Source organism: Scomber japonicus, chromosome 16 (genome assembly GCF_027409825.1).
Source record: "Scomber japonicus isolate fScoJap1 chromosome 16, fScoJap1.pri, whole genome shotgun sequence".
In the NCBI taxonomy this organism is placed as follows: Eukaryota; Metazoa; Chordata; class Actinopteri; order Scombriformes; family Scombridae; genus Scomber; species Scomber japonicus.
In genome coordinates this window covers 27,321,295-27,450,160 of record NC_070593.1, presented here as the reverse complement: position 1 = coordinate 27,450,160, position 128,866 = coordinate 27,321,295, and the positions used below count along the sequence as shown (strand labels likewise).

Genomic DNA, 128,866 nt, shown 5'->3' with positions numbered 1-128,866 from the left:
ACCTGTTACACACTGGCAGGTTGAGGTGTGATGTTGCTACTAGTACAGCACACTGAAACACTTAAATCTCTTGTGTAGCCTGTTAAGAACAAACACTTACAAGGCAAATACTTAATTAATGTCAGTGTATTATTGGCACATACATGTATACCTGTTCTGTTCAGCAATAAAATAATGAGTACTTATGTCAACAATAAATTAACTATGTTCAACTAGATGGAAAAAAACCTCTGAAAGCCCCATGATTCTTTGAGCAAGCACAGTTCATTCTTTGAGGATGTGGCTCTAAATGTAATGGGCTTTGTTGTGTGACAGAGATTGAAATCATTCCCCACTTCAATTTAGATTTTATTGTCAGACAGTACAATAACTATGTTTGGATCATACTTTTCACTAAATGATGAGGTACATGATGTGTTTGATGCACTTTTGCCGACCACAGCAAAGGTTTTACCCAAAAACAACAAATCATTACTTTACATACAGTATCATATAAGGCAGTGAATGAGGTACACAACACATCTACTGTTATTTTCTCATTTAATACAATACATTACATTCCAATACATTACTTTACATTGCTATATAATACAATACATGACATTAAAATATAATAATTATATTGCAATACATTACATTAAGTCAACAATATATTACATTATGTTACAATGTGTTACATCAAATTACAGTACATTACATTACAATACATTGCATTAGAATACATTAAATTAATCACAATATAATACATTATATAACATCACATTTCAGTAGATTATACATTACAATACACTAAAATATAATACACTGTGTTACATTACAGCACAATACATCAAATTATAATACATTACATGATGTTACAATGTATTTCATTACATTACAGCACAATATATGGCATGACAATAAAATACATTACACTGCAAAATAATACATTACATACCATTACAGCACATTACATTACAATGCAATACATTTGCAATATAGTACATTACATGTCAATACACTACTGTATATAACAATATATTGCATTACATTATAGCACAATACATTACATTGCAGTACATTAAAGTACATTACAGAACCATACATTACATTATAATGAAATACATTACATTCAGCACAATTCAATACATTACATTATATTACATTAAAACACATTACAATACATAACATTACAACACATTACATTACATTACTGTACATTACACATAATTACAGCACAATACATTACATGACAATACATTACAGTGCATTATAGTACATTACATAACATTCCAGCATAACACATTAGATTACAATACATTACAGAACAATACAATACATCAAAATACATTACATTACAATGCAATACATAACATATTAATTACAATACATTATATTGCATTACATTTCAATACAATACATTGCAGTACATTACATTACAAAACATTACATTACATTGCAGCATAAACATTTGATTACAATGCATTACAATACATTACATGATGTTACAATGTATTTCATTACATTACAGGACAATATATGGCATGACAATAAAATACATTACACTGCAAAATAATACATTACATACCATTACAGCACATTACATTACAATGCAATACATTTGCAATACATTTCATTACATTAAAATATAATACATTGCAGTACATAACATTATAAAACAATACATTGCATTACAATACAATGCAATACAATACATTGCATGGCAATACATTACAATACAATACAAGACAAGTAAAGTACATTATATTACAGTACATTAAAATTCATTACAATACATTACAGAACCATACATTACATTACAATACATTACAGCATAATACATTACATAACAATACAAGAAAGTAAAGTACAGTACATTAAAGTGCATTAAAGTACATTACATAACATTACATAGCCATACATTACATTACATTACAACACATTACAATACATTACAGAACAATACAATACATCAAAATACATTACATTACAATATAATACATAACATTATATTACATTACAACACATTATATTATATTGCATTGCATTTCAGTACATTACATTACAATACAATACATTATAGCACATTACATTACAATACATTACATTACAATACATTACAGCTTAAAACATTGGGTTACAATATATTACATTATCATAAGTAGATTATATTACAGTACAATACATTACAGTACATTATAGTACATTACAGAACAATACATTACATTCCAATACAAGACATTACAATACATTACATTGTATTACAATACAAACATTACATTACAGTACAACACATTACAAAACATTACGTTACATTGCAATTCATTACATTACAGCACAATACATTACAATACAGTTCATAACTTAACATTACAGTTTAAAACATTAGGTTACAATACATTACAGTACAATACCTTACATTACAATACATTACATTCCAGCACAAAACATTACATTACAATACAATACATCAAAATACATTACATTACAATACATTATATTACATCATATTTCAGTAGATTATACATTGCAATACACTAAAATATAATACATTGCATTGTATTTCATTACATTACAGCACAATATATGGCATGACAATATAATACATTACACTGCAATATAATACATTACTTTACATTATAGCACAATACATTACATTACAGTACATTAAAGTGCATTACATAACATTACAGAACCATACATTACATTACAATACATTACATAACAGTACACTGCATAACATTACATCATAAAACATTAGATTGCAATACATTACAGTACATTAATTACAATAATTACATTATAATGAAATGCATTACATTCCAGCACAATACAATACATTACATTTCAGTACATAATATTAGAATACATTACATTACAGTACAGTACAATACAAGGCATTGCATTACATTACATTACATTACATTATATTACATTACATTTCAGTAGATTATACATTGCAATACACTAAAATATAATACATTGCATTACATTACAGCACAATACATTTAATTATAATACATTACATGATATTACAATGTATTTCATTACATTACAGCACAATGTATGGCATGACAATAAAATACATTACACTGCAAAAAAAAACAACAATACATAACATTACATTACAATGCAATACATTACAGTATAATACAATACTTTTTCAACATATTACATTACATTTCAATACACTATATAACAATACATTGCATTACATTATAACACAATACATTACATTGCATGGCAATACATTACAATACATTAAAATACATTACAATACATTACAGAACTATACATTACATTACAATTCATTACAACACAATACATTACAGCATAATACATTACATTACAATACAAGAAAGGAAAGTTCATTACATTACAGTACATTAAAGTGCATTAAAGTACATTACATAACATTACAGAGCCATATATTACATTACAACACATTACAAAACATTAGATTACATTACTGTACATTACAATACAATACATTACAGCACAATACTTTACAATACGATACATTACATTACAATGCATTACTTGACATTACAATACAATACATTACAGCACCTTACAATACATTAGATGACAATACATTACAGTACATTATAGTACATTACAATAGAATACATAACATTATATTACATTACAATACATTATATTATATTGCATTGCATTTCAGTACATTACATTACAATACAATACATTGCAGTACATTACATTGCAAAACATGACATTACATTACATTACAGCATAAAACATTTGATTACAATACATTATAGCACATTACATTACAATACATTACATTACAATACATTACAGCTTAAAACATTGGGTTACAATATATTACATTATCATAAGTAGATTATATTGCAGTACAATACATTACAGTACATTATATTACATTACAGAACAACACATTACATTGTATTCCAATACAAGACATTACAATCTATTACATTGTATTACAATACAAACATTACATTACATTACAAGCAAGTCCTCAAACTGAGCAACATTCAGCCTGAATTACCGCATTACATTACAGTACATTCAAGTGTATTAAAGTACATTACATAACATTAAAGAGCCATACATTACATTACAATACATTACATTACATTACTGTACATTACAGCACAATACTTTACAATACGATACATTACATTACAATGCAGTACTTGACATTACAATTCAATACATTACATGACAATACATTACAGTACATTATAGTACATTACATAACATTACAGAATAAAATATTAGATTACATTACATTCCATCACAATACATTACATTACAATACAATACATCAAAATACATTACATTACAATACACTACATAACATTGTATTACATTACAATACATTATATTATATTGCATTACATTTCAGTACATTACATTACAATACAATACATTGCAGTACATTACATTGCAAAACATTACATTACATTACAGCATAAAACATTTGATTACAATACATTTCAGCACAATACATTACAATACAGTGCATTACTTAACATTACAGCTTAAAACATTACATTACAATACAATACATCAAAATACATTACATTACAATACAATATATTAAATTACATCATAAGTAGATTATATTACAATACAATACATTACAGTACATTATAGTACAATACAGAACAATACATTACATTCCAATACAAGACATTACATTGTATTACAATACAAACATTACATTACATTACATTACAATACAGTACATTACTTAACATTACAGCTTAAAACATTAGGTTACAATACATTACAGTACAATACATTACATTCCAGCACAAAACATTACATTGCAATACGATATATCAAAATACATTACATTACAATACAATATATTACATTAAATTACATTACAGTACATTACATTACCATACAAAATATTACATTACAGTACATTAAATTACACCAAAATACATTGGAATATGTTACAATACATTACAGTATATTACATTACATTAAAGTACATTACACAATATTACAGCACAATACATTGCAATGCAATATATGACATTACCGAACAATAAATTACAATACAATACAAGACATTACAATACATTACATTGTATTACAATACAAACATTACATCACAAGCATGTCCTCAAACTGACCAACAGTCAGCCTGAAGTACCGCTGGAAGCGGCCATTGTCCAAATGGAGCTCCTGTAGGAGATGGTGGAACACACTGAGCTCTGTGCGCCTCCGAAGGATATCATGTACCCAGAAACGACGGCGGCGTTTGACCCTCAGACGTGTCTTGGACTTCCAGAGCAGGTACAGCGCAGCGATAGTTGTGATTTCAGCCATGTTTGATGAGAGAAGAAGCAATGTTGTTGTGTAGTGAAAATGGGTGGGCTCACGATGGAGCGATGACGCAAATTTACACAAAATGGTCACGCGTCAAAACTCGAGCGACAACGGGACAGATTCTCACTTATTGCACGACAAAATCACGTTCCTCGCGTTTTTTGTGAACGCCCCTTTAACACTACATTACATTACATTACAATGCATTAAAATACATTGCATTACAATATATTAAGTTAAAATAGGCTACATTACAATACATTACATCACAATACAGTACATTACATTACAATACAATGCATTACATTACAATACATTACATGACAATACAATACATTACAGTACATTACATTGCATTGAATTACATTGTATTACAATAACACAGCAGAATACATTACATTAAATACATAACATTACCTTACAACACAATACATCGCAATACAATAAACTGTGTTACAATACATTACAGTACAGTACAATGCAATACATTACAATACATTACATTACAATACATTACATTCCAGCACAAAACAATACATTACATTAAAATGCAATATATTGCATTGCATTACATTACAATATATTACATTGCAATACATTACATTACAGTACATTGCATTACATTACAATGCATTAAAATACATTACATTACAATACAATACATTGCATTGCAATACATTACAGTACATTATAAATACATGACAATACATTACATTACAATACATTACTTTACATTACAATACACAATATTACAGCACAAGTCATTACAATACATTACATTGTATTACAATACAAACATTACATTACATTACAAGCATGTCCTCAAACTGACCAACAGTCAGCCTGAAGTACCGCTGGAAGCGGCCATTGTCCAAATGGAGCTCCTGTAGGAGATGGTGGAACACACTGAGCTCTGTGCGCCTCCGAAGGATATCATGTACCCAGAAACGACGGCGGCGTTTGGCCCTCAGACGTGTCTTGGACTTCCAGAGCAGGTACAGCGCAGCGATAGTTGTGATTTCAGCCATGTTTGATGAGAGAAGAAGCAATGTTGTTGTGTAGTGAAAATGGGTGGGCTCACGATGGAGCGATGACGCAAATTTACACAAAATGGTCAAGTGTCAAAACTCGAGCGACAGCGCGACAGATTCTCACTTATTGCACGACAAAATCACGTTCCTCGCGTTTTGTGTGAACGCCCCTTTAACACTACATTACATTACATTACAATGCATTAAAATACATTGCATTACAATATATTAAGTTAAATTAGGCTACATTACAATACATTACATCACAATACAGTACATTACATTACAATACAATGCATTACATTACAATACATTACATGACAATACAATACATTACAGTACATTACATTGCATTGAATTACATTGTATTACAATAACACAGCAGAACACATTACATTAAAATACATAACATTACCTTACAACACAATACATCGCAATACAATAAACTGTGTTACAATACATTACAGTACAGTACAATACAATACATTACAATACAATACATTACAATACATTACATTCCAGCACAAAACAATACATTACAATACATTACAATACATTACAGTACAGTACAGTACAATACATTACAATACATTACAGTACAGTACAATACATTACAATACATTACAATACATTACATTACAATACATTACATTCCAACACAAAACAATACATTACATTAAAATGCAATATAACATTACAGCTTAAAACATTACATTACAATACAATACATCAAAATACATTACATTACAATACAATATATTAAATTACATCATAAGTAGATTATATTACAATACAATACATTACAGTACATTATAGTACAATACAGAACAATACATTACATTCCAATACAAGACATTACATTGTATTACAATACAAACATTACATTACAATACAGTACATTACTTAACATTACAGCTTAAAACATTAGGTTACAATACATTACAGTACAATACATTACATTCCAGCACAAAACATTACATTGCAATACAATATATCAAAATACATTACATTACAATACAATATATTACATTAAATTACATTATAGTACATTACATTACCGTACAAAATATTACATTACAGTACATTATATTACAACATATTACAATACATGACATTACATTACATTACGTTAAAGTACATTACACAATATTACAGCACAATACATTGCAATGCAATATATGACATTACCGAACAATAAATTACATTACAATACAAGACATTACAATACATTACATTGTATTACAATACAAACATTACATTACAAGCATGTCCTCAAACTGACCAACAGTCAGCCTGAAGTACTGCTGGAAGTGGCCATTGTCCAAATGGAGCTCCTGTAGGAGATGGTGGAACACACTGAGCTCTGTGCGCCTCCGAAGGATATCATGTACCCGGAAACGACGGCGGCGTTTGGCCCTCAGACGTGTCTTGGACTTCCAGAGCAGGTACAGCGCAGCGATAGTTGTGATTTCAGCCATGTTTGATGAGAGAAGAAGCAATGTTGTTGTGTAGTGAAAATGGGTGGGCTCACGATGGAGCGCTGACGCAAATTTACACAAAATGGTCACGCGTCAAAACTCGAGCGACAGCGCGACAGATTCTCACTTATTGCACGACAAAATCACGTTCCTCGCGTTTTTTGTGAACTCCCCTTTAACACTACATTACATTACATTACAATGCATTAAAATACATTGCATTACAATATATTAAGTTAAATTAGGCTACATTACAATACATTACATCACAATACAGTACATTACATTACAATACAATGCATTACATTACATTACATGACAATACATGACTTTACATTACAATACAATACATTACATACATCACATTACAATACAGTACATTACTTAGCATTAGAGCTTAAAACATTAGGTTACAATACATTACAGTACAATACAATACATCAAAATACATTACATTATAGTAGAATATATTACATTAAATTACATTACAATACATTATATTATATTGTATTACATCACAATACAGTACATTACATTACATTACATCACAATACAATGCATTACATTACAATACAATGCATTACATTACAATACAATACATGAAAATACAATACATTACAGTACATTACATTGCATTGAATTACATTGTATTACAATAACACAGCAGAATACATTACATTAAAATACATAACATTACCTTACAACACAATACATCGCAATACAATAAACTGTGTTACAATACATTACAGTACAGTACAATACAATACATTACAATACATTACAATACATTACAGTACAGTACAATACAATACATTACAATACATTACAGTACAGTACAATACAATACAATACATTACAGTACAGTACAATACATTACAATACATTACTTTACAATACATTACATTCCAGCACAAAACAATACATTACATTAAAATGCAATATAACATTACAGCTTAAAACATTACATTACAATACAATACATCAAAATACATTACATTACAATACAATATATTAAATTACATCATAAGTAGATTATATTACAATACAATACATTACAGTACATTATAGTACAATACAGAACAATAAATTACGTTCCAATACAAGACATTACATTGTATTACAATACAAACATTACATTACATTACATTACAATACAGTACATTACTTAACATTACAGCTTAAAACATTAGGTTACAATACATTACAGTACAATACATTACATTCCAGCACAAAACATTACATTGCAATACAATATATCAAAATACATTACATTACAATACAATATATTACATTAAATTACATTACAGTATATTACATTACCATACAAAATATTACATTACAGTACATTAAATTACACCAAAATACATTGGAATATATTACAATACATTACAGTATATTACATTACATTATAAAACAATACATTATATTACAACATATTACAATACATGACATTACATTACATTACATTAAAGTACATTACACAATATTTCAGCACAATACATTGCAATGCAATATATGACATTACCGAACAATAAATTACATTACAATACAAGACATTACAATACATTACATTGTATTACAATACAAACATTACATCACAAGCATGTCCTCAAACTGACCAACAGTCAGCCTGAAGTACTGCTGGAAGCGGCCATTGTCCAAATGGAGCTCCTGTAGGAGATGGTGGAACACACTGAGCTCTGTGCGCCTCCGAAAGATATCATGTACCCAGAAACGACGGCGGCGTTTGGCCCTCAGACGTGTCTTGGACTTCCAGAGCAGGTACAGCGCAGCGATAGTTGTGATTTCTGCCATGTTTGATGAGAGAAGAAGCAATGTTGTTGTGTAGTGAAAATGGGTGGGCTCACGATGGAGCGCTGACGCAAATTTACACAAAATGGTCAAGCGTCAAAACTCGAGCAACAGCGCGACAGATTCTCACTTGTTGCACGACAAAATCACGTTCCTCGCGTTTTTTGTGAACGCCCCTTTAACACTACATTACATTACATTACAATGCATTAAAATACATTGCATTACAATATATTAAGTTAAATTAGGCTACATTACAATACATTACATCACAATACAGTACATTACATTACAATACAATGCATTACATTACATTACATGACAATACATGACTTTACATTACAATACAATACATTACATACATCACATTACAATACAGTACATTACTTAGCATTAGAGCTTAAAACATTAGGTTACAATACATTAGGTTACAATACATTACATTACAATATTATACATCAAAATACATAACATTACAATAGAATATATTACATTAAATTACATTACAATACATTATATTATATTGTATTACATTACAATATATTACAATATAAAATATTACATTACAGTACATTAAATTACAACAAAATACATTGGAATATATTGCAATATATGACATTATATCATAAGTAGATTATATTACAGTACAATACATTACAGTACATTATATTATCCGAAGGATATCATGTACCCAGAAACGACGGCGGCGTTTGGCCCTCAGACGTGTCTTGGACTTCCAGAGCAGGTACAGCGCAGCGATAGCTGTGATTTCAGCCATGTTTGATGAGAGAAGAAGCAATGTTGTTGTGTAGTGAAAATGGGTGGGCTCACGATGGAGCGCTGACGCAAATTTACACAAAATGGTCACAAAATCACGTTCCTCGCGTTTTGTGTGAACGCCCCTTTAACACTACATTACATTACATTACAATGCATTAAAATACATTGCATTACAATATATGAAGTTAAAATAGGCTACATTACAATACATTACGTCACAATACAGTACATTACATGATAATACAATACATTACATAATTATACAATACCATTGTTATTGCAATACATTGCATTGAATTACATTGTATTACAATATCACAGCAGAATACATTACATTAAAATACATAACATTACTTTACAACACAATACATCACAATACAATAAACTGCGTTACGATTCATTGCAGTACAGTACAATAATACATTACATTACAATACATTACATTCCAGCACAATACAATACAATACATTAAAATGTAATATATTAAATTGCATTACATTACAATACATTACATTGCAATACAATACATTACAGTACATTGGATTACATTACAATGCATTAAAATACATTACAGAACAATACATTATGATATAATACAATAAAAGACATTGCAGTACATTATATTACTTTACAATAAAGTATATTACAGTAATACAAGGCATTGCATTATATTACAAATACATTACATTATATTACATTACAACACATTATATTATATTAGAACACATTACAATACATTACATTTCTGTACACAACATTAAAGCACAATACATTGCATTGCAATACATTACAGTCCATTATAAGTACATGACAATACATTACATTACAGTACATTACATAACATAAGGGCATAAAACATTAGATTACAATACATTCCAGCAAAATACACTACATTACAATACAATACATTACATTACATTATAATACATTATATTAAAGCACAATACATTACATTACTTGACAGTACATTGCATAGCTCAAAACATGACCTGACAACACAATACATTACAATGCATTACAGCACATTACATTACTGTACAGTACATTACAGTACATTACATTACAAAACAATAAATAACATTACAATAAAATCCATTAAATCTTTCTCCAGGTTGATTTCAGTGCTGCAAACCTTAAATAAACTGTTGTCCAAAGAATATTTGGACTTTAACATGTACTGTACTTTTTTAAGTTATCCATGTCATCACATGTTGGTACTGCAAACATTTTATGGGGAGATAATAACCCAAACTTTTAATTGTAAAATATGCACAGTGAAGTTTAAACCAGTTGAAACAGAAGAAATACAAGTCTGCTGACATGAATGAAAATCAGGTATCAACTTTCTACTACAGTTTATTTCCTCAAACATTATCAGCTTTAGCTTTTCAATTATTTTTAAAAATATTAAAATCACAATTTTATTAAATAGTTTGTTATATTTTGGTACAAATTGTTAAAGCAACATTTTTACTGCTGCATTTACTCTTTTTTTTTCAAAAATAACTTTTTGCTGACAAATGAATCTCATACAAGGTAAATCATATCAAGACAGATAGACAGTAAAAAGCTACTTCTGAATTATTCCAACTGCATTTTTTAAAACTAAAAACAATCACCCATTCATCATTTATATATTTACTTGGCAATAGTATTGATAAAACAGTACACAGCTTCTGTAATTGTAACAGTAAAATAACTTTAGTTCAAGTCAAAATGTAAAGTCTCTTGTTAAACGTTTTATCAACATTATTTTACCACATCAATTTGAGCTATTGTACATAACTTAGGATGTTTCTGTGTTTCTTAGTTGTTCAAAGTTTAAGATATATTACTTTTTTTGTTCACCACTCTCAGCTTACCTGACCTGTCGCTTGATGCCTTGGACATCTTTGAAGCAAATTGCAATGGAAATGTAGAAATATGAACAAATATAGAAATACTAATGTAAAGAACAAGAAGAAAAGTTTCTCTGAGTAGATTTCTGTGCTGTTTCAGTTGATGTGAACTGAAGGACTGATGCATTCTATTTCTGAAGCCCTTTGGGTTTCGAGATCACTGTTGGGTCACATTCCAGAATGGATGATGTCATATAACAATGACATCACATTGTATAGGGATCATTTAGCAGAGATGTTAAAGGAAAATATATACTTCAAACTGACACATCAAACCAGACCCATTAATCAATAATAAATCAGAATAAAAAAAGGAATATCACAAAAAGTAGCACACAATAGATATAGAAACACAGAGAAAAATAGGTTAAACAACAATAAAACAATTGAATCAAACCAGTTTTAAAAAACAGCTTTGTTTATTTGATTTAATTGCTGAAGTAGCTGAAATAGCTGTTCACTTTTTTGTTATGCTTGCCACATCAGGATGTTTGATATTCTTTCTGTGCGACTGCCTTTATATGATGTAACTTGATATCAGAGATCTTCAGCTGTCATTTTCCATGGCAGATAGAGCACCTGTAGAAAAATGACCAATAAAGGTCATACCTTCTCTTGACTCTCTCCCTATATTCATTTAATGCTCCCTTCTTCCTCGCCTCTACCCACTGATTGTATTTAATCAATGTCTCCCTTGTAGTGACTGCTCCAATTTACCTTAATGTGTTAAAATGTGTTAAAATGGACTATTCATTTTAGCTGTCTAAGTTGACTTTTATATTTTGAAGGTACCTCTTACTAAAATGATTTAGTTTCTTAATATATTGTTTTATTGCATGTGCATTCACATGTTGATCAAGTAACATTAAACTATTCATTACAGACAGTATGTCAAATAAGAAAGGAACAGAGAGGACAAGTGTTAAAAGGGTAAGAAATGAACAAAAAGGAAAAAGGATGTTCATGGTTTAAGGTTTGGCTATATGTATCAGCAATTATTAATGATGAAAATCAATAAAATGATTGATAAGTAACGATGGTAGAATGGTTATCTTGATTTTGATCAGAATGATTGACTTCATACAGAATATTATCAGTTACAAAAGAGGAGAGAGAGATGTGACAGTGACAGATAAGCACTTTATTTAAGAAGCACAATCAAAAGCTTTCGGTAATGCACTTTATTTTAAAATGTCATCTTTATTTGATACAAAAAAGGAACATTTATTTATTAATTTATCTTTTATTCTTCCAAGACAGATTTCTTACCATATAAAGATGGGTAACTGACATAACCACACCGTACTGCACATAATTCAACATACAACATGAATAAATAAGTAATAATAGATAAATAATAAAATGACAGACTGCCGGGTCGGTCCGTCATATCTCACCGCGTGAGCTCATCTCCATAGCAACGGCACATCAACAGTACTTGCTAACAGCACCTGCTAACAGCTACATTACACTACTGTGCTACTTACAGGACGGAGAGGAAGATGGAGGGAGCCAGGCAGACACATAAACGAGTTTTTATCAACAACATAGACTCCTACGCGTCTAAATGTATTGCCAAGGTAAATGTATTTTAATGTGGACTGTCACAATGAAGTTAGTGGAGCTGCCAAAGCCTGAAGTTAGCAGCACGGCTAACTTAGTATACGCTTTACCTAAAGTGAACTACAGCCTTATCTCTCTTTGCAGTTTCTATCCGAGAATGTGATGAAAGCACCTGATGGAGAGATGGAGAGTGAGGAAGAGGAGGAGAGGATGATAGCAGGAGGTTTCCACATTGTTGGAACAGTTTCTGACAGATGTGAGGAAGACAGAGAACATGTGTTAGAGGAGTACTATGTAAGTATTTTATTAACAAAAGCTCTCCAATATAATGATATACTGTCAATTAACATTTAAGAACAGGATTTATTCATTTTTTTTAAATATTCTTGATATTCCTTCTTGTATATAAGCAACTGAACAGGGATGATGAGCTTCTTCCAAAACTGATGGAGTGTGACATCATTATTTACAACGTTACCCAGCATGCTGATCAAGTAGAAGAGGCTCTGTGGGCTGTTTCAGGTAGGCAAGTGTCTGTCACTTTGTGATCACTGTTGTTTAGTAGGGGTGGGAATCACCAGAGGCTCCATGATACAATATTATCACCATACTTCTGTCAAGATACAGTATTATTGCGATTTTAAATATATTGCGATATGCTGCGATAAATATATTGCAATTTGCCTTTTTTCAACTGCAAACCTCACCAGAAAACAAACTGGAGCCCTCTAGTGGACTGAGAAAGCAATTGATTTTATTATTCTAGTATCAAAAACTTACATTTTCATTTCCAACTTATATAAGAAATTATCAATATTTTGCGTCTGTGTATCACTACAATATTGCCAGGCAAAATATGCTGTATCGATTTTTTCCTCCAACTTCTATTGTTTAGTGTCTTCTGTCCTTAGATTGTTCACACATTGTTGGAGGAAATGTTTGTGTTTGAGCTACTGTGCTGCTGTCCATTCACTTAAAATGAGCAGATGTGAGCATGTGTGAGCAACTACAGACATGTTAATGAACTCTTTTTTGCTGCCATGTGATTTTTATGTGACATATATGCTCCTCACACACAGATACAGTCTGTGTCAATACTTGTTCATTATCGACCTTTACATTTCTTTTCTGATCAGTGATCCATTTTTTATATCTGAAAATTGTGATGACCTCATCAGTTAAATACTTTTCACACTGTCATTCTAATTTCAGTCCTTTTGTATTTAGTTAATAGCAACATAGTATAAGCTTATTGGGAGACTAGACAAAAGAGAGCTAAAAACTTACCTCTTCACTCCAGCCTTTTATTAGTGTTTCTATCAGTCATCTCTACACTGATGCACTACTGAACTTCTTTTAAAATGCTGAATTTTACTTGTTTTTATATATTGTATTTACTCTATGTTTTAGCTGCTTTAACTGTGTACCATTTTTACTATTTTACTATAATAACTATTTTTATTTTCCATCTTATATTACATTATTTTCTCAATTTCTTAACATTGTTTTATTGTCCTTTTAGGTCCTTTTAATATAAAGCACTTTGTGTGTGTCATTTCTTTTGTTGTAAAGCTGCATTTCTTTCAAAGTTATAGTTATAATAACAGACTTAATGAATTGAAGTTGTGACATCTTTTGTGTTGTATTTTCAGCCCTTCACAATAAAATGGGCTGTTTCGCTGGACAGAAGATGTTCATCCTTGTCTCCACGGTGATGACCTGGGGGTCCAGTAAGCCGGTCAACCTTGTGAGTGTGAACATAGAGGTGCTCTGTGTGTTTGTGTTGCATACACATCAGACACACACACACATCACATAGAGCTATTACAGCTAACATCAACAGATTCTATACACAGTCATTGCAAAGATGTATCTGTTATCTATTTATGTATGTGTATTTGCTCATTCTTGCTTATATTTAAATATATAATATATATAAAAAACTACATGTACACAGGATGATTTGGAGCTTCCTTTCACTGATGAGGATTTCAGGAGAAGAAGAGCACATCCTAACTTCACACAGCACATCAACCTGGAGAAGAAGGTGGTCAAGATGGGCAAAACTGTGAGTTTCACATTCTAATTCAAACGTTCGCACTTGACACATTTTACCGAGCCATGACCCCGTAACACCCTGCTTCATGTTCTCTCAGGACAGAGCGTTGTTCTCTACATACGTGGTGGCATCAGGACTTCAGTACGGGATGGGAGAGCAGATCTTCCACTTTTTTTTCAAGGTGAGAATTTATGACGTGTGTAGATTGTTGCTTTTACTCTCTTTCTCTTTTTATATCAGTGTATCAGAAGAAACTCCAGGTGTGAATCCCAACTAGCATCCTCTGGAGCCACGACAAACAATGTGTCTACAAACATACACAAGAAATGAAAAACTCTGAAGTGTGCAGAATGGAAAAGAGATCATTTATATGCTCAATACATCTCTTGTCAATCTGCCTGTATTCATTTTGATATCCATAGTGTACAAGTGCAAAGTTTGCCCATTATTGCATAGCCCCTAATCTCCAAAACAAAGCACGATGCACAGTAAGAATCAGCAGAATTTACCCTTTATAAAAATGTCCATAAATATCTTAAAATACACTTTGAAATCATAGAATAAAAATGTTCCTTATAACATGAGATCTTGATTCATAATCATTAAATGCATAGCTTTTTCCCCCTCCAGTAAAAGTACATCTGCCCATCTTCATACAGCTGCATTCATGTCTGTGTGTAAAGTGGAAGTCTTGAAAAGCAAACACAGTGTGTAACTACATGAAGCAGACAATCTGTAAAACAATCAGTGATCAAATCAGTGAAAATGTGTCTGTATTTTATTTGATTGGCACTCTCAATACATCACGTCACATGGTGTGGCTCAGAATGTCTCATCAGCATGTTTTTACTCATCCATCCATTCATATTATAGATGTATTTGTGCTTCATTGAAAACGTTTAGACATAAAGACAGGTCTTCTAGGGAATGTGTAGTATTCACATGCAAAATTGTGGCATTTCTAAATAGCCTGTACATGTAAGACATTAAAGAACAAGCTAAGACACAGGTCTAACTATGAATTGGTAAGTAAAGTCCAGTAAAAACCACTGGAGGTCATCAAATACAAGATTTTCAGGAGGAATCACAGTAAGTTGCTCTTTGAAGTTGACTCATATTCACCATTCCATTATCATCAGTGCAAAAGTGTGAATTAGTTTAATCAGATTATACAGTAAGAGTAGAAGTAAGTGTGAGCACCTTATTGAATGATATTGTGTATTGTTAGATGTCGTGGCTCGGCGATGAGAAAGCAATACCTGTCTTTGGAGAGGGCAACAACATCATCCCTATGATTCACATCAATGACCTGGCAAGGTGGGACACACACACACACACACACACACAATACAAATGTTTATTCTTAATAGCTTCCTTGAACATTTATTGATAGGAGAATATAGATATTGCCTTAATTTGTAACACATTTGCTCTTAATACTTAAAATGTCTTAAATGTAGTTTTTGATATCTAAGATCTAAAAATGTGTTAAAATATGTGGAATTATAAGAGTTAAGACATTACATTTGATTTGAGTGTAATTATATTTATTCAGTTTAATTTATCATTATTACCATTATTTTCTGATTATTTTACATAACCAACCAATCAACAACATGTGACACTTTTCTGCATTGAGTACTTGAAAAACTTACAACATGGTAATGCATACTGTTACTGCAGTGACATGATAGTATTTTTAAAAGTCATTACATTTGTACTTAAAAATGTGCAGATACCCTGTTGTCTAACAACAGTGTGATTTCTCTGTGTTTCAGTGTGATTCAGAATGTCATTGAGTATCAGCCCAAGCCTTACTACCTGCTAGCTGTGGACTATTCCAACAACACCATGGAGGAAATTATGAAGGTGTGTGTGTGGCAAGTTAATGATAATCACAGTATATACTGTATGTGTGTGTGTGTGTGTGTGTGTGTGTGTGTGTGTGTGTGTGTGTGTGTGTGTGTGTGTAAAAAGTCTTAAAACATGTTCCTATGAGTGTGAGACATGTCATCAAGCTCTTCTTCTTCATTCTATAATCATGTAAAACTACTTAAATGTATAAGATACTGCAAACAAGTAAGTTAATCTTTGTGTAGATAAACTCACTAAGGCTGGACCATATGGACAGAATCACATATCACAATGTTTTTGACCACATACCTCGATATCGATATTTTGACAATATTATAGGGATGATGCAATGAGATTATTGATAAATAATCATCAGTAATGTGAATATAATGACTAAGTGGATAAAGGCAGATAATAGAAAAGTCTGTTAAGCTCATAAAATTACATTTTTACTGTAATGCAGCCTTTAAAATCAGGAAAAGACACTTTGTTCCATATCACCATATTAGGATATTCAAAATCTAAGACGATATCATAATATTGATATAATATCGATGTATTGCCCAGCCCTAATACTCACCTATATCTACAGTATATACACATCTGATATGTTACCTGAGATATAAAGATGATGGTGATATTTGCCATGTTTCTCCTTCAGACAGTTGCCTCTGCTCTTGGACCAGGGAAGATCCAGAAAAGGCCATTTGAGGAAGCTTACCTCACACAGGACCTGAGTGTATGTTACACCTAGAAGATTCAAATCATACTGTTCTCTCTTTAGACAAACCCAGGCTAGCTGATCCCCTCTACTTCCAGTGCTTCCAGTGACATTTTGAAATTTGTTGTTCCCAAAGTAAGAACTGAATTGGGAAAGAAAGCTTTTAGGTTTTCGGCACCAGATGATTGGAACAATTTACTATCTGAATTTCATCTCCAATACCTCGTACCCTTAACTGAATTTAAAGCACTGGTGAAAACTCTGGAGTCCAGGTTGTCTGTGTGTAAGTGTTTTATATGAGTAAGTTGTAATGTGTCTGATTCTTTTACTGTAACGGTGTTGCTGCTGTCTTGGCCAGGACTCTCAATGGGACTAACCTGGTTAAATAAAGGCTAAATAAAATAAATATGCTAAGCTAACCACATCCTGAAGATCCACTGACTTGTCATTCCCTCTCAACAGGTGATGGAAGTTGATTCTATGAGCATTAACCTTCGTATGGAGGCTGTCCACCTAAAAGAACCACTCTCCATCAACTGGGTGTGTAAGTCTGGTCTGGTGGAGAACATGGAGCTGGTGGTGGAGGAATACAGACAGACCAGAGGACTACTGGTGAGTGCTGCACAGAGACAAAGAAACACTAGTGCTGTCTTTAACTTCATGATAGTTTCATGGTAGTTTTTGTTTCTCTTTAAGCTGCATTGAATAATCAGTGTTGTGTGTTGTCTGCAGCCCATCCGTGTGTGTGTGCTGGGTCCTCCAGCTGTGGGGAAGAGCACAATGTCCAAAAACATCTGTGAACATTACAAGCTCCATCACATCACACTGAAGGAGACCATCTCTGATACCATCTCTAAACTGGTCTGCTGCTTTGCTCTTTTAAACCTAACTGTGTTTTTGTTTTTTGCCACTAGGGGGCAGCAGAAAAATCTGAAAACACAACATCAGCTTATAAAGTTTAATATTCACTCTCCTTTTAGTTGTGACTTCTCTTTATCTACTAAGTTCTTCCCTACATTCACCAGCTACAGTCACTAAAGCATCTCCATAGAGCTGCAGTGTTCATCTCTACAGACTCCCTCATAGTTCACACAGTCAGTGGATCTAATACTGATCATAATAATGTCACACAGTTCACTTTCTATTATTTCTAGGAAGATACTGTGAAGAACATTGATCCTGATGCAGAGAATGAAGAGTCTGCAGCTGAGGCTCAGGAACTGCTGAACAGCATTAGAGAGAGTATGGAACAGAATACAGGTACACACACACACACACACACACACACACATACTTTAAAGTCTTCAAATGTGTTCTTAAAAATATGCAGATAATCTGTAAGTTTTGATATTCAGTTTAGAATAAGAGAATTAGAGTTTATTAAAATGAGTCTATATGGTCTATTCAGTTCTTGTTGCAGTTCAGTGCTGTTAAGCTGTATCTCTCTTTCTATCATTTATATGTCATAACAAGTTATTGAACAATTATTAAGATATTTCTAGGATAACTGTACTGTTTTTGCAGTTCCTACAGGTGATGATGATGATGTATATGATCTTGATTATGAATACAGTCTTACATTAATTGTACATATAATGATATCAGCATGATGTAACTCATTTGATCTCTATTTATACCTTATTATTTGTCATGATGACCAATATAAAATCAGGATATCTCAGACTTTGCTGCTTGAAGTTTCACAGCTTCATGATAGTACAGTATTAAATCTGTGGATCAGCAGCTCATCAGCTCATTTGTCCAGCAGGTCAGCTGGATGAGCAGCTGCAGGTGAAGGTGCTGAAGGATAAGCTGATGTCTAACCCCTGCAGAAACCAGGGCTTCGTTCTGGACGGCTTCCCTGAAACATACGAACATGCTAAAGAACTCTTCTATGGTTAGACACAGACACAAAGCTCCTACTGCTCTCTGGATTACATGGATTCATGCAATACATACAGTACATATAGATCTGTATTCTCTTTATTTGTTAGCTGAAGATCAGGAGTCAGAAGATGGGTCGTCTTCATACAACAACAAGTTGATGCCAGGTCTGAAAGCAGCAGAAACACCTCTTTACTGTACTGTCAGTGGTGTTTGTGACAGTGTTGTTGTGTTGTTGTGTGTGTGTGTGTGGTACAGAGTTCGTCCTGGCTCTGGATGCGTCAGACGTCTTCTTGAAGGATCGGGTGATGAACCTACCCGAGAGGCTGGTGCAGGAGAACAACTACGAGCAGGAGAGCTTCCTGCAGCAGCTCGCAGGATACAGAGAGAGCAGCACAGAAGAAGAAACGGTCGTCAACTACTTCGATGAGTCGGACATCACTCCTCTGTACCTGGGTAATCACACGCAGCACTAGATGTTTCTGTTATGTCCATCAGTTTGAATTATTTACACTTTGTCCCTGAGAAATCATGTTATAGTACATAAAATACCTTTGAGGCTTGGCTGCTGTTGCTATGGAGAAGAAAGCAGTCAGAGGTGTGAAGGTGTGTTTGGTGTTTTTCTCTTTATTGGAGGGTTGTGAGGTGACAGACAGAGAATGTAGAGAGAGATGAGACGACATGTAACAGGGATCACTGACTGGAATCAAACAAGAGACGTAGCACTTCTGTGGAGTGAACAGTAACCATTAGGCTAGCAGGGAACACACTATTCCTTCTTTTTTGGATTGTTTTTTCTTTTTTATCATGCAGAAAAATAAGTTGTTAAAAAGTACATGAAGAAATAATGACCGTCAAAGCTAACTGATGAAAACAAAGGAAAACAAGAAGCATAAACACAAAGTGAGGACAAAACCTTTAGTTTAATTAAATAAGTTTGGTTTAGTTTAGTGAGTTTAGGTTAGTTTAGTTTAGTATGCAACAAGAAGCACAAACACAACAAGTGTAAGGCAAGGCAGTTTTATTTATATAACGCATTTCATACACAATGGCAACTCAATGTGCTTTACATAAAACAGAAAAACGTGATTTGAGACACATTAAAACATGCAATTAACCCCCCCACGCCCCCCCCCCCCCCCTTAATAATAAAAATAAAGTACAGAAAAATAGAAAGAGAGAAATAAAATGCTAGAATAGAGAGTGTAGACTGATGAGCAGACAGAGGACAAAACAGAAAAGTTTAGATTAGTTTAGTTTAGGATAGTACGTTTAGTTTAGTCTATTAAGTTTAAGTTGGGTTAGTAAATTTTGATTAGGTTAGTAAGTTTAGGTTAGGTTAGTAAGTTTAGGTTAGATTAGTAAGTTTAGGTTAGGTTAGTAAATTTAGGTTAGATTAGGTTAGTTTAATTTAGTAAATTTAGTTTAAGATAGTTTAGGTTAGTAAGTTTAGGTTAGGTTAGTAAGTTTAGGTTAGATTAGTAAGTTTAGGTTAGGTTAGTAAGTTTAGGTTAGATTAGTAAGTTTAGGTTAGGTTAGTAAGTTTAGGTTAGATTAGTAAGTTTAGGTTAGGTTAGTAAGTTTAGGTTAGATTAGTAAGTTTAGGTTAGATTAGTAAGTTTAGGTTAGTAAGTTTAGGTTAGATTAGTAAGTTTAGGTTAGATTAGTAAATTTAGGTTAGGTTAGATTAGGTTAGTTTAATTTAGTAAGTTTAGTTTAAGATAGTTTAGGTTAGTAAGTTTAGGTTAGGTTAGTAAGTTTAGGTTAGATTAGTAAATTTAGGTTAGATTAGTACATTTAGGTTAGATTAGTAAGTTTAGGTTAGATTAGGTTAGTTTAATTTAGTAAGTTTAGTTTAAGATAGTTTAGGTTAGTAAGTTTAGGTTAGATTAGATTAAGTTAGTTTAATTTAGTAAGTTTAGTTTAGTTTAGTAATAACTTAGTTTTCAATGAAAATCCTGTATTCAAATAAAATAAATTTGGGAGTGACCAATAAGTTCACTAATCGTTATAGAATAGATAAGAATAGAATAAAACTTTATTGACCACAATGGTGGAAAATTGAACACAAAATTATGGCGCTTTTCCACTATACAGTTCTAGCACTACTCGGCTTGACTCTACTCAGTTTGATACCTGGAACAACCTTTTCCATTACTATAGTACCTACTCAACGTAGGCGGGGTTGTCATAGCACGGCTGTGTTAAACTGCCGTGACTTCGTGACACAAACACATAAACAATGGAGGACATGGAGGCGATGGTGTACTTGCTGCTGTAAAAGTACCAGGTACTATCCCTGATGGAGAAGCAAAAAACCCTGAGTCGAGTCGAGTAGTGCTAGAACAGTATAGTGGAAAAGCGCCATTAGAAGTCTGATGGTCTGCATGAACAGAGTGGCCTGGAATGGCGTCAAGTTCCCGTCCTGAATTATTGTCCCAGTCCTTCCCCTTATTAAACTGCTTAATGTTTGAATCTGTAGTTTATATTTTCATCACTTTATTTGAAATCCCCCTCTCATGATCCTCTCTGAAATCACACAAACCTCTTTATTGATGTTTTGCTCATCTTTCCACCTTTAGTCTTATGTTCTTTAACCAGCTGACATGTGATCATACTGGAAACAAATTGGCCTGTGAGACTGAAGAAAGATTCATGAGTTTCAATGATTCTAAGCACCATCATATACTGACAGCAAGTCTCTTTACAGCCATCTGAAGCCATGTGCAGTCTCTTTTGGAATGACGCTGCTCACTGTCAAGGCTCGATTGTTTCAGCTTAATGCGAGCAGAGCCAGACTGTTGCAAAAATAAAAACCACAGAAACCTCCGTGCTTACATGTGCATCAAACTTGGCGGTGGTAATGAATGATTCTGTACAGTTTCTAATGCGAGTCAGCTGCTGTGTTGAACATTGATACATTGAAAACAGTTGACACAGTCCCGTGAAGAGCCGTAGATCACTTTAAAGCTTCTCTCAATCTGCTCGTAAATCCTTCAAAGACGCTCCGTTCAAAGCGCTCCTCTCCTGCTGTGTCTGTCCAAAACACTGGGTAACCGGGGGCAACGGGCACGCAGGGTCAGCGTTTAAGAATCGAGTTGTTTTCGCGTGTAAAACTGTCAAATGGAATGGAATTAAACTTTTAAGGTGATTTCAGGTTACTTTGGAAAAGAAGTACAACATGAAAAACAGCTTTTGACCTTTAACTCCATCAGTTTTCCATCTACTGTATGGCGTACAATCCCTTCTTCTTCTTCTTTTTTTCACATTGCCTCTAAGGTCTCATGATGAGTGTATGAGCTTGACCATGTTATGTTAATGAAGTGCCCTTTAATCCTAATATCTACAGTTCATGCAATATATCATAATTGTCAATATTAAATCTTATAAGATAATTAAAAACTGAATATTTCATCCCTTTACACATTTGAACTATAGTTTAAATGTTGAATAAGGACACAAAAAACTATTTTATGTAGTTCCATCCTCAGAATATAAATGAGGCTTTACGAACAGCAAACACTCAGTTTAAGTTTTTTTATTGTGTGTTGTAATAAACGTTTCTGCCTCTAGAGGCTGCTAATGAGACATTAAACTTCTTGTTTAATAGTATATAAACATTTTAATAGTATATACTATTTTTTACAGTATTTAATAGTGTTTTTATTGATGTGAGTACATTTGAGCATAGTCATCATTCCTTCTAGTAATTGAATTACATGAATTGAGTGCTTATATTGCCCACTTGTCATTACAGATATTTTATTATCCTCACCCACCCAAGTATACAGTATACACACATAAGGCCCACGGGCCAAAACCGGCCCGCTGAGGGGTCCACTCTGGCCCACTGGATAACTTGGCAAAGTATGATAAACTAAAGATAATTAAAGAATTTGCCATCCAGTGTCTTGAGGTAACTTTCTTTCTCATTTTGAAAGAGACAAATCATTGGTGAGAAAGAAACTTTGATATTACACTTATGACATATACTCTTAACTGTCATTACAACAGCAGTGTGTCTTTTTACAACACTGTATACAGACACACTGTACAACTATATGATAACCTGGTTTACATGTCTTTGATGCTGATGAAGCAAAAAAATCACTCATGACTATGACTTATATCAGTCTACCACAGATTCACTACCAGCTGATATCTATCTGTTACATCACTGTTCGTTCTCTCCAGAGATCACCAACGACGATGAACCCGACTGCCTGCTGCTGATGCAGAAGATCTTTGAAACGGTGGGCCTGCCCCGGAACTATGGCCCCAGCAGCCAGGAGGTGCAAGAGGAGGAGAGGAGGAAGACCGAGCAGAGGATGAGGAAGGAGGCACAGGAGAAAGCTGAGGAGGAGCAGAGGGAGGCGGAGGAGGCTCAGCAGAGGACCGAACGCTGGGAGGAGTGGGTGAGTGCTGGAGGTTTGGAGAAGGTTGGGTAACCATCTGCCTTGATAGGTTTAGGGTTGAGAGAAAGGAGAGAGAGAGAGAGAGAAAGAGAGAGAGAGAAAGAGAGAGAGAGAGAGAGAGAGAGAGAGAGAGAGAGAGAGAGAGAGAGAGACGAACAACATTGAAAATAGTAGAAATATAATATCCAACACATCTGGGGTTACCCTGTAAGTCCACTGGAGATATGAGGTAAATAATGTCTGTGTTGTTCCTGAAAACCTCTGAATCACATTTTTGTGGGGTCTCCAGAATTTAGCCAATTTATAAATGTTTTAAACATAATTAGTGTATTGAATGTAGTGATCAGCACTGTGGATGAGAAGGACTCAGCTGTACAGGCAGTCCATTTGAGGAAGAAACAACTTTAGAGTCAGCTTTTTTCAGTCAACATGAACAACTATCACTGCATCACTCACTATTGATACAACATTTAGAAATGTCAGTTTAGTCAGACAAACCTCCAGGTTAGACTAACTTATTTGGAAGAGAAATCAAACAGAGGAACATCCATCACAGTGTACAGATCTAATTCCTACTTTAGCTTTAAACTTTATATACTTACTGTACGCTGGTTGTGTATGCAGCAAGGGATTGTTAGCAGCGTTAAAGGGTCACTAAAAGACTCACTTTTAGTTTAAATGCAAAGTAAAGGCTGGGTATTTTTTATTCATCTTGTCTTAACTCATATTGCACATTTGAATCTGCTCAGAAGACAAAGAGAGAAGGGCAGCATTACTTTGTGCAGCTCACTTTTATACGTGTCACAGTAGTCTCAGTCAAGGTCAGTATGAACTAACAGTTAAAACTAGCTCACCACACTTTAAAACACATCTTTGGACAGCAGCTCTATCTGCAGACAGGCGACCAAAGATTCTCCCCTGACTGAAATCCAACCAGTCTGACAGTTAGATTGTTGATTGATCAGCTGATTACAATCAAAATGAATTAGTAGTTGTGACCTCAAACCATTATAGGAGACAAATTTGGGGTTAAAATCAAGTGTAATTCATAGAATGTCCTCCCAACTTCAGACTGCTTGTATTTATTGACCTGATCTTACTTCTTTTCATCACTGTTAAGCACAAAATAATCATAACTAAAGAATTAATGGATGTACTACAGTTGTACTGAGATAGAACTGTATGTTGAGTTACTTGTACACATCTATTGCATGTTGTGTGTGTGTGTGTGTGTGTGTGTGTGTATCAGTCTAAGGCTTTAGAGGAGACCAGGCAGCAGGAGGAGGAGCTGCTGGAGGCTAAGTCGGTCCCGATGAGGAACTACCTGATGGAGCACGTCATGCCCACTCTGACACAAGGTCTGATGGAGTGCTGCACAGTCCAGCCCCAGGATCCCCTGGACTTCCTGGTAATAAATCCACCACCTCATTCTTTATATCTGATGATGAGGACTGCCATCATGAATGTATATCTGATGATCTGTTTTGGTTTGTCTCATTTCAGGCGGAGTACTTGATAAAGAACAACCCCCTAAACTACTAACAGTGGAGATATTTGACATTATTTACAGGAAGCACAGATGAAAACGAGTGAAATAAAACATGTTTTTTCTTCTTAATTGTGCTCTTTAGGATACTAAACTGAAGTCAGTTCCATGCAGTTTTGGGACTCATTGTAACATTTCAGCTTCGTGTCCCCCCTCCGATTCACGCTGAGATTTTGATTAGGTCTGATTTGTAAGTGGCCCATTCTCCACCCCTGTTGTATTTTACACACAGCTTTTGTTTGGGCTCTTGTGTGCCGGCCATCACTTAAAAGCACACCCTCTCTCTCTCCCAAAATATATTTTAAAAAAAGCGGATGAAAGTGCGTATGAAGCCGAAAGCTAATTAGGAAGTTAATTTGCATAATGAACTTGGTAAACTCCAAAGTAGACACGCTCGGGTCATAATTGCTTTGATTTGGCTTTCCGATTTCCAGGAAGGATAAATGTTACAAATGGCAGCTAATTTGTGTCTCTATCATGTTGCCACTCTCCAACTCCAAAGTGTACATAATTGGTTGCGACGGAACACCAAATTATTTCATTGTACGTACTTAATCACCACATGGGGAAATTAGTTGAGTTTATTTGGGAAACATTGGGACGCAAGCTGCTGCAAGACAATTTCGAAAGCCACCATCTGTGTGTCCCAGGTAGACAAACACAACACAACGCAGAGTTTTTCCAGGAAGTGAAGCGTAGGTTCAGACAGTGCTCACGAAGTATGATCCGAAACATGGGGACAATATTTAGTTTTATAGCTATGTGAGGATTGTAACTGCAGCAGAGTGTCTCCCTAAGAAGTGGCTCTTCCTTTACCACTCCATACTGTATGTGTTATTGCATGAGCAGATGCACGTAACAGGAACTCTACCTTATCAAGTGTTATCATTAGTGGATAGAGAGAAGATTTGAACAATGAATCTCAAGCAACACCCTTGAAATATGTTCATGAGTGGTCAAAGTTGAAGTCTTTTTAATCCAGGTATGTCCCAAACTGTTCAGATCAGTTGATTAAATGAGTCAAACCTGGTGTGCTCCTCCTTTGTTGGAATTAAAACTGCAGCCACATGAACCTTTATGGAATAGTTTGGACATGCCTGCTTTAATACAGTACTGACATACTGGTAAATAGGTCCTTGTCTCTGTTACATTTCCTCCAGGGAGTATCAAGGGCAGGGTTGTAAACTGTGGGAACTAGCAGCAGATAGAGCTTGTTTTATTGTCATATTATGCTTGCACTCTCTGCAATCAGCCAATAAAAGTTGATTCCTCTGCTGCTTGTATTATTTTCAGTATAAAAATGTTTAATCAGTATTACCTGAATAAGATTTGTAAAGTTCAATAAGGTTAATCCCAGGACAGAAAGTGAACACATCTCACCTTGTTGCACATGTAAATGAATGGGAAGTGAAATCAAGTGACTGCACATGCTTTTTCAAGAGGGAATACTTTAATATTTTGTTAAATGCAAGAAATCTTAAACAGGAAACAGTTACAGAGGTGGATGACAGAGTGTACTGTATGATAAGTGATGTTGTACAGTCATGTGCAGATGCATCCTGCATTAAGAATTCATCCTCTTTGTACTCTGTGAGACATGAGGTCACAGTGAGAATCATCCAACATGTGGAACCTCCAACTACTGTTCAGTTTACATGGTTTTATTGAATCATATATGAACATAAGCCAGCATGGACAAAAAGCTAAATCAGCTATCCAGCTGATAAAATCCAAACAGCTGCTGATCTCTAATGTCAACAGATCCATCTTCGTGACCACTGACCAAACTCCATCTGCTGATGAAGGAAGTGTGATGGAATTTAAAGTTCAGGAATAAAGTAAGTGCCTTTGACTGTAAAACTCATCAAAAGTTTGCCTGTGATCACACGTGTTCCTATGTTTGTCCAGCAGGGGGAGACTTGATCTCTCCTTTAGTTTGTAATGGGACCCAGTGTACATGATAATATCATGTATTCTGTATAGTGCTTGATTTTACAAATAGACAATAAAAACAGCATATTCAGTGAGTCAATTGATTAGACTTTTCTGATCAATATGTGGAATTGTAACTGAATCACCAAGCAACCAAAATGTAGCATTCACAGTATTTGCATAATCAGAGATCATGTTCTGGACGATCAAGCAGGTTTCTGTGAACTGATTTTCATGCTGCAGTAACATGAACATGTGAAACATGGAAACACATGGGTGTGTCCCGTGAGATCTTAAATTTCAAATTAAGAACAAGACGCACCAGTAAAAGGCTGTAAATAAGACAGTGATGATATGTGTTGCAATGAATAAGCCTAACATATAGGTCTAATGTATTAGTCATGGAGTCTGCAAAAAAAACTGAGTTTCTATGATAAAATAATGACAGAGGAATAGTCAAAAGTGCAGCACAGATGTCTGTCTGAGCTATAAAAGTACAGCAGCAGCTCTCCAGAAACATGCTGCACATTTAACAGTGTAAAGTTTAAATCAGGACACTCCAAGCTCCAGCTCACATTTGATCTTTAGACTAAACTTCAGAGAACGTCTTGAATGGTTTGCATGACTAGTTCTGGCTTGATATATCAGTTCCAGATCTGAAACAGGCCCGACTTCCCTGTGTACTTCACTACCATTGTTGAACCACTAGGTGGCAGTCTTAGATCATCTATAGCTGTCAGGAGATTGAAGAGAGAGGGAAGATGAAGATTATGGGACTTCTGTGTGTTCTCATCGTCTATAAAGAAAACAACCATCCTCTGAACTGTAGTCACATGTACAACCACACTGACAGAACATGTGGAGGGTGAATGAACAACAGTTAAGGTGGAACTTGGGTAATGGATTCAGTTAAGTTTCAGTGTCTGAAGTTACAGCTCTTTTCTTTTTCAGTCATGGATTTATGGTCCTATTGGGATTTTTTTTAAGTCCAAAGGCCTTCACAAGTTAATACACTGACTAACTCCAATGACTGAAGTCCAAGAGATGCAGCTGAAAGCTTCAAAACAAGTACAAGTAGAAACTTTGTGATGGGATCTTTGTTTGTCAAACTGCTGTTTCCAGGCTCAAATTCAGCCTGCATGAAGTCACCACACTAATCATCCCTTAATCTGTATGTTTATAATTCAGGATACTGTAAACTAATTGTTGAGGGGAACTATGACTCTATACATAATGGCATATGGTAATAGTTATGTACTGTCTTCTGTTACTCTGGAGGAACTTTTTTAGCTGATGCCATCAAAGTTTTGTCAGCTTGATCTTAACAGAAAGCCTGACTTCCAGGTTGAATGCAGTGGGTGTTTACCAGGTTATCTCTAAGGAAAGATCGTACTATGGGAATTTCGTGTTTTTTAGTACTTGACCCAATTCAGAATATCTTGGCCTTTGCAGATTCCATTTTGACTGTTCTTAAAACACGTGTCTCTTGTGTGACCTCCACCATTATGAAAAAGCAATACTAAAGTATTGGAGTATCTGTTTAAATAGCTGAATTTTACTGTAGGCCCAGTTTATCCTTCCTTTGCAGGGTTAGAGGTCAGAAAGCCCACATCTATAGGTATTCTGCTTACACAGGTATAAGTAGTGTGAGTGAATACATCCAAATTCAGTTAGAAGTTGAAAGATTTATATACATCTTCTCACTACACTCTCAGATAAGTGTATTTCCCAAATATTATTTGATGTTAGAGCAGAGTGAAGAACTTAGCAGAACATTTTAGTGTTGCATAACAGCTCTCTTCAGGATAAAAGTCAGCAGTGACTCCTTAAAGGAGGTTCACAATCTCTGTCTTTAAAAACAGTCTTGTTTTTCTTGCTGTAATCATTTCTCCTGTTCATACTGACCATTAGAAGATCCCCTCATAATGCACTTACAATGGAAGTGATGGAGGACTAAATCCACAGTCCTCCTTCTGTGTAAAAATGTATTTCAAAGTTGATCTGAAGCTAATATGAAGCTTCAGCCGTCCAAATGAGTCAAATCAAGTTTCAACATTACAGTGTTTTTAGCACCAAAGTCTTTTTGTTACTATACTTCCACCACAGCTCAACAGGAAACACTAAGAGGGTATTTGATGCTAAAAAGACTGTAAATGTGTCAGATATCACTTGATATGACTAACTCACACTGATGAATCTCAATAGAAGCTGATCATCTACTTTGAACTCCATCACTTCCATTGAAAGCACATTTAAAGGAGATCTTATAATAGTCGGTATGAACAGGAGGAATTATTACAGAGAGGAAAACCTCTTATTGTTCATATGCATTGTTCTTTACTAATAAAGTGACTTGTTGCCATAAAGAGAACATAGTGCAACAACTCTAATATCATACAGCAATAGGAACCTTTAACATTTGTCCTCATGTTATATATGTTCCTCCATCATAACTAATACAAGCCATCAGCTGCAGTAAGCCATGTATGTCTGAGTGTGTGGCAGCATCTGGACTGAATCCACTCTCACTGATGCTGGTCACTGTTCCCTAACACCCCTTAATCCATGGAGGGATCACACACATACACACTCACACGCACACACACACACACACACACACAGATTTTAAACTACAAGCTCATACCCAAATACACAAACACACACTTTTTCCAAGACAGACAGAATGACACACACATCAAAACTGCAGGTTTAAGTCGTCAGGGGAACCCCAAACCACCTCACCCCACCCCAGCCCCCCTACAAATACACACCAACACACACCTCCCCAAAAACCCCACCAGCATCCCTCATTCTCAGCACTCCGAGAGGGAAAAAATGTGTCTTGTTGCTTAGGAACAGTTTGCCTCACGTCTCGGCAGGGGGTCTCCTTCTGAATATCATTATGTCCCCCTCGATTGGGGAGGACAACACATTTTTCTTTTCTGCCAATATTTATCTTCGGCTCCACTCGCTCTCTGGAGGCCCACAAAAACGTTTTCATTGATTAAAGCTGGTGGTGGGCAGACTCCGCCGCCAGACGCCTTCACCTCTTTTAATGTAAATTTATCAAAATGGACGGTGGCAGGTGTCAAGGTTAGGAGTGGCAGCGTTTTGCTTTTCTTTAGGTAGAAGGCTGAGGAGGGGGGAAAAGGATGGTTATTAGGATCAAATGTATGTATGGTTGTTTGACAGCTCAACCTGAAAAAAACACTCTGCTGCCACGTTACTAAGAATCAAAATGCCAAAACTGTAAATGATTTCTGGTGTCAACAGTTTTGGTTGTTTTGGATGTTTTACACACACACACACACACACACACACACACACACACACACACACAGGACTTGCTAACATAAGGGGGACTGTAAGAATACACATCAATACAGGGACGTGCACCATGTGATTACAATCTAAACTTAAATAATGATGATTAAACCCAGTTTTTGACATGGTGTTTAAAGGTGCATGTTCACAAATTTGCAATGAATTAAATCACCAGGAAACATACACAGCAAATAATAGAGCAACGTTTTTTCAGTTAAAGCTATTTTTTATTTTGACAGCACAACTTTGTCAGTATATATCAATTAGTGAGCATGAAAAACCACTATTGACCATACAGAAATAAAAAATAGAACATTTACTTGTGTTTCTTAGATTTTGCAGCTCCTGTGAAACTGTAAGACTATTCTTGTGGGAAAGATATGGTATTTGCTAATGCTGATCATTTTTACTTTGCATATGTTGTATTCATTTACAAATAATTTATAGTTTCACAAGAATAACAGAGTTTGGAGAGAAATAGCAGGTACAGTAAATGTTTAAGTTTGACCGAGCAATGAAATTGACAGATTTGTTTTCATTTCTTTATTCATTTTCCATAGCGCTTATCCTCTAGAAGGTCGCGGGGGGGCTGGAACCAATCCCAGCTGACATTGGGTTAGAGGCAGGGTACATCTTGGACAGGTCGCTAGTCCATCACAGGGCTAACACAGGGCCTAAGATTTGTTTTCATTTTTTGATCATATGACATATTATTGACATATTGTGTCAAATGTAACATTGCTGTAAACCATGACAAATATTGCTACATGTTTTGAAAATATGAAGAATACACCATTAATTTAACATTTCACTACTATAACATTGTAGGACTCATGATGGACAGTGTCAAAATCAATGGATCACAACCAGAGATACCATCTTTTGTGTTCTTTGTCAAAATCTGCCGCCTACACTACACACAGTGCAGTTTAACTCTAATGGTTCACTTTTAAAGGTGTTGCTGTGTTATGATAGCAGCTAATGTAGCCTGGAGCTGCTAGACTCTAGCAGAGATGAGGAGCTACAGAAGTCTGCTAACATCACTTCTTTCTAACTCCACACTCCCAGTTATTTGTCCTTTTTAACTTGTAGTCTTCAGCCCCTATTGACACTGACTCAAGTGACGTCACTCAAGCTAATTTATCAGACTGTACACAGGTCATATACAGTAATACTCCCCAACACCTTTAAACACTCACTGATGTGTAAATCAGTGGCGTTCCCTTTAATAGAGTGCTTGTTTTTAATACAATAAAGCCATAAATCAACTGTATCTATTAGTGTAGACACTTTTATAGTGTTGGGATGAAGTCTTGGGGCCTCAACACAAGACCTTTTAACCCTAAAAATACTTACACTCACATTTAGAATGAAAATAACTTCTACAGTAGTTATATCCTGAAATACCTTGAACAAAATTAAACATGTAATGAAATGTAAAGCACAGGTTGTGTATCAACAGCACAGGCTGGTCAGTTGACATTTTTTTACAATTTTCCACAACTCTCTTCAAACTTTCTTCCTCCCACTACGTCACTTCCTGTCAGGACTCGACAAGCTTCTTCATCATTAAACAAACAGACCAGGAGTCTCAATGAGCGCGCTGACATTTTGCTCGCAGCTCCACATTGAGCAGCAGCTCGACAGCCTTTGTGAACAAGCCAGAATTGGATTTCATCAGGAGTATACGTGGAGCCTTAACTCTGCTTGCTCCTCGCTTCCACTCCTGTCGTCTGTTTCCCAAAAGTTGGCACAGCCACAAGAGCCCTGCAGAAGCGATCCCCTCCTCCTCCTCCTCCTCACTCCCTATTTCCCCAGTAATGAATGGGCATGTGTCATTCCAACAAGCAGGCCAACTCAAGAGAGGAAGAGGAGCAGTCTGCTTCCTCTTCTCCACTAATGAGTACCAGCAGTTTCTTGGCTTATATCAAAGGAGAATGTCTGAAGCAACCAGTTAGCACAGGCAGCAATACATTCATCTTTGTCTGTACAACAACAGAGATAGTAATGCCCAAGGTGTATAGATATTCATTGTTCCCACAGGATGTTTACAAGTGCTTTTGGTGACCCACTGAACTTTTTCACAAGGGGACCCTTGAGGTTAGAGTTTTCCATGAAGTTTGTCTCTATCCACCGTCCCTAAGATGAGTCCTCATGATTGGTTGTTCAAACCATCAGATTTGTATGTCTCTCCGAGCTCATCAGTTCCTCTTGCAATGCAGTTAATGTTCAGCTGCGGACCATAAATCATACCTACCTACCTGTTTAATATATTTATCAGTATGCAAGGTCATTGATAAGAGATAATAAAGCTGTGTTGTCACTGATACCTGTGTAGGCCAACTTTCTTTTTTTTTGCCAAAGAATCGGAATCGCAGAATTGACAATGGCATTGGTTTTGTCGTCCCCTCAAATGTCACTTGATAATAACGTCACCTGATTTTCTCCTTTGCCCCCAGTGCTTGTGGGCCTTACTCTAACAGTGTCACATGGATGCATAAATATTGTCTTTTGCAGAACTTTAGTGCCCACATGCAAAATTGAAAAACTAATAGACCAGTTTCCTGTCCATCATCAGTTCAGAAGTCTGTTATGCTAGAAAAGCTAAGCTAATCTGTAAAAACCAGAAGCTATAAGATCATGGACTCTCGTTTGGATTACTACCACCTGTACATTGAGTGTCACATGACTACTAATAGGGCACTTTTGATCACTTTGCTAGTTTTTCTACACAGTGCTCACACAGCCAATAGTAGTCAAAGTGACAGTAAACAGTGCTAGTAGATTAGCTTGCTAGCGGTGGTGTTAGCTTGGCTACACCCATTGGTCAAGTGACCCTGGCCTTTAAGGTCATATCAGTCCATCTCCAATCAGATAATCTGTCTTACTTTACCCATAAATCCTTGCATTCTGGGGTCATTTACTGTAGTTTGTTAGCTTATGTCGTAATTTCATATTCATATTTTCATATTTCATTGTAGCTCACTCCTTCAGGTGTTTTGGTGCTAGCAGCCGGTTCCTTTTCCTATTGGAACAGCACTGTTGTAAATTTGACATATAAAAGATGTGCTTTTAGGGTTAAGATTAAATTCACTATTATGTTTTATAATGTTAACTGAATGAGTAGTAGCCTAATGGTGGAGCTGCTGAACATTACAGAACTGAGAACCACACTGTAGGTTTAGAGGACTCGTGTAATAAATCAAAGGTCTTCGCTGGTGCCCAAAGACAAACGTGTGTGTGTGCAGTGGGAGGGGGACCAGAGGAGAAGCAGAGAGCACCCAGAGGACGCTGCGAGGGGCGGATCGGCCCCCGCCGGCCCCGGGCCTCAGGACGGATGGATGGAGGGATTGTGTTGACAAGGGGGAAAGACGAAGAGGAGGAGGAGGAGGAGAGGCAGCCACACATTCAGCGGGGAGGCTGAGAGCATCGGCCAGAAACTCATCAAACCGGTGGAAACACCTCCAACAGCCCAGCAACAGCAGGGCGTGTGTGTGTGTGTGTGTGTGTGTTTGTATATGTGTGTGTGTGTGTGAGCTTGGAAAAGTCGGGGATGTTTGCGTGTGATGGATGGCAGCATTGAGGGAGGCTTCGTTCAACCATTGTTCATTAGTAAAGTACACAACTGTCCTGCCTAATTGCTCAGCCATAATGTCAGCCTGCGATGAATGATTACAACCAGCGCTGACCTATTCTTTACATCAGTGCTGAGGAAAACTTCACCTCATCATCCCCCGAAGGGACAAAGGACGAGACAACATACTGTGTGCATACTTCAACAGCAGAGTCTGTCTTTGAGTGTTAAGTTACAGAAAACACTTATTTGTTTAGTTTGAACTCAGGGTAATTACAGTTTATAGCAGTGGGTTTTATTTTCATAGCCATCCATTCTGTGTGATTGTGAAGTAACTGCTCAGATTTTGGAAACTTTTTTTATGTCAAATTCTTTTTTTTCCTTTTCTTTTTTTTTTTAAATGAATGTTTTATTAATTTTGAAGTTTACAAACAGAGACAGAACAGAAACTTTCTCTCCACAAACATCAGGACACTAAGAGACAAACCAATAAATGTGTGGAAAAGAAGAAAAAAAGCAGAGAAAAAAGGAAAAGACAAGAAAAAAAACAACAAAACACAGACAAACATAAAGTGAAATAAGTTATAAGTGAATATGGAAACATTATGTCAAATTAATTTTATTCATTTATCAGTTTTCATGGTTACTATGAAGTGGAGATTAAGGCTAGATGAAGGAGTACTCCACTGATTTAGCATTGCACTCCTGGCAGAACTAGAATTATCATCTTTTTTTATTCCATACATTTTTCTTTTGGCAAACCCCTAAGAAGAACATGAAATGACTCATTTCTCTTGATCCATTTGGTCCAATAAGATTTGTAAAGTCTAGAAAAGCCACATGATTAAATCAGTTTTATCCCCATTCAGGTAGTGGAAGGCTAAACTGGAAGTTAGCCACCTCAGTTGGTGGAAGTGAGCAGTGTTGAGTGCTGGGACCCATAGATTATATACTTATACTGCTTTTTTAACACAAGCAGCAGTAACACACTTTGATGTGTAAGTTTGGTGTAGTTCCCCTTTAATATAAATGTTAATTGAAGGTCTGGGACAAGAACTCTAGTGTCTTGCATGAAAGTTTGACATCTATCCATAAAACTTCATGCCTTCCATAGGATGTAAATCATGAGGCATGAACTATCATATATGGACTTAGTTTATTGGGATTACTTCTATTATAACAATGTGGTGATGAGAGAAGTTGTCTTCTGTCTTCTGTCAGTCTCACAGCAGCTTTTTAACGCCCCCCCGCCCCCCTCCCTACCCCCGCACACACACACACACACAGCCTTCCTGCACACTGATAGATGCATTACGTTCTAAATTCCTTCACTCTTGCTCTTTTGAAACTTACACACAATAAAACCGTATATCCATTATCAGTGACAAATGAGATTCAATTAAAACTTTAAACACTTGTCTATATATATAAGCACATGCATTTCACACTTCAGGGAAACGAGCTGCTTTGGCAAAAATTGGCCCAATGTGTAAATGTATCATCTCAGCCGGAGCCGGAATGTAACACAGTCGTGCCCGGTGCTCTGATGTGTCGTTCAGTCAGAAAACTGCTGGAGAAGAGCTCTGAGTTCTGCTGCTGCATCCAAAACTCTTTGTCTGAGTACGTGTTTTACTTTTAACAACAGTGTACAACTTTGCATGACTTGATTGCACATTTCAGTTGAAAAATAAAGTAAAATGACGCTTAATGAGTATTTATAATGTAATATTGCAGCCTTTCATTTGCTGTGACTTCAACATTCAGTTACTTGTTAGTAGGAATTGTACTAACTTTGCACTTTAGAGTATTTAACTGTATGTGTGTGTGTGCACGTGCATGTGCATGTCTGTGTGTGCGTGCTGATATTCATGCCTTGCCCTCACTCCTTCCTAACTATGATAAAGTAGCCTCGGTCCTGTCATGGCCGCTGCCCTACTCCCACTGCCCAGGCATCTGCCTCCTCTCCCTCTTGCCATCAGGACTGGATCAGGTTCAGATCACCCGGGCTTCTGGGAAGGTTGGAGGGTTGGTGGTGGGATGGTGGTGGGGGTGGGGGGGGAGCGGGCTTTGGGTTTGGGCTTGAAACCAGTCCTGTGGCCACTTTGGCTGGAGGAGAGGGAGGTTTGGGAGGCGGCCATGCCCACATGGGTTATGATGGAGGAGGTCGAGGAGGAGGAGGCTGCGGATGATGAAGGCGAGGAGATGAAACATCAGGTGAAGTTGGGGGGGTAGGGGTTGGGTGAGGTGGGGTGTGCGGGGGTTGAGCCACGTTGGCGGCGCCACATGCTGCTGTCAGTCTGCTTACACACACACACACACACACACACACACACACACAAAGGGAAAAAAAAACACACACCCACTCTGGCTTGAGGGCAGTGGAGTGTCATCTGGGAGTGTGTGTGTGTGTGTGTGTGTGTGTGTGTGCGTGTGTGTGTGTGTGGGAGGGGGGGGGTTATGTACGGGTGCACTGGGTGTGAATTTCAGATCCCACAGAGGGAAGGCAGAGATCTCCCCTGCTAAATCCACTCGTCTGATCTCATCTGTCAATCACTGGATCTTTCACAAGTGATGCCTCGGTGGTGAGGCGGGGGTAATGATGGGTGTGTGTGTGTGGGGGGGGGGGGGGGGGGGGTGTTAGTCATAAGAGTGATGAAACTGATATTGTCACATCCAGCACAGCAGATCAAGTTTACTCTGGATGACAACTCAGTTTGATGCCCAGCGGCCTTCAGACCAGAGCAGGAAGTACAGATCACTGCAGGATGCACAGGTGGATCATCAAGTAGATTATGAAATAAAAATACTACATCTGCCACATTAATGTCTGTGTGTTCTACAGACTGTTTAGGGACTGTACATAATTGATTAGGTGGGAAGGAGAAGTCGAAAAATGGGAGAGTATATCATTCTTCTTTTAGTTACAGAAAAAGCTGCTCTAACTTATGTGGAAGAGCAGGTGAGGGTCTATTTTTTTTAGAACACAGTTTTTTATTTTATTTAGTTTTCACTTGCAATATTGAGGCAACTCAGGAGCAGCAACACACATGTTCAGCCAGACACTCGTTCAGCCACGTGCTTCTAAACTCTTGGGGGGCTCTTTCATACCATCAGCCATCAGACTGTACAACACTACTCCCACTAATGTATTGTATATTTAATGTTTATTAAATATAGTATTTGGAGATTGTTTTATTTTATTTTATTTTTATTTTTTTATAACTTTTTAAGAATTCTGTTGTGTCAATTTTGAATTTCTCCCTATAGGCAGATCAATAAAGTTTACCCTAAATAGTACAGTAGTGTCCTCTTTGAATCAATATGTCAACATTTGAGAAACTTGGAACTTCAATTTAATAACAATTCAATTCATATATTAAGGATTAAAATGCTTCTTTTTAAAACTGTCTTTATAATTGCATGAGTTGAACCAATTTAAACACTGTTTTGGTTAGGCTTTACTGTAACTTACGTACTTATCAGTTAGGAGACTACCATAGTGTGTTTTATCTGAATATTTAGAAGCAAAATGATCTGCTAGTTTACATGAATAATGGAAAAAACGAGAGGAATGGTTAAAGGATAAATATAATGTTGTGTAGAAGGAATGAGGCCTTTTCTGCTTTGCCCTCTTGCTCTTTGCTGTTTACAGTGTCATGACCCTCAGATGGATCTTGCAACCCCCACCCCCAACGCTGGGAACCAATCATTTACTTGATAGGCCTTAGATGACACCTTTAAGTGTTTAAGCTCAGTAGATATGAGGCATCACTGATGTTTGAGATCAGTTCAGTCACTGTCAACTGTTTTGTTGTGATGATGTCAGAGCCTAGAGGCTGTCTGAGGTCTCAGAGCTGATATCTGATATATTTGTTGCTGCCAGATCAGTTTGTCATTTTTTTTATTTATTACATATATTTTTATTTTACTAGTCACATTTTGGGTATTTTAGTTATTATTTTAGTTTTTTTCCCCCTGTGGATTATTACAGTGTCGTTGTCTTGACTGTGGATATAGCTGCTATAACCCTGTCCTGTCCTGAGAAACATCAATAAAGTATATATCTACATAATAATAATACATTTATTTATATAGCACTTTTCAAAACAATGTTACAAAGTGTTAAAAACATAACATAAAAACGAGTAAAACAGCAAAAAGAGCATAATTGTTAGTAGTACAGGCAGTTAAGCTCATAAAACATCCAATCATAAAACAGTAAAACAGACAATAGTCAAAACCATAAAAAAGAGATTAAATATACAATTAAAAACATAAAAGAGATGAAAAATAATAAATAATTATAATTATTATACTGAGGCAGCGAGTTCTATAACTGAGGGGTCCAGACAGACAGGGCCCCGGTCCCCCTGTCTGTCCGGACAGACAGGTTCAAATCAATTCTAAAACTCACAGTTAACCAATGGAGAGAAGGGAGGAGTGGTGAAACATGATATATGAACACATGTACAGTACACGCATGAAAACAAACAGAGGCAGTGTAGTGTGTGATATGAGATTTATATTCATTGTAAATACACACAGTGAAAAGAAGCGGTGCACAGTGGTGAAGTGTAATGATATAAGTGAGCATAAGTGAAGTGGCTTCAATGATGCAAGTTCAAACTCTGCAGTGAGAAAGATCACGGTGTAGTTCAGTAAACATGAAGGAATAAATCATTGAGAAGAAGTGAAAACAGTGTGAGAGCATCCCGTGTGTGTGTGTGTGTGTGTGTGTGTGTGTGTATATGTGCGTGTGTGGGCCCTCTAGTTTCTTGCTTTTTTTTCTCTTCTTTTTTTTTTTTTTTTTTTACATGAGCTGATACAACCATAAAGCTCTCCTGACAGACACCTCCACCCCTCTGTTTACTGTAGCTACGCACGAGCCGCTGAATTGTTTCACATTGTATTGCTGTTGAACGTCTGCCTGTGTTTTCCAGCTGATTAATGCAGATGGAACTTGGCTGAGTTCATGGCTGCTACCTCTGTCAGAGTAATGACACTACATCTCTACACACACACACACACACACGCACACACACACACCTCTGAGAAGTGTCCCGCAATGCATCACTGTGAACATTAGTGATGATGGAACACAAGCAAACAGGGATTTGCAACACACACACACATACACATATATATACAAACAGGGCTCCAATGTGAGTGTTGTAGGAAAGGAGGGACGGGGGGTTGGGGTAATGGTGGGGGAGTTCAGAAGAGGGTGGAGTGATGTGTGTGTGTGTGTGTGTGTGTGTGTGTGTGTGTGTGTGTGTGTGTCTGTGTGCGGGGGTGAGGGTGGGGTGGGGGGGGCAGTTCTCTTCATTTCTAGGTGATTCACGTTTGAAGTGGGCTTGCAAAATTGCTTTATGGAAAGTGGCGAGCGGCTCGGCGGGAACATTAGGAGGGAAGCAGCGGGGAGGCCGGCGTTTCATTAGGGAGCTCTACTCTGCCTTTATTACCCGGATTTGGAGTTTTATGGTTATCATTATTTGCGATAGAATTATTATTCGCATATATCTGCTAGTCAGCTGTTTGGGACGGGGTGGGGTGGGGGTGGGGGGGTGACACGGCAGCAGTGTGAATGAATACGTGAGTGCTTTCTCAGGTTATCTGTACAAGGTTAGCCGTTTTTTTCCTCCTCTGTGTGGTATACGTGTGTGTGTATGTGTGTGTGTGAGATTAATCTGTAGTCACGCTGTCAGCTGGTTGGTCGGCCTCAGCGGGTAACATCTCAGAGGCGTGCGTGGCATGGCCGGAGAGGCCGGCGTTGGCGAGGCACCTCTGGGTGATCTCTGAGAGAAGCCTGGCCTGGGTCTCCATCAGGAAGTCGTCCTGTTGATCACACACAACAACACAACCAATAATTGATGACTAATCAATAAAACACCTTAATAATTCAGCCTCAGAGTTTACATGACTAGACAACTTCTTAAAAGTGCAGCTGTTGTCAAGAACTATTTAACTATCTCTGTCAGCCTGGACCAATCTACACCGTGTTTCCATCTTTTGACATGGTCCAAATCTGAGATCAGTGGATTCTAGAGTCATTAATTCTATAGCCAAGAGACCAGTCATCCGTCTTTCATGACTTTGCATGACATACACAGCTGATCAGAAAGGAGAAAGTGTCAAAGACAGACCTCAAAGTTCCACCTACAGCGTTGTTCCTCTCGTCTTTGCTCCGCCGTGTTTACAGCAGCGTGTGAAAGAGCGCCCTGAGCTTGTAGAGTCATTGTAACAGAACACGTTGTAGAATTTCAAAGTCAACATATTCTGCCTCGCTGGCGTTTTTTGTCAGAATGTTGTGAGGCGACTCCGATGTTGCACTGTGCTCTTCCACTACTATACACTATACTGGATAAAATGACCGATTGTTGCGCCCGACACTTAATTTTTGTTCCCAGCGTCCCATGTCTGTCTGCATGAGACAATATCAGGTTCATATTATGTAGTGTGGTCTTCTCAATAATTTGCCCTGAGCACAAATTTAAGTCAATTATTGGAATATTGGATTCTTGACAAAATGCATGGACAGCTTCTTCAGTTTTACTACTACTGGGGTCTCATTTTCATAATTTCTACCATTATTTGAGTCATTGGACAAATTAAATCTGCAGACCATGGGACAAGTTGTAGAAAATCTAGTCATCCCCATTATGAAAACTAATGTATTTGGAGGCAAAACTGAAAGTGAGCATCACCCAAAATGTTAGTAACATTCTCTCCTTGTGCAGGAGATGAGTATGAATGTGCATAACTACAGTAAGTACAGTGGGTCAAACATACAGTCGATCTTTAACCCGTGATGGATGTTTTAACATTTGCTATCATTCTGTCTCCCAAGCAAGTTGGACTAACCTGGTGGTTTGTTTAAAGCTAGTGATGCTCTGATCCAATCTGCTGAGTCAGCACTGATATTTTAAAAAGCAATCAGACGCCACCAATCAACAGTAAATACCGATTCTTCAGACTTATGTTACGTTCACTTAGCCACTGTTCAGTTTTGAACATGTCATGTGATGCCATGTTACATTAAATGATAATTTCCACACACTGTGATACACAGACTTCAAAACTGGGGAAAAGGAGTATCAGACTGTGAGTTTAAGTAATGGAACTTATGAAAATAAAACAGCCAGTAAACAATGTATGCATTATATTATGTATTATAATGTATTTTATTTGTTCACAGTAATCTATGGGTTGAAAATCTTTGTCAGCAGCCCCTAGAAGCTGCATTATTCATGAAGTGTTGGACAGAATAAACCACATACTGACATTATGATACACAGGACTGTATTGTTAGAGCTTTAGAAAAAGTTCCCAAAACTGAGATCTCACTCAGAACTCATTCAGGTCATCCTCTGAGTTCATGGATGTGCTACATTCATTACAACCAGATCACTAGTTTATGAGACATCATGTTTGCTAAATGAACATTTAGTTGTTCAGGAGAAAGCTAATGGACTTTCTAAAACCATTAGAGATCATCCGATGAGGAGTATGAATATCCACTAATGTGAATGACTGCTGACAGGGGACAAAATCTCTCTAGTGATCTTCTTCCACATCAGATCTCATCAATCTGAGAAGCTCATTTCACTCCTGGACTTCCTTTGTGATTAAGTGTTGTAATTTACTTGCATGGTTCCCACTTTTCCTCAACCTCTTTTATCTGCTTCTCTTTAGTTAGAGGTTCACTACATTTCCCAGGATTCATTTTGAGAAGCTTTAGTTTGCTGCTATGACTGTTTGGGTTGTAATATTGCATTTATTGTCAGTTATCAATGGATGTAAGAAGAAAAAGCTGAATTGTGGCACTAAATTTGAATAGTAAGAAAGGAGAAGAGAGGGGTGGAAAAATGGAAACAAACACAAGGGGGGAGAATAAAAAGGACAGAGCACATGACAGGCAGTGTGCTGACTCCTGGCTAGCTGCTGGCCGCCAGAACCACTGATGTGCTTTCCTGCCTCATAAATTATCACTGTGACGACGGGTGTGATGCTGTCAGGAAAGCCCAGCATCCCCAAAAACCAACAGCAGCAGCAGCAGGTCTGGACAGCAGCTCGAGCTGTTTTCTCCTTTGTCAACACTTTCTGCTTTGTTCTCTTAAACACATGGAAAAAGACGATGATGCAAGACCAGCAAAAAAAGATCCATTTATAGTGGTCAAAATGTTGGCTTAGTGCAGATGGAAGGCCAAAATAAGGCAAAGTGAAAGAAGCCCAAGTGGACCTGATGTGTGCAGAGATAGGCTGAAACATCATGTCAATCAAACAAAAACTCATATATACTTTCCGTTAAAGCTTCACTAAACAATGGGTTTTTTTATCAACAAGGGACCAAAAAATGTAGTTTGTAGTGACCAAGGAACACATGATATATTGTAACCTCATTCTGGTGCGGTTTGTGTTCACACTGACTTTTTACAACTGTACCAAGAAACTCATGTAACTCATTCATTTGGCAATTCTAGTGTTGTCTGGTACCATCAGAAGCATTGGGTGAACCCATGTAAGAAAATCAAATTGTGTTGACTGACTTATCTTCTCAATACTGTCACAAATAATAAATTATGATTGTTAGTTGAACCTGCAATTTGACTTGTTTGTAAATGGATGAACAGGTAGAAAGATGCTTTGACCTTAATATCAGCAGAGTGGGGAGTGGTCACTACATTTCCCTACTTTGAACTACCAAAAGATGGAGTAGGACACAAGCAAAGGACACCTCAGTTATACCTCTCTTTTACTCTTTGAAGATTTGCATAAATATACATGTTTCTATTTATCACTCACTACTATAACTCTTGCATTCATGCCAAATCACATCTTTAAGTTAATTTGGAAGCAGCTGTAAGTCTGTGCCAGGGTTTGATTGTCAGCTTTAACAAAGCCTAAACAAACTGCACTAAGGTCATAGCCAGGTGTGCTTTGCATGCTGGGATGCCGAAGTGTAAAAATCAGCAAGCTCATTGTGCATGCCTATAAAAGGCAGTCAGTTCCCTAGCCTTAGTTGCTAAGATTGTTGCTAAGGTCTTTGTTGTGTTGTTTGTGTTGTCCACCCTCATATTTCAGTTCAGATTCAGCTTAAACACAAGATGTATTTGAAAAGTTGACATTTCAAGTAGAGAACGAGAAAAAGTAATAAAATCCTATGACCATAGTCATGGCCAGAATTCTGCTGAGGACCAATCAAAACATAGTGGTAAGGGGGGCCTTAAAGAGACAGGAGTTAAGACAGTCTGTTTCAGATACAGGCTGAACTGAGGGGTTGTGTAAAGGTCCAGTATACAGTAGGATAAATAAGCAGTTTTAAACTATAAATTATTTAAAGATATTCCAGTAGAGCTCTCACTTCAAAGAAAAACCAGCAAATATGCATAATATGTATCAATAGTCATGTTTCTTAGAGAGACATCTAATGGCTGTTAGAGGAACTGCAGATGACTATGTTTCAGCTCTGACCTTATAAGTTGTCTAGTACTTATCTGTTTAACTTTAGTTCATAGGTGGTCTGCTAGTTTAACCAGACATTTAATTACACAAACATTCCATCAACTGTGATCACAAAAGCACAATAACAATATTAAGACATTATGGAAAAGTTGAATATACACATTTTTTTTAGAAGCTTGTTGGAACTATGTATTAACCCTTTCACACATACTGGTCAGTGGACAGCTATTCAAAAGCTGTTTTCTTATGTATGAAAGGATTTTGATCACCACTAAACCTGCAGTAATGTTTTTGGTTGTAGATCAGTTGATTTATGTTATTATAATTACATAAATAATGTAATCATTTGGTAAAAGAAAAACTGAAGTTCAAACATTTTTTTTTCATGCCTAAAGAAAAATGGAAAAAATTGGAGAAAAATCCTGACTGAGGTTATCATAATTGATGCATGAAAGGGTTAATTTCACATCTTTATTTCCAAGCTTTTTTACCTCACTATTAAAATAAAGTCATGTCAGTGTGTGACTCCTTATTACAGATGTATTGTCTGTGAATCATGAGCAGTTTGAACCAGTGAAAGATTTTTCCTTCTTAAACTGTTTCATTCAAATATGTTTTATTGCCTGACGGCTGAAAAATGATTCAAATATCAACAACAAACATAATATTGTTAGTCATCTTGTGATGCATCAGATGTGTGTCTCCTTTCCACCATTAATAACAACTCATACTTTACTTCAACACATTATTTTAAACCAGGCCGCTGCCTTTAAAATGAATCTTTCCCTTAATAAAACACTATCTCAACTATCCAAGCTACAGTGTGATTCCTGCTCTCTCCCTTTTCTCTTCACCTCCCCCTTCTCCTCCCTCCTCCCTTCCATGGTGGCGGTCTGCAGCAGAGCAGTTAATAAAGAGATTGATTATCGGCCTGTCAGGAAGTGACAGTTGGACAGGGCTGCTCTGCGTGAATGACAGAGGGCACGCTCACCACGCAGCAGCCCGCCTGACACACACACACACGCACACACACACACACACACACACACACACACACACCCAGATGCCTTTGCCAACACCGGGGGTAGGTGAGGTGGAGGATGTGGTGCTGTTGGTGGTGGAGGGGGGGGTTGGATGGGTGAGAGGTGGGCATGTGGAGAACAGCAATGCAACCTTCTGCTGGTGGAAGAGTCTCGACTGTGTGTGTGTGTGTGTGTGTGTGTGTGTGTGTGTGTGTGTGTGTGTGTTGTTAGGGGGTCAGAGTCCAGAGTCCACTTATGAGAGGCTGATGAGGGTGAAAACATTAAAAGAAAACATTAAAATACGTGCACACACACACACACACACACACCACCACCACCACCTTCACACAGAGGGGGTTATATGCTATGTGTGTGTGTGTGTGTGTGTGTGTGTGTGTGTATGGATATTTGAGTGTGTGTTTGTGTGTACAATAATTTCAGCGTAACAGGAAGACAAACTGATGACACACTGATCACAGGCTAAAAGGCCAACTACAATTATCAGTAATAATTGTGTCTTCATCTTTGAAAGGACACACTCAGCTATACACACACACACACACACACAAGCAGCCTATATCCTGCTGTGTGTGTGAAGGTTGTGGGGTGTAACATTTTTCAGTGTATGTGCACATTTTCAGTGTGTGTGCACATATTTCAATGTTTTTACCCTAATCAGCCTCCCAGAGTCACTGCTGTGTGTAGAGAGAGAAATAGCCACACACACGCACACACACACACACACACACACACACACACACACACACACACACACACACACACTGGAGCCAAAGGGGTCAAAGGAGGAACACACTTTCCACCTTTAATGCTGATGTACATCTGTGAGCCCATGAATCTGTGATATACACATAGCATCTGTGATACACACACACATACACACACACACACACACACACACACACACACACACACACACACACACACACACACAGAGTCAATACAAGACAAAGCCAGGATACAGCTGATTTATACACCCGCGTCCTACCGGCTCACACACAGGTACGCTGGTAAATGTCAGTGGGTGACCATCGCAACTCAAACACACACACACACACACACACACACACACACACACACACACACACACACACACACACACACACACACACACACACACACACACACACACACACACACACACACACACACACAAGCAAACTAAGCTTGTTGCAATTCTGGATTTGTCTGTGTCCACATTAAACCTCCAGAGACAGCTCAGAGCCGTCAGGTGCATTTAACTCAGGAAGTGCAGTTGGATTTGCTGGTCATGTGACATGCCTGGACTCAAATGGACTTTTTCCTACACACACACACACACACACACACACACACACACACACACACACAAACACACACACACAATAGTTAGAAAAGAAGAATCTGTAAAATTATAAAAACGTTCTGTATTCAAAAAGATATGGTACCAAATTGAAACCAAGCATAAGCTATAATAAATCATTTTTGCAGGTCCAGTTATGCAAACATACACTCTCTCACACCCACAATCAAATCCTTCCCACCTGATCATACAAGACCCCATCCAAAACCTACACATAAACACATAGGCAACATATCCACTCACTTTACACTGCTTTACTTTAACCTTAAACACAACACTAAATATGACTGTGAGTAGGGTTAGGGTCTCTTTATCCTCCAGTTTTGGTGGTTTGAGAGTTGTGTTATTGGAAAAGTTTCTGTCCATTGATGCAGCACCTGTGAAGACAATGTGCTCAGTCAGCAGCTATAAAAAGCTAATACTTTCTGTCACTTTTTACAAGCAGCAAAACCAAAGAAAATGTTATTCTCATAGTTTTGTGCTTGATAAGATTTATCTAGTTAAACTACTGCTTTATTTTATCTGTTCTTACTCTTGTTTTTTTACCTGCTTCCTACATTTTGATCATTTGTATCCATTATTTTTGTGAGGGTTAGGGGATTTGGATTAGGGGGTTAGGGTTAGAGTTGGGGGTTAGGGTTAGGGTTGGGGTTGGGGTTAGGGTTAGCATTGGCCCTCACTGCACTGAAATGTAACTGTTAACATAGAGGGGCCCACTCTTTGTGCACAAGAGCCCATAATATGTGCCCAGCTTTTGTCCCCCTCACATCATCATTAATACAAGTATAACCCCCCGCCCCCCTCCCCAAACACACACACACACAATTTAATGACACCTGGCTTTTCACGGCATCGGTAGCAGCTGATAACAGGAGCTCCACCAGCTCTCCTGCCTCTATAATGTAGTGCAGCGCAGTGCGGTGGTGAGTGGCCATTTCCCAGCAGAACACAGTGTTAAATGTCAGTACCCCCCCCCCCCCCCCCCCCCCCCAAGCCTGTCTCCACGGTCACATGGGATTACTTTGGCAGTGCTACGGCACAAAACAACCATACAGTCGACATATAGCGAGCAGCTGCTGTAGCAGTGAGGAGCATATGCCATGTAATGAGGCCGACAAGGTAAACACAAAGGAACAAGCTGCCCTCCCTCCCCAGTGGAAGGATTCAGAGGTGATGCTGCTTTGTAAAATGACCATCTCCGTGTCAGATTTCACGCTGGTGTTATCATTAATGTAACACTTCAGGGTAAGTCTGGTGATATTCTATAGTTTGACTCAATCACACACACTCCTGCTGATAGATGCTAGAACTGAAAATGTGGATTCATCCGCTGCTGAAAATAGTCCCCAACAACTGTACTATTTCCTGCAGTGTCAGTGTATTGCTATAACTACAGGGACCAGCTGTGTAAGGAAATTACTGAGCCTGTCATAACTTTTTTTTTCTTACCCCTTCAATCATCTGCTGATCCCTCTGATTTATTTGGGGACCCTCAGAGGGTTCTTAAGGCCCAAGCTGGCAATGACTGGACAAACACTGATGTTGGTTTACATTCGTACAAATATTCCGCCATGTGTCAGCTCATTTGTTTGGGTCTGAGCTGAGTTGGGTTTGGCTGATGCTTTGGACTTGATTTTCTCAAATGTGGCTGTTTCTTGGGTGTAAAGGCTGATTCTGTGTAAAATGTAGATGTGAGCCAGCAGAATTGTACACTGTAACTGTTGAGGAACCAATCTCATCATGAGGTCAAGTTACTAGCTGTTCTAGGGCCTTTTCATCACATTTATGGCATGATCTCTATGTGCAGATCAAGATTGCCCATTTGTGCTACACTTGTAGTTTTACATTTTACACTATGTTGTTCTGTTGGGCCTCAACGTTTAAGCCAGTATAGACAAGAAGTCCTTAAAGTGTTGATGGATCTGTAATTCCTACAAGTTAAACTCTATCTGCTGATGATGATAATTATGAATGAGACACTTGAGACTAAGACTTTAATCACTTTTATTTTCTCCAGTTTAAGAATGAACTTTGAACCCCAGCATGTAATAACTGATAGTATCTTACCTCCAGGTCCTCTTAGTAGCTTTGTGTGTGTTAAACACATTCCCACTTTAAAAAAAGCTAATAAGTGGACCTTGAGTTAAGATTATCTTCCCAAACTATTCCCAACATTTTGGGAATGGAATATTCCACACAATACAGACTTTTTTGATTATTACTTTGTTTACAGAGAAACAACTTTGTTCAGCAATAACATTCATAATAATCTATTTCACTTCTTTTTCTCTCTCTCCATTTGCTATTGTCTATTCACTTGCTCTTAATAATATTTTACCATCTGATCCCTGCTTGTATATATTTTCTACGTGTAAACTCACCACAGCCCTCGGGGGAAAGTCATGTCCTAATGTCTTTTATAGAGGTGCTAGACTTTCAGCAAAGCAAAACTAATTTACCGATTCCACAAACACACACACATACCCCCCCCCCCCTCCAAATCCACACTACATATTTTCTCTGCACTTGATCGGCAAGTGGAACAATCAATACCTCTAGATTGAGTAAGCAGACTGCTGAGCCTGGAATCAAGACTTTTTTTTCTCTCTCTCTCTGTCTTTCTTTTTTTTTTGTCTTTACCGAGAGACAGGAGGAGAACATTTCACACCCAGAGAGGAGGAATAAGAGAGGAGGAGGAGGGGGGGGGGGAGGAGGAGGAGACGCAGATGGACAAGTGCTTTTACGGCTGAGTCTTCCTCTGGCTCGCTGCCACGGCCACAGACTCTCTTTGTTTGCCAGGCTACTAAACTAATAGAGATAAAGGCAGGTTCCTGCTGGCCCTGAATTATAAAGTCATTAAGGAATATAAACACACATGGGAGCGCACACACAAACACACAAACACACAAACACACAAACACACACACACATGCACTCACACACACTAACACATATTTGCATGTACGGGTGTGCATAGGTGTAGAAATGCAGAGGTATAAAAACACACAATCTCAATAAGCTGCTTCTGCAACATCAGCATAACACACACACACACACACACACACACACACACACACACACACACACACACACACACACACTTTTTGACACCTCCTGTCATTCCAAACAAACACCAGCTTCCAGATTCAGTGCCAGGGGGAACTCCTTTTTTTTTTAGTCACAACACAATTACGTCTTTCTTCACGTTCTCCTCCATGTCAAAAACTCTAATGTGTGTTTGCTGTGTGTGTGTGTGTGTGTGTGTGTGTGTGTGTGTGTGTGTGTTCTATTATTATATTTTAAACCATTGCTGACAGACATATTTGAAGGCCAATACTGAAACTGCAAGTGTACAAATGCACAAATCTCATATATATTATATTTTATTTTGTCTTATTTATTTAGTACACTTTCACATTTTTTACACTACTATTTTTTTCCACTGTAGTACCGTGTCAATTTAAATTTATATATCTTATCTTAAATAATATAATTTAACAATGTGACTTGTTTGATTTCAAATTAAAGTAAATGATAAGTTTAAGTCATGTCTGGTGTAGTCTAGACAGAATAGAACTATGTTGCTGTGTTATAGATGCAAACCTTTAAAGCAGCGGTTCACAATCTGAGCACTGGGGCCACACGGGAGGGGGGGGGACGCAAGATGATGCGCGGGGGGCGCAAGATGATTACTGGGCTAGAACATAAGAAAAATCGAAATTTCATCTTTCTTGTAAAATACTGAATATTTCCACTTCAAGCTTCTTCAACTGATGTGAAAAGTCTGTTTATGAGAGGAGAAAAGCTTTAGAAGCACTGCTTTGGTCTTATTATATATTTGATCTTATCATGAACGAATCCAACAAAAAAAAAACAACCCAAAAACAGTATGTTACTCTCAATACATTCCAGCTTCAAGACATACTGAAGCCCACCTACCCTAAAAACAGTGATATATGTGATGGTCACCTACTGGCACAGTTAGTCTGATTGAAGTCTGATTTACTTCTGTTGTCCAGATGTTTAAAAAATACATGAAAGAAATAGAATAAAATAATCAGTTTTGTTAAATGACGATCTCATCATGTGTTATACATGACAGTACAGTACAAATAATGCCACAGTCTAACATGTGATAGGTAGACAAGACATCAGCAGGAGACAATAAGTATCCTCATGTGTTAGAATATGAATTAGTTAGTAAGGTGACCTTGGGTGACTTGAAAGGCGCCATCAAATATTATTATTATTATTAGTAGTAGTATGGAGATTTCTAAAATGCACTTTAAATATATCTATTTGAGACTTTTTAAGCTTTTAAAATGACAGATTGTGCCTTTAAAGTCCAAAAATCCAAACTGGTGTTTCAAAGTGTTGATCAGTTATTTTATACTGAAGCTTCATTTCTACAATAAGAACACATCTGGAGGGGGGAAGGGGGGGGGGTTTCAAAAGTCTGTACCCGCCTTCTCCTCCTCCTCTCCTCCTCTCTTCCTCCTCTCCTCCTCTCCTCCTCCTCTCTACCCGCGTCTCAGCATTAGTTAAGATGGCTGCACGGTGGCTGCCGGGGGAACCAGCGTTTTTTAAGAAAAGCTCTCAGAGGTGCAGGTGCTTTAAACTATTAGCAGGGAGGTAAAAAAGAGAAAGAGGTGCAATCTGTTACCCTGACTCAACACTGCCAACCTGTACACTGAAGGGAGGGGGGGGGGGGGGGTCAGAGGTCAAGGCTAAAAAGCACCTCTCATACAGCAGGAATATAGAGACAGAGAGATGAGGAGGAGGGGTGCGGGCGATGGTTTTTGTCAAATGTGAACATGTGCAAGTTCAGAGGCGGATCAGTTTTAACATTTACACACACACTCTCTCTCTCACACACACACACATACATATGCAGAAAAAGCAGAACAATACCTGTGCCTAAATCAGGGCTCAGCGAGCATTAAAATGTGTTTATTAAAAAAAAAAGAAGAAAAAGAAGAAAAAGAAGAAGAGAAGAGCATATGGAAGCCCCAGCAGAGGCATTCTTATTTCTATCTGTGAAAATTCATTACGGATTCTCACAATGAGTGTGTGTGCACGTGAGTGTGTGTGTGAGAGAATTCGCCGTTTGTTCTCGTCTCGGGCTAAACAAAAGGCACATGTGCTGTTTTTTTTTTTTTTTGGGTGTTTTTTTTTCAGAGCGGGAATGCGGAGCGGCCTGATTTCAAAGGCGGAAAGTTGAAAGACGACAGACAGCTATTTACAATATTTATACATTTAGGATGCTGATACTATGCATATTACGTGTCTGTCCTCCAGTCTGTGCATGTGTGTGTGTATGTGTGCATGTGTGTGTGTGTGTATGTGTGTGTGTGTGTTGGGAAGGGAATCGCTGATGAAAAAAGGTTACTTTGGAAATTCTCTGATAATTGGCGCCTTAAAAGGAGCTCATTTTTAACTATGTCACCACGACTGCTCGATGACAATTAATCTGTTTGCGGCTGCTTCCTTGGCATCTGTGCCAATTACTTTATATGCTAATATATGTAAATGATATCTCAGATGCCAGTTTCAAGTATTATGTGAGTGGCTTATTGTGCTTTTTTTCCTTTTTTTTAAGTCACATTGTTGAGGCCGATCAACAATGCGAGTGCTTTTAAAAAAAAAATCGGAGGTGTGTGAGTGTGTGTGTAAGTTATGGATTCTGGTCGCGGCTCGGAACGCTGACACACACACACACACACACACACACACACACACTCATATATGATACATTTAGAATGAATGACATGATTTGTCTGTCTGTGTTTTCCTTCAAACGTCTTTTTAATTTACATAATATGTATTTGCATGCAGTCACTTGTTAAATATTGTTGTTTTTTTTACAGTTTATTTTGAGTTTTCTGTCCTTTAAGTCAGATATATACACTGATGATGCAATATATTTTATTTATTTGCACATATCTTTATTTTAAAATCAAATTCTACCAAAATAAAATCAGTCGTGTTTTATATTTTATATTTTGTTTAACTCATTTTAATTTTTGGGAGGTTAAGTTTTGCATTTTGTTTCTACAGTGACATTAAAAAGCTGGAATGTATGTATGCATATAATGTGCTGTACATACAACATACTCTATAATGTAGAGGTATGCACAAGCTTCTATAAATGCTGTATACACACTTAATAAACATTGTATTATATTACATACATCAATAAATCTAAACAGCTTGTTATAAAGCATTTATTAACCTTTCATATGCAAATTCATCACAGCAATTCATTTAAAACTTTTTTAAATGTATATCATGTATTATATTATTTTGGCTTTTTTTGCCTTTATTGGACAGTTAGTGGCAGAGAGTCCAACAGGAAACAAGGTATGACATGCAATAAAGGCCCATCGCTGGACTCTGTAGCATGCACTGTAAACACATTTGAATGATAAGTATGATTATAAGTCTGTTATGTTATGAAGCAGTCCTGATCTTTATAAATTGATGAATGGATGATTAATAAAGACAGACAGATAAAGTTATAATGTGTTATGAATGATTTATGAAGTGTTTATTTAGTGCTGGATAATTATATCATGTAAAACAGAGTAGATGCACCTACATGTAATCAGATCTATGATAAGAAGGTCTATGTTGTCATTCCTGACCTTTGACCTTTGACCTTCCTCTGCACATACTGTACCAAGTTTCACTACACAAACAAAAATAGCACTCTATTCCAACCTTACTGTCAGGAATAGTAGTTTAGAAGTAGTTTTCTACTAAACTAGTTTTTTTCATGTAGTAAAAGCAGGTTCTTTAATGTTCATGTTGCCCAAATGTGAACCTTACACATTATACATCATAAAACTGTCAACATCACGACTTAAAGGAAGAAGAGAAGCAGTCCAACAATATTCAGACTATATGAATAAACAGCTCTACCTTCATTTTAGACATGAGGTGACACAGTGGCAGAACTTTATGTGCTATTTATTTATGTATAATGTATAAAATATTAGTATTATATAATATAATATATCTGTACCTAATTTGATACTTATTATGGTCCATCTCATTCATAACTTTCCTTTAAGTATATGTTGATAATGATGTAAATGTGAACTGTGTGTGTGAGTGTGTGTAAAATTATTTTGAATCTTGAACTTTTCCTTCATGTGTTACTTTCCTGACGAAGTACTGGATCATTAAATCATCGACTCTTTTCCCATACTGCATCTGTCCTGCACCTCTGCTCATCTGCTCCACCATCCACCTTCTTTTTCTCTCTCTTTGCAGTTATAATTTAAATCAATAAAAAAAAAAATCTGATTAAAGTATAAACGAACAACGCTACAAATCTGACACCCAGCTGACAGTTTGGGATAGTTGGCTCAGCACCAGTCAAGTATTGATATTTATCATCCTGCTCTGTGTGGAAGCTCTACTTACATTTCCCTACAAGCAGAGAATCCCAGTTTGACCCTGTTAGGTGTGTAAATCTCCCAGTTGGTGTTGTTAAATACTTTGAATTAAAGCCTCCACCCATTCTGACAGACTGTACATAGCAAGCATTAAGTCAATCAGCTGCTCTGCTACGTCAATGAACGGAGCGTGTGGAGTAGGAGAAACAAAGGGATGCCTCTGTTATTTAGAGGAAGTAGAATAACGCTGAGTAAATGTTAATGAATGCACTTTGAACATATTTAGAGAGCCTGTTTTTCTTTCTATAAATGGCTGTAATTATTGTTCCTTCTCTTCCTCATCCTCTTCTCTCTCTCTCTCTGTCTCTCTCTCTGTCTGCAGCCTTCCATCACTCCGACTGAAGATGTCACTGTTGTATACCGAATATCTGCACCCCATCATCATCTTCCTGTGTGTGTGTGTGTGTGTGTGTGTGAGATGAGAGAATATGTTTTTCATGTTCATCAGTGAGAAACAAAGCTATGTTGTTGTATTTAAGGCGTTTGACTGTGAAGTTTTGACAATGCAGGGGGTACGACAGACAAAAAGAGAAATCACATCCATTAGAATTAATCCAGCTGGGTGATCTTTAAATAAGAGATAAACACATTACTGCACTCTCAATACCACTAAATAGATTTCTTCTTTTTTTTTCTACTTCTTCCTTTTTTAAAAATGTGTTGTGCAAATAAAGATAAACGGCTTTCAATTTTCTTGATATGAAAACTGACACTTTCGTTATTACCTTGTTGTTGTTTTTTTTAAGTCACTTTATAACTTCCTTAAAAATGCTAAAAAATTGACATTCATTTGGCACTGCAGAGCACACACACACTAGCAGCTATACAACAATCCAATAATAGCTATTATTCCAGAGTATTCATAGGTATTCATTACAACAATTATGAAAATGATGGCTGGTGTTTTAAAAAAAGGGGGGGAGGTGGGGGGGTGGAGGTGCTTTAACGTTAATGTTATCTAGGTTCACTGGTGTTTCTCTTCTTTTTTTTTTTTTTTTTTTAAAGTAATTACAACATCAACATATTTGGGGAGTTATGATTTGATAATTACACACAGAGACGATGACAAAAATACAGTCAAAATACAAGAGATGAAAACAAGAGGATGAATATGAGACAACGTTTATTTATAATGATAAAAAGAAAAAAGCTGCGTGAATAAAACATTAAATATTCTCTGACCCTGTATGCATCAACAGAAACACACACAGCAAATCTACTCCTGACAGTGTATTTGACTAGATCTTATTGGAGGTATCAGTCTTCTTATTACCATATCAGGCTTATGTATGTGTGTGTGTGTGAGTGTGTGTGTGTGTGTGTGTGTGTGTATTTTGTCTTTTGGTAAATTGTTCCGTTTTCACGTTGATGGCTTTATACATAACTTTATCTGTGGATGTTGAGGGAATAGCTTAAAGCAGTCTAGCATTTAAATTCATCCACAGCAGCTTGATTTGTCGCCTTGTTTGTGAGCAGCGCGCTAACACACAAAGTGAAAAATTAGGAGCTTCTTATTGAGTAATACAGATTTTTTTTTTTTTTTGAATGTGAATCAGTGTATGAATTTGACAGATATTCACTGATCACAGTGGTGCTCCCTGCAGTGACACCAGCTGCTGGATGTTACTCCAACTAATGGCTGGAGGTTGTGGATCAGTGTGCAGACTATAGAGTTCAGGACCAAATGAATCAAGACTCAACCTAATATATATATATATATATATATATATATATATATATATATATATATATATATATATATATATATGACGCAGCTATGACTGTAAATGTGACATCAGAGGAAATGCTGAATTATAGATGAATGAAACATACAGTACTCTGGTCAGTGAATCTAATTCCATTTAAAGTGATGTCATTCAGCCTATTTTTTAATTTAAACTTCATTTCGTGATCATTTCTAAAAAGTGACACAAACTACAAATGTATTCTTCAGTCTCTTTGATTTACAGGTGAGGCTGTGGCTGTGGCTGACTGCACTGAGGAATATTTATGTTTGAAGAAAGAAGAAAAAATCAATTTCTATTGTATTTTGCTGTTGAGTTGTCTCTTATTAATAATAAAGTTATAAAAAGTTCCAATTGTATTCGTGGCTGGATTCAAATATTTTGGGGGACTATGAGGCAAGAATCACTATAACCCTCTACCACCACCACCACCACCACCCAATTTCCATAACTGGCTAAATAATCTCACCTCAACCTCCATTCTAGTAACTGTTCCAGACCTTTTCAATTGTATTACATGATCTTCATCAGCAGATATGTAGAAGTGTTAATGCTCACATTTCTCAAGATAAAGATTCAGGATGTGTAAATAGCAATCTAACATGAATAGGCCTGGATAAAAGTCATGATTTGAGATAGTCATATTTAAAAGGATGTTCATGTTGAGAGTGAGAGTGCCTATTATCTATAATGTCATTGTTAGGAGGACATGAAGGACCTTTTTAAGTGTCCAAAAATATGGACGAGAAGTCCTAAATATGATCAGAAAAAACATCTACAAATTCATGAGAGATAAGCGACTCCATTTGCTGATGAAGTTGAGTTATGATCAAAAGCTCCAGAATAGTTACTAAATGGCCCTTTAATGTGATGATACACCTCAGATTTCCATAAGAATAAACTCCATGTGAATGTAATATGTAACTGAAATAATAACGATATAATAATCATTTTTGGATGATGTTATAATTTAGTGGTGCGTATTCACAAACACATTTGCACTTTATTAAATTACAACAATCCATATAAACAGTGAGTCTGGGGCTTTTGGGTACCGTAACTGTTTGGGGTGGAGGTCTCTAAAAGCCCCCGAGTTAATCAAAAAAAAAAAAAAAAGAGACAACAAGACCAGATCTGACCAGAAAACAGTCCAGATTGTGGAGCAGGTCCAAACACTGAATGGGACTCTTATTTAGGACCATGAAGCAGGTGCAGACTTCTCTCAGTTGTACATCTCACCAAATTGTTGAATAAAATGTGTATAAATGATACCCAGTCATCTGTTAGAATCACAAAATCTATCTCATCTAATGTAATTGTGATCACTGCATGCACAGGAATGTTCATACTGTGTGTAACAATGTCTGCTTCTGCAATCAAATCCAATCATTTATACTAACTACTAAGTAATATGTGTTATTTTCAGACTCAGGTGCAACACAGTAAAGTTTTCTCCGGCAGCTCTCAGCTACTGTCTGACCTCACACTGTCCCACCTACCAGCACACACACCTCCCCTCCCTCCGCCTGCCTCTCTATATTCTCTCCATCCTTCCCTGTATTTATCAGGCTGTGTGACTTTCTAATCCCTCTCTTTAGCGGCGGTGTGTGAAAGCTAACACTCCTCCATATGATTACAGGAGGGCCCAGCGGCTGCTGATTATCTGGAGAGACCACCGCAGAGACCTCCGGCCATGCTCTCCCAAGCCAAGCTCCGTCTTAATTCTGCCTAATTGATCTTCACACTTAGAACTTTATTCCAAACCCTAAATCAACACAGGTGAAACTTGCACTCTGTTTGCTTGTTCTGGTTACAAGAGATTACACTTCTAGTTTCTCTCTTTTTAAATTTTTTTTATTGGATGTTTTAGATGTTTACCTTCTTCTTTTTTTGAATCTACCTCATGTTAGAAGTTAGATTGGAAGAAAGAAACTTGGATTTGACAAATTTCTTTCTTTCAAAAGTGCAAAAAAAAACATAAGCACACTTGTCATCTGCTTCTTCCCTTCGTTTCGAGTTCTGTTTCAAAGTTTATTAGGGGATGTACGAGGCTCCCCCTATTGGTCACACCTACACTCCCCAAACTGTTGGACTTCCATCTCTTTTCCAGTTTTCTCAACATTCCTCAAAGGCTGTGTCCGAAATCACTCTATTTACTAGATAGTGACTACATTTACCCTCCACCATTTCATTTGAGTGTCCAAATACTGACTGTGTAAATATCTCCACTACATAAAACCCTCAAATATTCTACAATTGGACGAAAAAAGTAGTGTCTATGGGATGTACACTACATATGCAACTGAGAGCTCAGTTTAAAAGCTTTGAAGTTGGTGACATTTCCCAAATAGACTCCCAGAGGACAAACTTATGCCAATTGCATCGCCATTTCTCTGTATTGTCTACGGAAATGGCAAAATTACAGACAATTTCAAAAGGCGTAGAATAAGAGTGCCACCCTTCTACTGCGGCATTTAGTTCTACCCAAAAAATTGGAATATGGAAGACGGTAAGTAAGTAAGGGTTGGCTTTCTGTTTTTTGTTAGGACAGAGAAGAAGATCTTCCGTTAGCTTATCTGTTGTATCAGCTAACGGAAGTCGTTTATCAGCATGCAGCAATTATCTGAGTCATTAATGAATATATACAAATAAATGTTTTACACATGCACTGGTTGTTTATGTGTGTATGTTACAGTATATAATAAGAGTTTACAGTGTATACAGTGTATTTAAAGTTAAATAGGGCAGGCAGAGGAGAAAGGAAGGCAGCTCGTGTGAAAGAATCATTCCAGCAGCTTCCATCTGAGCTCAGCGGCCATATGTACAGATATGCTGAAGGTGACAACCATCACCCTTCTTCGAGGTTACCGTGTCGGCGAGGTGTGTGGAGAGAATGTGGGTCACCTACGCCTTAGTCGTGCCAGGTCATCTGTCAGAAAGCATCTTAATCACCGCTAATAACCAACGCGCCACCTGTCTCGATGCGTTTCCTCATAAACTGGTAGAAAGAATATTAAAATAGCAGTGTGTATAATTTCATGTAAAGTAACATTTGAGAAAGGTCTATCTAGTGGACCCCTTCTTTCTGTTTCTTTACTTCTTGGGGCTGTAGACTCACCACAGAGCATCTAATAAACCAGCGATGACATTAAATGGACAGCAGCCTTTCACTGGCTTTATGAAAAGTGAAATCCTATTTATTAATCATATTTATTTTCATAGCACAGACAAAAGTAATACATGCAGCAAATAAAGAAATAATGACAGACACTCTACACTCATTGTTTCCTTAAGGGCACATGCATTGCTTATGCAGTGCTCGTCCGGCTTTCATATTCTGTCGATTTTCTTCATTTCCATTCCCATGTTGGCCATTAGAGTTTTCTACTGAATGCTTGAAGTTGTTTTCTTTTGTATTCTTTTTTTTCAATGGACTGATATTTGGGCTGTTTTGATAGGTGGCACAGACTGAAGAGACAGGTGAAGATGAGGCAAGGAATGTGAATGACTTGCATCACTGCTCACTGCTTGGATATTGGGAGAACAGGAGCAAGTCCAGCATATTTACTCTAATTTTACAGATTAAATGTAGTGTATTCTTTCCCAAGACTGAATCCACTTTGTTGGCCATATATATCCTATGATGTGATAGATGGTTATTGGCTCATTTTAATGTAAAGAAACAAGTTAGTATAGTTCATACTTTAAAAGTAAAGATGCTTTAGTTTCTGTCGATGATATTTGAGTCTCATTTACTATGTGCATTTTTAGTTTTCATGTGTTTAGCTTTGTGGTGCTACAGCTGTCATCATCCTTGATGTGTACAACATAGGTTGTTCATGTCTCACAGGTTAACAGAGGCACTGTTCATACAGTACTAGACTGTGATACAATAGACTCACATTGGTGTATATATACAGTTGTCATTCTCAAACTCTGGCTGACTATTTTTCTTGCCACAGAGCAACCATGCTCATACTTTACATGTATGTATTATATTGACTCACTTATCTCAAATAGCCACATATTGTACTACAATCACAGGCTATAAAACACCTTTTCTTAACAGAGATTTGTTTGGATTCAGGTTGTGGCGGACTGTCGGTAATTTGAAATGGAATGAAGTCCACTGACATCAGATGACCCAAAACAGCGATCAGTTTGTTTCTTATAAATGCCAACTTTCTGCAATGAAATAAAATAAATGAATGAGGTCCTGCATCTCAACTGGACTGAGCACCTATGGGAGATTTTGGAGCCATGTGAGCCATCCACCACCATCACCATCACTACCATCAACAGAACAACAAATGAGGGAGTATATTTTGGATGATCCATCCAGCAGATTTCCACACACACTTGGAGAATCTACGATAAGGAGTAACAAAGCTGTTCTGGACAACCAGAGCTTAACGACACCTCTCTAAATGTTTTTTCCAGTTTTTCCATCTGTGCCTAGTGGTCCTAATTAGATCTTAAATGCATTATCTGCTTCTTTTTTATTTTATACCTCTAATTGATTCTACTTTTCATTGTGACTAACCCTACCCCACACTATAATATCTATAAGCTGCTGCCTAACTCTATATCTTAGCCAGACTAATTCTCAAAAACTGTACAAGCATATGTAAGAAGATCAACTAGATTTTCATGAATGCATTAATTAGTCTACTGTTTGAAGATTGCATATTTTGCAAGATAGTGAATACATAACTCTTTGAACCCTGATGGGGTGAACCAAGGGACAACTGCAGTGAAGCCTGAACTACAGACCTTGACTTTGGCTAGCCTCCTGTCAGTGCTTTACAGTAATAAGATGCCTAGCGACACAGTGCATCATGGGGAATGCCCGGACACTGGTGTCTGATGCCAGCATTGCCCGGAACCACAGAGGAGTGTTTGTGGAGGCTTTCTGTGACCTCTCCAACAGAGCGAAGGGGGGGACTGGCATCTGCTTTAATAAGGCTGCCCACTCTTCATTCACCATGTCACTCCCCAAGCTGTGGAATGGGCACTGGCACCGAAGGAGAGGTGGCAGAGGTAACAGCTGGCTGCAGCCATGGCGGCATGGCCGTGGCATGACCACAGCTTTATTAGTGGCGTCCAGGACACCAGCTGATCCTCTCCAAGGGTTCCTGTCATACTGATGTCTTCATCACTAAGCTGAGCAGACAGGCCGGGCCTGCCAGCCAGTGGAGGTGACAACAAATCCAATTACCTCCCCACCATGGTGCCCGGACCAGACTTGTTGGGGGTGGCGATGGGACAGTGGAGGATGTTGCTAGGATAGAGGATGAGGGACATGCGAGACAGGACCAGAGGACAGGAGGTGGAACACTGACACCAGACCGACGTAGAGGCTTTTAGTTTGGCCTCCCAACGATACATCAGGGTTACTGTATTTTTCATGCTGTAACACATCAAATTCAGGACAAATAAACATCTTTTTCGACTTGCTGCATCAAACTGTTCAGATATGTGGTCTGAAGATGACCTAAGGCCTGCAGTTCAGAGCAGGGTTTCCACTGTGGTCAGTAATTTATGGCATTTCAATGCTGGTAACCATATCTTGGCTACTGATCTTGGACCTGTTCCTCTTGTGAGATGAATACATACTCCAAAAGTATCTTCTCTTTTGTATTACAAATTCAACACTTTTGTTTGCGCACCAGTCCTTGCCAGACAAGCCTGATGAAGAACAGCCCAGCATTAGCTCTTGCTTAGTGGCATTTTATGCAAATCAGATGAACTGTGACTGGGATTTGTAGTCTTAGTAAATACCCTGCTGAATAAAATTTAAAACATGGTCCCTGATGGTAATTTGCCTCAAGCTGAGTAAATATCCCCCTGATGTCTCTTTCCCTTCCCTTGGACATTCCATATTTACTTACAATACATGATAAGCATGGGTGTTGATGGTTGGAACAGTCAGAGAGATCAGGATAACTAAATCTTAAAACTACATTTTAATATAATCCACCCTGAACCCGAGCTTTATGTGACAAAAGGGGCTCAAACCTTTTTGGGAACAAAAGCGCTCAAGTTATGGAGCAGAACTTTAGTGTGGACTGTGATTCACAGATACTGTGAACTGTCTGCATATGATGAATTTAAAAATGTCTATGCCTATTTTTTTATACGCAGGCCCTCACATGTGCTGTAGGACTGTCTTATTGCCCAGCATCAACTCTGCAGAAAAGCAACAATTCTATCACATTCTATAAATTCTGTCTAACCTAACTTGACTACTTCTTACTGTTTGATCTCTCCGATGTGTGCTATAGGCATTAATGGCAAAAGATAGGGAAGAAGAAAGAAAAAGTCTCTTTCTCAAATAGAACTAACACTGATTCTTCCTCTGTTTAACAAAGCTTAGTCTAAAATCTGATTAAGCTGGACTGCATGCTGCAGCCCTTTAATGTAATGACTATCAAACAAATGCATTACTGTTTAAATATCCTGGAAGTCCCTGTCATATAATAAAAGCTTTCCCCTCTTTAAGGATCCATCAGGTGAGGACTGCTGGCCCCGAGTACAGACAGCATGCTTTGACCGTGGCCTCGAACGTGCCCGAACCCGTTTCACTCTATTTAGGCTCTTCTTTTATTTCCATACCAAGCAGGAGGGGGTTGGGCTGTAGAGGTTGACAGCAGCATAAGCCAAATGAGCTGATACGGGGCCAGTTCCCAAAGCAGGCGAGCGACCTGCTTTTAAACATTAACTCAATTAAATCTCCATAAACAAATTGGTTCCTGCTGATGTATCCAGGACAGAACATGTTAAGTGCCGATCATCACAGGGTCAGTATTGATCTCCAATTGGCACCGATGTCCCTGTATGTGGATGAAGGTGAAGGAGAGGGGGAGCGGGGGGGGGCTGTTGTTTGGCGGCGAGGATGGAGGGAGGCTCTTGAACGAAGAGGAGAGGCACAGCAGGCAAACCGCCAAAGCAGAACTCCTCAGCCGTTCTGTTTTCCTCCCTCACTCTGTCAGACTCCTCTTTCCACCAAAAACTCCTGCGCTGTGTTGTCTCACCTTATCATCCGCAGAGCTTTAGTGTCGAAAGTTTCTCCTGACATCCCACCATACAGGGATGGGATGATCGATTCATGAGCGCCAAAAAAAAAAAAAAGAGGGGATACTTGGAGGGTATGACGAGAGAGTTGGTGGGGCTCTCACTTTTTCGAAGGTGGTTGAAGTCTTGCCAAGATATTTCATATTCATAGTTAAATATTCAGCGCGCATGGTGGACAGGGGCAATTTCTGCAGTCAGCCCGCCATTCAAAAGTGAAAGGGATGTGGCTTGTGGATGAAGGGAGCGAGAGAGATAGACACGCATGGGGCTTCATGGTAGTCAGATGAGAGGCTGCCAGCTGCTGATGGGTGACTGTTTGAGCGTGGAGCCTCAGGACATGCCCGTTGAAAAGGCGATGCGATCCGATACCCCACTTATGCGGGGGTTTATATACATATGCCCCCTCTTATGCAGAGGAGGCCCATATCAATTGCAGAACTTCCAGTGTTTTGGTCATTATGCAAAGTTTGTTTGAGCGAGCATCGTGCATGTCTGAATGAGGAATGTGGACTTACTGGGCTATGACCACTGAGAAAAGCCTCCCTCTGCATAAAACGACCTCGTGGCTCCTCAAACATTTTTTGAATCTTGCTGGCTTGTGTGTGTCAACAAAGCTTTGGAGTGAATAAAGTTTCGATAAAGCAACTTTCACCGATGAAAGAGTATGTTTGGAATATTATAGGCCTGTGTGTGCTGGGTTCACTCTATGTATGGAGCAGAGAAAAAAACAGTATTATTCAAACATATTCCTTGTGAAAACGACGACTATTTCTTATTTTATCTCAACATACAGACAGTTTTGATTTTATTTGTCCAGGTTTTACATCTGTGGGATTTCTGGGACTCCCTATAGAGACTGAAATTTAAAGAAAATTGTTCACACTGAGATCTGTGTGTCTCATCTTGCCAGTTTTATTTTGAAATGTTCACCTGTGTCTTGTTTCAACTCACCTGTGTCTCATTTCTAATTATCCTTCATGTATTTAAGTTCAGTTTTCTGTTCAATCTCTGTTGAGTTGTCTTGTCCTTTCTAGTTTGGACATGTCTGTCTTGCGTTGACCCTGTTTTGGTCCTCGTGAAATTCACCTCTATTGTACTATGCTAAAAGACAGAATTTCCAAACTATCAGAATAGCTAAACCACAAGACATTTACCTCGCTGTAGTCATTCCTCCTGTTCATACTATTAAAAGATCTCCTTATACTGTGCTTTCAATGGAAGTGATGGAGGACAAACAAAATCCATAGTGTGTCCACACAGTCATTTAAAAATGAAGCTTATATGAGGCTTCAGCAGTCTGAGTTAGTCATATATCTGACACATTTACAGTCTTTTTAGCATCCAATTCCCTCTTGAGCAGTGGTGGAAGTATAGTAACAAAAAGAGAGACTTTGGCACTAAAAAGACTAACGCTGAAACATATCTACTTGATTTGTCTCATTTGGAGGGCTGAAGCTTCATATTAGCTTCAGATCAAATTCTAAATACATTTTTTGCACAGAAGGAGGACTGTGGATTTAGTCCTCCATCACTTCCATGGTAAGTGCATTATGAAGGGATCTTCTAATGGTCAGTATGAACAGGAGAAATGATTACAGCAAGAAAATGTGGTTTTATTTTTCATTTGAGCTCCTGACTGTTTTGAAACAGAGTTGAAAATTGTCAACCTGTCCTTTAATTAAAACATGAGTGTCAAACCAGTCAGTCTACACCTAGCACAGCTCATTAACACTTTGGATAGCTATGTAGCTCTAAAGAGCTTCCCTAGAGGCACAGAGGGGTTGGACAAAATAACAGGAACAACAGTAGAATCTAATTTAACATATACAATAATAGAAGAATGAATACTAAAAGTTTTTATTGCAAAATTACACATGAGATCAGAATTGATATTTTAAGTACAGAGTTAGTTAACCTAGCTTAGCATAAAGACCTGAAAACAGCTAGCCTGGCTCTGTCTAAAGTTTAAAAATATACATGTAGGATTAAACTTATGAGAAACGTGCTATTTATAAGCTTTAGAGGTGTTGGTAGTCATATTTAAGTGAGTTAGGATGTGGTTAGCCTAGCTTAGCATACAAACCTGAAACATTGTGGAGCCAGCTAGCCTGGCTCTGTCTAAAGTTTAAATATATAGCTGTAGGATTAAACTAATGAGATACAGCATGTTAAATTATTAAGCTAGAGGTGTTGGTAGCTTTGTTTCACTTTGGACAGAGCTAGCCTAGCTGTCTTCACCTGCTTCCAGTCTTTATACCAAGTTAGGCTAACCACTAAGCGTATCCCGACTTTATTAGGTGTTAAAACCCATAGAACATTATTTTAAATTTTATTTGAAAAAAAGCATATTACAGGTAAATAAAGTGATATGGAAGATATCTAGAAATTCTTATTTCATGTCATCGTGTAAAAAAAAAAAAGTGCTTTAATTTAACTTGCATGCTTGCTACAGAATTATGTATATGTGGCATTTTTTCATAAGTTAGTCTAGTTAAAGGGAACAGTGAGGGGCACTTGGTTGTAAGTTGTAGACATACGAAAGTTAAGTTACAGTTCCAGCGTAACACTTCTGAGTAGTGTTTCTTTATTCCCACCTTCGGTCTTCCATCACCTCCACTCTCTGTGAGCATTTTAAAAAACACACATCCCTTCTTCCTGTGATAGTGCAGGTCACACCTCCCGGATTTGGAAAAGTGAGAGTGATTAAAAATGACAAGGAGATGTGTCGAGTGTTATTCATCAAAGAAGCTGCATCTCGCTCCCTATCAGAACCAGTCGGTCCACAGGGGGAACTGGGGCGGCTCCGTTCCCCTCCGGCCCCAATCCAGACCCCGAAATGCTGATCCCACCCCCCTTTCTTCCCCTGACTACACGTCCAAGTGATTACACTACACCCCCCCCCCCCCCCACCCCACACACACACACACACAAACCCCAACACCTCGCTCACACACAAACACACACACACACACACGCTCAAAGGGGCTAATTAAGGCTTTAATATGCAAATGAGAGCCGCAGTAAATTACACAGCTGGCAAATATGCCTGTTTTTGCCTGAAAATACATCAGGAGTGCAGCGAGGAGTGTGTTGCTGCTGTTGTTGTTGTGTTTGCGGAGAGACAGGGGATTGCCCCCCCCACCCCCCCAACTCCACTCCCCCACCAGCAACCCCAGCCTCCCTCCCTCCCCTCTCCTCGTCTGCTGGAAAGATTCATCCAGCTTTGTCCCTTTCAGAGGTATCAGGAGGAAAAAGTCGACCCTCCGCACAAGTAATGCTGCATTTCAGTGAAGGGGGACATGAGGAGAATTTAGTGGCTTTGCATATGAATGTGCTGCAGACTGATATATGAAGCTGATATGTACTAGTGTGTCAGGTCCAGCTGTGATTTGATGTGAGTGACAACAGTCTGGAATGCCTACCATGACACTTAATTTTACCAGGACATTTTATTTACTCATTAAACTGGTCCACTTTGGTTTCTAAAAGTTATTTTAGGAGACTAAAACAGTTTCCCTCCACCTAAATATAATGGAGATGAATGGAATTTCACTTATTACTGTAGGTTCAGAGCATTCAACAATTACACTGCAGTGTGTCTTTACAGAATCCTGGTTTTCATGGATAAATATTAGAGTACAGACTTCTGTATTAAGCAGTCAGGGCCACAGCTACCACTAAGGACAATGAAGACATGTCCTCTGGATTTGGTTTTATTTAGAGTTTTACAAACCTGGGTCAAGGCTGGAGTAGAAAAACAGCAAAGTGGACAATTTACAGTAAGGTCACAGTAATGTAAGATAAGATGAGATGAGATAAGATAAGATCCTTTATTCGTCCCATTGATGGGGACAATTACAGGGTTACTGCAGCAAAATGGATAGCAAAAATAGAAAGAGTGTCAATAAAAATATGAACAAAAGACAATGATACAATCGGAAATAACCCTTTTCAATCCTTTGAATACATTTTCACATTACATTCACCTTCATTTTATTGAGTTGGAGACAGACATCTCAAAATGATTTTTTGGTGAACTGCTCCTTTAAAATGTTAATATTTCAATATTAAATATATATTATTTTATTTGTTATAATACATTTAAATGAACTACTTTAATACAATTAAAAATATAGATGTTCTAGCCATACTTGCATAACCCATGGTTATGCAAGTATGGTACCATCCAGCTGTTGTGCTTCACATTACTTCAGTGTGGATGCTATTGATTGTTGTATGCTGTACTGTATGTCAGGCTGCAAAATGCTTCAACTATAATACATATAGATTTTGACCAGGCATTTGTACTGTATGCAAGCACTGCTAATACCACAAAATGTAGATGAGACCTCATCACAAAATGAGCCTATTTTGAGTGTCTATAAATATACTGTAGTGTTAATTCAATAGAAATTCCCCTCAAAGGTGAATTTGTTCATGTCAAATGATCATAAACCAGATGTTCTTTGGGAATTCACTTGGTTAAAAACAGTCTCAAAACTATGTGAGCTGTACTCTGTGGTCTGGTTCCAGTAGGTGACTGGCTGAGATGGTAGCAGTGTGAACCTTGGTCCCCCAACACCCGCCCCCACCCTCGGCTGCTCCGAGCCGTTCCCCCCGCTGCCCTCTGAGGCGTTGCTGTGGAGGTTTGTTCTGCCTGGTTGCTGTTGTCTGCTTTACGTACTCTATTCCCCAGAGCGGCGGTGTCATCATGATGCGAGCTGAAACCTGAGTGCCGACTACATGCATGGTCAGGCCGTCCTGTCACCTACCCACCCTGCTGGGACTGACCGTGACAGGAAGGGTGCCTGAGAACATACCCAGAGACCTCTTTGTTTCACGCTGTTCCTAAAATAAGAATCCATGCACCTTCAAACGGCGCCCTCTGCGCTGTACGTTCCCACAGCGATCTCTCCACAGACCCGTACCAGCACATGTATCTTCCCTCAGATGTCACTCTCCAAAAACCAGGAAACTCAACCGAGGTGTCGACACTGTTGGGTAAAATAAAGGCCGACCACAGCCGAGCAGATTTCCATGTTTCGTTACAACCATTCAAAAACTCTACAGTCTTTATGTGAGCATTACATCAACGAAACAATGCTTGGAAGGGCTGATAGTAACCTCCGAAGTTCTGCTCAGCACAGCAGGGAGTGACAAAGTGACAATACTAACTTCCCTCCTCTTGGGAAGGTAGATGCGGAGTCTACAAGTGGAAGGCTGGAAGCGTGAGGCGTAGCTCGTAAGCTTCGCTACATATGTTGAGACATTTCATCACCAAAACCCAAAATGTCAACCTGCTGGTGGCACAAAACGAACAGTCAGACATTCTGGGGAAACCGTGACTGTGTGTATACAAAGTTTTTTGCCAACTCTTCTCGTAGATGCCAAGATAAATCCTGGAATAATTGAACAAGCTGATTGGTGGCACTAAAGGAGAGGTCAGAACACCAATGTCTGTGAATTCAGCCTCTGGAGCCCTTCAACATCTGGACCAAATTCAATTCCATTGTCAACCAGTTAGAATATTTTAGTCTGGACTGATGTGGTGGAGTGATGGACCTCGCCAAGGGTGCAAAAGGTTTTCCAGATACAGTATGTTCATTAAGAGCACTTTGAGTTTACAGAAGATTGTTTGCAGATATGTTGAATATATATAACTTTATATTGAATGAAGTCAAGTTAGAAAACCTGCAGCAGAGTTCAAACTGACCGACACTAGTCTCATCTAACATGTAACTAAGGCCTGGGTTGAAAAACAGTCTACCAGTCCTTTCATACAGTGTAATTAGTGCAAAATCAAATAATGTTTGTTAAATCATTGACATACAGTGTTTTAGACAGGAGGCAAGTCAATGACTGTAGATGTCTGAAAATCCAAAAACACAACAAATACAATACAAAGTCATAAAAAGGTTTACTGTATATATCCATCTGACGTGTTTCTTAGTAATAGCCCTTCATAAATAAATAAGTGAATAATATCACATTGACACTAAAGCAGACAATCACTCCAGGGCCTCACTGTGTGGTAATTAGCTTGGAGTAATTTGATGAACTGCAAAATGATCTGAGAATATGCACCATGAACGAACACTGAAATGATGTGGGCTTTAGGCCTGACTTGTAAAAGGGCTGGTAGTTTTGAATTATTCCAGTTGATGTTCTTGTATGGTGCATATTCCTAAATAAATGCATATTTTATCCAGTAAACACAAACTGATGCACAGGAAAGCTCGGAATGGATTTCTGGCAACTACTTCCAAGGTGCATGGAGGAAGAAAGAAGTGTGAAGAGGTAAAAACTCCAGCAACACTTAACATAGGGATATATACGTAGATACATATATAATATAAAAAACAACTTTACTATGAGAGCAGAGCTGCAGAGGATTACTGATTGGTGCATGTGTACTACTCTTGATGGTTACTTATAGGTAACAGGAACAGGGGGTTCAATAGGGGCCTACAACTCTACTGATTGTGTTCTATACTAAATACTGATTGTGTTACTAGATATTGATTGTGTTATATAGTAGATACTGCTTGTGATCCAAGGTGACCATTGGTAGTTTGAAAACTGAAAGGCTCAGTAGAGTATTTTAAGATGACGATTGGTTGTGTGTACATGTGCTTGTTATATTTGTAACACATGCTTCAACAAATTCTAAATAAAGTTGTCTTTAACCTTTAAACATTAAAATACTTTGTTGTCCTTTTGCTTTTCCCTCAAAGAACCACAACTTCTCCTCTTGTCCCCCCTCCACAGGACCGCCAAAACAAGCTGAACCTCCTTCCTGTTGTCTCACACACACATACACACACACACATACACACACCATGCTGCTGTAATTATCACTCAGCGAGACAACCTGCTCTCTAACAGCTACACCTTGCTGACACGCGACATTCAGGAGAGGACACTCTGCGGTGTTATCACTGAACTCCTCTGCTGGAGAACAGCTGACGGGACTCCTGCGCCGGGCCAAATCCAAAGCCAAATATTGGAGCATCAAACAGGTAAACAGAACGCAGAGGCTCCCTCGTCCGACCCCGCGATTAAGAGAGTGCCGGGCAGAGAGAGAGAGGGGGGGGGGGGGGGGGTTAGTTCATTAGCTGGGTTGACAGAGTCCCCTGATAAGGATGTATAAACAGCTCCACCTTGCAATGGCTACAGAGAGAACTTGCCCCTCGGAAAAAAGGCTGCTTTCCACTAGGGCCAGGGGTGCATGAATATTTCAGATGGGTAAATAATTAATAATTAACAGCAAACAGGCCAGTGATCAAATGGAGCAGCGTGGCAACAGACATGAAAAATCAGACTCTTGTAAACAAAGACGAGAGGACCCAGATTTCCTCCCCTCTCGCCACCTTCTTTTTCTCGCCTTTTAAATATGCGCATCCTCAATCACCACCCGCGTTGTGATGTAAAAAAAACCACACACACACACATACAAAAGGCACATGTATGAACACACAAACTCCATATCGGCGACTCTGTCAAACACGTTCCAAAGTGCTCGCCGTTAACCCCCTTCGTCACTCGCTCACATTCATACCCACACTTATTTTCCCTTCACAAGAATGAAATTTTCACGTATTCCTTAGGCGACCCGGGGAATGTGACTGAGCGAGAACACTTGATCTGGCCACCCGCTGTTTTCTGATGGAAAGATTTGCTTTTTAATACAATCGTCACTCCTCCCACCTGGATGTGCCACGCCAAGACAAATCCCAGCTGTGTGACTCCAAAACCTGACAGAGCTTAAAAATTCCCTTATTACCATTCCCTTAAAAAATACCGAGCCACACTAACTCCCAACAATGGTGGAAATGCTAATCATGTCTCTCGGTGGCTTAGAGGAGCATGAAGAAACAGAGCCGCCAATATGGAGGCTTCGGTGCGTGTGTGCAAAGTGAGGAGGAAGAAGAAGAAGAAAGAGAAGAAGAAGAAGTAGTCTTTGGCTTTAATGATACACATTCACAGAGGCGTCATGGCTCTTAAAAAGCTGCTTCTTCAAAAAATCTGGCACATCTTGCCGCTTGACTTTAGCCAGAGGAGACATTTCATAAAAAAAAGAGAAAAAAAATCAGACTTAATCGTGTAAACAACACAGAGACAAACAGAAAAACCACTGCAAACAAAAATAAAACAACTTTGGAGGCTGTGCACGGATCGCCTTCAGAGTTAATTTTAAAGTAAGCATTCGGTTCCTTGGAGATTTTAATTAATGCTTTAATATGCAAATAAGTTAGCAGAGATAAAATCATGACAAACAGATGGCAAGTGTGGGTAATTATTTTGTGAATCCAGCAGGGGCATGTATTAAAGTTATGGCATCGTTTTCCTCGGGCCTCTGCAGCCATGGAAGGTAGAGAGAGGGAAAAAAAAACCCAACAAGTATCACTGATGAACTGAGACAGGAATGACTTACTTGTGTTTCCAAGTGACAAATCTGTGACCATATGTATCACCAAAGACAGGATGCTGAGGATACATAATCTTCAAGTCAAACAACATCCCTTCATTCTTAATCAGAGGGAACATTTTAATAGAAGCACTGGTAGCAGTTAAAACACTACGACAGCACCATTAGTAGTCTGTACTGTTAACACCAGGCAACATGGAAGTCAATATCCTGCTGTTATACAACATAAGTCAATATGACTGTGGAAATGTTTTCACACACTCAAGTAATCCAGTTGATGGTAAGAACATGTGTAAGAACAAGCATAATTAGCATATTTAGGAGTTGTGAGCCATGTCGTGTACTAAAGGCTCAGTCAGTCAACTAAGAAGAGGATAACTACCATATTGTTGACTATTGAACTACAGGAACTACTGAAGCAACCATTAGTTAAACAGCACATGCTGATGGGACTCAAAGAGTATTCAAAAAATTGAGCATTGCATCCTACAACGCTGTCCGACTCTCAATGGGACACAAAAGTTAGTCAAAAAATCAAAATAAGTGTCGAAACCTGGCACCTACAGTACATTACCTACAACTCAACAGTTTGGTTCAGAGGTTCTGCTGTGTCATGCTAGTAGCAGCTAATGTAACCTGAAGCTGCTAGCCTCCAACTACAGGTTATATTACTTTTCAAAGGTGTTGTCCTCAGACCCAACTGACACTGACAGATTTCACAGCGCTCCCTTTAGAGACACAAAATGTTTTACAACTACTTCACTGGTTTGATTCCTGCCTCCTCCAGTCCACATGTCGATGTGTCCTTGGGCAAGACACTTAACCCCAAATTGCTCCCATTGGCTGCACCAACTGTGTTTGAATGTTTGTATGAATGTTAGTTCCCTACTGATGAGCAGGTTGGCAAACTGTGTGGTAGCTCCTGTCATCAGTGTATGAATGTGTGTGAATGCGTGTGACATGTAGTGTAAAAGTGTTTTGAGTGGTGGAAAGACTAGAAGCGCTATATAAGTAGTAGTAGTAGTCCATTTACCATTTACTTTTACACATATGCTGCCGAAAACACCTAGAAACACATTCTCATGTGTAAGATCATCTGGAGTTCTATTTGAGACCAGATCTGTAACTACATAGCCTAATTACAGCTGTGCCTCCTACCTGCTCCTGTATGTGGTCCAAATCCAGGCTAGCAAGAGACTGGTTTATCCTCAGTGCCAGACACAAGGCCATCAGACCTCCAACCTTCACCTCATTCTGACGGACGTCCAGTTGCTGAATCTGACGACTCTCAGCGAGGAACTCGGCCAATGCCACGGCACCTTCACCAAATACAACATTTAACATTGGATGGTCAGCAGGCTAGCTTAGTATGTTACATGTTAGCTACCCTAAATAGTTTAGTCTATGAGTGAGTGTTTGCTATAAGGTTTCCCTCACTTTATACTGTGAGGTTATTCTTGTATTTACAGGTTGTTGCACTGCCCCCCAGTGGCCAAAATATAGATGAATGCAAGTTTAAATACATATAAAAAACAGCAATTAAAATAAAATATTAAATCTCAATTCTTCTACTGGACCTAATCTTGACTAAATTATCTTACTAAATAAAACATTTAAATAAACTTACTAATTTAAACTTCTTATTATTTGTTAACTTTATGAATAACTCCTGTTTATGGTGTACCTTCACAGGTGATGTTGGCTTGGGCCAGGCCTAGCTGCAGCACTGAGCAGTTCAGCATCAGAGGCTCCCTGATTACCTGGATCCCCTCGTTCCCCAGGAGGTTTTCTCCCAAATCCAGGACCTGCAAGACCTTCAGCACTGGCTGTAACACAGAGATCCTGAGGTCACATTGATTCAATCATTCATCTCAGTTCTTAAGTTGGTCCAAACACTATTCAAACTGGATCCAAGAACTTTTGTTAGCCAAAAAACTGAAGAATATGGTGTGCCCTGATGGCTCCCTGTGTTTCCTGTCTCTCTCCACAGACTGTCAAATAAAGGCAAAAAACCCCACTAAAAATTAATCTTTAAAAACTGAAGAATTTTAATCACTTTCTGAATCTTAACTCAACAATGAATCTTTTGAATCTTTAGTCTCCTCTGTCTTCTGTGCCATGTGCCACATTCACTGTGCGAGTAAGTGTGGAAAGGCTGAGAAGTTTTAATTATCATTATTATTATGCGGTGATTATTATTCCTTCTCAAAAATGTTTCCTCTCATGTTAAACGCTCAGAACTTTTGTTTCCACTCTCCAGAGCCACATTAGCATTGAAGGTTGATTAGCTGGCGCATAAAGCTGGGGGTGTCTGGGGCACGAGGGGCCCCCGTGTTGCCCAACAGCTTGAAGAGGAACGCGCCACCCACTCCTTGGTTGCCCCCTCGCCTCGCCACCCTTGTTAAACTCCTCTGGTCACTGCTCTGAAGAGAGAGGGAGCGCGGGGGCGGAAAAGGAAGCCAGGAAGGCAACCGACAGACCTGGAGAGTGTCTTCTTCTGAGTTAATTTGCACCGCGGTGACAACAAACACACTCGAGAGGGCCCCCCCCCCCCCTCCTTGCTGAGTCGCGGCACACAGAGGCACCGCCACATCCAACGCGTGGCGAGAAGCTTCTCCGGTGAAGAGGGGAGGAGGAGAGGGAGGAAGAGCATCTCGAATGGATATGCACGAGGGATAATACCAGACAATTAAAGAGGCGACTGCGTGGTTGAGAGTGTGTGAGAGTCAAGCATGGTTGAAGCCTGTCAAACGTAAACCACGGGAGGGTTGGAGTGAGAAGTTTGATGGGGGGTAGGAGTGTGAAAGCACCAAAAAACACAGTATGCTTTCACACATGACATGCTGGCTTTAAACAAAAAAAAAAGAAAAGAAAAGGCAGTGGCGGCAAGTAAAATAGGAAAAAACGAGAGGCCCCGCATGACATATTCACCTCATTTTTTAAGTTGTTTGAACAAAGAAAGGTGACTCTAAAACTCAAAATTCAAGTGGATTTTGGCCCACATCTGTCCCCCTTGTCTTAGCCCTTCAACAAGACAACAAGCCAGGAGGGCAGAGAGAAGAAAAGCAGATACACCAAGCAGAAAGGTTAATAACAGCTCTCCTCCTCATCATATTCGACACGACCAGCTACGGGTCTAATTATCATCATTATGGCCTGCAAGGACATCTACTTATCCCTGTGACTGGCAGGCCGCATGAGCACCCCTCCTTAACACACATCTATTATTTAATCAAACTGTTCCTTCTTTTGCTAGCACTGGAGGAGACAGGGGAAGTGTGTACTGTATGTGTGTGTGCGCAAAGACAGGCCTTTAATTTCTAGCCTTTTGACTTCCACAATCGCCACTCACATGACAGGAAGGTGCAGTTTATGCTGCCAATCAGGCAGAAGGAATGCATGTTATTAAGGACTGTGCAATGAAACGTGTGGAGGCGGGACCTTTTCTGAAGGGGAATTCTCTGGATGAGGCCCGGCACTCTTCATTTCCGAAATAGTAGAGTAGTAGAGGAAAGCAGGTATCAGTTGGACAAAGGCATCAGATGAAGTTTAGCAAACAGGGTTGTTTTTCACTTCATGGTCAGAGAAAAAATAAAGATAAATTCTCCACAGTGTAAGATTGGAAATGGAGAATCTGAAAGTGACAATGTATTATCATTGAGCGTTTGGCCAGGTGGCTTTCTTGTTTTCAATTCTTTACACAGCCATCTCTATAATTTCACCATGATTCCCCTTTTATGATTCAACATGTCATGACTACAAAAACTGACAAAAGACAGAATGTTTGGAGAGACTAAACATAGTGGTCGCCACACGTCACCTTCAAGTGCGGCCATTCAGAACAGGAACAAACAATTCCACCTTTGGATGTGTTCAAATGACACAGTGTACGACTAGTCAGTTTGAAGCATAGTATTTAGAGTTTCTTCTGAACCTTTTAGAGTGCTAGAAGAAGAAGAAGAGAAAACAGGTTCCAGCACTTTGTACATAGATCCAAACTACTAATCGAAGAACCTTAATATACTCCAAATGGACTCTGTACATTGTACAATGTACTGTACTACATTCAGTGTAGGGTTAAGGTTAGGGTTAGGGTTATTTATGTTTCTACAAATGGGATCCAGTTCCAGTTTACTTCAGCTCTCTATTAGAGCACGCACCTTCAGTACACCATGTAAAGGCCAACTTCCTCCAATCTTAAGAGTAAAGAATTATTTAATGATTAATTTATCCTGGATTTACAAGTAACACGCTTATTTTAGGAATGAGTAATGCTGCCATATAGTTTAGATAGCAAACATCAAATCACCCAACCACAGCTAAAATCAGTAGCACAAAAGTAAATGTGTAGAAAGTAAATGAATGATTGAAACAATCTGTGTTGTGATATGTACCGTCTTAGATGTACAGTGTTTTCTATCCCTTAATAAAATGCATTGCTGTCTACCACAGTCACATTCCTGATACTACCCCTAGATGTTGCTTAAGTAAGGAATTCAAATTCAAATCTACATTCATAATTGAATGCACTTAGCAGCTTTTCTGCTCTAACTCGAAATATTGCTGCACTAATTTGCAGCAATATGATATGGTTTTTCAACATGGGTGGTCCTTCCATTGTTCAACAGGCCTGGATCATGTTTCTGAATATCCCAATGAGAATGACTGTAGACATACAGCACTACAAACATCATGACACATTGTTATTTGGTCTAAATATCTACTTTTCAGCTATATCCTATATAGGGCGTGTATGATGAACTGACATCAGCTCGTTGGCAAGGTAGAAAAAAACTTGCAAATGAAGCCCTGTTTTCTGACTTGCTTTAAAGAAAATATCTCTCCTTTAGCATTAGAACATGTTTATATGCTGACTGTTGGTATTATTAGGATTTGGTGTTATGATCCTCACCAGCGCCTTGGCCAGATGGACCATGCCTTTTGCAGTGATCTGGTTGTTCCTCAGTAATAAGACCCTCAGACCTGCCGTCTGCCACCTCAGACCATCACACAGCTCCTCCAAGCCTGCATAATAATAATGAAAAAAACCCAACAACATTAATTTATGGTAATTAGCAGAACGTGTTCAACTTTATTGCTTGGCCGTGTTTGTTTTTTGTAAGCTAAATGGCACTGACAGATGTTTAGTGGGAGTGTTGCTGCGGTGCCACTTTGGACTTGAGCTCCAGTAACTACAGAAGGTTGATATGTGCTTATAAGTATCATCACTAATCATTAGCAAGATTATGTGTCACACTTTTACTGTCTGCACACATTAGCTGCACCTCCTGTTAACACAATGTGACTGAAGTTCAGGAATGCTTCTCTGTTGTTTCAAGGGAAAAGAACAGTGCAACATTAGTGGAAATACACACCTCTGCTTTCTTTCAGTGACTGAGATGAGAAAATTAGTTATACCATTTAACTATATTGGTGTTTTTATCTTTCTGTGTGTGTACATTGCACAACAATCCAATAATGTGTTAATTAATAAAGACTTAGCATAAAGAAACAGCTTAAAGGTGCAGTGTGTAGAATTTAGGGGCATCTAGTGGTTAAGTTGTAGATTGGAACAAGTTGAATACCCCTCCCCTTCTAAGCATGTCAGAGAGTCAGTATTTGGGTTGTCCACTCTGGACTACTATAGAAATATGGTGGGCTCCATATGTAGATATAAAGGGCTCATTGTGTGGTAACGAAAACACAATGGTTCTTATTGTCATGGTATTGTACACTATTTTAAACATACTTAGGAATTTTATACTCTGTGTATACCCTGTGTTCCATTAGTGCCGCTAATTTCCACACACTGCACCTTTAAGTACAAAAAACAGCTATAACCTCCTCTAAACACCTCTTTTGCCCTTCAATCGACTTATTATAGATCCTTTTTTTTAAATGTCCCTGCATCATTCAGCACTCATCACTTCATAACTTTGCACTGCACAGCTTTGAATAACAACTATAACAAAGATGAGCATCTTACCAGCATCTGCTACAGCATTGTTACTAAGCTCCAGCATCCGTAAAGTGGTGTTGTAGCGTAGCATGTCACCTAGCTGAAGGGCATCCTGGTAACTGTTCAGCAGGTTGTTGGTAAGGTGGAGCTCTTGTAGAGCCCGGTTTGACTTCAGCGCACCGACTAAAAGCAACAACAATAACAACAAAAGAGAATGTTCAATTCAGAATATCAGGAACAAGGCCCAAAGTTATTAGCAGATAGCGCTAATAGCTACTGTAGCACAGGAGGCTAATTATTTTTTTAATTTAGTTGGACTCAGGGACAAACCTTTGACATAATTTAGGTAAAACTACTTTGAAAGGTTTGCAAGTCTCACTTTACTTGCCCTTATATACTCCACACGGGTTAGCATGACCCACAGTTTCCACAGTTTTATTTTAACATATGACATAACATATGTTAAAATACCTGAATTATAACATTTGAACAGTGGATTTTGGAGCTTATTCTGAATTCTAAATTTCTTCCCCAGATCTTAATAATGCAGTATTTGTTCGTGGGAAGCCATGTTGGGGACCAGGCGCTTGTCTAGTGCTTCCTACTGGTTGGTCAAGGCACCTGCATGCAGGATGGTGGAACTAGAGAGGATAATGGAAGGTGATGCAATCGGAGAAGGCACACGGCTGTCTACAACCTCCTCAGTAGGAGTAGGACTAAGGAAATGTGCTATTTCAACTTTGGATGCAAACCTTTTTTTACCCCAATTGAGACACATAGATGTTCTCAAACTGACATTAGATATATGGTCCATTGTACTTGTACGTCCTCAGAGGAACATCGATCCTCCGGGTTGTAACTGTGATAGACTGATTGATGGTGAGTGAATCTGAGCATGAAAATGAGAGCACAGCAGGAATTGCCGCCTCCTGCAATTACTCCAGTAAAGATCAAGTGACACTCCTTTGCCTTTCTAACACGAACAAGCCATTGTTTGAGGCAGAGTTGTGACTCCTCAGCACAGGAGACCTTACGAAACACTTGCCAAATTTGAAGACCCTCTTTAAAAAAAAGTCAGAGTATACGCTGTTGTTAGGATCTTTTCATTACAGAGCTTTATCATAGATTTCTTATTGCTTGAATTTATGTGTAATGGTAAAGTGTGTGGTGTGGGCATCCCCTGTGTATTTGTGTAATATGTACTGTACTATGTGTTGGTGTTGCCTGGGCCCTCGCTGCCCTTGCATCCAGATCGATGCTGCAGATTTGATCAAGCCTGTTGGGCTGCATGTGGAATGCCAACATTGTCATCAGGCACAGTGGGAACCAAATGGTGGAATCGGTAGGATTGATCCGGTCGACTCCACCGCGAGCGCCCAATCCCGCAATCAGAGGCCCCTCCGATCGAAGGCAATGATCCTCAGCTGGGAACCCCTGCCGGGACGGAAAGGGAGGTGGCAGCAGGCTCGGCAAAGGCAGAGAGCTTGGGGTGGGGTGGGGTGAGGGATGAGCACGGGAGGAGGAGGGGTTGTGAGACCCTAAAATATCAAAGAGATCCAGGAAGCGAGTGAAGATGTTGGAGGAGCAAGTTGCTGTCGGGTAAGAGTGGGCAGCATACTGCGTCCATTTGGGTCTTTCTCTGCTCCCAGCTGAGAGGGGATGCGAGGCTCGTGTTCACTGCTTTCTTTTTGTCCCAGAGAAAAGTCAGAAGCAGACAGAGATTGTTTCACTAGTACATTTGATCATGTAGTAGAATTAGAACAGCCTTTATTAAGATCCTCACTGGGTTATGTAATAAGAAAGTAAAAGGAAATTATTATTTTCTGAAGTAATTGTCGTATGTAATGTATTTTTTTTAGCTAAATCACCATTTAGCTCAAGCCTAATGTGAACTAACCCTGTTGCACATGCCTATCCGTGTGTGTGTGTGTGTGTGTGTAAGTCCAGCCATGAACACCACTCAACCCCCCTCTGAGTGTTGTGTTCTCCAGTGGTGAGTACATTTATATGTGTGTGTACTCATCCAGTACTGTAATGGTACATCTCCATCACTACAGATACTGCTGAGAAATACAACAGCAGCCAATCAATAAAGTTCAGAGAGGATGGACATTGCTGCATTTTCTTGTTTCGAACATTTCAAATGACACTTCAATACTTTGTGGGTAAAAAAAATACAACAAAATAAAGTCCCACTTGGCCAGGATTAATATAACAGGGGAAGGATCTGGTCTGTATCAGACATTCAGGAGGACAAGCCCCAGGAGAAAGGCAAAATCCGTCTCAGGGGGGCGCCGGAGAGTTGAGTCAAACATTCTGTGTTAGGTGAAGAAGTTTCAAAAATCTTTCTCTGAGTCATAACTCCAAATCTGAACACACAGATATGAAATACATATCTATATCATTCAGTGTGACTTGCACTGATAATTCTATAGATAATTTATAATAATTTGTATAATTCATATTTTTAATGGAGCCAATTTGCTAAAAATATAAACATATATCGGCTAAAAACAGAGCAGTATCTGTGGCTTACATTACAACTGTGCACTTTAAGAGTTTTTATAGGGTCTCCAGCTGTCCTGGTGGGTCATCATATTGGTTCCTAAAAAGGCCTGTATGTTGGTGTTAATGTGTTCCACCTATCAGACTAGACAAGGCAGGGCAAGCAGCTCTCCCAGCAAAATGATCCACTTTATAAGACATCAGTCTGGATGGTGATTACAGGAGGAACAGTGAGTTCACTGAAAAATAGTAGGTTATTACAGCTGTAATTAGGGGTGAACAATTACCCACATACATGCTCCAGACTGGATTAATCTCAGTGACCAGGGCAGATGATCTTAAAATCACTCCAGCTCCCCTAAAAAAATAGATCCTGTCCAAATGGGGCTCAATGTGCACATTTTAGAAGTGTACAAGTCAGTTTAACAAGTGTGTGATTGTGTAGAGATAAAATAAAAGTGTGCATATCTCAGGTTATATCTTTGTTCAAGAGACAATACGTTCCTCCAAAATGTGTGTGTATGTGTGTGTGTGTGTGTGTCCTGGCTGCCAGAGCCTTTATAGATGTGTGCAGCGGTGTGTAAAGTGACAGGTAAGAGATTAGGCCTCTAATCCTGGTCCAGGCCTGCAGAGAGGGTCACAGGTCAAAATCTGGTCCTGCTGGCCACAGGACACACACACACATTAACACACCCCAAACACAATGTAGTGTGAGTAGTCAGTGTGTGTGTGTGTGTGTGTGTGTGTACGTCATACTCAGTGTGTACAGTGGCATGCCACTGAGCTGGGCATTGTGAAGGTGCAGCACTGTGAGCCGGCTGGTCAGCAGAGCTTTAGCTAGAGACTGGGCCGGATAGTCCACCACGGGCACATTACACACATCCAGTCTTGATAGACGCACACTCTGAAACAAACAAAGAGGACAAAGACAGGTCAGAATGTCTGATCTGCCAAAAAATACAGAAAGAACAAGAGAAGAAGGGGGTGAATGTTGAAAGAAAGAGCTGTCAAACATTCAGACCTGTTGTAAAGAAGTGGAGAAGGTGGTGGTGAAGAGTTAACACTGGTCCAGCCTGTCTGTCCTCCCTGATATCAAACACTCACCATAAACTGGGAGTATGAAGAAACCCAACCGGAGTGACAGGAGTCCATACTGCATGGAGGGGTGGTAGAGATAGGAGCATGTATAGGTCATCTCGGATAGGGGTTTGGTATATTGTTAGTGAGAGATGTGGGAGTTTGATCAGTGTAAAATGGCACTGGTCATGGTTTGGTGGAATTACAGGAGTAGACTTGAGTAATAAAGGTCAAATAAATAACTTATGTCCAGGAATCCAGTGTGATATCCTGATGCACATTTGGAGGAGGTTGGCGAGGAAATTTGGGCATAAAAGGCACAGGACAACAGAAACCTAGTAAGGTTTAGGCCAATGGTTCCCAACTGGTGGCCTGCACTCTCTCAGTGGACCACTAGTTCATTCTGAGTGTATTGTGAGCATTCCTCTCATTTTTTACTAAAAGAGGAACTATTGTGCTCATTTCCAGCTCTACATTTTTATTTTTGGACTCCACTAGAGTAGCTTTGCATGATGGACAGTTAAAACACTCTACAGTGTGTATATTTGATGTGTCTCTTTAAAGTCCATTTGACCTCCTGTCTCTTCAAGGCCACAATTCTGATGTGCCCAATCTGTTCTGATCGGCCAGGTTTATAAATCAGAGTTGTGTTAATTTACCGCAGATGCAAACCCCACATTTACTGCTTTACTGCTTCAACAAAATCTTTTAAATGACTAAAAAAGTTTTTTTTTTGTGAAGAATTTCCTCATTGGCATTAAAAAACAGTTGCGACAACAACTTATGGAGATATTTGTTCAACAGATTGGTTAGAAATAATGCAGGGAAGAATAGTACAAGAAGAAGCAGTCACACTGATGATGATGTTTGATGAAGAGCTGCAGACAACCAGCCTCCATCAGATAAACAACTTATTTTACATTGCTCTGCTGTGTAATGGAGTCATGACTAGGCATGGCAACCTCCATAACAATGGAAATACACCATAATGTTAGCGGAGTAGAGCAGTGAACTTGTGAGCTGTGCATGGAGCAGATGTTCATATGAAGAAATCCGTCACAAGCTGATGTCAGCTTGGGCTGTTGGAAACTGAGCGTTCAGAGAGGTCTGAAGCCAGTGCTTTTTGCTCACAGCGATTATTTCTACATAAGTTTATGTCCTTGTTTGACAAGTCGACCACTTTCAACATCAACATCCAACAATGTGACATTATATATATATGTCTGAAAACAAGGAAAAGCATAATAGGTCCCCTTTAACACATAAATATGGGACTGTCCTGTAGGTTTGATGTCGTATAGGTTTGCGTGGACATCAGTTTGATGGTAGTCACTGTTGCTATGTAGAAGAAGTCAGTCAGTAGTGTGAATTAGAGTGGTAGCTAATTAAAAAATGTTGCCCTGTTTCATTTGGGAACTACACATAGTTACATAGTTGCTTAATTAACCAAAATTAACCCAGAATCTGAAAATAAACTGATTTAAAATATTGTAAATCTGGTGGATAACCTTGGGAGTCATACCCCAAAGCTTCTGTGTACACAGACTTATACCATTGACTTTTAACTTTGACTTTTCTTTTGTACTGTGCAGCTGATGCAAGCCATGGGTTCCAAATGCAAGTCACATTGTCTATGGGTAGGTGAATGTGAGTTTTGCAACCCTGTAGAACTTACCATACAAGTAGTCGATTGATGCCAGCTCATTGAACGTAACCCTTGCTATGTATGTGTTTTTGCTTTAGCAGTCGTTCCAGAGTCTCAATGCATATGGCAACGCTAGCTGCTAGAGACCAGAGTATATTCAATTTGATTTTACTGGCACTGAACACACAAAAAAAAATGAAAACAAAAACAAACAAAACATGTTATATGCAGTCAAGTACTGGCCTGGCATGGTAGCAGCACAGCAGCTGTTGTATTACCCTGCTATTTTTATCCGGACCATTTTATGCTCTAATAATAGTTTTAGCCTCAATAAGAATAAATTTTAACAGCTAATAAGCTTTTAACATATTTTTAAATGGTGGTTTGACGCCCTAATTGTACTCGGCTGCAATGCTTCTTGTTTTATTGCATTTTAAGCCCCAGTTCCAGTATTAATATTTGTTTTCATTTTGTGAAATAATTAAAGGGCAGCACAGTGGCCAACATTAAGAAAGTCCTGGATTTTGGAAATGTGAGACGGTTCAAACATTTGATATATGGCTGAAGGAATTAGTAAATATACAATACCTAGTTAATTGAACTTACAACATGCAGATCTGAATGTCAGTTTTGCCTGTTAGCATCAAATTACAATGCATGACTAAATATAAAAAGAGAACAAAGTGAGAAACTTTAAAGATTAGTTCAGACAGAATACAAAGCAAATTTTCACCTTGCCTAACTTTTGTATTTGACCGTTGGACAATTTATGCTTAACAGTCAAATCACCAACTTTAAATTTAAGCCTAAAACTAGCTACCAACTGATGTACCGACCGTGTGTTTGTGTTCAGTTCAGCCTCTGACTGAACTCAGAGCTCACCAGGAAAACTGGTTCTTTCTGTTACTTCCCTCGAGTCTTTCTCCTTTTTACTCTCGTCTACGTTTATAAAGCACATTTATATAGCACAAATTTTAATATTTTATCTCCCACGCTCCCGTATCCCATTCCTGTCCCTGGCCCCGTTGAATTTGCATCGCCTTTGTATGATATCGCTCCTACAATTTGCTTCGCGTTCTGTCTGAACACAGTAAAAGTTGTTTATTTCATTATTTGCCCTGCTCCGGTCCTCCTCTCATCACACAGACACTAAAGTCAGTCAGCTGTAACATCTGAAACTAGACCAATTGTTTCTCACCTCACAGCTAATCAGTTATGCCTGCTAATGCTATCCATGTTCCTGTAGTAATGCAATATGTGTGTGTTATGATGTGTTTTTATGCTATATGTACGCAGCAGGGAGTACTCCCTCATCCTGTTTGCTCTGCCCCGCATCTTCAATCCATGTAATGTGCAACAAACTCACTTTCTACAATGTCCATTATCCCCTGGAGAAAGCCTACAAGTAAAGATTACTATTCCACTGCGTCAGCCCACCTGCTTTATCAAATGAGCGAGGGCCCTCCAACCCGATGTTCCCATACTGCTGTTGTCAGAAATGTCAAGATGGGTTGTAGATTCATAGTACAAAATCATATCCAGCAACGACGAGGCTCCCTGGAAAAGAAAAAAAAAGTAGAGGAGGAAAAAAATGAAGAAAGCAAGGCCCCAAATTTGACAAGGAATGTTATGAAGTTCTTTTGGAAAGAAAAAAATAGCCTCTAATCTGATACAGAGGAAGGCCTGAATATGAAACTGTATTGGAATTGGAAGACGAAGATGAGGAAAATAAGTTTTGCTCATAAAACTCACATTTTCTTCCAGTTGGGCTGCCTGCAGATTGATGAAATCAAAGTGCAGCGATTTCAGGACGACTTCCAGAGCTTCACAGGAGCGGTGGTCTAATCGCTCACCTTGATAGAGGCAAGTAATCAAACAGAAGATAATTGGGAGACTGTCTGCTAACAGGCAAAATTGCACGGCTGTAAATGTGCTTTATCCTTTTTCTGAAATGAGCGTTTCAGCAAAAATCACGACACAACAACTTCCTTTATAGGCAAAGTCTATTTGTGTGTCGTGCGTGTATGTTTTCTTTTAATAAAGTTCTGGGACTTAATCAGAAACAGAGAAAGAAAAAATAATGATAACAGCACCAGTTAGGAGCAACAGGACATAGTTTTTCATGATTGGACTCCCAAGATGTGAATGCTCAAGCGTCCATTGATTACCGACTGCCTGCAGAACATTGTAATCAATAAACTAACATAGTTGTATACACCAACCGAACTTCCAAAACCTCTGAATGTTTGATTACTTTCAGATACAGTACTTTACCTCCGAAATCTTACTGAATATGGAACTATATGAATGACTCTTATTTTAACCTGAATCCAGTGTTGGAATGTATTATTTATATAACATTTACACTTTTTTTGACTGTTAAAATTATTATTTACTTTGCAGATTTCAATCACAAAACGTATGATAATCTTTAAATTAAAATATGTTGTATATATGATGCTACAGATTAAACTAATATGGAATCAGTTAAAATTGCCTCTACCTGGACCAGCTACAACATTCAAATGCTACTTACACATTAATACATCAGTTATAATGTATGCATTTTACTGTATAATATAAGACTTACACCTCACTGTTTTAACACTATTTCTTGTTTTTTATTAAATTTTTTATCTTCATGTTTTCTTTTTTCCGTATTCCATTCATACTTTATATTTCTATTCATTTTTGAAACAGCAACACAAATGTACTTTTCTGTAGAGTTTAACATAGTAACATATTTGCACCATTGTTCCTTCATTTTTACATTTTTCCTTTTATTTAATTTATTGATTTTCCATATCTTATTTTTTATACTATAAGGAGTGTAACATTTTGTCCGGAACCATTTGGTAGAAAGCATTTTCTTCAACCATTCTTGTTAGAGAGTTTTAGCATCAGGATTATCCGTTAGCTAAACAATGCTAGTTGTGTTAGCCGCTAGATGTACACTGCAGCTCATATAGACAGTACAGAGTGAAACTAGACAAAAAGTAGTGGGATATATGGAAACTGTGTGCCTTTAAAGTGTGACAGCATCACCTGAATGTGTCCCTTACAGTTTTAAAAACCCGCTAATGTTCCCATTAGCATTATAAAGCTAATTAACTTACAATACACTGGTCTTCACTGAGAACTGTTGGACTATATGTGTACAGCTGTGCTCTAATGGTTGATATAAGTTCATTATAAATAAGCTATACCTGCCTTAAAGGAAAAAAAAGATTGTTGGTGTTTTTTGACTTATTGACCATAACTTTCATCATTTTTACAGTAATAATTACAGCCAATGTAATATATAGAACATATATAAGTATAGATTTTTTTGCACCACCCCTGATACATGTAGTGTATTTATACTTTGTGTACCATATATTAATTTGACTCTGCATGCTGAGCATCTTGGGCACAAAAGTGTCCTTTGGGGATGATTAAAGTTCCATTTGAACTTCTATATTACTTCAGTAAAAGAAGAGAGGGAACAGTTCACCACTTAAGTTGAATCCACCTTCTATATAAAGATGTGTGAAATGAAGTTTCCCTTGTTTAAAGCCTTTTTGTGTATCTACATTCTCTTTCACATTTTTTATTCTAGTTTTTGTAATCCAATTTTTAATCCCATTGTTTCTAAATGATGATTATGTTTTCAGTAGTGATGATCAGGGATCACTGTTACCATTTTTTGAAATCTGATTACTCTTTTAATTTTTACTCATTTAATTTTACTCATCCAACAAGTAGTGTTATGTTTGATGTGTCTTTGTTGATGAATTTACAGAATTACAGTTACCACGCAGTAATGTGGTTACTGTTGCTCCCCGGCTCAGATCAGGAGTCACACTCCAAATCAAACTGTGACTGATCAAACACTTTTAAGACTCAATCTCTCTCTCTCTCTCTCTCTCGCTCTTCTCTCTCCTGGGTTAATTCTTATCTCCCCGGCCAAGAAGGGGGAAATGATAATTACTATCATAATTATTTCCAAAATGATTTTTTTCCCTCTCTGTTTTAACAATAATCACTTAACTGAGCGATGGCAGAGGGCGTGTGGGGTGGAAGGGAGAGCCATCTGAAATCCCATTTTTCTAATCCGCCCTGCGTCGGGAAGATAATAAGGCAGCGACACCCGCAGTCAGATGTCATCAGTGCGTGACGACAGTGACGCCCATCATGGCATCTCACACAACTTTACACTCCTGCTTGTATGCTGATGTGTCTGCTGCTGGGATTCTATACTTGTGAGAACTGCCCTGTTTTAAAAGTTTGAAGACATTCAGAGTGAAGACCAGTGTTTGTCCAGTGTTCACAGATTAGAGTTTGGATTTAGATCAGGTTTAGTTTAATCCAAGTGTAATAATAAGGATTAAGAGTATAAACAGGCGTAGGTTTAGTTAACTACACTATAAGAACACGAGACATATTTGTGTTAGGATTAAGAAGTATGTTTAGGTTTAAGAACTATAAATATGTTACGTTATTATAACGATCAAATTCAATTCAGGATTTAGAGTTGGGTTTAAAATATTTAGATATAATTTAGAATGAAAACACAGCTAATGTTTTTTTAAAGCTTTTAAGTAGGATTAGATTTACTTTTATCATTAGGGGCACAATCTAATTTAGGGTAGGATTTTGAGATTAGTGTTAAGATTTGAATGAAGATTAAGTTTAGTTATAGTAAATGTGTTATGTTTAGTTAATGCAAGAATCACATTTAGTTTAAGGTTCTGATTTAACTGGATTAGGTTTAGTTTAACATGAGAGCAAACGTCACATTTAGTTTAGGAACTAGTTCAGGATTAGTATCTAACATGATATTAGGTTTGACTCAGTTTAATAGTTTAATAGTTACATTCAGATTAGAGACAGATATATACATATTATGGGCAGATATTGGCCTATCACGGATATAGCAGTACTGGGGTATAAGTTGTCTTATGTGTGATTTTTTTTTTTTTTTTTGAAGTTAATCAGGCAGCATTTGATGTATGTTTGATGCTTTTTATTAATTTAAGTTTATTTTTTGTTCTGTTTATTTATTTATAATGATTAAATTCCCAGTGAAGTCTACTGATACCATTTAATACAATACACTATCATAAACATATCATGTCTCCATTACATATATTTGTCACAAGTGTTTGAATTGTGTGTTTATGTATATCTGTATGAATAAGATTATCGAACAATATAGTGATATTGGAATTGTTTTATTCCCTTATATTGGTGTCGACCCTGGCCTCAAAATTCAGTATCGGTCAGGCCCTAATTCAGATTATGATTTGATTTAGGGTTAGGGTTAGAATGAACATCATAACAATTCTGTAAACAAAGGCCATATTCTTGTAAAACAAGTGCAACAATGGACCTGTTTCCTATGCAAATTCTATTGTTGCAAATGTTTTGTTTGTGAACATTTCTTAAAAGTGATGTGCATTATTAGCAGTTGTTTCTAATGTCTTGAAACTGCATTACAAACAAGTGGAATTATCACACTGGATTCTGTAGGAGTCTGCTTATGGTGTCATTTTGTCAGCAGCTCTGCTCAGGGTTTAAATGACATTTTTCCAATAGAAGTTCTGTATTGAAGATTAATAAACTGTGTCAAACAAAGAATATACATACTGTTTGTTTCACAAGATCATTATAATAAACTTGGCTTTGTAGAAATCTTGGTACAAAGAGTCAAAGACATTGTGTGTGTGTGTGTGTGTGCGTGTGTGTGTGTGTGCATGCGTGTGTGTGTGTGTGTGTGAAGTATACTAAGATATCACACTGCTTTCAGTTTTATCATAGAGGAGGCTTTGTTCAATACAAAACGAATTTCAGATATAGTGATATTATCTGAGATATTAATGGTTTATTATTACATTTTTTATGATTACACATTGCATACATTATATTACAAAAATCATTCAGTGTATCATGAATGTCACATGAAGCCCTCAATCATATTTAATAATGATGGAGTGAAGCGTTCAGCTTACCTTTGAGATCCAGACATTTCACACTGCCACCTACACACACACCCTGCTGAGAGAGAGACAGAGAGAGGGGTAGAAGCAGGAGGTGTGAGGGAAAGGCGCGAACACACACACACACACACACACACACACAAATACACACACACACATATATTTGGCAACAGCAGTGCACCATCCACCCCCCCTAGTCTCTTTCTGCACGGCCTTTCCATCCATGCCACACTGTACCGGTTTGATCAGGGAGGCTTATTGGACGCCAGAGCATGAATTATGAATTTCACACAGTTTACCGCCGCCGTTGATGGTGACACGGCGTCCTAATTAACCAGTGTATAATAATTAGAAACAGCTGGTCATCAGTTGATGTGTTCATTTGCCAGAGCCAGTGTTCCACATACATCTAATTTGACTGCATCAATCACCGGAGGTGGCAGATTTGTGCGGATGCTGGAAAACACTGATTTTTTTTTTTTTTTTTTTTTTTTTCAACTGACAAGCTAAACAAGGAACGAGACCAAGTTTTTTTTTTTTTTTAAAGCTTCTTTTTATAGATGGTGTCCTGATCATAATCTGAATCAGGCTTGGGCTAATATATAGATCTGATTTGGCCATTTTATTAAATATGCTTCACCTCTGATGAGCAAAAAGTTGGTTATACTGATATTTAATGACGGTAATACATCTCACTTTTTCCTTATCTTTGATTTTTGATTAATGACAGGCTGAGGTCAAAAGCTGCTAACCCCGAAATCATTTAATGAGTCTGCATTCAAATGAGGGCTTTTTTGCCTCGTGATTTAAATGCTATTTCAGAGGCTTCTTACACTCCACATGAACACAGCTGTGGGAGATATATGAGTATTTAGCAGGGAAACTGTCAAAATTTAGGAGCATTAATATTAAACAGAAAGAGGAAATCAAATATTAGTTAAAGCTTCAGCGCCCACTAGGGGGCTCCAAAGTGAGGAAATGAGAAGCTGCTTTGGGTTCTACTATTCATTTGTACTTTTAAAAGGAAGGAAACAGTTTTAAATATGACATGGTTTATTTTATTTATTTAAATAATGAGGAACTTTTGAAAATTTATAAGGACAAATCCAGTGTTTACTTTGCCTTAAAGGCCCTTAAAACCTATTTTTAGGGTTAGCTTCTCACTTTGAGTGATGGGATTTGACATGAATGCACAATTTTCTATCAAAATGAGTTATTATTATTATTTTTGATGCCATCATCTTAAAAGATTGAATTATTTGTCCTTTTCACTGGTCTGAAGTGGGAAGTGGAAAAGAAGCTGATGCAATGCATTTCCGTGAACCAATCAGGATTGAACAACGTTGGAATAGAACTGTGATTGACAGTTGCCAAGCTGCTGTCAATCAAATCTGGTGAACTCTTAATATAAGAAGTAAGAATATTTTCTTCAAACTTTAACTTTAGTATTTAATCATGATGAAGCAGACTGGTACTTTTGACTGTTACACTCTTAATATAATAACTAAGAATGATTTTTGGGTATTTAGTCATTAATATTTAATGTAATAGATAAATACTCATGTCTCCAGGGGTTATCTTTTAGTATCACTTTATAATATCTAATCAAACTTTTTTTAAGGACAAAAAGGAACTGGGATGGAGGGTGTCCAACATCTGCCCGGGGGCCCCCGAAAATTCTGGTGCCGGCCCTGTCCTCCCCTCTCCACTCACACATCAGTCAAACCTCGGCTTTCTAACTGCTTCCTCTATACCGACTCATCTTGGCTGGCTGACTGGATTGCCGCCTTCTTATTTGCGAGCAGCTCCTTGTTTCCTCTCTTGTTGCTAAATATGATTCATTGTTCAAAGGGACACGGGGAGTACAAAAGGACTTGGAAGGCTCTCCTCGCTCGGCTCTCGTGCCGCCGAGAGGAGAGCAAGGCGGGAGACAAAAGGACGGCGGCCATAATGTGCTCCTGTTGAAAGAATTAGACAGATCAATGGGACATAAATTGCACTGTTTATGTATACAAGAGGCTGTTGTGTAATTGGTAGAGGTGGTTGAATTTCCCCCCGTAATCATCTTAACTGAGACACACACACACACACACACAAATGCACAAATGTGTCTACGTGCACTTTAACACACATTCTCACACATTCTGTATATATATGTGTGTGTGAGTATGTGAGTGTAGTGTAATATGTGCTTTAACATTGCTTCATGTATGAATACAGAGGGATTTCTTCACTGTAACCCCCATAGGAAGGAGAGAAGCTACAAATGTTCATCTCATTTCAGTTCGATTTGATATTTTCTATTAATTTGATCCCAAAGAAACAACAAACCTCGAGGATTAGCGGCTCCCGTTGTTATTTTATGATATATTTTTCTGTGTTAATTGCATTTATTACAGCCTCAGGACAGTAATGTGCCATATGGACATAAAACACTATCAAAATCTTAAAGATCAGATTGCGTTAGAACAATATTAGGGGAAAACAAGAAATATATATGCATTAGAGAGTTGTTCTGTGATATACATATGGTCCCTTGTTTCGTATGTATTTTTGCAATACATGAACCTCAATCTTCATTTAATGCTTAATTATTCTGTGTGAAAGCTCAGGAAGTGCTTGCTTTTGTTCATGAAGCAGAAAAATACAATATATTTGTAACACTAAATGTTATTCTCTCCTACTCTTTACTTCCTCCCTATTGCAGCCTACACTTATATGCACATAAATTGCAAATATGGATCATTCTTGGTTTAATAATTCATTCTATAAGAACAGAGATTGTGTTTGCTTTAAAGTGATGAAACCTATAGAACTGGTGGATCCATCCTCCTTTACTGTCACTGTCTCCTTTATTCCATCAGCTTCCTCTCAACACTTTAGGCCATTAAATGTCCATTATTGCCCGTTAGTATTATAGCAAAAAGCACCTGACCAAGGTCATCATTTTATATCCTAATACATCTCTATTATTGAGCATGTTTAATATTCTAATAAGGAGCCTAACTGCACAACAAATAGAGATGACAGTTTGGGAATATATATTCAACCCTAATTTAACGATTCATGCAGGTGATTGTATTTGGATTTAAAGGTGTTAAAGTCATCAAATTGAACTCAGCTTTGCTTTCTGAAAAGGAGTTCACACCCCAAACTGCACCATTACACTCCCGTTAGCTCCTCATCTCATCAGATGTCACAGTGTGTACAGTTATTTTTCAATGTGAGGATCTGAAAGAGTGTATTTCTATGCACAGTTTCATTGTGTTTCAAGTTTTGTTGTGTTGTTATATACAAAGTTTGGTTATATCTCTATGTGCCAAGTTTCAGTGTATTTTCATGCGTGAGTTTTGTTGTGTTTTTATTTACGACATTTTGTTGATTTTGTAATGTAAGTTTCATTGTATTTTTATGTACGAAGTTTTTTGTATTTTAATGTACGAAGTTTTGTCATATTTTAATGTACGAAGTTTTTTGTATTTTTATGTACGAAGTTTCGTCATATTTTATGTACGAAGTTTTTTAGTATTTTAACGTACAAAGTGTTTTGTATTTTATGTACGAAGTTTTGTCATATTTTAATGTAAGAAGTTTTTTGTATTTTTATGTACGAAGTTTTGTCATATTTTATGTACGAAGTTTTTTTGTATTTTAATGTACGAAGTTTTTTTTTATCTGTCTATGTTTGTTGCCGGTGGTAATGTTACATGTTATGCAGGCTTGTCATTGGTCAGTACTGTTGTGGGGTGATGGGTAAAGTAAACCAGGCTGGGATACATCATCCAGTCACAGTTAGTTGAAGCTGATTATCACAAAAACCCAAAAGTGTGGAGTAAAGTTAGATTGTGGAGGAGTTATTTCCAGCCTGCTCCATTTAGCTCTTCCTCTAACTTTGCATGTATTTATGTCACCTCTGATTTTTGTTATTTTTTTAAGTCTGTCACAACAACAGCAGCAAAAAAAAAGAAAGAAAAATCAAAAAGCATCGCTCTGTGTGCACGCGTCCGGCTGGCAAAGTGCTTGTGAAACTGGTGCGTTTGCGGCACCGAGCCAATGAACGAAGCTCAAGTAAGAACCGAGCACCCGGCTGGCTACACCCGTATCACACTCCCAAACACACACACACATGTACGGAGAGAGAGAGAGAGAGTGCTAGAGAAAAAAGAAAGAAACACACACACGCAGCACTTCTTCCTCCTCCTCCTCCTCCTCCTCCTCGCAAGAAATACAGTGGCGGCTGTTTTTCATCTTAATGAATTTCTGAACTTGTTCGTTCCCTCTCCACTCGCCGCTGCCTCGTGGTGAAAGACGGAAACCGAAGGCGCCGGCTGCCAAATCAATTGATGTGTCAGGAGGGAGAGAGGACAAAATGGAGTGATAAAAAAGAAAAGCGTTCCCCTCCCTCACACACACACACACACACACACACACATAGGCAGTAGGAAAAGAGAGAGAGAGGAGGATGTGAGGGAGGGGAGGGGAGGGGGGGGGGTCTGGTTTCCAAACTTGACTTCCACAGAAGTCATCTCTGGTGCATTCACTATTCTTCACTCAACCGTCCGCTGCTCTGTCTCTCCCGGTGGCTTTGTATTAAAAACTGTTTGAGTGCACCATTTTTCTTCTTAGCCCATTTAATTAACTGACAAAAAAAAAGAGACAAAACAAAACCGTAATATATAATTATATATATATATATTTATGTATTTTTAACGTGCATTTCAGAGCTCTTAGGGGTTAAAAAAATCACCCGCACGTTTTCCTTTCAGCATCTTTTCCTGCAATAAAGGATAAATTATTTAAAATAACACGACCTTTTATCTCACACCCTTTGAAGGCGGCAAATTAAAAATGTAAATTGGGAGCTAATTAATATGCAAATGTATTCGTTCGCTGTTAACAATTAGCAATTAAAGCTGCAGTGTCTAGAAAGAGCACAGACAAAATTAGTAACTTCATTTATCATTTAAAAAAAAGAAGCAGAAGAAGAAGAAGAGAAAGATCTAAAAACGTACATAAAATTCTAATTGACTTTCACAGTATTTCCCGCTGTCGTTACCTCTACTGGGTCGACAGCGCTTTATTTTGAAATACATGATAGCGTGCGTTTAGCAACTTAATTAATGCCACTTTGTGTAAAATATACTGTTCATACAAATCTGTTAAATCATCATTAGAAAATAAAAGTCTATTAAATAACGAACTGGCTCATAGACTGAATTGACACCATTTTTTTCTCCTAACGTCCCTGAATCTTACATGCTAAATTAGGCCATGGTTTCGTTCCCTGACTGCAATGTTTACCACCAACAGTGTGAGTGAGGAAGACTGTGCTTCCTCACTCAGGGGGATGTGGGACCGTTGCATCACCGGCGTCTGCTCGTCGGCACAGACGCTTCATTTGATTTGACTGAATTCCATCGACTGTATTTTCTTTGTTTTTTTAAGTGAATAATAATAAAGTGAAAGCAGGAATATGTGCATGTTCTCACACCACTAGAGCAGGTGTAGGCTAATGCTCTCACTATGTTAAATCTACAGAATGTATGAACAAGCTCTACTATATAATAAAAGGTACACACACATACAGGTTTATATACATACATAGGTCATAGGTAGTAACCATTGATGGCACCGAGTTCATGTCTTCAAGTACAGGTATTTCAGATTTCCAATCAGCGATATGTGAAAACATCATTTTCACATGTACAACACTTCTTCACATGATGAATTCACCTGCAGGCACACAGTGGTTTATTACATGTGAGGCAGCATTTCACATGGTTTACCTGAAACACACACACACACACACAAATGAAACTCAATCATCATTGGTTAAAACAGCCAAATTGTTTATATATATGAATATTATATTAGTATTTTTATATTGAATAAACTCTTGGCTACAGCCGGGAAATATACACTTATATATAATACATGCCTGTTCATATATATATATGTGTGTGTGTACTGTATGCATATATGCATGCATGTGCATTTACACACATACAGACACATGTTCATATGCATGCATGCATATAGTTTAAACACATGAGCATTGCTTCTGATATGTTGTATCGTTACATTGCCTCAACAGAATAAACAATTGATCTTGTTGGGAAAGCATGATGGGATATCTAAGCATCATTATACATGTGTTAGTGCATTCTCTATTTTAGGGTTAAAGCTGGAGTTAGTCTGTATTATTCCTTTAAGAACAAAGCCACAAATGTGTCAGTTCATCTCTCAGTACTGGCTCTGAGCCTTCAGCACAATGCATCCTACTGACGGTACAATCACCTGGTGTCATCATATGACTGAAGTGACATCAATTAGGTTAAAAGAATGCACTGTCAGGCTCAGGTTATAATAGGATGGAGGCAAAAACCTCAAAACCTGAACTAAAAAAACCCCAAAGTGATCCTCACAGCTCCACATGACTCAGGGAGAGAGGTGATGAAGAAATATGTTTTCTATAATTTGGGTGAACTGACCCTTTAAATGAATTGAAAGGCTCATACATTGTATGTGCTTCCACATGCAGTCATTTGGGGGAGTTATGAAGAGAAAAAGGGGGGGCTCATCTGCAAACAATTAAAAAAATCACACAATTAGCATCTCATTTCCATATGCATGAGCTCGACAGCTGTAAAGATTCTTTACGTGTTGACTGGTAGAGTGAGTGAGTGAGTTTTTTTTAAATGTGGTGATTTTGGTGACAGAAGGAACCCTCAGCGAGTCCAGGCCTGTAATATTATCCCACTTACAAAAAAAAAAAAAAGCACTCATATTACTTGTGCGAGCGCCCGACCGTGCAAATTCAATTCAGCCTAATAGTGCACCACCAATAGTGCGTCACACATGCCATTCAGCTTAACTGCAACAGCTCCCAATTCAATTAGAGGCAGAGAATGTAAAATAGACTCTTTTTACACGTAGGCTCATGTTTTATCCCCTTTTTTTTCTTTCTCTCTCTTTTTTTTTTTCCACGCTGTGTCCCAAACGCCATTCAAGTCAAATCATGTAAGAACTACAATGGAAAGACTGTGTTTTAAATAAAGCATGTTAGTGGCAGACAGTGTGTGTGTGTGTGTGTGTGTGTGTGTGTTATAGCAGCAGGTCCCGTGGTGATCCTCATCCCGACCCGTACTCCTCTTTTTTTTCTTCTTCTTCCTTCCTCGTGTGATCGCCGTTTCAAATGCGCCACTAACCTCCCCGTTATCGCCCGTCTCGGCCCTGTAATGAGGGGAGCGACATATGTCCGGTCCCCCTGCTGTTCCCTGATAAGCCCTCGCATTCAGACGCACGTATAGGAACATCCTCCTCCTCCTCCTCCTCCTCCTCTTCCTCCCTCCTCCTTTTCTCTACACTTTTATTTTGCATGCAAAAGCTGCTAACAACCACCGAGGAAAATAGTGTGGCACTTAGTGACATTTACCTCGCTGCTGACTATTTCACACACACACACGAGGAGGAGAAGGAGAGGGTTGGGGGGGGGCACGCCGCAATAACAATCAGCATGCATTTAATTTAAAAGAAAGGGGGAAAAAAAGAAAGAAATGTTCCCTTTAGAATTACGCAGGCAGGGAGAGATATAGCTTTCTGTGTGTGTGTACAAGTGTGTGTGTGTGTGTGTGTGTAAGGAGCTATAACAGTTGTGCCGACAGACTTCCGCAGTGCAACATTAATGCTAATCAAAAGAGCTGAGAAAGCAGCGGTGGTCTGTAAAAACAGATTTTCTCTTGTCTTTTCATTTCTGGAGGGATTCTCTCTTTTCTCCCCCCTCCTCCTCCTCCTCCTTTCTCCTTCTCCTCCTTTCCTCCTCCTCCTCCTCCTCCTCAGAGGGATTTATCCCAGGCAAAATAACATTTCTGGGAATTGAATCTGACCCTATGAATTGTCATATAGGGGCCTTTTCCCCCTCCTCCTCCCTTCTTCCTTAGCAGTGGGATAAATAGTGAAAGTTAAGTTGTGGTAATTGATTTCTCTTCAGTCCACTCAACTGAATAATCTGCAAGGGAAACAAGCGCTAAGCTATTCATTAGAAGATTTGCCAACATGCAACTCATTCCGAGCTTATTCTCCAAACATCACAGGGAAGAATACAAACTCAACAGTTTGAGCTCGCTTGATTTGGGAATCCTTTCTGTTTGTTTGGAGGGGTTGGAAAATACTTCAAACCTAGAAACAACAGTTGTTTTTTCCCCCTGTAAACTGAAATAAATCTATCAATAAATAAATGCGGGCGTATTAAAGGGGGAGGGGGGGGGGTATTGAGCCGATCTGTTTATCTATTCAACAAGCTGATGCGCGAGATCTAAATTCTGGGGAGGATAATTAATTTTCATTCATTTGTGAAGGAGGAGAGCAAGCTGTGATAAGCAAGAGTGCTGCTGAAGTTGTGCCAGAGTCACGCTGAAATATACCTTCTGTAAGATTGTTGTTGTGATTTCATGAAACGTAAAAAAACTTAAAAAAAACTTGTGTCATCTAATGAGACTCCTGCTGCATGATTTAACCCTTACTGTACCGCTTTAAAGGCTTTGTGAATGCTTCATAATTGGCTTGTTAATCATTTCTAAAGCATTAATAAGCTGTTATAACACATTGGTAAACATTTTAAAAAGGGGAAGAGTGACCAGTTACTTGCCAAATAGTGATCCCATATTTCTCTGTATTCTCTGCTTTGTCTTCATCAGGCAGTATTCCTGGTTTCCATCTAATTATAAGCTTTAATTTATGAATTACAATTTTACCACTAAAAGGAGACTCAGCATTTACTAATGAGTTATTAACATTTATAACTCCCAAAGGGTTAGTCTTATTGTAAAGTGTAAATACATGTTTTATCTATAACTCCTAAATGAATGCTCATAATGATAATAATGTCATCAGATAATAATCAAAGTAACAAAACATAGCAAGATCTGATTTTATTTAACCTAGATGGAACAGTTAATTAATGGTTTATGAAGTTTACAATCTAATTAGTAACTCACTTACAACCATTTATAAATCATTTATAAGTGAAGTCTTAGTGTAAAGTGGTAGCACCCTTACATACTGCTCATATTATCACCTTTCACAGTATGGAGCGGGTCATAATTATTCCCTTTATAATAAGTTCCTGAACCATGTTTTGAACAAACAGAGAGACAAAATATTCACAATCATACTACATTATTAGGATGGCAGGATTCATTATAACCATTAAATCCATCAATTCAATACTGACCACACTGCACAAAAACACATCATTGTGAAATATTTCCATATTTGTATATTCTGGGTCACTTTAGGAAAAGTCCTAACATTTGAGAATGAAAAGACATTTAGGATGTTTTTACTGCTTTTAAATGTCAAACTATGTGAGGCTATAAGTTCATCTATAAATGTGATTTTTGTTCAATCCAGTTTAATTCAGATGGAGATTGTGGTTAATGTAGTCAGCATAGTAAATATTACTGTAAAAAACAAACATAATATAATGGTTTAGTGTGTATTTCACTAGTTCATACTGAATCAATCTGTTAAATAATAATACATACATGTGTTCATGCAGTTTTCTATACATATGTTTATAATTGCACATATGTTATATGTATATTCCTATATTATCCATACACTAACCCTATTTAAACTAATGGTTGGTTTGATTAACATCGAACTGATAATGTATCATTTTCATTGTTACTACAAAGAGTGCTTCCATTACCATCTGATGTTACACTCTAGTATCATTTTGGTAAAATTATACATACTGGCAGATGTCAATTATAATATAGATTTTCTTTCAGAAAGCATGCAGAGGTGGAAGGTTAGGGTTAAGGCCCATTTATACTCAACGTTAAATACGGATACAGACGGAGCCTTCTGTCCGCGCTCTGCGTTCATTTCGTCCGTATTTCTGCATGTTTCCATAAAGCTTACAGATACAGACCAAACGGAGCAGTACCACCGGAAACCATGGGGGGCAGTGTTGCCACTACTCGATACGTAGCTCTAGTGAGACACGAAGAAGAAATAACAATGGCGGAACTTTTTGAGGAAAGGTTGTGTGAGTTGGTTAGAAACTTTAAACATATCGTTTTTGTCTTTTATGCAAGAGGAACATTATCAATATCTCCTCCACAGTCACCATGTTTGTTTTTGAGTTTGTTGTTGTCATAAACTTTTGACTCTGCACTGCCCCCTGGTGGATGCATTGGTTAACATCCATACCAACGTAAAGAACGCATGGAAGTATGTGAGCAGTGACGGTAACATCGTTTGAAAAGGACGGATACATTTTCGTACGTACGTTGAGTATAAATGGGCCTTTAGGGTCAGCCATGTGTTGATGAAAACCTTAAATTTGGTTTTATATTAGCAGGTAATGATGTCATGCATGTACTATGCAAAGATAGGCTACACACATGTACACATATAGACTAAATGTATACAATATGCTATACATTAATCTTACAGTTTTTTGCATTTAGTGCACAACAGATCAACACACAACTTGGTTTTATATTTGCAGGAAGTGATGTAATACATGTGCTGACTATGGTTTAGGAGCGCTGTATGAGTATGGATACACACGTGCCCCCCTCACCTCTCCCCTGGGGGGTAAACTTGAACCAAGAGATCGACCTCTGCACCCCCCACCTGTATTAGCTCCTCATGCGCCTCACACTTATTCCTCTATGTGAATAGAAATCACCGCCGTTAAGCTTTTCCCTCGTGCCAAAACAGTCGTGTAGAGATAGAAGCTTGATCATCTCAATTACCTTTCTAATCACACAGCGAGCCAAACAGAAGAGCAGAGCAGAGCGCAGAGAGAGAGAGAGAGAGAGAGAGAGAGAGAGAGAGAGAGAGAGAGAGAGAGAGAGAGATACACAGACTTCACAGTGGAATCAGATAGTTTTTAAAGCGTGGCGGCCCCGTGGCCCCCGCTGGCTCCAACCTATTATTGTTTACCACTCCTATGAAGATGTCACCAACAGCAATGCTGTTTTATCCACTTACAACATTTCAAAGGAGTGCAAAGGGGCCCAAGGGTGCAATGAAAAAAAAAAAGAAGCTTTAAATAGTCTTCAATGCTTGTCCTCGGGGGAATCGCCCCTCGCCTGAAAAGACCTAATTTAATAAATTTGCTCTTTAGGCGTTCGTCTCTTCGTTTTGCATCGTCTTATTATGGATTCATTCGCACGCAGCCCTTTTGGTCTAAATATTGCCCCTCTTAGCTAATGCTTAACCATACATATTTTACTCTTTCAGGAGGACCACCTACATTCATTTTGAATGCAACTGGGTTCATTAGCACCTCGGAGATAATACGGTGGCTGTATGCTTAATGTAAGCACTGCTAAGTCTCTAATTTTCCACAAATAATTCCCCTTGATCTTAAGTGAAATTTATGCGGGGGGGTTAGTAGGGGATATGAGAGGGGGGGGTGCTTTAACATGGCTGGTCCAAGTAAAGTAAGTATGTACATAAAATGAATTATGAATTGCAGACTGTGTGTTTCAAGTGTAGCTACGAGAGAGTAAGTGAGTTTATTTTATTGGAGAGAGAGAGAGAGAGAGAGAGAGAGAGAGACAGAGAGAGAGAGAGAGAGAGTTACAGAGAAAGAGAGAAGGGTTGCACTTGAGTTTATGCAAGTGTAATGTATGTGTTTAAACGTATAGACTGATATACAAGCACCACTTATGCTTAATAAAAAAGTTCTGACGCTGCTCAGCTGACACTGATTCTTATCCGTCTGCAGATGTTGCATATGTTTATGTTGAGCATGTCATTTACATACTCAGCTCTGATTGGGAGGGGGTCTTTTTTTTAAGTTGCCACTGCATTAGTACATTATGAAACAGTCTGTCTTATTCCAGTCTAGTCTAGTCAAGTTCTATCATAGGAGACCATTCATTTATTCATTCATTCATTCATTCAATCAGCTGATGATGAAAACTGAGTCTGTGTTTAACATGGAATAGCAGGTTAAGGGATATATGTTCACATTACAGGCCTTAATGCTCAATTCAGACTTTTAAATGATAATAATAATGATAATGATAATAATAATAATAATAATAATAAACTTCATTTATAGAGCACCTTCCATACAAGAGATGTAGTGCCAAATACAAATATATTACAATAAAACAACAGCAAATAAACAAATCAAATAATACAATTAGACAATTTATAAAATTGGCATTTACTAAAAATAAGTTAAAATGACACTTATTAAAAGCCAGATTAAATAAATATGTTTTCACATCTCTTATAGCTTAAGGTAGAGTATTCTATCATTTTGGAGCATAATTAAAGAAAGCTAAACTTCCTATTGTCTTGTGTACATAATTGTGTGTATTTTAGTCATATCTGATGTTTATGTGTTGCTGGGTCACATTCATGTTTGTGCTCAGCTCCAGTGTGAACAGCCCTGAAGTCCCAAACTGTCACAGAATAATAATAATGTCATTGGCAAAACATTCAAATCATAACCATGGATGATAAGGCTGAGCTAGTATTGGCTTGAATAGAAGCTTCTCTGTAAACATCCAACAAATTTGACCTTTGACCCCTACTGTTGCTCTCTTCTATTGATTTATTGATTGGTTTCATTTATGGATTATCAGAAAGAGACAAAAGAATCCAAATGGATAACGTGAAAACATGGTCCCAACATGTTAAAATTTGAATTTGGATGTGATGTAGACTTTGAGTTACATTGTGCAGCATGAGCATGAATCCTTTCACATCCTCAGTGACCTTAAACAGCACTGCATTCAAATATAACAAGAGTTCAGGTGAGATGAAGGTTAATTTGAGTATGAAGGATTATAAGATGCCAAAACACTGCACTGGGGTTTATAATAGGATTTTAAAACTGCCACAATTCTGTATTAAGTGATCTACTTGCATGTGTTTGATGCACCTTTCCAGATGAGGTCACAGTGTGATGCAGCAAAAGTTGAGCCAAGTTCAACATACTGGATCAACACACTCATATTCTTTGGTGTGTTGTTCATTCTCTGTCATTTCTCTACTGGTGTTGTCTAAAAAAGGTGTAAAATGGAAAATGATTTAATTAAAAAGAAACTAGGCTGAGTTAGTGTTAAATTATTCAACAATAATAATTATATATTGATAATTTGTATAAAATTGAAGAAAGTCACTAACTGAACCAAACTTAATGAACACAGCTTTAATCTTTACAATGATGACATCATATCTTACCCAAAATTACTCTAGTAAAAATCAAAAAATAGAAATGACTCTAATAGCTGATAATCAATAATAATTATGATATTTTCTGAAATAAAATGAGTCTTTTCAATCAAAACAAGCACATAATACTCACAATGTGGAAAATGGATGAAAAGGAAAAGAGAAAAGAAAAAAAAGAAGATTGAATCACAGAAAGAAAGAAAACAGTAAATCGTTCCTGCACAGTAAATATTTGTAATTTAATAATCGCCTATCCCTGTTCAATATCAACAAAGTGTCGCGCGCCATTATGCGTGTGTGTGTGTGTGTGTGTGTGTGTGTGTGTGTGTGCTGATGTTTACAGCTGTGCGATTATTTGCATTTGCACTAACTTCAGGCCTGCACAGCAGTTAACCTGCTCTTAGCCTCTTGTTTGGAGAGGAGATGCTGTTAGCGCTTTGCAGCAATAAGCTTGATTGAGGCTGATGGAACGAAATGATTCAAATTATCCAAGGGATTTTAGTGTGTGCATACTTGCTCGCTGTGTCAGAGCGAGCATGTGTGTGTATGTGTGTGTGTATATGTGTGTGTGTACGTACAGTAGTAGGCAGTATACATCTGAGCTCTAAAGTGAGCCTTTATATGTGTGTGTAAGCTGGTACTGGTACATGAAAAGCTGTCAGATCTGCTCTGACAGTGTGCAGGGGTTGACTGTCTCATTTCTTTTGGTCCTGCAGCAGGTTATAGTGTATATATTGATCCATTTTGGGAGCGCTGTAATAGCATTGCAGGGCAGTTATTGTGCAGAGCGAAGCTGCTGATGCTGCATATAATAACAGGGTGACACACACTTGTTTTAAAGCCATATTTCATTTTTGCCGGAGCAGATTTACCTCCTCCACCTCCAGCAGAAGGATCTATTGTCAGTGTTGGAATGAAACTTATTTTCAATGGTAATAATAAAAGATTGCAACTAAAATGCATGGATGCAGTGGTGAGAATACCTAGATACTTCTGTTTACTGAAGAAGATTGTGTGAGATGATTGAAAGATCAGAACAGCTACTGAGTGGACCTTGCTGTGAGATTGTTTGTTCTGGTGTTTCCAAGAGCAAGAAGACACTTTCAGTCCTACCACAGATCACTGTGTTAAACCAGTGACTGGGTTTTAATAGTCTAAGCTTGAAAGCAGCCTTTCTTCAGATGCCTTATCATGAACAGAGATCACCTTTGTTAGGTATTGTTTTCTGACGATAACTACTATACAATGAGAGGGCAACAAAAGACTTAGGGGTGAAGGAAGGCAACACCAACACATACACATACACACACTGCCCAAAATTGAACTGGCCAAAATGTTGACAAGTTTCAAAAATGTCCTCAGTGTCATGGTTTAAAACTGAAAATAGACTAACCCCTTAACCCTAAACCATGTCACCACATAAACATTCACCATAAATGTAGTGATTGATGCTATGGGTACTATGTCCCCCCAAAAGAAAGGCAAGTCCCCACAATGTGACTGTGTAAACACATTTATGTCCCCACAATGACTAATCCTGTTTTCACTGACTTGAAGAAACTAAGAAACTTTTGCCATCAGACAGACCAGGGTGTATTCAAGTTCCAGGGCGGTTGTTTTACTGCCCCAAAAGTCGCACCGAAATGTACCGAAATTTTGGGGGCGGGTTCAATCTGTACTGCCGAATTCACAAAATGAAAAAGTACCCTTCTATATCTATTTACTATGGAAACATGTTATGTTTCCTTTTCCTCCTCTGTATGTCTCTTTTTCATTCATTCATGACATCCAACTAACACTGCAATAAAAAACACTGATAACAGTGTGAGATGTTAAGCCTCTGATGGTTTGAGCAGTACAAGACTTCTGCCATTTAGAGACTTGTGTATTCTGTGCTGTCTTTAAACTTTTTATAATGATTACTTCCTCAGGGACACACTGTTTGCACAATGTTGGATGATGGATGAGCTATGATGGTCCGTACAGCTAAACAAACAAAGCAGCACCTACAGAAACTCAAACTTCAGCAGAAGTCTTGCCTCCAGCTGTTTGATTGACACGTACAAAGATTAGTGTTGATATGCGAGGCAGGGTACAGTACCTGGAGCTGGTGTAGGATGTGTTCTCTAGGTTGGACCTGGTGTTTGCTGCAGCTCTGCTGGTAGGCCACCGCTACCTCCGTCAAGGTGAGGCAGCTGTCAGCTAAAATAGAAGAATACACTCATTTACTGCTTTAATGTCTCTGCATCCCAGTGAGCCACCAGCAACCATTCACAAGTGCTTCAGGGGTTTGCAAATGCCATACGGTAAACTGTGCTGTACTGTGTGTGTGTGTGTGTGTGTGTGTGTGTGTGTGTGTGTGTGTGTGTGTGTGTGTGTGTGTGTGTGTGCGTGTGGGTGTGTGTGTGTGTGTGTGTGGGTGGGGTGGGGGGGTGTTCCACAGGGAAGACCGTACTCAATGAGAAGTGAGAAGGACATGAATATCTGTCTGAACAATAAATCAGCCGACCAGGCATCTCCATTTATCAACCACTGCCTGACGAAATGGGAAATCCCAGATATGAGAGACTGTGGAGGATTTTAAATACATTTTGATCTTTGTGTCACCTTCAGAAGCTGGATTACATTTCATACATTTAGAGTCCAGTATTTTTTTAAGCATGATAACACAAAGATGACCTGGATAGTCTTTTAGACTGCTGCTGTTTTCTATTTACCTCAGAAGTTGAAAGTTGAGGCTGTGAATGACCGCACACCTAAGTTTGAATCATTCCAGTGCAAGAAGTCAGAAAACCAGTTCTAGCTAGGTTAGCCACTGTTAGCAATACCAGTTGATGAAAACACATTTCACTATATTTTGCTCATAAAAACAGCGTAGTAACACATCCACAGATAGAAGCTGGACAGTGCTGTGTGTACGACTGATTTAATGAGACACAAATAGGACAAAAGTGCTAATAAACAGGATATTACTACAACTTCTGCACTGTTGATGTACGGAGCAGCCATCCTGGATTTTGAGGTCGGGCTGGTGAGGTTCTTCCAAACTTCCAAGTCAGAAATTCAACATCAGGGACCATACTATTTGAAATTTCTTTAGAAAATCCTTCCGAGCACAAATGGAACACACCATATAACTTTAAGCAAAAAGTACCAGTTAAAAGGATTAAATTAACTAATTATCAGATGACACAATGTTTCATTTAACAATGAAAGAATAATATCTAAAAAAAAAGAGGAGACAGTTTTACGGAGGATCTTTTCTCTACTTTGTAGTTTTACTTTCTCTACTGTTGAGCTGGAGTTATTTCAGGAGGCGATTAGCCTAGCTTAGCATAAAGACTGAAAGCCAGGGCGAAATAGCTAGCCAAAGACAGAGACAGGCTAACAAACTCTGTTAAACCAGCTACATACTACCTGCCCAGCAGTGTTTGTGTGCTCTGAAAGATGTCACACTCACAGCGTGGATATATAAAGTGACTGCTCGCCTAGCATGCTAATCCTATGTTAACATACAGATAGAAACAGATGAAAGCAAGGGGAGTTAAAATAATTAGAATAGTTATCATTAAAATGAAAGTCCACTTTCAACTCAAACAACCCAAGATATGAGTGGAAAGTTTTGTTCTTTTTTGGACACAAACCATGTAATGTGATATGCTAAGTCAGTACACTTCAACAACTAATATTACTGGATATTATTTATATATCCCAGAAGTTACATAATAGACACTATCCATATAAAAACCTGGCCACAATTTTGCATATTGACCATACACAGTCCAGCCATATAGGTTTTGACTTAGTCTTATATATGTATGATATGATATTGATAATTAACTCAAACAAAGTGAAGTGAAAAACTTTAATTTGAATGTCCAAAAGTCACCAAAATAGCATCATGGTATAAAATCGCCCACTTACATTGAACTAGAGCAGATAGGCACAATTAACAGCTTACCCTTTCTGTCAGTGCTCCTGTGTTCAGCAAAGCCAGACACTATCTGTTCATCAGGGGGGAAAGACACATGCTTTCCTCCTTTACTTCTCTTCTTCTGGTTCTTGCTGGGTTTTTCTTCTCCATCATCACTCTGCTCATCACTTTCTTTGTCACTACCGTGAGTCATCCCTCAGTGTATGACTCCACCAAGGAGCTGTCGATTTGAAAGCAGAGGTTCAGTTTGCTTCTAAGGTGAAATTCGACATTTCAACAACCTCCACAGCCTATCTTGTCCGTGGAGCCATGGGAACAGTTTTGGAAGTAACGCTAATTCAAAGAGAGAGAAGAAATGTGTGCAACAGTCATTCAGTTGGCTCTATTGGATGTGAAGTGCTGTTATGTCCTCTCTGTGGCCCTTGGAAAGACAAGACACTAAATAAACAATATCTTATTCATGAGTTGTGCACAGGGTTGCGAGTGAAACCCAATATGTTTGGATCAAATGACACATTCAAAATAGGTAAGGTAACATTTACATACATCCAGGGGTAGATGTGCCAGAAAATCAGCATTTACTGTATGGTATTGAAGTACATCTTGAACCAAGGTTTTTCCTGGTTTAAAATAAGGCTAGAACCTTTATATCTCTGTATAAAGCTCTGTATGTATAAAGCTCAATAGATGAAAGGGAGTGGTGTGTGGCATGAATCGTGTTGTCACAAGTTGACCAGGTTATTTTCCACAGACTAATAGACTCTTTTCTTTTAAGTTATGATATCTTGTTGGGAAACCTCACTGTAACCAATCCAACTTTTCTGGAAATATGTTTAATCACTAATTATACTATAATTAGTTTTCTTCCTAAAACTAAAATGTAAATACCCATAGCACACATGTCAGAATCAGAATACTTTATTAGTCCCAAAAGGGCAATTGATTTTTACATCTGTGCATTTATTTCACATGTACATTAATGCACCTTTTTCTCAACTCTGAACTGCTGCGTAACAGTTGTGTTTTTAATACATGACTACTAATTGTGTGCCTGAAATGTGTGTTTTTTATTTTATGTATGTTCATTTTTAGTACCTATGTATTACTGTCTTTTAAATGCACTGACAGGAGCTGGTGAGAAACAGCATTTCGTTTCATTCTATGTATGTAAATACAGTAAAGTGAATCTTGAATCTTGACTCACCCATACACTGTCTCTGATTGGCCCTGATATTCCTACCCAAACCCTCACTATCTCACTCCTCTTTTCCAAACCTAGCCAACCTAACCAACCAGGTAGTACTAGCCAATCAGAGGCATTATGTGGGTGAGAAAATAATAGGGGTCGTACAGCCAGAGCCATCCGCCAGTTAACTTAGCTTAACTTAGCATAAACACTGGAAACAAGTGGAAACGACTAGCCTAGCTTTGTCCAAAAACAGAAGAGACAAAAGCTCCTTTTATACAGAGATCCTACAATAAAGAAGACCTGTCAGTATGCTGGCTTTGCTTTTTTATACTGAACCAAACAAAACCAGCATAATGCCCTCCATGTGTAATATGCTGGAGATACACAATCAATGTGACGTGTTACATACAAGTATGCGTATTCCTGCCATGCTGGCTATCCCTTTTACACAGGTGTTGATCCAGCAGTGTGACTATCTCTGCTTCTGTGTTCATACCTTTTATACAGAACAGTACGGCGGAATAACAGTGCAACATTCCTGCCTTGAAAAGGTTTTGTAAAAGTGGGCTGAGACTTTGACAGATTGGATAAAACTCTGAGATACCCACTAAATGCTACCTGCTGAGCACCAAACAGCAGATAGACAAATGATTAGCTAGTGAACACTGTGATGCATATAGTCAGTGAAGACCAAAACAGAGCCAAAAGTAGATTTAGTATTGGACTTACTTTTGCCACGACTCTGAATAAATGCTAATATTGCTCCATGTCTGCAACAGTTTGATAACACAAACCAGCCATAAGGTGACGATATTTGTTTACAGCTTCTTGAACTGCCTCCAAGTGGCCCAAAGAAATGAATGTCATGGAATGACATCACATCTGATTTTAAATTGTTCCACTTCAAGAAAGTCAGAAAACCAGTTCTAGCGAGGTTAGCCATTGTTAGCAGCATCAGTGGATAATAACACATCTCACTGTATTTTCAGTATACAAACACTGTGGAAACATATCCACAGATAGAAGATGGGCAGTGCTGTGGCTACGATTGATTTTGAGTTCAGGGTTAGTGAGGATCTTCTGATCTTCCAAGTTGGAAATCTGACTTCAGAAATCATTCCAGTTGAAATTTCTGACTGGGAACTTCTGGGAAAGCCCAACTTCTGAGTACAACTGGAATGTACCATAAAGGCAATTATAACAGCTATAAAAATATGTTGTGTTCATATTGGTATGTGTTAAATGTTTATCAGCATTTAAACATCACTCCATAAAAATGTTTGTGTAATGAACCTGAATTTACATTTGAACCATTTGGTAGAGGATCTTTATGTCATGGTGTTGTTGTTATTGCCCCAAAAAACTCAGAAATACAAAAAATATCTCTTGTTTTTTTACTGGGTGAGACCATTTAATGGTCTAAACATTGGGAAATTGGGAAATAGTTTGTATTTTGTATGCAGACATCTGTGAGATCACAAATACCTTAAAAGATGTTTTCTGCTGCCTGACAGGGAAGAAAAATAGAAAATTTGCAAGTTTGATAGTTTGATAGTTCCCCTAAGGTTTGCATTGGGGACAGTGTGTGACAGAATCACAGAATACTGTATGGAGTTCTGAGGTCACAGAACAGCGTTATAGCTGCATCCTGAGCGTTAATTAATTCTACATTTTTGCTCCTTTATATCATTTTTTGACACACCAAAGAAAAGAACCTGAGGCTACAATCACTTTTATGAAAAATGCATAAAGTATAAAGCATAAGTCAACAACAAGAGATGTGAGCGATGCAAAATCCACACAAAGTGGACTCTTGAATGTTAAAAAGCATCGAGCAGCAAGACCCAGGTGATAACAAATAAATTAGATGCATTAGTGTGGCCTTATCAGTTTTACAGTGAAGATGTTGTTTTGGTGAAAGAATGCAGGTAAGTCTCATTAAATAGTCAGCGTTTCTTGTTTGCATTTTTCCCATTTTTCATGTAAAATCCTTAGGGACTGTTACAGCTATACATGTGTCATTTCATAGTGGCTGAGAAAATGTAAAACTAAACACTATCTTAGTTTAGTATGGCAGCATTTGCTAATTAGCACCTAATAAAGTACAGTAGAACAACAGGTTCAAAGTTATTTCAGTCTCAAAAAAATAAATATGTGATGGACCGACTGACATAATTGTAAATACTGTAAGTTAAAATCAGTAACCTGCACCCTTTTTAGCCTAGTTTGTACTGTTTTACAAAATATGAAATACAGAATATGAAATACAAACTTTTTGGTAAAATCATGTTTAACTGCCATCTCACTGATGTGTACTATATAATCTATGTAGTTTTCATTTTCAACTCAACAAAAAACAAAACAGAACAAACAAACAAAAAAATCTAAATCATAACATTTTGAGGGAGGCAAAATCAGATTTTTACAAAAAATAAAACACACGTGCAGCTTTAAACACAAATAAACACAGTTTCTGCCTAAAGTTCTTGCCTTCATTTTCAGAAGCAACTTAATTGATGAATATAATATTCAAAGATGGATTAACAACAGGACAAAATTAATCCGGGTGGGCTTGAAGGCTCCAGGTTAACTGTGAGGAAACTACTTGGTGGTGTTTAAATAAGTGAAAGTTTGTTTCTTAATACTAAATACACTCTTAAAGCAGGGGATTGCATTATTGTATCAATTATTTCAGTACATTTTGTGCTTACACTGTGCATTTTCTAATTAATTAAATTACCACAAAGTAAAAACTAATCACTATGTAACATACACAATGAACAGAGGATATGAGAAACAGAAGTGGGGGCCTGCAGTTTATTTTGTCCTGGGGGCCAATAGTGATGGGGTGATAGTCAGGCCCTGATAACTGTAATACAAACTGCTTTCTTATAAGCAAAGTTTAATTCATATTTGCTCAGCTACAGTATGAACAAAATGAACCGTATGAACAGAATTATATGAATACACTGATACAGTGTAAACACTTGTAACACTATTAACAGTATGAAGCATGGCTTTGCTCCTCTGTGTGTGCTCCGTGACGTTTACACATGATATCTGCCGTAATCTACGCAGTGTAACTGACCAATAGAATACCAAAGCATCGTTACGTCACTTCCTAGTAGTTTTGCGGGAAGTTTGGTCCTCGCAGTCAACAACACTCCTTACAGACAACGTTCAACAACAAAGTCCAGGTGTGTACTCATTTTACACTTTAATAAAATGTGCTAGCATCGGTTGTACTGACAGTATCGCATATAATCGCTACCTCCTCTTGTTGAACGTCGTCACACGTCTGTTAACGTCATTTAGCGATGCTATCTTGTAGCATGTTAGCTATCCGGCGTTTATTTAAGCGTAACTTTTGATGTTACGGCTCGTCTTTTAACGTAGCGTTTGTAGACTGTCTCTACTGTTTCGTTGCTTTAGGCGCTATTCACCGTTATATTTAATAGGAAGCTGACAGTGAATAGTACAGACAAAAGCTATGTTAACTCATTTTATTTTTAACTGCGACATAATAAGCACTGTTTGGTCTGTTTACAGTGTATAGGTTAACGTAGTATACATTTTACATTTTACATTTGGAACTAACGTCATTGACTGCATACAAAGTGAAACTAATCATACGTGTAGTAAGTTAGCATCAGCTGCTAAATACAACGTCATTTCAGATGCCTCCTAAAGCTAAGGCGGCAGGGAAAGCAAGAGCTCCAGCTAAGAGGAAGCTAGCAGAGGAGTTTCCACCTGGAGAAGTCCTCACAGACACCGGGAAGAAGTCGTGGAAGCTGGGGGCTCCTGTCGGACAAGGGGGCTTTGGACTCATATATTTGGGTAAGAGGAAATGGGGGGTGCTTCATGAGCCAGTTTAAAACGTCATATACACAACCCCAAACACATCTGTATATATATTTACTCTCACTGGCCTCTTTATTAGGTACACCTGTGCAATCTAATGCAATCCAATACAACAGCTCTGATATACTTTCTTTATTATTGAGGTCATAGTGAGTGATGGTGGTGTCTTAGGGTAAATTATATTGAAAGGTGTTCCTAATATTTTGTTCACTCTATTAACATACATGAGGGGGGCAAAATATTGGGAACACCATTCAATATAATGCACTCCAATTCGCTACCACCATTTAGTACAACCTCAGTAATACACATTAAGTAGAATTATTATCACTTTTGACAATATTAACAAACACTATAAACGTATAAACTTCAAAATGTAGAATTTATAACAGAGCTGTTGAATTGGATTTAAATTAAACTGCACAGATGTACCTTAAATAATGACAGTGACACTGATCTTAAAGCTACTATCAAATATTAAAATGATTCCTTTTCTTGCTCCTCAGCTGATGTCAATTCTGAAAAACCTGTAGGTGCCGATGCTCGCTATGTCATCAAAGTGGTAAGACTCTAAAACTATTGGCAATCGTAATTTACATTGTTTACCTGTTTTCTTTTATACATGAAGTGGGTGTACACACCTAATAAGCAACATTCTCCCCTTTAACATTCATTCAGCCTGCCTCCTTCAGTGCAGCACAGTTTATTAGTTACATATTGCTTTTGCACTAGTTTCTGTTTAGTTTTTATGAAGTCAATGGATCAGTGTTTCGCTTACTTTTTTTTTTTATTAAGATAATGAATGAAACTACTCCAGTTTACACCAGTATGTTACCAGTCATAGAGGGGGTTTCCACTGGTCACACCAAGCACAGTGATAGACAAAACATAAAAGAAAGAAAGAAATTGATACACAGCTAAAAAAAACAAAGTAAAATGAATACATTCATAATTATATGTATGAACATGGACAGTAGTAATAAATATACACTTGGATGATATCGTGTTACCTTCTGAAAGATAGAACAGGAGAAGAGAAGAAAGTAAATGTACTGATATATACATACATGTATTCATACATATATTAAAATGCAGTAAGTTGATTTGATATCAGAAAGTAATCAGTTCCAAACTGAATGTCATGGCAATAGCAAAGAAAATAATAGTCTCATTCAAATGTCATATATCAGCTAACTCCAGACCTCATTAACACAGAAATGGCTTGTCTATCTTTTGGTATTACTTTTATAAATGTTTATAAATGACCTACCTGATGATAAAGCCTTCTGCTATGTTAAAAATAATACCATTTCATTTGTGAAAGACATCAGGGTCCTCGCTTTAGGAGCATAGATATTACAAAGATTCATGTGAAGATGAATATTTAAATACGTCTTCAATAAAATAAACACACATTTGCTTGAATAAGAATTGTGCACAATGTTTCCCACTCAGACTATTTTCCACTTCATTGTTTCTAATTCTGTTAAATGGCTTTCTTGTTTAAAGGCTATATCCACATTCCTTCCTTTTTAAATATGCCAGATGAAACCATTTCTATTACATCTAACTACTGTCAGTATCTCAGTATCATAGGGAGGTTTTATTATATCAGTCAGCATGTAGTTTACAAGAAAGAAATGGAAGGAAAATGCAACAAACAAAAAAACACATATCCTTCCTTCCCACCTAAAGTGAAGACATATCCCAACATTCCTTACATTGCTTGCAGGCAGTAGTCACATGAGCACTACCCTTAATCCCTTTATCCCAGTGTTCACAGAGATCTGACTGCTGGTCTACCTCAGTCATCTCTTCATTCATTTACTGAGCATATTTCATGGTACCATTCCTGTCCTCATTCATATAATAATGTCTTTAGTCTAAATTCTAGGAATTAAATCTAAATCTGTCCAGCACAGAATGTTTTCTCTCTCACTATGCCTCAAGAACTTTAGGAGAATGTGTCTAGGACAGTCTCCTTGGTGGACAGTGGTTACATGGTGTGGTCTACTTGCAGCAGAGCATCATCTCCAAATTTAACACCTCTTTGATGATGTGTTGGGTTTTGTCTTCAAGATTCAGGATTTCCTCTTTTCCTAAAAGTCCTACTGGTATAATGTTGAGTCGACTCTCCCAGGTCATGAGAGCTTCCACCTGATTGATTACATTCTCCTGGTGCTTCTTGTTGCTAACTATCTGTTGTTTCACAGAGATGTTTTCATGTCAGAAATATCTGAGCCTTATTAGTCCGCTGTTTAATATCTGCAACTGACTGGTATATGTCAGTGTTGGCGTTCTTCACTTCTCATATTTCTGATTATAAAACTTCCTGACCTTCTTTACCTGTGCCATCAGAGCAGAGAGAGATTGTTGTATCCATGCTGGTTGTATCTGGTTTACATTGACCTGTCTGTGAGTGTTACTTTCTTTGACATCTCCCTTTGTAACTTTTCTTCTTTTTTGGCTTGACCAACACAGTTCATTCTGATCTACTGTTACAGCATATATTAGAGGATTAATGTGGGATATCGGCACACTCAGGTAGTCATTAATCCTAGCAGCGGTCTTACGAGACTCCTGAAGGAAACTCCCATGCCTTTTGGTCATGTACTGCTCTCCCTCTGCTTGTTGTTAACAGATGTTTCAGCTGGTTGTAATAACTGGAGCACTACCATTAACTGAAAATGGCCTCATTCACCAGTAACAGTGGGTTATCTATGAATCCCAGTTGTCTCTGATGAACATTTGTAAAACTACCCAGAAAGTAACTCAGGACTTTTCATCAGAGAAGCAAGTAACAAAAAAAAATTACAATTTAATATAGTGATTGATGATGGATCACATAAAGTAGTCATTTTAAAATACCAATGTGTCAGATTTAGTGGTATCAGTGGTGAGGTAACTGAACCCCCCTCCTCTCACCCTCCCTTTACAATCAATCAATCAATCAATCAATCAATCAATCAATCAATCAGTCTTCATTTATATATCACCAAATCACAAATAAGTTATCTCAAGGCTCTTTACACATAGAACAGGTCTAGACCATACTGTTTAATTTACTGTTCCCCTAGGAGCAGCACAGGAAGAAACTTCAAGCTTTACTCAGACTTGAAGTTTTAAAAGCAGTTTATTTGAATGTAGACTGTAACTGTGCTTGTTTTCTCTACAGGAGCCCAGTGAGAATGGACCACTGTTCTCTGAGCTCAAGTTCTACATGAGAGCTGCCAAAGCTGATCTGAGTAAGCCACTTTACTGGTCCCTATAAACACACCTAAACACACACACACACACACACACACACACACACATATACACATACACATACACATACACACACCTAGAAGTATGTCAGTAAGCCAGAGTTAGTCTTGTGATGATCATACAACATAGTCTCTGAGCAGCAGGGCAAACAAATAAAAGAAAGGCAACTTTCTTAATTAAAAAAGACAATCTTGTAGTGGAGGCACGAACGGGCCCTGCAGAGGAAGGGAGGCTTTTGGTGGCAGCTCTATTGGCCCCCAGGCCACAGCTTTGCATTTTATATAATAACAATCCAAATGTCAATCTCCCCTGACAATTAACTGTTATATTACTAAGGAACCAAAGGCTCATATTTTATTCATGGTGGAATCTCACGTTGTTGGTAAATATTTGTCCCAGCAGCAGATTAGCTTGCGGCCGTGGTGCCCGGTCCCCCCCACTCACCCCCCCCCTACGGAATTATACTCTTATTACTTTGAGCATCACAGCCATCACCCACTTCCAACCAGCAGCAGTTAGCAGCATGCTCACAGGAAGTTACAGTCACCAAACTGTCTCTGATTTACATGCTGTGCCTTTTTGGAAGCACCTTTTAAAAATGTTGTGATAAGTTTCCTCTGTGTGCAGTTGAGGGCTGGATGAAGTCTCACAAGCTGAAGAATCTGGGAGTCCCCAGGTACTGGGGCTCAGGTCTGCATGAGAAAGGAGGGAAAAGGTAAGAAGTGAATACAGGCCCAAATAAACATCATCAACAACACTTTACTAATACACTCCACTACATGAACAGACTTTAATAATAGACCAGTAGTATTTGGTTTAGCCTTTGTATATGTTAGTTTAGGTATGTAAGTTTTAATGTTGTATGTTTCATAATAAGAGAGCCACACATCAAGCTCTTATGGGTTTCATGTGTTATGTCTATTTCTTGTGTTGTGTTTTTTTGTGCAATAAATTCAAATTAAATTAAAGATTAAGTACAAAATGCTCATAAACTGAAGATAATTAAAATAGAATTTGGGTTTAACCATAAATGTACAACCAAGATTTCACATGTCTCAGAGCCTGAAATTAATTTTTCAAATTTTGGGGAAATTTCCCCCTTAAATACTTCACATGGGGGGTATTTTATTTTGTAGGGGGACTGCAGATCTTACCATGTCCTGTTCTTACCTCTCCTCCTGTTTAAGATATACTCTGAACTCTATTATATAGATCAGAGAAGGAGTCAATCTTCTACAAATGTAACAATTTTTTCTGTATATTTCATGTTGTATTTTGCATCTTGTAATTAATAAAAAAATAAAAATAAAAAAAAGATATTAGCTCGGTCATGTTAAAAGCAAGTGTTTCATCCAGGAGTAATGTAACTGGGTTAAACATCACACACACACACACACACACACACACACACACCAGAGAACAATGTGACAGGAATGTTTGTGTAATTCCAGGATTTTTAACAGCAGATGAAAGAGAGCATGTGTGTTTTAGTGACATCACTGTTTTATTTAACATTTAACAAGGAGTTGTTGTGTGTTCCAGGTATAGGTTCATGGTGATTGACAGACTGGGCACAGACCTGCAGAAGAAGTTTGAAGAATGTGGAAAGAAGTTCCCCAGAAAACTAGTCCTGCAGCTCGGCCTCCGACTGGTTGGTTATTTCATGATCAGACGCTTTTATTTTGTTGACATGTTTCCATTCAAGTGAATAAATAACAGGTGGATGGAATCACAGGAATGTATGGAAGGAAGTATGTGAAGGAAAGAGGAGCTGGTTCTAAAATCATTTCAGCTCACTTACAGAGAAAACTGAAGGAGAGTTCGTCTGTAGCTTTATGATCTTTGATTAAGAAGTCTTTATAGTGTTTTTATTCTATTTTCACATTATGTTATTATCATTCTATCAATTTTATCTGTTTTATTTCTGTTTCTTTTTTTTCATTTTTTAACCTAATTTTAGTTGAGCTTTAAACTTTTCTTTTCTTTCACTACTAAAGTTTTGTCTTTAATCTATTTTAACCTAATTTTTACTCTTAACTTTTAATAAGCTTTTTATCTTATTCTCTCCTACTTTTACTTTATTTTCTCTTAATTATTTAATTATAAATCCTTAATTTATGTATTTATTTATTTTACATTTTTCTCTGTCTACACTTGTTCTGTTGTATTATCAGCTTGTCAATTAGCTGTGAAGCACTTTGAAAATATAAATATAAATAAAGTTTGATTGGATTCATGACGGGCAGCAGGAAGAAGGGAAGTCAGGTGACCTCTCATCTCATTGGCTGCAGTTTTGGCACATAAGAAAAATGAAAGGGACACATTTAGATGTAACACTGTTTCCTCTTTGTGTCAGCTGGACACCCTGGAGTACATCCACGACCACGAGTACGTCCACGCCGACATTAAAGCGTCCAACCTCATGTTGAGCCACAGCGATCCCAACCGGGTCAGTATCAGTCGCATCATCACTTCTACAATTTCTGCATTTTTCTGCATTTTTCTCCTTTTTTTCATTCTTTTATTGAGACACTGAGGTGCTGCTGTGACCTCGCCATCATTCCTTGAAAGCAGAGAGATGATTGTGTTTTTTTTTTTTTTTGATCATAACACACTTGTGCTGCTTCATTAGATTCAATTAAGGCCCGGAGAGGGGGGGAGCGTGTGTGTGTATGTTAGATGGCAGCAACAAAGAGCTTTTTTTTTCCTAGCAAACAGGGGTGGGGGGCAGGGGCAAATATTTAATTTGAAGATTAATAATGTATCATTGGTGGTGTTATTAAAGAGCTATTTATAAATGACAATTTAAAAAGGGGCCCCTCAGGATTAGAATATTAAGGTAGGCTTGTTGTTTTTATGGCTGCGCTATTTTGACGCTTTCCCTGGAGTTAGTTTTTATAATGCTGCTTTATTAAAAGCCGTTAAGCAGCTGTAGTATATAGGAGCATAACACACATCAAATATAATCGTAATAAAGATTAAAATTACAGTTTGAGGAATCAGCTCTGTTTGTCTGTATTGCATTAACACGCTTTTATTTTGGAGATCCAGGAAAAATGTCATGTGTGTGTTGTAGAAAGATTAAAACATGGCCTTGTTGGTCTGTGCATGTGCGTGTGCATGCTTGAACTGCTGTGTGTGTCACCTGTAGGTTTACTTAGTAGATTATGGGCTGGCATATAGGTACTCTCCTGACGGGGTCCACAAAGAGTACAAAGAAGACCCCAAGAGATGTCACGACGGCACCATCGAGTTCACCAGCATCGACGCTCACAAAGGAGCAGGTACATGTGACATCATACATGTGACATCACACAGCTCAGATCTATGATGCTAAAAATACTGTTAACCCCCCTGTCGTCCTCCCGGGTCAAATTGACCCCCTCTGTTTTGACTGTTCCTTCCTTCCTTCCTTCCGTCTGTCCTTCCTTCCTCCCTCCTTCTCTCTTTCCTCCACCCCCCTTGCTTCCTTCCTTCTTTCATCCCCCTATCTTCCTCCCTTCCTTCCTTCCGTCCGTCCGTCCTTTTTTCCTCCATCCTTCATTCCCTCCTTTCCTCCCTCCCTCCCTTCCTCCGTTCCTTCTTTCTTCCTTCCTCCCTTTTTCCTTCCTTCCTCCCTCCCTCCTTTCCTTCCTTCTGCCTCCCTTCCTCCCTCCTTTCCTTCCTTCCTTCTTCTTTCCTTCCTTCCTTCCTTCCTTCCTCCCTCCCTCCTTTCTTTCCTTCTGCCTCCCTTCCTCCCTCCTTTCCTTCCTTCTTTCCTTCTTCCTCCCTTCCTTCCTTCTTCCTCCCTTCCTCCTTCCTTCCTTCCTTCCTCCGTCCCCTCCTTGACTCAAGGACAACAGGAGGATTAATGAGCGATGACACTGTTCCTTTTTTAATTCTGCCTTATAAATTTGTTTAGGAATGTTTACACTGATTGCAAAGTTCTCCCGTCACATTTTTACATGTACACTGTATCATGTGACTTAAACAATGGTTAAGAAGATTTGAACCAGTTTATCATATTCACATTCAGCCTAGCACTCTATGTAAGTGTCAGTAATTAAACATGTTAGTCTCATGCTTCTGCTGACTGTGTTTCCTGCTGCTGCTGATGTGCTTGTGTGTGTGCAGCTGCATGCAGACGGAGCGACATGGAGATCCTGGGTTACTGCATGCTTCAGTGGCTGTGTGGTCGGCTGCCCTGGGAGGACAAGCTGCAAGACCCCCTCTACGTCAGAGACTCCAAAATCAGGAGTCAAGAAAACATCTCTGAGTTCATGACCAAGTGTTTCTCCTCTCAAGACAGGCCAGGTAACACACACACACACACACACACACACACACACACACACACACACACACACACACACACTCTTATATATGCATCTGTTGTTAAATGACCATAGAGAGTCTCTTTTTAAGCAGTCGAGGACGATGAATGGCAGAAAGAAAGCAGGTGAGTGTAGAGTTTTCATTGTCAGTAATAGAGATAAAGAAAGCAGAACAAATCCACAAGTATCACCTTTTAGCCTCTGCTTTCTCCAGCTGCTTAATAGCTCCCAGCTGTGTGTGTGTGTGTGTGTGTGTCTGTGTGTGTGTGTGTGTGTGTGTGTGTGTCTGTGTCGCCTCCATGTAACTGATCGCTCATGAGACAACAGCAGCACTTCTTCACAATGAGCCTAAATCAGTGAATTAAGACCAAAAGAACATTGACAAACACAACAAGTGTACAGTTGGCATAGTGGGTGATTAACCTGTAATGAGTATGATTATTGATCAACACACCAAAACTGCTATTACTACCACCAAAGATATGTTCCTTAAAGGAGTCTTATGACCCTGAGAATGTTTAAGTGATGAAAGGAGGGACAAAAGAGATGACAAGAGGACGACTGAAGTATACGCATGAACATTTTTGCAACTCAATCACGATGAACAGAAAACAGGCTTCACTCAGATGAAAGGAAGAAGCTGATCTGGAAGGTAACTGAAAAGTTGCAAGGTTGTTAATGAACAGGAGCACTGTTCTTCTTCCTTATAAAGCTCTTTGTTTATTCCATACACACAACAAGAAATTAGAGTTACATGTGAGATGAAGCTGTTGCTTTAAAGATGGACTGGACCTGGATTTAGGGAAATAAAATACATTGGAATCTGATTTAAAAGAGACAATCTAGATGTAAATGTGTGTTTGATGATTTGAGAAGTTGAGCCAGTGTCTCCATGCTCGTTTCTCATCAGGATTGAGAGAAGAACAAAGTCAGGCTGTAAATGTTGACTTTGATGTTTGTGTGTTTTGCCATTTTAACGTTGGCACTTTGACCTGCAGGCAGCATGTCAGTTCAGAGGCGTCACACCTCCTTCCTTCTGCTCTGAGGAGCACGACCAAACCGTTGTTTACAACTCCGTGTGTGTGTGTGTGTGTGTGTGTGTGTGTGTGTGTGTGTGTGTGTGTGTGTGTGTGTGTGTGTGTGTGTGTGTGTGTGTGTGTGTGTCAAGTCTGAAGAAAGTCACAGCAAACAGAATTAAGCACGACGCAGCGACAAGAGTGGAACATCACAGCAACAACACAGTCTCTGAACAAAGATAGTCAGCAGCACAAGGATGAGACGTTCAAGTCCAGTCAGGGTTATTTAAACAGGCTTTCATCACAGAAACGCATATCAAAACACTTCAGAAGGACGAGCACATCACACACTAAACAAACTATCACAAAGACAAAGTTAAGACTGGATAATCTCCTTGATTTCACTTTCTGCCGCAGCTGATTGTGGCATTGAGGTGAGGAGCTGAGTCTCATTGTGTCTGTGTGTTGTAGATGAGATGCAGAAGTTCATGGAGGAGGTGAAAGCTCTGAGCTACCAAGACAAACCACCGTACGACAAGTTCCGCTCCATCCTGCAGGCCGGACTGAAGAGCATCCAGGCTAAAGACGACAGCAAGCTGGAGTTCACGCTGACCAACGGAGCTGCTTCACCTCCTGCTAAGGTCAGTGTGCTGTCATAAAGTCCTCACTTCATCATGGAGGTGTTACAAAGGTGATCACCATGTGTTTATCTGGGATTAGTCCTTTAACCACATGGATCAGTATGTGACAGACACGTAGCAGCAGATATCTCAGCTCAACAGAAGAGTCATGCTGTTGATAAGTCACATGACATTATGTCATTAGAACAGCAGTGATTATAACACATGACCATATTTACTGGAATAAGACTTTCACAGGTAGAATATTCTGATTGTTATTTAGTCCCAAACAATGAGCGAAAAAGAAAAAAGAGATCATTAAAAAAAAGATAAAATGGAAAGATAAATGACCAAATGTGAAGTTAGGGAAATTGATTGTTATTGTGATTTGTAAAAGGCTTGAGCCCCATTCTTGAAGGTTATGTTATGCACTAATAATAATAATAATAATAATAATAAATATCAATGCGTTACATTTTTTTCTTAAATAGTTTGTACAAAAACCTACTTTTAATTTTGAAGAGATTTGGCATCCATATTTCCTCCTCATTTGAAATGCAGTAGTCCAGAGTTATTCATTTAGAGGGAAAACTGCCAACATTAGTTAAACTCTGATGTTAAACTGATGTTGATTCAGTTGGATGTTCTCTTCTCTGTGTAGAATGATGTACACACACACACTTAGGTTTCACATTGATCTGCTTAAAGTGGAAACTTTTAAATCTTAGTTTAACATGTGATTTGTGACATCACAGCTAGTTTATTTTACACAAGAGGTCTTCTACTTCACTGAAAAGTTCATTCTCAATATGAAGGCTTCAAGTTTCTACACCACACTGATGTAGTGGCATCTGGACAATGATTGGCTCCAAACAATATTTGTATATTGATACATTTGAGTTAGAGAGAAGGGCAATATGTGATGTGTATGGAGTTTAGGTAAGGATAGGAAGCAAAGGATTTCAATTTTTTTTTTGCAGAAATAAACACATGAAGACATACAGGATATCTGAATGTCTTTAAACATCGGACATCAGTAATGGAATATTTAAATATAAAGACTGACAGTGTATCGTCTCCTCCTCTTTCTGCTCACTCTATCTTCAGGTTCTCATCCTCAGGGCAACATGGTCAAACACTCTTCTGATTGTGATGACACATTCTTTTAGTTGTATAAATTGCTAGTCAACAGGAAAGACAGTTGTCATGGTTTATCTATCACAAATCTTTCATCATGTTGCTGTAGTGGGCACATTTATTCTTATGATTCTTTTTCACGTATGACTCCTTCCTCTGTTCCATACAGTGAAATATAACAAGGATGATATCAAATAAGAAAAAAGCTACTGATAACATTACACTATAAACTTTTAACATAAGAAATAAACATGATTGTACATGATGATGATGATGAAATGGGTTTGTATATATTAAGGTGGGGGGGGTGCATTGAGAGGAGTAATGTAAACAACAGTGTCTTGAGGCAAAATAAAGACAGCATTGTAAAAGAGTAATAAAAAGTGTGATGACAGGGTTGGGGGGGGGGGGGGGTGAGAGTGATGGGGGGTGAGATAGATCGCCTGGGGGTAGAAGTTGTTTTTGAGCCTTGTGGTTTGGGTTCAGAGGTTCCTGTAGCGCCTCCTAGAGGACAGAGGGAGAACAGTCCATGGTTGGGCAGGTTAGGGTCTCCAGCCAGCTATTGAGCAGATGCAGAACCACACTGAGATGCAGTTTGTGAGGATGTTGGGTAACAGGCAGCCCCCTCCTCAACCTCCTCAAGAAGTAGAGGCATCATAGAGACTTTTAAACAAGGAGCATGTGGAAGAGATGTGGAGTCTCAGGAATTTAGGACTGGAGACGCACTTCATTTTTACCCAATTGATGTAGATGGAGGAGAGTGTGAAGCTTTTGGTCTCGTTGATATCCACAGTCAGTTCTTTAGAAAATTGAGGCCAAAGTTGTAAATGTCAGCTGCTCCACTTCCTTCCTGTAGTGCGTCTCATCATTGTTGGTGATTGGGCCCACATATGAAACCAGCAGATAACGGAGCATTTAGCCTCTTTCAGCTGTTTTGGTTCAGTTTCACGGCTCTCATCAACCTTGAAGAATTGCGCTTCTACCACAGTAATTACAGCAGCCCAGTCTAAGATAAACAAGCACCTCTTTAGGCTACCATAATTGCTATAATAGCAGGATTTAGTTGGTCATTTTCCCCTTATTTGTACGCTTCTAGTCTGGGTCAGTGGGCTACATAGCTCAATGGTTTCTTTATGAGTCTGTTTATATTGTGTTAAATGGACTTTCTGCCCGGCTCGATCTGCTCTGCACAGTTTTGATGCAGACTCAAAAATTGAATGGTCGCTTTAGTGGGGTGGAGAGTCACTTCTGAGAGGCTTGCACCATGCAGCAGTGGGTTAAAATGTTATCTCCTCCTTCAAAACTCATTTTCTCTTATATATGTACTCTTATACATCATATACAGCTTAAAGACTGAGACTAAAGCTAGAAATAACAGCACAGCTACAGTCTCTAATATTTATCTTATTTACAATAAGTACAATAAGTTCTTTCCTGCTCTCTCGCTCTCTCTCTCTCTCTCTCTCTCTCTCTCTCTCTCTCTCTCTCTCTCTCTCTCTCTCTCTCTCTCTCTCTCTCTCTCTCTCTCTCTCTCTCTCTCTCTCTCTCTCTCCTCTCTCTCTCTGGCTCTCTCCTCTCTCTCTCTGGCTCGCTCTCTCTCTCTCTCTCTCTCTGGCTCTCTCTCTCTCTCTCTCTCTGGCTCTCTCTCTGGCTCTCTCTCTCTGGCTCTTGCTCTTGCTCTGACTCTGTGTGCATATGGAAGGACTCCACCAGGGACGCGGCGTCGCCAGCCAAAGGGTTACCGGGCCCCGGCGCTGCTTATTGTATATAATTATCCCGCCAATCTGTTCACCTCAGCGGGTGCCACATGGTGATCATGAGGTAGCAATTGTCAAAATGGAGGTAAAAAAAAAGGAAAAGCGGGAGGTGGGGAGGGGTGAGTGATAGTTCAGGATGAGAGTGGAGCTTCATTATAGAGGCCCAGGGAGGAGGAGGAGGAGGAGGAGGATGGACCGAGGAGTTGATTGCCTTCACTAAGTGCAGGACTCTTTGGGGGGGGGCACCTTTTCTCCTCTTTCCTCAGAGGATAGCACGCTCACTGTGATTTCTGTAGAGATCATCAGCTGATTACAGAAAAAAACCATCATCTTTGTTGACCTCAGTCTTTAAAATGAGCTTCATGAGCTGAAGAAAAGAAAGCTGAAGTGTTTCTGTTTGCTGCTCTGTGGTCAAAAACAGCAGAAATCATAACAGAGCATTTTTAATGGATTAATATCAGTGAGGTCTGATGGCAGAGCAGTAATTGCATTTACTCAGACTTCACACGTAGGAGGCTGGAAGCTCTGAAACGTTGGGTCACGCCTCACCTCAGCATCCAACGCAGAGCCGTCACAACAAACTCTGCTTCTTGATTTTTACTTAAAAACTTTAAATTGTGTTGTACATTCCAGCCACTGCATTTTGTACTGGTGGCTTCAGTAGAGTTTGATGGTAAGAAATGGGAAGGAAAAGTCAGTGTCAGTCTCTGTGTTAAGAACAACTTGTAGAAACGTTGTTGTGGTTGACCGTGAACTCTTCATTTGCTTCTCCTTCCAGAAGACGACCAAGAGAAGGAAAGTGGCAGATGAAGGAGAAGGCGATGAGGAAATTGATGGAGGTATCATCAAGAAAAAGAGAGTCACAAAGAAGAAAGGTAAGTTTTTCCCTGCTTAAATAAAAACAAAGCCCAGGATATTGCAAGTAGTTGTAGTTTCAATAAATACATGAATAAACATATATCTGCTACAGTCTAGCTACTATTGTGTTAAAACCTCATTTATTAAATGTTTATACTGTGATTATAAATGCTAAATAGAGGAACTTATTGTTACTACTTCCTGTGTGTGTTGAATGTCAGCCTTTTCAATGCTTTCACAATAAAATGTTATTTTAATACAATCTGAAATTATTTAAAATAAGTGAATCTAGATATAAAATGCAAGCTGTCTGTCTGTTATTGATACATATGTCCATGTAGACAGGATGTATCCATATCATGACAGGATGGATTGAACTGTTCTGAGCAGCTTTTGTTTGCAGGCACAGATGCATGAATGTGTTAGAGAAGGGGATGTGCTTACTTTTTGTTTGTGTTGGTTTGTTTTATCATATAGAAACTGAAGGTGTAATCAATGGTGTCAAGAAGAGTCCTAAGAAGGCTCCTAACAAGAGTCCTAAGAAGACTCCTAAAAAGTCCCCTAAACCAAAGGGGCTCAGCACTGGAAAACGGGGTAACCGCAAAACCACACAAGTGGACATGAGCACCCAGACGTCACCTGCCTTCGTCCAGAGATCCAGATAGAAAAGCAGCACCTTATCCTCCAGCTCTCCTTTCACTCCTCCATCCTACTGGTTTTCCTGTGTTTCTTTAAAAAGAACAAAGCCTTTTTTAAGTTTTACATGATGTGATTTTCTTTCTGTTTCTGATACTAACTGATAAATATTGATGTTTATGTTTGTTGTGATTGAAGCCAGATCCATTGTAATAAAGAGGAAATTGTTATTTTTCTGTTTTTTATTTGTCTATATTAAACACTGGATCCATGATATCAAACATGTTGATTTGGACAGTACACCCTCATAATGGTGTAAGGCAAGGCAAGGCATGGCAGTTTTATTTATATAGCACATTTCATACACAATGGCAATTCAATGTGCTTTACATAAAACAGAAAAACATGTAATTTGAGAAACTTAAAACATACAATTAACCCCCACCCCACCCCCATAATAAAAACAAAGTACAGAAAAATAGAAAGACATAAATAAAATGATTGCAGCATAAAATAATAAATTAGCTTTAAAATCATTAAAAGGACATAGAGTGCAAATGAAAGATTAAAATGTAAAGTGCTTTAAAAGAGCTCAATCATAAGCACAGGAGAAGAGAAATGTTTTTAACCTGGATTTAAAAGTGTTCACTGTTGGGGCTGATTTCAGTTCTGCTGGTAGTTTGTTCCAGTTGTGTGCAGCATAACAGCTAAAAGCTGCTTCACCATGTTTAGTTTGAACTCTGGGCTCAACTATCTGATCTGAGTCAGTAGATCTCAGAGCTCTACTGGGTTTATATTCTACTAACATGTCATTCATGTATTCTGGACCTAAACCATTCAGTGATTTGTAGACCAGTAGCAGAACTTTAAAATCTATTCTATAGCTGACTGGGAGCCAGTGTAAAGACTTTAGAACTGACTGGGAGCCAGTGTAAAGACTTTATAACTGACTGGGAGCCAGTGTAAAGACTTTAGAGCTGACTGGGAGCCAGTATAAAGACTTTAGAGCTGACTGGGAGCCAGTGTAAAGACTTTATAACTGACTGGGAGCCAGTGTAAAGACTTTAGAACTGACTGGGAGCCAGTATAAAGACTTTAGAGCTGACTGGGAGCCAGTGTAAAGACTTTAGAACTGACTGGGAGCCAGTGTAAAGACTTTAGAACTGACTGGGAGCCACTGTAAAGACTTTAGAACTGACTGGGAGCCAGTGTAGAGACTTTAGAACTGGAGTAATGTGCTCTGATCTCTTTGTTCTGGTTAAAACTCGAGCTGCAGCTGTTTAATGCTTTTTTGTGGGAGTCCAGTCAGAAGACCGTTACAGTAGTCGAGTCCATCCCTTGGACTCGTGTAACCTGATTGGCTGAGAGCAAGCAGGCTACTTTGGACGTATCCCAATCAAACTGGGCTCAGTGTCATTCCACGTAGTAACCATTCCATCTGTGAGGTTGTGTGGAGGATCTGCTGCATTAAGTGGGAGGTGGGTTATAAAGCCCTCCACCATTGAGTCCACTTATTCACTACACTCCTGCTGTGCACCACCTTTTGTGTCCAACATAGAAACTCCACATACCTACAAATGTGAGTTCTGGGGGGTTTCTAAAGGTTTGCTGGTGTATTTGGACCTTACCCATTACACACTCTGTGACGGAGTGGGAGGGTGGAGGGCTTCAGTAACGAGAGCCAATCATGATGGAGTTCAGTTGTGATGCATACACTTGAATAGGAAATTAGCTTAAAAAGGATGTTTTGAAAATGCAAAAGCTTTCACCACTCAGACAATATAAATGTGAATATGGAGTTAGACTTTCTCAAACCTTTCAGAGTAAATGCAGTGTTGCTGAGTTCAGGGCTGATGATGCACACATTTAGGGGTTGACAGGATGATAATCACGTTTTGTGAATAGATGTGTGAATCAGTGGCCTGCATTTGAAAATAAGTGCATGTGTTTGTCCTGTGTGTCTGTCTCTGTCCGGCTGCTGAAATGTCAGTTCTTCTGACAGATATTTCTCAAACTTCTGTCAAACCATCAGCGCTACATTTCCATCAAAGCCAGTGCGCACGACAGAATTTCACACATGAAAAGCTGCTGACAAGCTGTCCATTTCCCCTCCATCCACCCTTGTCCTCAAGCTTATGGACCGTCCCCGATGGGACCCCCCCACCACCTCCCCTCATTAACTCCCAACAGGCTGCCCCCATCATAACCTCCCTCCCCACGGAGGAAGACATCTCCACTAATGTTAGTGTTGTGAGGGCCCTCGGGGGCCCCTGTGGTGGCTGGTGGCTTGCCATCGATTGTTCTAGCCTCTTCAGAAGTAAAGAGCCCCCCTGCCCGGCGCCCCCCCCCCACTGCATCCCACTGACCTTGGGGGCACCACAGCCGCGGTCTCGCAGTAGGGGGCAGTAGTACATAATGATAGCAAATGGATGTAGGTGGGTGGGGGGGTGGGGTTGGAGAGACTGTGGGGGGTGGGGGACAGCACTTAAACACAACACTAGCATCTTTTCTGCTTGCAGGGAGAGGTGCACAGTTTCACCCCGGCCGGCCATTTTCATTTAGCATGGATGTGTTATCCACTGGCCAGCCTGGCAGGCAGTTGTTGCCCATGTGTTTGCTGCGGTCGGCCTCTGATCGGAGAGCCAGCGGAGCATGAAAGCCTCGCAGCAGTGGCCTAAACACCGCTTTTCATGATATGGATGCCAATCCTCCCTGGGCCCACGCGCCAATAACTCGATAGCAGTTTCCCCCGGCCAGTGGGCTTCCTGTGTTTGTGACAATTGTCAGTGTTTTGATGGGGCGACGTAGGAGGGGATCCAAAGTGTTCCAACTGAAAAGGAAGGTACAGCTGAGGGGGTTTTCACACAGGGTCCAAAAGTTCAGACTTAAACAAGAAAAGAAGGATTGTATTGTTTTGATCTCTTTCATGCTCACAATCGGCAATTAGCTGTGGTTTAAAGCTGTGGATGTGAACAAGAGACCAAGACCATGACCACATTAAGCCAACTAAATTCATAAAAGCATCTTTGTCTTGACCTCCATCCAGGCTAAAACTTTTCTTATTTCCCCGAAATTGGAGCCTTTTCAAAAGGGCCTCAAGAGTGTGTAAATGTTAGAACATGGGTTTGGCCTTTTATTGTGAACAGTGAAAGTAGACCTTTGTAGCAACACTGTTGTAAACCGATGGTGGGTGTGGAACATTTTACTGGAAGACGAATGTGAAGAAGCACGATGACAATAACAACAATGGTGGAAGGCTTCATGCAGGCGTTGTTCTCTTTATTGTCTACTTTGACAGCTTGTTTGGAGGTCATCGTTTCTATCCACCACCTTCCTCCACTCAACCTGTGGGATCTGATCGTAATGACCTAAATGTCAGGAAGCCGCCACAGAAAAGTTTCTTCTTCTCTGGTTTTGTGTGGCCGGCTTGCTCGTCTGTCTTCTGAACATGCCCAGTAGAAGGATAATTACCTGTTTTGGACTTCAAAAGTAACGTGGTTGGAGGTGCTTTTAGAATTCAGCATTCATCATGTAGATGTAGTCCAATACATGCGTGTTGTAAAGCTGCATCCACTATCAGCCACATATAAAACCACGCAGTCTGCAGGTCCTCCAGACTTAAAGGTAAAATCCAATGTTTTTCATTGCCTAAAAAAGAGCCAGTACCCATAGAAGCGTTTTCTGATCTGACACTCTTATTGGCAAGATGGTGATTACAAACCACTACAAAAACTCTGTATGACTGTTAACTATAACTCACACTGAAAGTCAAAATCATTAAACCTGGAAGTTAAGTTCTGGAAAAACTGTTGTGTACTGTAAAAAAAAAAAAAAAAAAAAAAAGAAAGAAAAGAAAAGAAAGGGAGAACGTGGGGGCGTTTGTAGGAGATGCAGATTTGTGGAAACTTTCATAATGCTGCAGTCAATGAAGGTTTTCTTCTGTTGTCGTATGAGTGTTAATGTCGCCCAAACATCTGCTGGAGTGTGTTCTGCCTCATCTCACTGCTATTCTCTTTCCCCTTTTTTGGTTTGCTCTTTAGTTGTGTTTGTGTGGATGTCTGGGATATGTGGGTGTACAGAAAATCATGAGTGTGTCCACAAGATTTCATTTCTGTAGACTGTAGCTGCTTTTAAGTGGGTTGAGGTTACAACACCAGCAAACAAAGTAAA

The 128,866-nt window shown here is 38.4% G+C and overlaps 3 protein-coding genes across 3 annotated transcripts; 2 read left to right on the top strand and 1 right to left on the bottom strand.

Annotated features, from left to right (window-relative positions):
* The first annotated feature begins 13,811 nt into the window (after window positions 1-13,811).
* On the top strand, window positions 13,812-26,347 carry ak7b (adenylate kinase 7b). The gene is made up of 18 exons (XM_053335216.1): window positions 13,812-13,889; window positions 14,017-14,166; window positions 14,283-14,394; window positions 15,525-15,619; window positions 15,830-15,940; window positions 16,029-16,112; window positions 17,160-17,248; window positions 17,710-17,800; window positions 18,447-18,524; window positions 18,969-19,118; window positions 19,239-19,367; window positions 19,661-19,766; window positions 20,275-20,403; window positions 20,501-20,557; window positions 20,649-20,846; window positions 24,585-24,805; window positions 26,055-26,213; window positions 26,309-26,347. The coding sequence occupies exons 1-18, from the start codon at window positions 13,812-13,814 to the stop codon at window positions 26,345-26,347; spliced, it is 2,076 nt and encodes a 691-aa protein (XP_053191191.1).
* A 14,516-nt stretch (window positions 26,348-40,863) lies between these two features.
* On the bottom strand, window positions 40,864-106,235 carry si:dkey-288a3.2 (protein phosphatase 1 regulatory subunit 37). The gene is made up of 11 exons (XM_053335215.1): window positions 106,070-106,235; window positions 104,210-104,310; window positions 88,909-88,954; window positions 84,671-84,771; window positions 84,356-84,475; window positions 80,953-81,100; window positions 77,719-77,874; window positions 76,645-76,757; window positions 73,417-73,558; window positions 72,891-73,051; window positions 40,864-41,016 (listed from the first exon to the last, which is right to left on the bottom strand). Exons 1-11 carry the CDS (start codon window positions 106,233-106,235, stop codon window positions 40,864-40,866), a joined length of 1,407 nt encoding a protein of 468 aa, XP_053191190.1.
* A 4,129-nt stretch (window positions 106,236-110,364) lies between these two features.
* vrk1 (VRK serine/threonine kinase 1) lies at window positions 110,365-124,892 on the top strand. Its single transcript, XM_053335366.1, has 12 exons — window positions 110,365-110,428; window positions 110,909-111,068; window positions 111,599-111,654; window positions 114,268-114,337; window positions 114,987-115,074; window positions 115,902-116,010; window positions 116,716-116,808; window positions 117,511-117,643; window positions 118,473-118,652; window positions 120,160-120,329; window positions 123,981-124,077; window positions 124,538-124,892. Exons 2-12 carry the CDS (start codon window positions 110,909-110,911, stop codon window positions 124,723-124,725), a joined length of 1,344 nt encoding a protein of 447 aa, XP_053191341.1. The 5' UTR covers window positions 110,365-110,428; the 3' UTR covers window positions 124,726-124,892.
* The last annotated feature ends 3,974 nt before the right edge of the window (window positions 124,893-128,866 follow it).

Bases quoted from the DNA above. Each gene is read 5' to 3' on its own strand.
- ak7b (XM_053335216.1), top strand. From the start codon at position 13,812: ATGGAGGGAGCCAGGCAGACACATAAACGAGTTTTTATCAACAACATA. The intron at 14,167-14,282 runs GTAAGTATTTTA...CTTGTATATAAG, and splicing joins ATGTGTTAGAGGAGTACTAT to CAACTGAACAGGGATGATGA. The intron at 26,214-26,308 runs GTAATAAATCCA...GTCTCATTTCAG, and splicing joins AGGATCCCCTGGACTTCCTG to GCGGAGTACTTGATAAAGAA.
- si:dkey-288a3.2 (XM_053335215.1), bottom strand. From the start codon at position 106,235: ATGACTCACGGTAGTGACAAAGAAAGTGATGAGCAGAGTGATGATGGA. The intron at 76,758-77,718 runs GTAAGATGCTCA...ATTATTATGCAG, and splicing joins CAATGCTGTAGCAGATGCTG to GCTTGGAGGAGCTGTGTGAT. The intron at 73,052-73,416 runs GTACACCATAAA...TATTTGGTGAAG, and splicing joins AGCCAACATCACCTGTGAAG to GTGCCGTGGCATTGGCCGAG.
- vrk1 (XM_053335366.1), top strand. From the start codon at position 110,909: ATGCCTCCTAAAGCTAAGGCGGCAGGGAAAGCAAGAGCTCCAGCTAAG. The intron at 116,011-116,715 runs GTTGGTTATTTC...TCTTTGTGTCAG, and splicing joins TGCAGCTCGGCCTCCGACTG to CTGGACACCCTGGAGTACAT. The intron at 118,653-120,159 runs GTAACACACACA...TGTGTGTTGTAG, and splicing joins CTCCTCTCAAGACAGGCCAG to ATGAGATGCAGAAGTTCATG.